Genomic DNA, 101,318 nt, shown 5'->3' with positions numbered 1-101,318 from the left:
TGGGAGCATGGTCAGGTGGTGGTGGGGGGTGGGGGACAGCAGGAGGTAGGACAGGCAGAGGAAGTGAAGAGGAGGAAGAGGATGCAACGATCAAATACCTTTACATCTGACAACCATTACCATGGAGACAACGTGAATCTGAGCTGCCATCAAAGTGCATCTTGGGAAATGTAGTTAGTGACAGAGGATTTGTCTCCTCAAAAATACACACACACACACACACACACACACACACACAAGTGTGAAAAAGACTTTAAGATGTCGTGATGAGGCTGATTCAGGCTTTGAAATGATTGGATCAGAATGAGCTTCAACTACCAATGATCTGGAGTAGTTGAGCTGAGATAAAACCTCTTGTTCTGGTTTAATGGAGGCTGAAAAGAGTCAAAGCTGCTAGAAGAAGAAGAAGAAGGAAGATTTAAGAAAAAGAAGATCGAACAAGAAGAACACACGAAGAAGGACGAGGAGGTACGACGTCTGAAGAAGAAGAAGAAGATGGTGAAGAACCCAGGTCCTAACCATGAAGGTCGTCCTCTGTTAGTCAGTAACTAGTGTAATGTGGATGTGTGGTGAGGTGGTAGTAGTTGATCATCTAAACAGAATCCATGGAGTCCACTCAGTCAAAGGCTGCACCCAAACAACAACAACAAACACTGAACGTTTAAAAGAAGAGAAAAGTTTCCTGGAGACAGCGTCAAGGAGAAACATCTTCCAGAGAGGGTTAGGGAGTTTATGGCAGCGTTGGATGACCAGAACATTTCTGGAGTAGAGAACACAAGGTACCAGCTACCCTCTCCACACTACATTAACTTTGACTGAAAGATTTATTGGACTGAATCCAGTCCACTCTAGGAGAAGACAAGGAAGACAAGGACAGACTTTAGGAAGACACAGGAGACCAACTCTAGGAGAAGACAAGGAAGACAAGGACAGACTTTAGGACGCTACAGGAGACCAACTCTAGGAGAAGACAAGGAAGACAAGGACAGACTTTAGGACGCTACAGGAGACCAACTCTAGGAGAAGACAAGGAAGACAAGGACAGACTTTAGGAAGCTACAGGGACCAACTCTAGGAGAAGACAAGGAAGACAAGGACAGACTTTAGGAAGCTACAGGAGACCAACTCTAGGAGAAGACAAGGAAGACAAGGACAGACTTTAGGAAGCTACAGGAGACCAACTCAGGGACGTCTCTAGTTGTGACCAGATTCTTTAGTGTTCAGACTCTAGCTGGACTCTGTCCTTCTTCATCTTCATCTTCATCTTCATCTGGATTTCAACTGATACAGAGAAAAAAAAATAGCTCTGCATCAATCAGGTAGCACATCACCACATTAAGCCCCGCCCCTTACATCTGATTGGTCCAGCAGATCATTACAGGAGCAGAATCAGTTCCTAACAGAGACTCCAGATAAACTTTATCACCATTAAAAAACTAGAAGCAGATAAAGTTAGAGCTGCAGCTTTCAGCCTTTTTATGTGATGTTGACGACAGCTGGTCCAACTGAAGACAAAGAGATAATCAGTCAATCAACAGCTAGCATGCAGCTGCCTAGCTTAGCATTAGCTAAGGAAGGAAAGAAGGAAGGAAAGGATAAAAGGAAGGATGGAAGGATGGAATGATGATGGAAACTTCTTGTTCTTCTATGAATCTAATAACCAGTGGTGTCTCCTTCACTTCCTGGTTCCATAGATTAAAGGACTAAAGGTAAATTAAAGGTAGAACTATTTCTTCCTCCTAATGAAACTAAACGTCATCAGACTCATATTCTGATAAGACGGGACGGAGAACGACGAGAATGACGAGAGCGACAGGATGAGGTCTAGTGGGAGGAGGAAGAGGAGGAAAAACAGGAGGAGGAGGTTTGTGAAGATGAACATCTCCAGCTGGAGGAGGTCAGGGCGGGGTCACGTCAGGATGAACACCGGCTGTTTTAACGGGGCGTGGCCAGACCCACCTCCTCCACCTCCCCCTCCCCCTCCCCCTCCTCCTGTAACCAATAAAGCTCCAGATACCAGTCCCTCCTCCTCCTCCTCCTCCTCCTCCTCCTCCTCCTCTTCTTCTCTGCAGCGTGGAGGCTCGTTGCGTGACCACTAATCACCTGAGAGGTTGAGGTGCTGCTTAATAATGCAGCATCTCCTCACCTGAGAGGTCAAAGGTCAGAGCAGGGCTCAGAGCTGTACCTGTAGGTGGAGCAGAGGGCGGAGCCTCCATCGCTTATCATTTAATTCATTCACTGTTTCATCTGAAGGTTAGTTCACTTTTAACACAGACGATAAATTAACGGTTAAAGGATTTAAAAGAACCTAATGTTCATGAATCATCAGGTTCAGTAGAAGAAAATCTACAGACGGATGATTAGAAACTATTTATCATCAAACGCTTATTAATAAACACATTGATAGATACGATTTAAAGCTTTTATTCCATCTTTATATCCACTGATGAATTATTTACTGGTTTATAAATCAAACTGTATTTTAATTAATGTGAAATATTCAGATAAAAACTGGTTTGTAAATGAGGATCTTTTTATTATTTACAGCATCAATAAATAAATAAATCTTTATTAATAAATAAGAATAAATCTTTCTGTTTTAATTGTAAGTATAAAACACTTTTGTTAAATAAAATAATAAGCTACTGTCCTGACACATTCATTAATAATTAAGATTATTTGTTTACTTTATTTATTTTTTCTAATGCAGAATAAAATGAAAGAGTTTAAATAAATATCAGTGAAGTGGTTTTAAAAGGCAGATCTTTATCTGCTTTTAGTTTTTATACGTTTTTGATTTTAATTTAAAGTTTAATGTAAAATAAAATGGCGGATGTTCCTGATCAGCTGAGAAAGATGTTTGATCTCAGAGCTCCAGCTCATTATTATTATTATTATTATTATCAGATTTTTAATAAAACCTTTATTAAGTATTTTATTATCTTTTCTTTTTTTTCTCGTTCCGTATAAACTAACGTAAATAATCTCGCGTTGACTCGTTTCAGGAAGTGAATTAAAACCCTTTGGAAACGTCCGCGAGGAATTTAACGGATTTAATTCTACTGCGGTAAAAACGAACTTTATATTAAAATATATTATTTAAATTGAATTAAAAACGTTTATATTTAGATCAGAGTGACGGAAGTCCGCCATTCTTTCTTTCTTTCTTTCTTTTTATTTAGTTGAATGAAACGTGTCTCATCTGTCGTTAATGACTTCACTGAGGTTATGAAATTAATGAATTAATACCCTGTTGCTCTAATTTATTCTTATTCTTCAGAGAATAAAAGACATTTTAATGTTTTTAAACTTCAAACGGATTCATCGATTAATTTGAGTAAAAAAAACGAGGTTTACAGATTAAATTAAAGCAAGAAAACGATTTATCTAAATATTAAAAATGAATTTATCCTAAATAAATAAATCAAACTTTCACAGTGATGAATTAAAACCTCATCCCGTCCTGATCACTGCTCAGATGAATTAATAAAATAAAAGGCTGAGGTTATCATTTAGATTAGAATTAAAAACGAACTGGACTAAAAAAACACTCAATAAATAGTTTTATTTTTATGTTTTTGAATAAAAGTTAAAATAATTGAATTTGTTTTCTTTATTAATAAGAAAAAACAGCAGATATCATTTTACTATTACTGGTGTATTAACACAGAAGATGCTTCTCTGTTTTAAAAGGACGATGGAGTCAGTGTGAACTGGTTCAAGTGTTATTTAGTTGTTTTCCATCACATTTAATTAAATATCCATTAGTTCTGATGTAGACGGCCTCAGTTCATGGTTCTAGTTGTTCCTCATGTGTGAAATGGATGAAAAAAGGAACTAAAGTACGTTGAGATGTTTGTGTTTATGGTCAAACAGTTTGAGGTGATTTATTGTTGAGAGGAAGGAGGAGCTGCCACGAGTCACAGACCAGAGTCAACATGAGTCAAAGCAGAACATGAACCTTCATGTGTCTGTACATGTGACTTTTATTTTGTAGGAGGCATCTGTCTGCCCTCTCCTCTCCTGGCTGCTGGTGGCGATGGCGTCGCCGGAGCTGACTTCAGTGTCAGAGCGGATAAAAACAAGGCAGCGACGCCCAGAGTGTAAATGTTGGTGAGAACGAGAGGATAATTAGGCAGAAACCGCTTGGACCGCCGGCCGTTTACTCACGTCTCATCCCTCCTCCTCAGCTCAGTGTAATCTGAGACGACGCCTCGGGGCCCAGCACTTTACAGTTTGAAGTTTGGAGCCAAATAAAACGACCTGTTATCAGAGTGCACTGGTGAAATCAATATGTGCAAACATGAGCCTGCAGCCGTGACACTAATGTGTGGCGTCAGCAGGGTGGCATTTACTCAGGCCGTCCAGAGGACTGCAGCCGTAAACACTGGCAGCCTCATCCACCAGTCAACCAGTCATCTGTCCTGATGTAAAGACACGTATGAGGACAAACCAGCCAACAACAAGGCTGTAAGTGATAGAAGGACGTAGTGGAGCAAGACTTAAAGGAGTTTAAATGTGGGAATAAAGAGAAGTGGCCTCATCTAACATTTAGACAGCTGATTGAAAGCATCATTCAGAACGTTCTACATGTCTGCTTAAAAATAATGATTTAAAACATCCTGAAAGTCGACAAAGATGAACACATGAGCCAATATTCCATATCATGTCCTCCTCGTCTCCAGTATCTGCTGTGACCTCCTTGTCACTAAATGTTTCTGGTAACTGCTGATCAGTGGTCTACAGCAGCTTGGAGGAATTTTAGCCCATTCCTCAGAACAGAACCACTTCAGTTCTGAGATGTTGGTGGGTTTCCTCACATCAACTGCTTGCTTCAGGTCCTTCCACAACATTTCTATTGGATTAAGGTCAGGACTTTGACTTGGCCGTTCCTAAACATTCATCTTGTTCTTCTTTAACCGTTCTTTTGTAGAACCACTTGTGTTCTTGGGCTCGTTGTCTTGCTGCATGACCCAGTTTCTCTTCACATTCAGCTCATGGACAGATGTCCTGACATTTTCTTTTAGAGTTCACTGGTAGAATTCACAATTCATTGGTCCATCAATGAGGACAAGCCGTCCTGGTCCAGATGCAGCAGAACAGGCCCAAACCAGGACATTAGCACCCCCATGTTTGATGGAGGGATGAGGTTCTGATGCTGGAATGATGCAGTGTTGGTTCATCTCATTTAAACCAAACTATTCTACTTTGGTCTCATCTGTCCACTAAACATTGTCCCAATAGTCTTCTGTCTTGTCCACATGATGTTTAGAAATGTTCTTCTTGGAGAGCAGTGTCTTTGTCCATCACACCATGGTTGTTCAGTGGATTCATCAACATTAACATCAGCCAATGAGAGAGAGGCCTTTAGCTGCTTAGAAGTTCCCCTGGGTTCCTCTGGGACCTCTCAGACTATTATGGAGTGATCTTTGTTGGTGGACCACTCCTGTGGAGGGGAACAGTCGTCTTCAATCTGTCTGACTGTGGATTATTTGTGGGTTCCAAACTCTTTAGAGATGGTTCTGGAACCTTTTCCAGCCTGATGAGCAACAACAACTCTTTCTCTGAGCTCCTCAGAAAGCTCCTTTGTCCACAAACATGTGTTGTGAAGATCAGACTGAGACAAATCCCTGATTTATTGAAACTAAACCAGGACCTGAACCACACCTGAGTCTCATTACATTGATGGAAACACTTCTGAACACATGGATGCTGATTGGATCCTGGAGGAGCTCCTCTCTGATATGTAATATTGGCTCATTTTAGTCTCATGTCTCTGGTTCATGTCTTTGTCTACTTTCAGGGAAATCTGATGACGTTTAAAGTCATTTTTATGAAGAAATATATAAAACACTGATCAGCCACAACATTATGACCACTGACAGGAGAAGTAAACAACATTAACTTCTGGACCTGGCATTCATTGGTGTGGATGTTACTTAGACATGCAGCACCCACCTAGACCAGACCAGGCACCCCCACCCCATAGCAATGACACTCCTTGATGGCAGCAGCCATCCCCAGCAGGATGCAGCCTGACACAGACACACACACAAAAACACTTTAGGAACAACTAAAAAAAAACAAACATGAAGAACAGCACAAGGTGTTGACCTGGCCTCCAAATTCACTAGATCCCAAACTGATCAAGTATCTGTGGGATGATCCACAGAGGCCCCTCCCCTCAAAGGCCCCCCCACTAACAACAGGACACCCTCAGAAGGCCCATGTCCATTCTCTGATGAGTCACCACAAGGGAGACCTGCACAATATTAGGAAGGTGGTATCTTATCTTCTATGGTTTCTTTAAACACAGGGGTGCTACTACTATATTAAAGTGTGCAGTTACTGGTTCTCCAGTCATGTTCTGATGGAGGATCAATGAAAACTCCTCCAACACTAAATGATCTGTTGTGAACATGAGGCTGCAGGTTGACAGGAGGTTTGCAGAGTTGATGAGCAGCACATTTAGGAGGAGGAGGCAGATGGTGGAGGGAGTTAAAAAGCTTGTTTATCCTGAGGGAGGAGGGATGGAAAACCACGGGGCTGATGGGAAATGTAGTCGTAATCATACAGTAAAACCAGAGCAAATAAACCAGCTGGTTTTCTGTATAATGTGTTGGTTTAAACGTCTGTTTCTCTAAAAAAATCCCATCGTGATGGAAACTGAAACCGAATCCGAGGTCTGAGGTTCAGTGTCTGTACCAAACAGGAATCCTCACCCTTCCACCGTCGCTGCTGTAATTTGGCTCGGAGCGCTGCCAACTGAAAAAGGCTCAGGTCACTAAAGTTAGAGAAGATGGGGTTTGGTCCAAGTGACTCTTTCGGTTTGATAAAGCCTCAATGTGCTCAGTGTGGGAGGGAAGGAGACAGGAAGAGGCTGTAAATACAGAGACGTTAACCCGTCTCATATCCAGACTGCAACAATTACACCATCAGCTCTGTACAGTTTAAATCAGCTGTGCTTCAAAATGACCAGTATATGCAGCCGAGGGCAAAACCTGCATCGGTCACTGATGAACGACGAGCTGCAGGACGGTTGATTAGAACGACGGGCGGCTGATGAGAGGATCTGGTTCTTTGTTTGTTGCATCCAGTTGTTGACCAGCGGGTCAGGATCATTAGAAAGCTCCGTTAGCATGGAGGGAACATGGTGTTTCTGTTTACCTCATTAACCTGCAGGGCGGCAGCGCTCCAACACACCGGCTTACAGGTCACTAATGTTAGGAACTCCTGGGGGATAATGCTGCCAGATAACAGGAGGCTTTACTGCTCAGCTCTAATCCTGTGTGCCAACATTAAGAGCTGCACTCGGCCTCGGCTAACAGCTGCGCTAGCACGGCGCGGCTAACGCGGGGGCTACTGAGGAGTCATGGTGTTTGTTAGAGACGTTACAGTAGAGAGGAGGATTAGAGCCGCTGGGGGAAATAGTTTTATTCTCTGTGTTCAAACTTAATTCTCTGCTGTTGTTTTCAGTCGTTCTGGATTTATTCTCGTTATTCTGATTTAGACTCAGGTTTTATTTCTCTCCACGTCGGTCCAGATGATCCACCACCTTCAGATCACGATGCATTCACTGGTCCTGGTACGAGCTGAGAGCTGGTGGTGTGTTCGGGGACAGGCGCCTCACATGGCTGTAATTAGAGATTCTAATGAGAAAGTAAACTCATTAACACAACTCTACTGTTCACATCAGAGTCTGAGTGACAACACAAAGCCTGGACGTTCATCTGTGGCTGCAGTTTAAACCCTGAACATCAGAGATTAGGATTACACTCTCACGCACATAAAACACAATATAGCCGACCGTGCATCTGGCATGAGGGGAAACCCCCCCGCCGTGCTTGACGACGTGGGTTGTAATTGAGGTAACGACACGACGTGGGAAGCGAGAGGAGGAGGGTTCATGTGGGCGAGGAGGAAACAGCAGGAGAGGAGATGGAGGAGAAGAAAGAGAAGAGGAGGAGGAGGAGGAGGAGGAGGAGGAGGAGGAGGAGGAGGAGGAGGAAGGCCGGCTACCTTGACCTCTCCTCGGGGGTTAAGCAAACAGGTCGTCAGCTTTGACAATAAACCCGGCTGGTCGGGAGTCAGCGTGGATCCCAGCTGCTATTCAGCGGCGCTCCACGAACACCACTGTTGTTTTAAGGAAGCTGGGAGGGAGACGGGACGGGCCGACCCCCTTCACCCCCATCATACCCCCCCATCATACCCCTCCATCACCCCCCCCATGGTCAGCCATGCCTGTCAGATGCTGCTGAGTCTGTGGAAGAAAACACATTCTTCACTTCGTCTCCATTAATGCTCAGAAATATTTTATTCTCAGACTGAAACTTTTTCTGATTCATTCTCATAATCATCATTGTCACAATTCAGACTTTTTTATTTATTTTCAAAATAAATTCTGACTTTTTAACTCATGATTCAGATTCAATTTCTTCTCATAATTCTTTTTTGTTTGTTTGTTTAGTTTTTCTTTTTTAGTTTTGACTCCAGATTATTTTTCTGTTCTGGATTCATTCTCATAATTCAGATTTTCTTCCTGAGATTCTAAAATTAGTGAGATTATTAAAACGTTGTTGTTTCTGACTGCAGCCCTAATCCTTTTACGTATTAATGCAGATAGTATTAAATCTATGTGCATGTCCACAAACACACACATACATATATATTTATGTATATATAGTCAGCTCATTGAGGCAGTCCTACGTTAAGTTAGCTGCTCATTAGCTTGCTGTTAGCCTCAGTGGCTCTTTGAAGCTAACGGTTGCCTAGCAGCGCCGTTCTCACAGCTTGTTTATGACCTGAACGCCACGCAGGTTGCTGGAAGAAACAACCACCCCTCACCCGCGCGTACCTCATAAATTGTCATGGGAGCGTGTTTAAACTTATTTCATTCTTGTTTAGTTCAGTTCTGTGTTTTCTTGGCTCTACTTTCTGCAGCGGATGAACACACCTGGTGCTCGGCTGATCCCTGACGACCACCGGGACAGGTGAGAGTTTGACGTGAAGAGACGATGATGAATAAAGCGTCTCAGAAGCTTTCAGGTTCTTCTTCTTCTGCTCTGACCTGAACGCCAGGTGTGCTGGCGTGGCACGGTGGTACAAGGAGTGAAATGTGAGAGTTTTTAAAGTCGTCTATCACGGACACGCTACGCTGACGACTCACTCTGCTAATGGTGTTTCTGGCCTCTTGCCAAACTCGTCTTTCACGTCTTCACTTCTTCTTTGACTGCAGTCACTCGCCGTTACAGGACGTCCACCCTGACCTCTCTCTTCTGTCAGATTCCTTTTCCTCTTCTTAATTGGTGTCTGTTGGTCGGTCTGAGGCCTGAACAGAGGAGGAGGAGGGGGAGGAGGAGGAAGTGACCTCGTCCTGGATCAGGGCCCCTGTGGTTTGGTCTGAGCAGAGTTTGACCTTTGAAGCCAGGACTGAGATTCAAACGTGACACAGTAGGAGTCTAAGGATGGAAGGAGGCGTTATAAACGTATGCAGCAGTGAATTAGAACCTGGTTTTTATAAAGAAGATACTTTTTACTTGTGTCCCGGTGCAATCGAGGCTCTGCTCCGTCTTAGTTCAAAGGTTTCAGGAGTAAATCTGACCTGTGAGCTGGAAGCCTTGGTGTCCTCATCCAGTGAACTCTCTGTCAGGGGGAGGGCGAGGGTGGTCACGCCTCGTCGGACGTCTGCGCCTCCAAGGTCTTTCTCCTCTGTTGGCGTGTTCACCGATCCGAGCTGTGAGTTCAGGCCAAAAACGGTTAACGTTCATGAACGTGTCGGTCATCAGGTCAGGAGGTCAACACGACCTGAAAAATAAAAATAATAACTACTGAACCTGTAGGAACTTCCCCTGGAAAGTTTAAAAATAAATTTACCTGAAATTCAGGCCTTCCATTAAGATCCATCTAAAAAGTCCAGGTGTGAACATTGATCTGGTCTCTAGAGTCCAGGTTAAACAGGTCCAGGTGTGAACACTGATCTGGTCTCTAGAGTCCAGGTTAAACAGGTCCAGGTGTGAACACTGATCTGGTCTCTAGAGTCCAGGTTAAACAGGTCCAGGTGTGAACACTGATCTGGTCTCTAGAGTCCAGGTTAAACAGGTCCAGGTGTGAACACTGATCTGGTCTCTAGTGTCCAGGTTAAACAGGTCCAGGTGTGAACACTGATCTGGTCTCTAGAGTCCAGGTTAAACAGGTCCAGTTGTGAACACTGATCTGGTCTCTAGAGTCCGGGTTAAACAGGTCCAGGTGTGAACACTGATCTGGTCTCTAGTGTCCGGGTTAAACAGGTCCAGGTGTGAACACTGACCTGGTGTCAGTCCACATGTGGAGGTGGTCTGGGACACATGTGACCTCCTTCCTTTAGTAGTGCCAAACTCAACTAGAAACTAATCTGATTGGATATGAACACCAGTTCTGACTGGGGACATATTTTAATACCAGGTGTGAACACAGCTACCTAAAGCTGGACAGGTGTGATCAGATGGTCCAGGTCTGAATGGGGCCATTAAAACTTGTAAGCAGCGCTAAAGGTGTTAGCATGACTCTGGTTCCTGTGGGTTTTCATGATGTTGCACAAAAAAATATATAAATTAAATTAAAATGTTGCAGTGGATCTGAAAAACAAAACAAACCTTCTGCTTCTTCTTCTTTGGAACACTTTGGACATCCTCCTCCTCCTCTCCCTCCCCTTCTTCTTCTTCTTCTACTGGACACTAACTAGGAGGAGGAGATACTTCATCCTTCTTCCCCTTGTTCTCTTTCTGCTTCGTTTCTCTTCTTCTTTCTCCTCTTCCTCTTCTTTCTTGATGTTTTTCTTTTCCTCCTCCCCTTTCTCCACCAAATTCCTTCCTTCTTCTTCATCTTCTTCTCTAAACATTCAGGACTGGACACTAACATGGAGGAGACACCTTTTCCTCCTTCCCTTCTTCTCCTCCTACTTCTTGTTCTCTTCTTTGTCCTTCTCTTCCTCAATCTTGCTCTTTTTCTTTTCTTACTATTTTTTCTTCTTCTTCTCCTCTTCCTTCTTCATGCACTGTCACCTCATCTTCTTCCTCCTCTATTTCTCTGAATGATGAGACCTTTGTAAAAGGATATCTTTTTTTTCTTTGTAGATTGAAACAATCTGGAAACATCTTTTTTTTTTTTTTTTACAGATTAGCATCACATGTTTATTTCCAGTAACTCATCCTCTCTCTTTGTCTCTGGTCTTCGTCACGCTTCCTCTCGTCTTCCTCATTTCCATAAAAGTGACTTCACCCTGGCGATACGTTGATGGTCCGTTAAGAAGAGACGAGTCTTATATCTTCTATTTCAAGTTTGGTTTTAGACTCGAGTCGTTATTTGATTCATAGAAGAAGAAGAAGAAGAAGTTTCCATCAGTCAATGATTTCAAATCTTTTCTGTTGGTCTAAACAGAGCACGAACCCTGGACCAGTGGTCACCATAGAGACTACTTCCTGGACCAGAGAGACCTGGACCAGTGGTCACCATGGAGACTACTTCCTGGACCAGAGAGACCTGGACCAGTGGTCACCATGGAGACTACTTCCTGGACCAGTGGTCACCATGGAGACTACTTCCTGGACCAGAGAGACCAGGACCAGTGGTCACCATGGAGACTACTTCCTGGACCAGAGAGACCAGGACCAGTGGTCACCATGGAGACTACTTCCTGGACCAGAGAGACCAGGACCAGTGGTCACCATGGAGACTACTTCCTGGACCAGTGGTCAGCATGGAGACTACTTCCTGGACCAGAGAGACCAGGACCAGTGGTCACCATGGAGACTACTTCCTGGACCAGAGAGACCAGGACCAGTGGTCACCATGGAGACTACTTCCTGGACCAGAGAGACCAGGACCAGTGGTCACCATGGAGACTACTTCCTGGACCAGAGAGACCAGGACCAGTGTTGCAGTCTTTAAATCTGATGGTCGTCTCACAGCTGAATGACTTCAGTCAGTCTGTTTAAATGTTCAGATGAACGTCTTCCTGAGGCTGGATCATGGTTCATATACAGAATGAAACAGAGATGAGAGGGTGAAGCAGGTTAAAGGTTCTAAAAGGTGAAGTTGTGAAGAAGTGAGCAGCTGAGAGATCTTCTGATACGTCTGAACGCTCCTCTCCCTCCATCATCTCCTCCCACTTTCACCTCCGGATTAATCAGGTCCATCTCATGTCTGCTGCCGTTGTGTCTGAAAGCTGCAGAGGACATTGTGTTCTCCGGTCTTTATCCGCTGCCCTCTGTTGTCTCTTTGGTTTCCATCTGATTGAAAACACATCCGAGGAGCTTTAAGCCCTTAACCCTGCAGAGCTTCAGAGCTCTTCCTCCAGCCTCTACAGCGGATTCTCTCGGCGCTAATCCACATGAGACTGCTGCTTATCGCTGGACAAGGAAACCTCTGAACTTTCACTAAATAAAAATAGAACCTGTTTCCTCATTCATGCAACGCCTGACCAGAGACAAACATTCTCTCTTCTCTTGTCGGAGGTGACCCGGTCCTGGAGGGTCGGGGGTTTTTTGGTCGTGGCCCTGGTCGCACATTAACGCCTGACCTCCTGGGTTTAAATCCCACAGAGACGCACATCTGGATCACAAGCTGTAGATCTAATAACATCACACAGAAACACAAACAGTGTCCAGCCTCGATCCAGAGAATCACATCCATCATTAGTATCCTCAAAGATATCATTCATTTACTATTAACCATGGAGGAGGAGTACTTTACTAATCATCATCAGGTGATAAGGAGGGACAGAAACATGGAGATAGAAAAACAAGATGAACCAAGATGGAATCAATGTGGACAGAGACAATGGAGACGTGGAGACATCTTGGTTGTCTTCTAAGACTCTACATATACAGGACATGGAGGAGGACTTGGAGGAGGAGGACATGGAGGGGGACATGGAGGAGGACATGGAGGAGGAGATATTACTACTCCATGTCCTGTTCCTACTTCTTGTTTCTCTTCTTCTTCTTCCCTCTCCTCCTCTTCTTTCTCCTTTTCCTCCCTCTTCTTCTCCTCTTTCTCCACCACTATACCTTTCTTCTTCTTCTTCTTCTTCTTCTCCTTCTCTTCCTCGTCCTATTTTCTTCTCTTCTTCCTTCTTTCTTTTATCTTGCCTCTCCCCCTCTTCCTTCTCCTCTTTTTGTTCTTCTACAGTGGGTTGATGTCCGGTCTCCATGGTAACGGTTCATCTCTGATAAGGATGGAGACGTGTTGATAAAAAAAGTCGTCAACTTATAATCATCAGTTAATCTTGTGCTTGTTGTTTATGAATCATTTAAAAGTGGAAGAACTAAACTTTGGTCTTAAAATTAATTTGTTAATAAATGAAATGAAACCATCAGTTAATGAACCACAGAGTTGGTAGTTGAGACTTTTTGTCACTTTTTCCATCATATCACATCATTATTTGGTTCAGGTTTCCTCAAACCTCCAGGTCTTAAAATCACATCCTTCAATCTTTGAAATCTTTACTTCCTAATCACGACAGAAACAAGGGCCGATCTGTTTCATGAGCTCTGTGTGTTTTACTGGAGCTGCTGCTGATCTGCTGTTTGACATCTTTTTTTTTTTTTTTTCAGCAGCAGCGTACAGTAGAGAGCTTTAATATCACCATCTGTCCTGCAGGGATTTACTGCGGTTTACTGATCAGGATTTCACAGGCTGTTTTCAATAAACATATTCAAACATTTTCAAACATCACACGGCGTCGAGCATCAGTTTAATGCGTCTGCTGGAGGGAAACCTGATGCTGCCTCGGCCCGAGCCGACGGTCGGACGTGTTCCTTGGCTGTAATTACAGCTGAGCTTCCAGGACGATTGTCTACGGTTACAAAGAGCTGCAGGAAGTGAAAGCAGCGACTAATCAGCTGTAACACAGGATAGAGGCTGCAGATTAGAGGATCTGCATGGCCGACGTTTTTACATATGTTTACACATGTCAGTGAAAACCTGAGGGAGACACGAAGCGACGTTAAAACTCTCCAGATGAACATCGATCTGCTCTGATGCTGAACCACCTGAAAATGTTTCAGGGAAAATAAGCATTGTTGAGACTTTCAGAGAAGTATCGTGATTTAATTTGAACAGCGATATCCAGCCCTCAGAAACTGATTCATAGAATTAACTGGTGCATTTTGAAGAACTGAACACACACAGGTTGATTATCAGTTACTGTAGCGGTCAGGCTAACTCCTAACTCACGAGCAAGACGCTAACTCTCGGCCAGGAAACTAAACCACAATGCTAAAAGCTGCAGTTCCTCTAACGTCCACTAGATGCTTCAAAAGCGAGTTTGTAATTACAGCTGAGCTTCCAGGACGATTGTCTGCGGTTACAAAGAGCAATCAGCTGTAACACGGGATAGAGGCTGTAGCTTAGAGGATCTGCATGGCCGACGTTAAAACTCTCCAGATGAAAGTCGATCTGGACAACATCTTTTGGGAGAAGATCTCGTAGAGACTTTTCAGAGAGGTATCGTCATTTAATTTGCGGTCATATCTAATTTTTAGTGTTTTGTAGATTCACGTGACGCAACACTACTTCGTGAGATGCCATCAAAGTTTTCATTTATCAATATTTTAATTAAAACAAAGAAAAGAAGAAGGGGTTTACACTGCAGCCCTGAAGGTTTGCAAATTGGTTCTATTTCAAACTTTGATTTGGGTTTGCTAATTGGAGCTATTTCAAACTTTTGATTTGAAATAGTTTAATGTGTTAAAAAGAGACATATAAGAGACATGAAGTGAAACAAAAGCTCAAAAACTACAGTTCCTCAAATATCCACTAGATGCTGGCTCCAACCGTAAGTCAATCCCCACAGATCTCCATCCTTAAAAACTTTCTCTTTGACCACGATTGAATTAGCTAGGAGGCAAAGATGGAGATGGTCGTGGATGCCACACTGAGCTTCAAAACCTTCAAAACCTTCAGGAAACACGAGGCTTCGTCCATCTTTAAATATTGACAATGGAAAGGAAGCTGTGGGCAACGCTAGCCCATTTTAGCTATCTGCACATTGTGTCATTAAACAAAAACCTTGCAACCGGTAAGTCTGCAAACCTGTTAGCATGTTAGCATTAAAGAGGCGAAAACAAAAAATTCCAAATACTGTCTGTCTGACCATAGACAGTATAAAGATTGAGGCGGAACAGCTCCTCTAAAGTGAAGCCAAATCAAGTAGAGCTCCCCCTGGTGTCTGGCTGCAGTATAGGTCATAAGCTCCACCCCCTCCATGTTAGTGGGCGGGACACTGAAATACACATAAAATATTTAATTTTCAAGGATGGTTTCTGTCATTTTAGGTAGTTAATATAATGTTGATGAATGTTTTTGCAGTTTTTGTATGTGTTTTAGTTGTTGTCCATATTTATATACAGTCTATGGTCAGGACCAGATGTGTGTCTCAAACCTGCCTGGTAACAGACGAGTCATCGGGGCCGGCGGGGCATTCACTGGCAATCAGGCATCTGGAAACTATGACAATCAGAGAGCAGGAAGAGCTCAATCAATGGGACGGGGCACACTAACATGTATTATTACTGTACACACAGAAAACACATTAACAGACATAGAGCTGCAGTCGGTATGGAAACAGTGAAGTAATCTGTAATCACAGCTCATCATCCTTCAGTCCTGATGGTTAATAATCATAAAGAGGAGCGGATCAGTTTCAGACTCAGACCACTTCAACAACAAACGTCTTATCAGAGAACCTGCAGCCGTCGGTCACTCGTCATCTCAAGAGGTTTGATTATTTACCACAAACCATCATATCACGTCACCACAGATTATCTTTAACGCTGATTTCTTCCACATGTTCAGCTAAAATTAGATCAGTGCATTGATTTCAGGGGGAATAATGTCTGAGGGTTGAACAGGAAGCAAACTGTCTTTACTGCACAGAGAAAAATGAAAACAGAGATCTCATTAAAAAAGAGCTAATTCTTAGTTTGGTTTTAGACCAAATATTTGCCCGTCCAAATTTAACTGTTTATAAATTAAAAAAAAAAATGTTGGAACAGTTTGACGTGGAGGATTTAATCTTTATGAAAACAATTTCATTTAGAGGATGACTGCAACAACAGGTGAAGGTCCTGATGCTCCTCTGGAGTTATTTCAATTTATGATCTGAGGTTTCTAAACAGCTGAGATGTTGTTAAGATGAATAAAAACTAGAAACATAGTCCTACCAGGTCATTAATTATTAATGACGTCATTTGTAGAATTTAATTCATAAAAAAAGACAAGAACACTAAGTGACAAATATTCCATTCCAAGTAAATTTAAATTATTTTAACTATGGAAATCATGCAATTAATTGTAATTAAATATTTTAATCTATTGACAAACTTATTGATTCATAAAAAAAAGTTTGATCAAAGTTCTTTCTCTTGATTAATTTCAGTCGCTCATTTTCTAGTTTACCTACGTAGATGATTAGCAGATAATTATGGTGAAGTCATTTATATTATTTGCTCTGTTGTTTTGTCAGATTTTGTTTTTTTGTCATTAATTGAAAAAAAAAGAGAATAATACAAAAGTGAAAAATATCCCTTCAAGGTACATTTAAAACATTATTTTAAAAAAAAGTGTACATACATTTAATTTATGTCAACTATGAAATCCCAATGAAATATCATTATTAAATATTTTAATCTATCGACCGTCCTACTTTTTATAACTTTATGTGTTGTCATAAGAAAATATGTCAGAAAAACACGAGTAGGATCCTGTAAATAAAAAATAAAAAAAAGGAAAAGAAACTGAGATGATATTTATTTGACCTGGTAGAGATACTGTTAAATAATAATAATAATAATAATAATAATAACAATAATAATAATAAATTGAAAGATATCCCTAAACTGATTTTAAAAAAAGTGTTATTAATTTACATTAAATATGGAAATCATGCGATTAATCGCGATTCAATATTTTAATCTACTGACTGTTTTATATTAAAACATTTAATCAGGGTTCTTTATTCTTTAGCTATTCATCAAAAAAATTATAATAATAATAAAATGAAGTGAATGAATGAAACATTGAACGAGGACGAATGTGTTTGACTGTAACTCACATGTGCAGATGTTTTTACGTCGGCCTCGAGGGGAAAGAGACTCACGACTGCTCGTGTATGCACACACTCATTTAGTCATAACCACACACTGTCACTCCAAGACATGCAGTCAAGCAGACAAACATGTACAACATCACAAATTTAAACCCACACAGACGAAGGCGGACGCGATGACACACAGCATGTCTTATCCAAACACAAGAAGTGGAGGCCAAGGAATAACAGACGAGTCCTCTGGGGAGAAAACGCAGCTAAAAATAGACAGTAGGACGACTTTAATCACAAGTACGCTGCCCATACAAGAAGTTATTCTTTGTGTGGTGCTAATAAATAAAAAGGAAAAATAAATCAGCGTAGGTATAGAAGGAAAGTCTTTTAAAATAGGTGAAATGATGGAAACTTTGAAGAGCTGGTTAGTCTAGCTTAGCATAGAGACTGGAATCAGGTGGAAACAGTCATCCTCACTCTGGAAAAGGAACAGAGTAACAGAATGAAACACCTCAAAACTTTAACAAATAGTTTATATGATGTTAATTTAATGTACACACAAAAAATACATGATGAAAAAATGAAAATATGCTTGAATTTCACTGTTTGTGAACATTGATCTGGTCTCTATAATCCAGGTTAAACAGGTCCAGGTGTGAACACTGATCTGGTCTCTAGAGTCCAGGTTAAACAGGTCCAGGTGTGAACACTGATCTAGTCTCTAGCGTCCAGGTTAAACAGGTCCAGGTGTGAACACTGATCTGGTCTCTAGTGTCCAGGTTAAACAGGTCCAGGTGTGAACACTGATCTGGTCTCTAGTGTCCAGGTTAAACAGGTCCAGGTGTGAACACTGATCTGGTGTCAGTCCACATGTGGAGGTGGTCTGGGACACATGTGACCTCCTTCCTTTGGTAGTGTGAACACACAATGAGTCCTGGGTCACATTAAAGACCACCTACTCAACAGGGCTGATCTGAGGAAGAGGAGTTTAACTCATTCATTCAACCACTAGTAGAAAATGATCACATGAATCAGTGATGTCTGTTCATTAGTAATGAGAGCCTTTTAAAAGATTCTGGCCTTGGAGCTGAGAACCAAACTAAACTAGAAACTAATCTGAACTAGAATCAACTCATAAATCAGATCTTAACATGTGAGAGTCTTTCCATCTTGTTCCAACATCTGGATCATGTCTCCAAGTCAACAAGCAGCTGTTGATGGTTCTGATCCAGCCGTAGGTAGAGATCCTGGTACAATATTCTAGTGCACTGCAAACGATGTCGGTATTTATTTGCATACTGAGCTCAATACTAAGATCAGATCTCATGCTGAGATTAGTTTCCATGTTCTACTTCCTGGTGTGAATTTATTTCCTGAATTTATATTCATGTGTTTTAGATAAAAACTTTAAACAAAGTGAAGATGTAATATCATGTTCTGAGTTGACTGACTGTAGCTGTTACTGGAAACAACTCAATAGTTTTACAGTGTAGAAGAAAAACAGTGATTTTTATTTATTTATTTATTTATTTTAATTCTGCTATAATACATAAAGACAGTGAAGATCATTTTGGACCAATGTCTGCTACTGACTCACACTGTAGCTTATATTATTTGGCAATTACAAGAAACTATGAGCATTTAAAGTAAGAAAATGACATTTTAATGAAGCGAGGTGAGTCTCATTGAATACTGGACTGTAGCTGTCTGCAAAGATGAAAGAATTATAAGTGTCGCCTTAAAATTAAGAGTTTAGTTTTTGAAGGCTGCATTAAAAAAGATCTCAAGTTTCATAAAATTTTGCTAAAAAAATTAATTAATATGAAAAAATAAATAAAGTGATAAATATCTTCTTTTTTTAAATTTATTTCCTAATATGTCATTGTGACATCTCAACATATTTAATAAAACAGGTCAATTAAAAAAACGTCTAAATAAAGAGTTTTAATAGGAGGAGATTCTCAGCCACAAGAAAAAAAAAAAAACAAACTGAAGTCATGGACGGCCGTGGGTCAGAAGGTAGAGCGGTTTGATCTCTGTTAAATGGGCCGCATGCTGAAGTGTCAGTGAGCAAGACTGTGTGTGAATGATGTGTGTAGATGTGTGTAGATCATAGACAGTATAAAGATGGAGCTGTTCCTCTAAAGTGAAGTCAAATCAAGTAGAGCTCCCCCTGGTGTCTGGCTGCAGTATAGGTCATAAGCTCCACCCCCTCTATGTTAGTGGGCGGGACTTGTGTCAAACTAAAACACTAAAACACACGTCAAACAAATTTTTATCAATGATGGTTTCTGTCATTTTAGGTCGTTAATATAATGTTGATGAATGTTCAAGAGTCAAGTTTTAGAATAAGTTTCGTTTTAATTATTTGACGCTATAGAAACAGGATGTGACATAATGGCAACCAACAGTTACCAACAGACCAACCAACAGACATAATGGCAACCACTCCAGAGTTGCAAGATGGCGCCGCCCATATCCCTGGGAGAATAGAGTCAGTTTGACCAATGACAGGAAGTGGAGACATATTGTCCATATTTATATACAGACTATGTTCTACATGTGACCAACAGTTAGAAAATAACACACCACCTAAATAATAATAAAGGTCATTCACTGGTTCATCCACACAACATGAACAGAACCTTCTGACAAAATGGCCACTACATTAGGTACACCGGTAAATGCTCTAAGTCTAATCTCCATGAAGGCCCTGGTAGCTTTAAACTCAACATTAGAGCAGAACATGAAAGAGGATTTGGATGAGGAGCTTTACATTAGAATATATTCACTATCACTGGTAGTGGAGCTAAATTAACACCTGAACGTTTCACATTCTATTTTTTCTCGCATAAAAAATTGAATTTCTTTTTGTAATTTTCAAACATTTTTGTTTTTTTCTCCGACTTACGTCGTTCATATTAATGTATAAAACTCTGATTTTTCTCCTCAAAATAAAACAGTTTTATTATTTGATGTGTGCACATGTTAGTACACTGCCTGGCCACTTCATTAGGTACACCAGTGAAACCAGTCCTGATCTCCATGAAGGTTCTGGTGTTCAGCTTTAGTTTCTACTAACTGAGAGAGATGCTGATTCTACTGTGTTTTTATTGTGTAGAATTATTGAACTAATGTGTTCTAAAATATCTATTGTGTCCTTAAATCAGTCCAGTTTAACATCACCATAAGCAGATCCTCCAGGTGAATCACCTCCTTTCTGACTCTGGTTCTACATCAACTCAACATTATTTAGATTAGAATGACTACACTAGTGTACCTAATGAATTGGCCAGGGAGGATAAACTCTTACCAACAGGAAAAGAGAATCTGAAGTAGATATCTTTAACAGTTTTAGAGTGAAATCATTTTATAAACTAGCTGAACTCTTTCTTTCACAGCTTGTTCCAGAACATGAACTCCATCCTCCAAACGCTGTCCATTCATTCATTCATTCATTCATTCATTCATTAGGACATTTCTTCAAGGAAAATCTCAACATATCTAATGTTTTCAAGAAGTTTTAATTCAAACTAATCTCATAAATGTCTCGTGCACGTTTGAATAAAACTTTAAATTAATTCAAATCAGTTCATCAGAGAAGATGCAGATGATTGGATGTTTCCACAAACTCCACAAACTATCATCCATCTTTAAACTGAACATCCATCAGTCATGAAGGAGGATTTAGTCTCTAGTGTACCTAATGAACTGGCCAGGTAGATAAGATAGAGTTTTATAAGTAGATATTTTTCACTCCAATCATTGGTTGACATTATGTTTTTTATGTCTGAACTAATCTCAGAATAATAATGAGAATAAAACCTTAAATAAAACAATTGAATTCAGTTCATCAGATGAGTTGCAGATGATTGACTGATTAATAATCAGCTCTAATTAAACGTCATCTTCCGAGATGATGAGCAGATTCACTGGTGAATCTAATCTAATTGTAACCTTTACCCTAAAACCAAGTCTGAGCAGGTTTTAACCCTCAAAAAGAACAACGTGGCCCCACAACGCTGGGATTCCACCAGGCCTCGGCCCCCGCAACGGAACATAAACCGAGCCAAACACACACACTCTCTCCGAGGCCTGGCCCACCGCCAGAGTCTCCAGTCGCTCCGTCCGTTAATGACCACCAACGGACCGCTAATCAAATCAGAGCTGACTCAAACAATAGAGGACACGCAAACCAAGCCCCCCCACCATCCGTCCACTATGCAACCCCCCCCCACCTCATCCCAAACACACACACAGTTAGAGTTTAATGAAACAAGATGGCCGCCACTGTAGCATCAACACAGAGGTCACCGGGTGTGTGAAAAGAAAAGGACCAAAAACAAGAAAGAGAAGGAGGTGGTGAGTTTGATGTGGGTGTGTGGTAATAGGGGTGTAACATTTATATATATATATATATATATATATATATATATATATATATATACATATATATTCACATGGGGCTGGGGGGTGTGGGTGTGTGGGGGGGATGTTTCTGAGCAGGTATCGACTCATTGGCCGACAGTCGGAGGAAAAGTTTGTAGAGGAGACGTTGACCTGCCTCCGCTTAGCGAAACTTTTTTTTTTTTTTTTTTTTTTTACAAACTAACAACTAATATAAAAACTGTTCTGGGACACAAAATGGCTGCTGCAGCGTTGCCACGGTAACGCCGCTCGGGGTAGGTGGCGGGCCTAGACCTCCTCACGGCAAGTTTTTAGATTTTATTTTGTTTTGTTTTTTTAAATTAAAGCAGTGTTTCTCTTTCTTGGCTTGTCCAGTCGGGTGGAGTCAGGCTTTATTTATTTATTTATTTATTCATTTTTAAGGTGCGTTCAGGATCTCAAACCAAATGCTGCAGAAACCAGAAAACACAAACATGTGAAACCAGTGAGACGTTCGTCCTGTGGGAGGTAAATATGAATATGTCCTTAAACGTAGGGAATTCAGCTTTAGCAGCAGAGAACTGATTTATTTTTATTATTCTAACGGATCATCAGACGTTAATGACTCAATGTTTTTACGACATGTTCGCCTCCGAAAATATAAAATAATTGACTGGTTTTAAAACGGAGAAATATAAAAGCAGCCGAGATCATTTTTACGTCACCGTGAGATAATTACATTTATTTATTTTAAATCTGGATTTTAACTTAAATTATTTTAAATGGGAATTAAATTAAATATATTTAAATATCTAAATTAAAATATAAGAAATAAATTAAATCAGTATTTGTTTTTATAAAGAAAAATGTAAAAAAAAAAAAAAAAAATTAAATCAAACTGTATTATATTATATATTTATTTCTATGAGTGTTTGTCTTTATAAATCAACCGGTATTTTAAAAAGACAAAATTTTAAATTTAAAATAAAGCAGAGACTGAATTATTCTTTAATTGTTTTAATTTCTCTTCGTCCATTTAAAACTAATCAGAAGCTAAAACTATTTCACAGAAAACGATGGCGCTTCATAATTGTTTGAAATATTTTCCATTCAGATAAACATTTTATTTTATCATTGTAGTAACGGAGGCTCAGGTTTTAAAAACACGTCCACCTTTTTAAAAAATAAAACATATATTTTATGTTGTCAGCTTTCTCTTCGTGCTCGAGCAGAAAAATGAGAAAATTATCTTTTGTTTTTTACCACCGTCGTATCTTCTAGAAATGAGACTTGAATAAATAAATTAATCTTCTGGTTTCTGCATTTAAAACAAATCTGACTGTATTCTGAATATTCTGCAGAATTATTATTATTATTTTTTTTTTACGAAGCAAACTGGAGTAAAATTAAACCAGAAGTACAAAATGCTATATATCATTATTTTAAATCGTATTTTCTGTTCATCCCTGACAGAGCCGCATCATAAAATATTTAAATTAAAACTCTAAATAAAGCGTATTAATGAGATTATTCTTGTTTCTTATTCTAGTTTTTTTTTAATTTTTTTTAAACCAGACACTTCCTGGTCAAAGCAGCGGCTGACCAATCAGATCGATTTATTTAAAGATGAAATCTGTTTACTTTCAGCTGCAGCACTTCCTGGTCACCACCTGTCAATCACTGGGAGTGGGCGGGGCCTTTAATATCCAAACTAAAGTTGAACTCATTTAAATCCTGTTCTCTCTAAACGTTCTCTGTTTTAGTTTGCAGTGTTTCAGTGTGAAGTCTGTAAAAAGCCGCCTCCCTCTGGACGTCCACGCGTCAACAAACCTTGTTCTCGTCTCAGGACATAAAGTTTACTTCCTGTTTTAAAGGTTTGTCCAGAGCTGCACCATCATTACTTTATTTATTTGTCATTTTTATCTCAGTGGTTTAAGGCTCAGTCTATTATCTGATTATTATTATTATTATTATTATTATCTGCATGTTACAGCTGTACTTTATTATTTCAGTTCCTTTCTTTGAGATTTTATTTCTAAATGAATTAATTAAATATGAAATATGATGATTTTGTTTCTGGTTAAAAAAAAACAACTTTAGTTTTTATTTCACACTACTGATAAACCACACACACTATATATACATATATATATATATATATATATATATATATATATAAAGTTATACACTCACAGGCCAGTTTATTAGGTACAGCAGGTCGTGCTCTAAGTTCAGCATTAGTTTCTGTAACAGAGCTGTCGTTCAGCAGCAGTAGAGCTGTTCCTATTATTTTGACATTTTCAGCTCAACAACAGAAACACTTTTAACTCACATCCTCCACAACATCATCAGATAAATCACCAGCTTTCTGTTTCTACATCAACTCAACGTTAATTAGATTAGAACGACTTCACTAGCGTACCTAATGAACTGGCCGGGCAGGGCATATATTTAAACACATACCTTTAGATATATAGATGAAATAATAAGTGGTTTAAATTTTAAACTATTTGTAATCAAACGTCCGGTGTGCAGCTGAAAGAGAACGAGTTTAAAGTTTAAGAAATAAAAGTATTTAAAGTTTTTTTGTGTTCTGTTAAATATTTAACGTCTGATAAAGTCTCCTTTATAACCTGAGGCTGACCCTGATGACCCTGATGACCCTGACGATGAATCTATATCATCTGACGGTGCGTTCAAAGACCTGGACTTCATTTAAATCCTGGTGTTTGTTTTTAATCCAGACGACCCAGACACAGAGACACAACCTCCGGTTCTCGTCCGGGGTCAGTGAAGGCAGCACGGGCTTCTCTGAGAAAATGAGATTTCCACCTGGACCGCGGGGAGCGTGAAGGGCTCATCGGTTCTGGTGTTAATCTGTCACCTCCAGCCTCAGACTCAAATAATAACAAGACACAGCTCCAGGAATAATCTCAAACTAAAACCAGCTCTCAGCTCGGCCTCGGAGCGGCGGGACGTCCAGCAGGAACTCTGCTGCCCCCTCATGGATCATCAGACCAGAGCCCAGAAACACGTCCTGCAAAAGCTCTCCTCCTGCTTTCTCCTCCTGCTCATGTTGCAGGAGTCCCGGTCTCCAGACTGATCTGGATTACTCTCTCTGGTTTTTCCTTTTTAATCTGATTCTCCCAAACTGTTTCACCTCATTCATCAGAGTCTTCTCAGTTTATTTGCTTCTAAAGGATTAAAGCTCTGATCTGAGCTCCTCTGTGTGTTTTCCTTATTTTTGTTGCGTTGCAGCGTGAGTCAGTAAAACTAAAGAAATATGCTGATTGATTTTTTAAAAAGTCCACCTGTCCCAAAACCCACTTTCATTAAAGTTACAGTTGTGGAGACTGTAAAGCCAGTACAAGCATCTGGATGACAACAAGGACTACAACTGCATAAAGTCCAACCAGATACTGTTGTTTCTAAGGAAGCTGAGGGATTTTAATGTCGACAGATCACTTTTAAAAACGTTTTATTTATCCTTTACTGAGTCAGTCCTAACCTTTGCAGTGATTTGCTGACACAGGAACCTAATACAAAATCAGCTGGGGAGTGTTGTCAAACTTTGCCAAATAATCCCTGGCACTAGCCTTCAGCAGCTTGACAATGTTTATCAAACCAGAGCCATTCAGAGGTCAAAGGTCGTCTTAGCCGACCCACATCACCCTCTATGCTGAGTTTAGACTTTTGCCGTCTGGACAGAGGTCTACCTTCCCTAAGAGGGTCTAATCAAACAGACGTGTCCGATCATTTGTTCCCTCAGCGGTAGGGTTTCTAAATAAGCTTCAGACATGTCCTTGACCTGCAGGCTACATATCGTTAGCCTCGTAGCATAATTCACTCAAGTCATATTTTAACGTTTTTGAGAAAACAAGAAAAAATTATTATTTTTTTTTTTTATATTTTTGGAAGCACATTTATATTTTGTATTGATGTTGTAACAGTGGCCACAAAATGACTGAATTATACTATGAGGCTAACGACATATGGTCATGATAACTCACCTGATGACATTTATTATTTCTATCTATGTTTCTATCTATTCTACTGTTTTATGGTATGAACATGGCTGTCGACGCTGTTGAAAATCAATTTGCCCAGATTAAGACAATAAAGACTTTCTAATCTAATCTAATGAAGTCAAACATCCAGAAAACACCTCCATCACTACAGGAGTATTTGTATTTGTATTTGTTTTAACTCTGAGCCAACCTAATGCCTAGCTTTCAGTGATGAATGACTCTTTTTGCTTTGTAATTTTAACAACTTTGAATTATTTTTTTTTTTTTCCACAGATATAATAATGGTTCTTAAAACATCGTGCCAAAAGTACTGCAGTTGAAAATTAGCCAGCTGGCTAACACTGGCACATTTACTATTAAGTTGAATAATGTACAATGTCCTTTCTAAATAAATAAAAAAAATGGTAATAAATTGAAATGGAAAGGAGTCAGGAGACGCAACTATTTCAGAGGATGTGGAGAGAAATGTGTCAACGTCGGCTTTACCGTCGGTTCTGTCATATGAGCAGAACAATGAGACTTAAACTACGACGCTTTAACGGAGCAACGACTTCAACTCTGACACCAGAAATAAAACCATCTGAGATTTAAAAAAACAAAATAATAATAAATATTAAAACTGAGGCAACGTAACAGACCGAGGAGATGGAGAGAAACACGACTTCTCTAATGAATCACGTTTAAAGGTTTTAGAAACGTAAATATCTTCTTGTTCTGGGTCGTTTTTAATTCTGAACTGATTTGATCCAGGTGTCTCTGCAGGTCGACACTCAGTCACCATGACAGGTTAAAGACATGTAATGATAGATTGGTGGTCAGTGGACCAATCAGAAGCCTTAGTTTGCTGTTTTTGCTTCATTTTGGTGCTGAACTATATTTTTTTCATATTTAGAAAGTGGACATTTTGTAAAACTAGAATTATAGTTCTGTCAGAGGTTTCTCTTTTGAAACTGCAGAGACCGGCAGAGTTTCATGGTTTAAAAATCGAGCTGGGTCCGTGAACTGAAATAAAGTCGGATATGGATTAATTCTGTTCGGTTCAACTTTATTTTTCACCACTCATCCGAGTAGCTTCTTCAGTTCGAGGGGACTGATAGGAAGTTTGAGGTTTAAATAGGAAACTCTGTGGGTGAGCCATCAGAAACAAGTTTGTTTGTGTAAACAACCAGTAATGACCCTCGTCAGTCAGAGTCTCCAGTCTCAAGGTGTGAATGGGCTTGAAACTTATTGGGGACACTTTGAGACTGGAGACTCTGACTGACAAGGGTCGTTTCTGGTTGTTTACACAAACAAGCTGGTTTCTGATGGCTCACCCACAGAGTTTCCGACCTGAGTGGTGAAACATCCAGTTGCCTTTTTTAAACGCTATAAAATCAACCTGTTTTCGAGTTTTCATCCAGATGTTTTCATGTCGTACCAGGAGTTCAGTCGAGTCTGCATCACCTCCTGATGCTTCTCTTAAATCAGACAAAGCAACAAAACATCACGTAAAACAACAACTAAAATAAATCTTCAAACGTCCTCCTGGTAGTTTGTTGCTGAATGATTTCTGTGCCTCGACTTCATCATGATTTATGATAAACTACATGAGTATAACCATCTGAGAGGTTAAAGTACCCAACATAATAGGGTTCTAATACAGTATGTTCGTCGGGTTCTGAACAGTCGACTCCTGCAATGAATCAACCTGAGAATCAGATTCTCCTCTAGATGAACTCATTGATCATCACTGAAAAGATGAGATTTACGTTTCTAAAACCTTCACGTGTGATTTATTAGCGGAATAAAGTCATTTTGGTTTTAGTTCTGGTCGACAGCTTTAACTTCATCACTGATTTCTCTCCAGATCCTCTGGGAGTGCCCGAGGTGTTTGACTTTATTTTAAAAAACAAATCCATCTTCAGAACAGATGAATTAAGAAGAAACTGTTTCAATTCATTTTTTTTTTTAAGTTTTGTAAAACTTCTGAATGAGTCTGGTAAAAAGAATCTCCTTGGCCCGTCAGAATCAGTTCCCATCGGAAAGACTCCAGAAGAACTTTACTTTAAAAAGAAACTAAAAAACATCCGTCACTAACTGGATTCTCAGCAGTTTCTTTTAGGACTCGTCAAGGTTATTGCACTGATGAGCCAAAACATTATGAACACTACAGTTTGTTGCTGGTTCTTCATCTGTTTCTAAATCAGCTCTGAGCCTGGACCCTGGGAGACCTCTAAAGGCTCCCTGTCCCTCAACAGTTTGATTAGTTTCTAATAATAAACGTCCAGGAAGCAGCTTTAAACCAAGTTCTCTTCACACATAAACAAGGTTCTCTCCTGCAAATTGTTGGATTGTTCTACAGCTGTCAGAGACTGAGAACTTCCTGACGCTGTCGTCTAAAGTGACGTTACATAAAAAGTTTTACCAGAGCAAGAACACAGAAGAATAATGTCCTCCTTCTTCTGAAGAACGTTTCATTTAAAGCATACGTCTTCATCTAGCCGGTAGATTCATCATTTAGTTTAGATTTGTTGGAGTTTTCTGCAGCGGATCCATCTGGTTGTGGATAGTTGATGAGTTATGAGTCACGTAGTTTAAAGGATTCACGTTTATCAGACAGAATCTAAACGTCTGACGCCATGAACGTTGTCCTCCTGCTTCAGAGACACTTCAGAGGGAATCAAGAACGACCATGAAGCGTCCAGGATGAGAACAAAATGAACCAGAACACGTTTCTTTTATCTGATCTGAACGCCGTCTTCATGATTCAGGAACAACACAGATCAGAGAAGCTTCTGGGACAAAGGAGTCATCTCAACGTTTAAAAGACCTGAGGAACCATCTGCTTCCAGGACATTTACTACCTCGTCTTGAGGGACTTAGTGACGTTACTTTTTATGTAACATCGATTTAGACGACAGCGTCAGGAAGTTCTCAGTCTCTAACAGCTGTGGAACAATCCAACCATCTGCAGGAGAGAACCTTGTTTATGTGTGAAGAGAACTTGGTTTAAAGCTGCTTCCTGGACGTTTATTATTAGAAACTAATCAAACTGTTGAGGGACAGGGAACCTTTAGAGGTCTCCCAGGGTCCAGGCTCAGAGCTGATTTAGAACCAACAACAAACATAATGTTTTGGTTCATAAGTGAATCAGAACTTTAACTAATAATCCTGACAAGTCTTAAAACAAACTCCTGAGAATCTGGAGAAACTTTTCCAGTTAAATCCTTTAGAAGAACATCATCCCAGGTGTTGGCTCCTTTAATCGACACCTTCCAACCAATCAGATTACAGAGCTCTCATAGACTGGTTGTCATACGCCTGCATGGAAACTCTGACCAGTTTGTGTCTTACCTTCGACCCCTTTGCGTCACCTGCAGGGCCTCTCAGGGGCTCGTCTTTAGTTTCCTGTATCCTGTCGGAGTGGCCAATCACAGCTCAGCGTCCTGGCTGGACCAGCTGGTGCTGCTCGCTCGGCTTCTGCAAAGGAGACGAACCAGACCTGCCTCCGGTCTGCTGCTGCTGCTGCTGCTGCTGCTACTTCACCAAGACTGAACTGAGAAGGACGTCCAAACAAAGACACCCTCCCCTGTCTCCCACACACACAGTTGTCCAGGAGTGTGTGTGTGTGTGTCTGAAAGAATAAAGAGGCCGAGAGGAATGTCTTAATGACGCTCTGTGTGTGTGTGTGTGTGTGTGTGTGTGTGTGTGTGTATTAAATCCTCCAACTTTTATTTCTAATGGACACAGATGAGGTGTGAAGTGGACAAAGGAAACCAAACCAAATCACCTGAACCAGAAATATTCTACTTTTGTGTTTGTTCATTCAAGAAAATTAATCTGAGAGTTGTAACAACTTCAACTAAATGTTTCTGGTAACTGCTGATCAGTGGTCTACAGCAGCTTGGAGGAATTTTAGCCCATTCCTCAGAACAGAACCACTTCAGTTCTGAGATGTTGGTGGGTTTCCTCACATCAACTGCTTGCTTCAGGTCCTTCCACAACATTTCTATTGGATTAAGGTCAGGACTTTGACTTGGCCGTTCCTAAACATTCATCTTGTTCTTCTTTAACCGTTCTTTGTAGAACCACTTGTGTTCTTGGTTCTCATTGTCTTGCTGCATGACCCAGTTTCTCTTCACATTCAGCTCATGAGAAGCCGGGGAACTGAACGACACCTAAGTCTCATTACATCACCTCACTGATATGTAATATTGGCTCATTTTATGAATAAACAAACACAACTCTAATATTTCTGTGTTTGTTTGGGTTCTCTTCATCTACTTTCAGGATTTGTGTGAAAATCTGTCGATGTTTTGAGTCATTTTTATGAAGAAATGTAGAAAACTGTAAAGAAACATCTCACCTGCAAAACTCAAACAACATAAATTAGTTCCAGCTGAATGTGAGAGGCCGTAAATGAATCATGACTTAGTTCACAGATGGTAGAAAGTTTTTAAGACATGAATTTGTAAACCTAAACTGTTGCTGATGTTTTACAGTATGTGTGTGTGTTGTAGGTGTCGGGCCCCCAGCCCGAAGAGGGAGACAGTTTGGCGGGTGGCCAGGACCAAGCAGGGCCCTGAGACGTCCCAGAGAGTGACCTGGAGACCCGACTGTCTCTCCGCATGAGCGTCAACTTCGGACACACACTCAGTCTTAGCGAGGTTAGCTGAGGGCAGAGGTTGTGTTTGTGTGGATGTCTGAGTGTCTATGAGCAGTGTGTGTCGGTGTGTGGGTGTGTGTGTGTGTGTGTGTGTGCTGGAGGTAAAGGAGGAACATTTTGGGGGTGAACCTCCTGTTTTTTTTCTGACCGCCTCTCTCTTGGCTCCCTCTTTTGGACCAATCAGAGACCTGCAAGGAGATGGAGCTTCAACCTCTGAGGCTTCACGACAATCACCTTCTGTTTCACATCATAGCCTCCAAGCTAATAGTAGCTCATCTTAGCTTCCTTACCTCAGAGCTAATAGTAGCACAGCTTAGCTACCTAGCCTCCCAGCTAACAGTATCTTATCTTAGCTTCCTAGCCTCCCAGCTAATCGTAGCTCTATAGCTCCTGTCCATCATGGCCCGTCAGATCTTTGCTAGAGCAGATTTTTTTAATTACTATTATGTTTTTTTTAGCTTCAATAAATTTTAAGAGAATAGAAGAATAATTCTAAAACATTCTGGGAAACATAAAATATGTTAATCTGATTTTAACATTTCTCCATCTCCACTTCTTTCCAAAAAAAGCAGCCCGACATTCAAACCGCCGATATCCAGGTCACATTTTCATATTTCTGACCTCGCCGCCTTGTTTACCTCTTCTCTCTTTCTCTCTCTCCTTTACTCAGACACCCCATCCCCCTCTCACCCCTCTGGCAGTTTGCTGTTGTATGGAAACACAGCTAACCCTGCTGCCCTTTGTGTGTTCCTGCTAAACCAACCAACCAACCCATCTGTCCATCCATCCGTCCACTGTCGATACTTCACCTATTGTTAATGGCAGACACTGGAGCAGAAACACATTTCAAACTGTTATTGACCTTCTCTTGATCTTTTTGTAAAGAGTGCATCCATATAAGTGAATTAACAGCTCAGCTGTTTCCAGTTAGTTTTTCTGCTCGGGGCAAAGATTTGTCTCTCCTTCGTTGTGTCGCTTCAACATGAGTGGTGATGAAAAGACTTCATTGATTTGTCGGCCAACATAAAACGATGTATTAATTAGTTCTCCTAGCCTCCTAGCTAATAGTAGCGCTCCCTAACCTAACACAACAGGAACAAAAAGATAAGTTTCAAGACTTTTATAATCTAAATTTGTGATCAATAAATCCTAGAATTAAACAATAAAATAGTAATAATACTCAAAAATAAATGATCTTGTAATGAAACAGGATTTAGATTCATGACATAATAAAATATAATATACGAGTAATTCTTTTAATAAATTTGGTACCTTTTCATTAACCTGCTGATCTCTGCAAACTCTGGGAAACAAATGAGCTCGTTAAGTGTCTGTTCTTAACGAGGCTGTTCTCTCGTTAACAAACTGATCCTGAGCAGATTATTAGGAACCTTTGTTGAATTTAAACAGCAGCTTTTAGGCGTCCAGTTGAATTACAGCCTTAAACATTAGAACAGTCATGGATGGAGGTTCAGTCTCTAGTGTACCTAATGAACTGGCCGGGGAGAGTATATTATAATAATAAGAGAAACAGTAACGTCAGGATCAAGAAGCCAAACTCTCTCTCTCTCCATGCATTGTTAATGGAAGTGAAGCTCTGTGTTGGACTGTGGCTGAGTGAGGAGGCAGCCAGACGTCAAACAGCATCAACATCAAACCAGACCCAGTTCAAGTTCAGCTCGACGGCGCCGCCCTGCAGACGCTGCACCCACGCTGCAGAACAAGAAGCAAGTCAGATAAAAAGATGAAGCTGGTAGAAAATAAAACCACACTAAAGACTTTTGTTCCCGGAGTCTTTTGGAAGGGTTGTCATCACGGTTAACATCTGACCTGAGGGATCAGATCACAAGTGTCCATCTTAAAACACAGGTGTGAACACTGATCTGGTGTCAGTCCACATGTGGAGGTGGTCTGGGACACATGTGACCTCCTTCCTTTGGTAGTGTGAACACACAATGAGTCCTGGGTCACATTAAAGACCACCTACTCAACAGGGCTGATCTGAGGAAGAGGAGTTTAACTCATTCATTCAACCACTAGTAGAAATGATCACATGAATCAGTGATGTCTGTTCATTAGTAATGAGAGCCTTTTAAAAGATTCTGGTCTTGGAGCTGAGAACCAAACTAAACTAGAAACTAATCCTTCCTTCTTTCTTTCCTTCCTTCTCTAAAATAACTAACAGGTGTGGACACAGGGACTTAGAGACGGACAGGTGAGACTAGATCAACTTTCGCATTGGTCCAAACATTGTTGGAACATTTCGGGGACAAACAGTACCCGAACAGTTCACACCTTTGAGACTGATAACAGACTCTAGCCTTTTGACCTCCAGGTGATTAAAACCTAAACTCTCCATCAGTCATCTAGAGCTGAACACTTGGAGGAAACGTCTTCTACAAACACAACGAGTCCAGACGACTTTGACGCCTCCGTCCAGTGCGACGGCGTCTTTAGATGGAGATTTTTAATCAAACTCCGACTGAAGAGGAAGAAGATGTCTGCGTCGTCCTGAAAGAACAGCTGTTGGATGTGAAGTGTGTCGGTTGATGCTAAACACCACCTCCGTAATCAGAGCTCTGACTCTGAGTGTTTCAGCGTGGACTCTGTGGATTAGTGTGTGTTGTGTGGATTAGTCTCTATTTGAAGTGTGAGGTTTGATCTAATCTGCAGGTTGCTGTAAACAGATGCAGTGATCCCCGCCGGTCTGAACACAGTGTTCCCCGCCAGCGTTACACAACACCACGCCGATTAACACAACTGCTTCTTACGGACGTCATGTGACCACATATGTATGCTGCCTCTGCCAGCTGATTGGAGGTGAGGTCCCCGGGCCCCCGCCCACATGTTTTCTGCTCCAGTTGGCACAGAGGAGCCTCATGTGACCTTTGACATCGTTAACATCCTGACACTGAAGATGCTGCAACGGAACAGATCACACGTCTCAGATCTGTCTCTAGAAGCTTTAACACTGACACACCATCCAGGACATAGCTCATTGCCACTGATGTAGTTTAAACATTGTCAGGTGGGGGCCCCTCATGGAGGTCCCCTCATGGAGGTCCCCAAATGTCAATGAAAACCTAGTACCACTGCTTTAGTTTAAAGTTTGTCTGGTGGGGGCCCTTTATGGAGGTCTCCTACTGCCACTACTGTAGTTAATAGTTTATTTTCAGGTGGGGGCCCTTAGGGGGGTTTCCTACTGTTGGTGAAATCTTAGCTCATCGCCACTGCTGTAGTTTTAAGTTTGTCCGGTGGGGGCCCCTCATTGAGGTCTGCCAGTGAAAACCTTGTACACTGCCACTGCTATAGTTAGAAGTTTGTCCGGTGGGGGCCCTTTAGGGGTGTTTCCTACCGTTAGTGAAATCTTACGTCATTGCCACTGCTTTAAAGTTTGTCACGTGGGGGGCCCTCAGGGAGGTCTCCTATTGCCACTACTGTAGTTTTAAGTTTGTCCGGTGTCAGGTGTGGGCCCTTAGGGGGGTTTCCTACTGTTAGTGAAATCTTAGCTCATTGCCACTGCCAAAGTTTTAAGTTTGGCCAATGGGGGCCCCTCAGGGAGGTCTCCTACTGCCACTGCTATAGTTTAAAGTTTGTCCGGTAGGGGCCCCTCAGGGAGGTCTCCTACTGCCACTGCTATAGTTTAAAGTTTGTCCGGTGGGCCCCTCAGGGAGGTCTGCCAGTGAAAACCTTGTACATTGCCACTGCTATAGTTAGAAGTTTGTCCGGTGGGGGCCCTTTAGGGGTGTTTCCTACTGTTGGTGAAATCTTACGTCATTGCCACTGCTTTATTTTAAAATTTGTCACATGGGGGGCCCTCAGGGAGGTCTCCTATTGCCACTACTGTAGTTTTAAGTTTGTCCGGTGTCAGGTGTGGGCCCTTAGGGGGGTTTCCTACTGTTAGTGAAATCTTAGCTCATTGCCACTGCCAAAGTTTTAAGTTTGGCCAATGGGGGCCCCTCAGGGAGGTCTCCTACTGCCACTGCTATAGTTTAAAGTTTGTCCGGTAGGGGCCCCTCAGGGAGGTCTCCTACTGCCACTGCTATAGTTTAAAGTTTGTCCGGTGGGCCCCTCAGGGAGGTCTGCCAGTGAAAACCTTGTACATTGCCACTGCTATAGTTAGAAGTTTGTCCGGTGGGGGCCCTTTAGGGGTGTTTCCTACTGTTGGTGAAATCTTACGTCATTGCCACTGCTTTATTTTAAAATTTGTCACATGGGGGGCCCTCAGGGAGGTCTCCTATTGCCACTACTGTAGTTTTATGTTTGTCCGGTGTCAGGTGTGGGCCCTTAGGGGGGTTTCCTACTGTTACTGAAACATTAGCTCATCGCCACTGCCGTAGTTTTAAGTTTGTCTGATGGGGGCCCCTCAGGGAGGTCTCCTACTGTCACTGCTATATTTTAAAGTGAGTCCGGTGGGGGCCCCTCAGGGAGGTCTCCTCCTGTCACTGATAACTGCAGCAGACCTACAACACATCATTAACTCGGTACCTCCTCCCTCGTCAGGTGACCTTTGAGCCGGGGCAGCGGTTGTGAAGCGTTTGTGTCGAACTGACCCAGAAAGGATCTCGTTCATTTTCGTCCAGGAGGATTTTCATCCCAGATTACAGCGGCTCTAGGCCTCTTTGTTTTGTAACAAGCACGTGAAGTCAACACTAATACAAACACCGCCGATATGAACTTCAAAATGCCAGGGGACCTTTTTCAGAGGCTTAGGGCTGTTGAGCACATCCAACGCTCGGGGACCACAAGCCCCCGCTAAGCTCCAAAGGGCAAAGTACTTCTTTGATTGTTTGTTGGAAATCTCATCCAAAAGCCACGGAACAAAAAAAAAAAAAAAAAGGACGGATTATCCTCTTTTGGAGAGGAAATGAAATTCTTCACTTCACTCGAGGCACTTAAAACAGGATCCTGAGTGTTGAGGGAAACACGTTTACAGCCTGTTGACTGCAACATCTCAAACATTCATTAAAAAAGGAAACGTGAACTGAAAATGAAGCTTTTCATTTTCCTGTGCAGGAGGAGGATTCATCAATAAGTCTGGACTTTGATTCAGATTCATAATGAACGTTCAGTTTTCTTGGCGTAAAACATCCTGGAGGTGTTGGGCCCAAACCGGGAAAACCAAAACCTTTGACTCCAAGGAATTATGTTCAGTTTTGAATATTTCTGGATCCAACAGCAGATTAAGTTAAATACATTAGTCAGTTGTAGCCCAATCAGAAACAGGCATGGACTCGTATTCTTGGAAACAGGAGCCATTTACTAGAAATGTTCTATTAAATGAGTCTGGAGCATCTTCATCACATTTTGGGACATAAGCCAATGAACATCCAGCTCATTATCGGACTAACCCCAACCCCCCCCCCAAAAGCTCCCCCTCGTTTGATGTAAACCAACCCAGGAGACAAACTGGGGTCTATTAGTGGGTTTTGGGGGACCAGGCGGGTCCCTCGGTGACCGGGCCAGGAGTCCGTTGGCGTCCCGACACATTTCGACTCTTGAGGACTCAAAGCTGTCTCCTCACTTGAGCCTCATGTCACGGCCTGCAGCGCCGCTCATTCGTCTGAATATTTTCTGGGCCGATGAGGACGCGAGGGCGGCGGACTGCAGGGCCCAAAGACTAACGTGATCGCAGGGGACAAAATAATGACCAGTTGTGGCAAAGTTGCTAAAGTGTGTCATCTGTTATTATGCAAGCAGCCTCACGCCTGAAATCATCGCTGTGGTCCGACATCTGGAAAGGTCTCGGTTTGTGTCTCTGTTAACAACGAGCTCAGATGAACTGGTCAACATTTAGACTGACGGAAGAAGACGCTACGATGGACGAGACCAAATATCTCAGGACGCTGCAGGTTGTGATTTCAGGGAGACAAGCGATGTGCCAGAACCTGGGAGGCTAGGAAGCTAAGGAGAGCTAGTGTTAGCGGGGAGGCTAGGAAGCTAGGAAGAGCTACAATTAGCTGAGAGGCTAAGAAGCTAAGGAGAGCTAGTGTTAGCTTGAAAGCTAGGAAGAGCTACAATTAGAGGAGAGGCTACGAAGCTATAAGTATCTAGAATTAGCTGGAAGGCTAGGGAGCTAGGATAAGCTGCTCTTAGCTGGGAGGCTAGGACGTCAGGAGGAGCTACTATTAGTCAAGAGGCTAGGATGCTAGGAAGGGCTAGTGCTAGCTGGGAGGCTAGGAAGCTAATTACAAATATTACTAAAATGTTGAATTTGTTCACAACTAAATTGGTGCAAAGTTTTTTTTTTTTCGTTGAAACGCGTCGTAATGAAATCCAGATGTTACCAGAACTGACTCTGATAACTACTTAGCTACGCTAGGCTAGTTCTGTCCATCATCACATATATTCAGACTTGAAAACATCCACCATGTTTTCAAGTCTCTACAAACTATTTTACATTCAAGTTTTCCTTCTCTGCAGCAGTTTCAGTAGTCATGGAGTCCAGTCTGATTTAACGCTGAGAATTGAAATGTTCTTAGACACAGAATAGACGTGACCCATAAAACTACAAGTCCCTTCAGTCCACCGTGAAGTACCTGAGTGGAGAGATGACGAGAGGTCGGGAGGTCAGCGGGTCAACGTCAGGACACCATGAGGAGGTTTCCCATGAAGCCTTGAGGGAGGAGAGACTCAGCAGACGTTAACGCAGATCTGAGATTTAAAATAAAAAACATCAACAGTGATTCTGTACAGAGCTGAAGGATCATTAAACCAAACAACCATTAAATCAGCACCAAAAAATCTTTTAAGACGTTTTAATAACCCTGAATACAGATCAACATGTGTTTGGTTTACTGGACGTTCTGAGAAAAGAAACCTGGGACCTGTCAATGAGTTCAGATCAAATCAAATAATAATAAGATCCATCCCCGTTAAACATTCACTCAGAGGGTTTAATAACGCTCTCTACAGGACGTCCTCCGTCATGTCGTAATAAAACAGATTTTATTCACAGTCCTCAAACTCTGACTTCAGGATTTTAGAGAATATTTAGAGGAAAGTAGCACAAAACAAAATGAGGAGACACAAACCTGAGGGTAAAGTCGTTTAAAGTTGTTTTATAAAGGCAAACTGAAAATCTCAACGCTCCATTTTCACCAACTTTCAATTAATTTCCTGATTTAAACTAAATATAATGAGGAGAATATACAAATAATGCTCTAAATAGGAATGTTTTCGACGTCAGATCAGACATTAAACTATTTTAAGTTTTATCCCAAAAGTCAAAAAGCTGCGGTACCGTAGATGTCAAAGTAAAAGATATTTCATGTGTCAACACTTTCAGGTCAGGCTGGTCTGATCAGAGGACACCGAGCTCTAAAGCTCCGTCCCACAACGTTTTCTCAAGAACCTGCGTCAAAGTTAAATCCAACCCCGTCCTGGTCCCTCAGTCACCAAAATAAATACCACGGCGTAGTCCTGGTCTCCTCTAGAGCCGGTCCAGGCTCCGTGAGGAGACTTCACACCAAAAACTAAAGCAAATGTTGACCTTCACGTATAAACTGCTCACATTTATCGTTCAAGTATCTGAAAAGACGGAAACAGTTCAGTTACGGTCGGTACTGTCTGTACTGGGACTGTGAAGCCAGAGGGTTGTTGGGTCCAAACCGCAGTGGTGGCGCCGTCGACCCTGTGAAGGCAGTTCTGTAGCTCTGAGAGGAAGGAAGTCCAAACCCAGGGCCCAGGCCCTGCACGCCGAGTCCCAGCCCCGCGCCGGGCCGAGCTAGTCCCTGACCAAGCATCCCTGAGTAGGGGCCCGTCCCGTAAGAGACTCCCAGGCTTCCATAGGGCCTGTGGGTGTGGTGTCCCGGAGCTGGGAGGACCACCGGCTGCACGTTCCTCCCTGGTGTGTCGAAGGAGAACTCAGGAGGAGGGCTCAGGGGTTTGGAGGGAGTGGAGGTGAGCGGGTCCAGATCTCCTCCCGAGGACAACATCAGAGGAGGCACCGATGAGGAGGAGGAGAAGGAGGCGTAGCCTTCAGCATGACCCAGAGGTGGAGCAGCAGGGGAGGAGGAGGAGGAGAGGGTGCCGGTGAGGAGGGGTCGGGCCCAGTCGTCTTTAAAGATCTGGACGGTCAGCGTGGAGACGAGAGGCAGCAGCCGGTTGGTGACGTGGGCCAGAACCAGCTGCTCATTGGCGTCCCGGCGGATTCGAACGTGGGCAGAACCGGCCTGAAACACAACATGCACAAATAATTTAGAGACGTCAGGATGAAGGGAAGGGGTTTGTCTTTTCCTGAGACTTTTCATTTTGTTTCATAAATTTTTCCTGAACAAGTTAGTTTTTAATTTCGACCGATAAACCATCTGAGATTCAGCTTTAAACTGTGAGTGGAAATAATTCAAGTCCAGTTAGATAGTTAGTTAAATAAAAACCCAGGCTAGCTGTTTTTACCTGCTTCAGTCTGTGTGCTAAGCTAAGCTAACCACATTAGCTTGGATATCCATCTGAACTTCTTGCTTTGAGAAATAGCCATTTATTTATTATGTAACAGGGAAAATATTCCTTTCATGGTACGTACAAAAGAGATTTTAAGAAAATTTGACTAACTTGCATTTAATCACGTGAAATCATGCAGTTAATCACAATTAAATTTCTTGACAGATAATAATAAAAAACAATAAATCCTAATTTATGAATTTACAGGTTGCACATGACGACTAGTTGTAAAATAAATTTTCACACTGTGTCGATAAATTGTTGGTTTAGTCTATATCCCTACCAATATGTTTAATCTAATGGAAATACTGCGATTAATCGCGATTAAATGTTTTAATCTATTGACAGTCCTGATAATTTCATAATATGAAGTGTTTATTAATGTGTATTAAAGCCACTAAGTGAGATTGTTGTTGTTATTTTTAGGCTCAAACTCAAGTTTTTATTTAACAATGGAAATCTTGAGATTAATCGCGATAAAATATTTTAATCTATTGACAGACCTGGTCTCTACAAAGTCATTTCCCAGCTTCAGAACGTATTATTTACCCTTTTTAGGCTTTTTTAAAAAAGTGTTTACACTTTAAAAACGGCATGACAAAGTGAAAACGCGTTTTTGGAATATTTTTAAATTGCAGAAACTTCGTCAGATCGGATTAAATTGATATTCATGTCGTCTTGAATGAACGAGTGATGGCCATTATTCATCTAATTAAAAATGATTTAAAACTGATTTATTTTTTAACGTTTTTATCTTCTCAATTCTGTCCAGAACACACTAAACTGAGCTCTTTGTTTCCTGATTTTTATATTGGGAATATTCAGACCTAGAAAGGACAGAACGACACACACACAGACACACAGACACACACACACACACAGACACACACGGACCCAGCCAGGCGGCCCGTGGGGCAGGAGTGCAGTCAGAGGGTCAAATCAGTTTGGACAGCTGCTCTGTTAGCAGTGGGCCAACAACCAACAGTTGTGTAACTGCAGAGACATCAGGGACGACAACAACAGGAGCAGCAGCATCGATAGCATAAATAACAACAATAAAAACAGCATCAGGGCGAATGTAAAGACACTGCTCCACCTAGAGGCAGCCTCCTGAACACCAGCATGCAAACACTTTAACTGGTTATTGGTTATATATTAAATAAATCCCAATAAATAAGCATCCACCCTGCATTTTATATGTCTTTATCCAACTTGGCAATTAATCACCAAAGGCTTTAGACGGGATGGAAAACCTTCAACCTTGAAGTTGCAAACGTTTGCTTCAATTTAAATTTAGTATATGGGTGTTACGGCAAAGACAAATAGACAGATTTGTGTTTGTCTCCCTGAGACCTCAGCTGTTATTTGTTTTCGTCTGGATGAACGAATCCCTGAAGATCGTCGCTCCGATCCGACAGAAGATGGAGAAGGACGAATGGGACGAAGGAGGAAGAGACATACATAGAGACAACATACAACCTAACTAACTGGAGGATGAACATCTCAACGAAAAGCTTCAAATCCAGCGGCTCCACATGTTACAGAGTGTAACTGATCATAAACATACCAGAGATCCAAAACCAACGGTCCAGAAGTGCTCGTTGCGAACCTCCAACACTCCGTCCAGAGTGGACACCTGGTCGGACACAGAGGGGAGAAATTAAGAATCAGGTTGTCAAAAAGAAAACATGTAGGATCTGCTGCCAATCATCTCGTTCTTCAAGCGTCTCTCTCTGTCTGGACGTTTGGCTCAACCAACCAGACGCCTAATTATATATTAATGTTAATTCATGAGTCAAATCATTTCTAAACTATCAAGCTGATCTTGATCTTGTATCTGACAAAGTAGTGGATTTATATCCTGTAGTAACTGTAATCTACATTAATTTAACCAACTGAGACTGTTTAGCTGCAAATTTAGTTTCTACTGGGGCTGTTGAAATGAACACATTAATATTAATTCCTGGATAAATCACAACAGAGATACCTTAATCTAGTTTGTGGTTACAACAACACCACCACCACCACCACCACCAACAACAACAATAGTATACATTTTCATGAATTTGTTAACTCGGATGTTGAAAATTTGAAAGATATCCCTTCAATGTTCATTTAAAAGTAATTTTAAAAAAATGTGCGATTAATCGCGATTAACTGTTTTAATCTAATATTTTTATTTTTTTTTAATTAAAAATAATTTTGTTTGTTGACTACCTAAATAACTCTTTAATTAAAACACCTGTTACACGACTATGGAGAAACACTTAAGATAACAGGAGGGTCAAACTATTCATCTACATTTAAGCTACTAAACGACTTTTATTGGACGCAACAATTTTTTGGATTTTATAGTAAAACAGAAGAGTCCCTCACCTCACGGAGGAGTTTGTCCAGCTGTCCGATGACGTGAGACGGCGTCGTCTGTGGACAAGAGATAGGGAGAAAAATAAAAACGATCATCACAGGCTGAGAGTGTCCAAATGTGACACTATGAGAACCTGTGGTCTTTACCTGCAGCAGGACTTTACCGCTGTAGACGCTCATGGGATACATGGTGCCGAAGGTCATGAGAGCGATGGCGACGGCCGACGCTGTGTCCACGGCGTTGTAGTTACTGAACACAAGAGGAAACAAGAAGATGAACGGAAGAAGAGTAACAACCTCTCTAACTTTATAATCATCTTAATGTCAACCTTCCATGGTTCGATCAAAATCACATGAACTGAATCTTTAGATGATGGACTTCTTTGGGACACTTTAAGGACTTTTGGTCAAAAACGAGCTGATAACAACAGGTCTGTGATGACCTGCAGGGAGCTTTGGACACTTTATAGTTTTATATTAAACATTAGGAGAATTAAATTAGTAATCAAATACAAACGTAGTTCCAAGCAACAACAGGAAGTTTTGACCATAAACATGTGACATTTCCTCACCGTGCTGTTTAAAGAGACACGTCTCCAGCCCATGGAGACATAAATGAATACGTACTTGATTTCTATGAGCATGTAGGTGATGCAGAGGGACAGAGCTCCCGCCATGTTGATCAGGACGAACGGGTTCATACGAGGCAGCAGCACACTGCTGAGACCTGGGACGATGCCACACAAACTGTACAAACACACACACACACACACACACACACACACACACACACACACACACACACACAACAAAAACAGGATTAGTCCACATGAGCTCCTCCAGATCCTCCCGCTGAAACATCTCCAGACAAAAAAAAATAATTTAAACGGGCAGAAATTAAGTAAAAATAAATTCGTAAATATAAACACACATCACCTGACACAGACCAAAGACCATTAAGATGAGTCACAACTGTCCAGCCCTGTTGAGTAGGTGGTCTTTAATGTGACCCAGGACTCATTGTGTGTTCACACTACCAAAGGAAGGAGGTTACATGTGTCCCAGACCACCTCCACATGTGGACTGACACCAGATCAGTGTTCACACCTGGACCTGTTTAACCTGGAGACTAGAGACCAGATCAGTGTTCACACCTGGACCTGTTTAACCTGGACTCTAGAGACCAGATCAGTGTTCACACCTGGACCTGTTTAACCTGGACTCTAGAGACAAGACCAGATCAGGATGGATGTTAATGTGATGGTCTGAACAAGACCTGGGACACATGTGACCTCCTTCCTTTGGTAGTGTGAACACACAATGAGTCCTGGGTCACATTAAAGACCACCTACTCAACAGGGCTGATCTGAGGAAGAGGAGTTTAACTCATTCATTCAACCACTAGTAGAAATAATAATAATAATAATAATAGCTTGGACTTATATAGCGCCTTTCATAGTACCCAAGGTCGCTTAACAATGTGGGGGGGGGGGGGGGGTTAGGGGTCAGATGATCACATGAATCAGTGATGTCTGTTCATTAGTAATGAGAGCCTCTTAAAAGATTCTGGCCTTGGAGCTGAGAACCAAACTAAACCAGAAACTAATCTGAACTAGAATCAACTCAGCAGAGACACAGATCATTAATGTGTTGGATTTTCTTTTAGGATTTTACCTGTGGGCGCAAAGTCAACAAAGATTTTTTTAAAAAGCACATGAATAAATTGGAAAAATGTGAAATGCAGATAAACTGCCTTCCTCCTCCTCCTCCTCCTCCCTCAGCCAACGCCTCCCTCCTGTATTTATGTTTGTCTTTAGGATTAGGCCTTTAACCCGATCACACCATCATAATGGACTTTAGGGGACTTGAACTGGACTTGATGGGATCATTCTTGTTTTGTTTCATGTTGTGTTTGTTTAAGCTCCGAGTCCAAAAGCTCAAGCCGCCTCCGTCCAGACAGAAACGTCGGATCCTCTTTCAAGGAAAACGATTCGACGAAACTCAACGTGAAATAATTACAGCTATAAAATGAAAAAAATAAAAACTAGCAAACAAATAATCAGAACTGAAGAATAATTTCCATCCAGTAATATAAGACAAATATATGATTCATCGTGTTAGATATGCAGTTGTTCTCCAGTTTAGTGATTTGTTAATGAAATATTTTTTTTGTTTCCTGACTGAACAAGACATTTGTAGACGACTGAGCTCAGGGATGTTTTGGGAGAAATGTTGTAAAGATGTAGGTGTTCTCTTTATTTGACTGTTTTTAACGTATCCATCAAACTCTGCAGCAGATCAAATGATCTGAAAGCTCTGAGATTTAATCAAAAGGACTCGGCCGCTGTTGGTTTAATTGAAGGAGATCACACGAGGACACACGTCGGTATAGATGTTTTAAAATGATGTACGCTACAGATAAAACGTTCAGTATTACGACCACTGGATCAAACTAAAGCGACTTATGTCTGCAGATATAAGAACAGCCTGTACAGCTGAGTTCATCCTGTCATTGGTCGTCACCATTTTTTGCTGTGACACAAGAAAATTACATTTTAATCCTGAAAGTCAAAGTTATGGTCGATTTAAATCAGAGAAACGGCATCGATGGAAACAACAGAGACCAAACTAAATAATCTAGCTTTCCTTCAACAGATGTTTGATGCACAGCGCCTTTAAAAAGTACTGACCCCCATGAACGTTGGTCAGAATAATTTAGCTTTTACATAACTCACATAAGTTTGTACGTCCTTCACCATTTTCTATATTTCTGCATAAAAATTAAGCAAAACATCAACAGATGTTCACACAAGTCTTGAAAGTTGACAAAGAACCCAATGAACACATGAACCAGAGACATGAGACTAAAATGAGCCAATATTACATATCAGAGAGGACCTCCTCTAGGATTAAATCAGAGTCCATGTGTTCAGAAGTGTTTCCATCAATGTAATGAGACTCAGGTGTGGTTCAGTTCCTGGTTTAGTTTCAATAAATCAGGGATTTGTCTCAGTCTGATCTTCACAACACATGTTTGTGGACAAAGGAGCTTTCTGAGGAGCTCAGAGAAAGAGTTGTTGTTGCTCATCAGGCTGGAAAAGGTTCCAGAACCATCTCTAAGGAGTTTGGAACCCACAAATAATCCACAGTCAGACAGATTGAAGACGACTGTTCCCCTCCACAGGAGTGGTCCACCAACAAAGATCACTCCATAATAGTCTGAGAGGTCCCAAAGGAACCCAGGGGAACTTCTAAGCAGCTAAAGGCCTCTCTCTCATTGGCTGATGTTAATGTTGATGAATCCACTGAACAACCATGGTGTGATGGACAAAGACACTGCTCTCCAAGAAGAACATTTCTAAACATCATGTGGACAAGACAGAAGACTATTGGGACAATGTTTAGTGGACAGATGAGACCAAAGTAGAATATTCTGGTTTAAATGAGATGAAACAACACTGCATCATTCCAGCATCAGAACCTCATCCCTCCATCAAACATGGGGGTGCTAATGTCCTGGTTTGGGCCTGTTCTGCTGCATCTGGACCAGGACGGCTTGTCATCATTGATGGACCAATGAATTGTGAATTCTACCAGTGAACTCTAAAAGAAAATGTCAGGACATCTGTCCATGAGCTGAATGTGAAGAGAAACTGGGTCATGCAGCAAGACAACGAGCCCAAGAACACAAGTGGTTCTACAAAAGAACGGTTAAAGAAGAACAAGATGAATGTTTAGGAACGGCCAAGTCAAAGTCCTGACCTTAATCCAATAGAAATGTTGTGGAAGGACCTGAAGCAAGCAGTTGATGTGAGGAAACCCACCAACATCTCAGAACTGAAGTGGTTCTGCAGGTAAAACCAAACCAACAGACATCTACAGCTGCTCTCAAACGTTCCCCCAAAAAACCCAAAGTGAGGTGAGCCTGTACGCTGGGCCTGGAGTTCCAGGAAGAGATTAACGGGTCAATGAATGCATCTCCTGGCGGATCGACCCCGCGCTGAGTGTCAGATTGAATTTCCGATACGTCAAAAGCCGGCGCTCTGAAGCCGCCTCAGTCGACGGCATGGAGCACCGTCACAAACATGAAGCGGAGCACTAGGTGCCGTGAGGTGTTTGTCACCAGATAATGTTCCAAACACGACAGTGACATGGATGTCAACATATAATTAATGCCAGACATGTCAATCAGAGAGCCTCACCACAGGAAGGAAGCAGCAGGAGATCTGTAAACAGGACTATCAAAGGTTATCAATTATGAAAACGTCATTTAGTAATTTAGGAAATCAGTTCCTGTGATATTGCGACGGTCGGGTTTAAGCGCGAGTCTTGTGAAGTGGACAGCAGAGACAGATCCTGCAGCGGTGAATAATGGAAGGACTGCTGGGACGGGGATGACAGCAGCAGCAGTGATGTTAGTGGGATACATGAGAACATGTTGTGATTCACTGCAGGACGCTGTGTGTTCATATCAAACCCAAAGCCTGCAACTCAGCAATGAGTCACAACATTAAGAGCCACCAGGGAAAATAAAAATGTTTGTGTTTCTCTTAATTTATCTAAAAACTGAGAGATGAACGATAAAATATAAAACATCTGTAGACTCTTTCAGTTCAATAATTCAGTGTGAGTGCGATGGCATAAATCAAACTGCCAAACTATGACTTCCTCAATCCACTGAAACGGAAAGAGAACCAAGAACATAATGATGCCAGAAACAAGAAAGAACAAATGAAAGAACAGAGAGTTGAGGATGAACATCCCAGCGTTCCCATAATCCCTGCTGATGCATTGAAATAATTTGAAATGTGACCTTGTGTGTTTGTGTTCATCCAGACAGAGAGCGCAGGATTAAAGCCGAGGGGATAAAACAAACACTGTCGCTCCAGACTGAACCTGATGATGAACAGAAACGTCTTCAAACTGGCTCTGAACGACTCATCAGAATTAATGTGAAACGTGGGTCAGGTGACAGCTGCAGAAATGTAATTTTTGGAAGCGCTGCAAAATACGGCAATGTCATTTATGCTGTAAAAATGTAATTAGAGGCAACTGTCTGTAGATTCTGGTGTTAAACATTTTATTAATGGTTTATTAGTCTTGTAACTTATTTATCTACCTCTAAATGGATTAATCGCCCAATATCATGCGATTAATCGCATGATATTGGGCGATTAATCGCATGATATTGCACGACATTACAACATTTTAATTATGACTGATTTGGCCAACCACCTATTTATCTCTATCAATCTATCTCTACATGAATCCAGTTGAAACCTTGTGAATTGGAATTGAATGAATTCGGGAAATAAATAGCATTACCCATCCCCAATTAATCGCACAATAGCTACGGAAATCGTGCGATTAATCGTAATTAAATATTTTAATGTACTGACAGTCCTAATAAAAATACTGAATATATAAAAGCCTCTGGGTTTTAGCAGCGATACCAAACTCTAGAGTTAAATACTCAAGGATTGAAAACAGGATTCTCATTGCTTGTTTTTTCTCTCTTATATAACCTAATGAAATAAAACTTTATTTTTCTAACTCTTTTGTTCTGTCTCCACTTTATGTTGTGGCCCTTGAGCTGGGTTGATATTTTTTTAAGTTTTAATTACATTTTAATTGCAATTTTGATTTTTATTAATGTTTTCTTATGTACCTGTTTTTCAAAAAATTATGATTTTAATGTTTTTGTTAAGCATTTTGTAATATTGATTTGAAAAGTGCTTAAGAAATTATTATTATTATATTGTAAAAGGCTTCCTCCATCACCATAATCTACCTCATGTGGCAGCATTAGCTTGAACCAACAACGTCTAATGATGAAACATAAATAAAAGCATCTACTACGAGTTAAGCTTTAAATAACTTATAAATAATAAAGTTCAACGCCTCCTCAGGTGTAGATGAACCACCTAAAGACGTTTGCATAAGGCCTCCTCCCTCCTCAAAGGATGTTCGACTATGAACCTTCTGCAATCTTGTTGCTCCCCCAAGAACAAAACTCAAACACTGAGGCTCCACATGTTTAAAACACCCCAGACAAACCTCTATATGCACGGTCACTTCAAAGCTAACACATGCTTGCCCGTACAACTGTAGGCGGACATGCGACCTCAGCTAAAATCTGCAAATGCACAACTGAGCGGAGATATTCTCATGATTACGAGGTCAGTCTCAATACGATAAATGTTCCTTTCTCTGTAGGACAACATGTTTCTTCTTTTAAATCAGCTCCCTCCTTCCCCCCACCCCCAGACACACACAGAGCTGGAGTTCAGGCTTCTGGCTGGTGAGTCGGACAGAGCGGGAGGCTTTACATAACCCAGTTGGCCCCCAGACCCGGCTGAGGTTAAGTGGGGACAGGGAGCAACAAAAAACCCACACACTAAAAGACACACAGCCGAGCAATTACCCTGGCAAACGTGCATACACAAAAACGCTTGTACGAAGGCACACAGAGCATCCCTCCCTCTCTCTCTCTGTGGAAACTAGGCTGGGACGTCCTGTTCACTTCTGCCCTCTCAGCCAATCACAGCTCAGTTCTGCTGTACAACTCTCTCCAGGCTGTCGCTCCGAGTAACCCGCAACAACTGAGCTGCTGACTGCGAGAGAGAGTGTGTGAATGTGTGTGTTTGTGTGTGAATATGTTTTAAACCTCGCCCACTTCAGATGTCGGGAACAGGGAGCGGAGGGATGTAATATTCATCACGACGGAGGACGACGAGCGTCAGATGAGTTTGCGGAGTTTGGAGATGTTGGAGAAACTTGAATGAAGTTGTGAAGAACACGATTCATTCAACCTGACAAGTCACGATGAACTGAGAGATGTTCTAATCAGAATATAGATCCAACCAGGACACTACGTGATCACAGCTTTAAACACCTGTCCATCCACCTGGTCTTAATCTAAATGTGTCTCCACATGCGTCCCCAGCCAGCACTTGAGATCTGATCTCAGTTTGTGTGTCTGTAAATCAGCAGCGCCATCATGTGGTCAGTAGAATATTGTAGCAGCTGCTGTCTCTAATGGATCTCTACCTACCGCTGGATCAGAACCATCAACAGCTGCTGGTTGACTTGGAGACATGATCCAGATGTTGGAACAAGATGGAAAGACTCACATGTTAAGATCTGATTTATTTATGATGGTGGTTATTTTAGAGAAGGAAGGAAGGAAGGAAGGATGGATAGATGGATCGGTGAAGGAAGGGAAAAAAAGGAAGGAAGGAAAGAAAGACTTATTCAAAAATAACAAAAAAACAGAAAAATAAATCTTAGTGTTTTTCAGTGAGTGATATACTTTTCAGCTTGTTGTAAAATCTGGATCATTAAAGATAATTAAAGATAATTAAAGAAGGACAGTTCTGATTGTATTGACCAGGATGTTAATGGAGCCTGTGATGCTTCAGATGAAACAAGCTACTATTGACCAGTATTAAAAATAATTATGAGAATATACAAAAGTGCATTTCTGTATTTCTATCCATGAGTTTCTGGTAATAACAACGGTCAGCTGAGTCCTACATTTAAACTTAATTCTATTATCATGGTTGTCAGGAGCCTGACTGGTAAAGAAATCTGCATGAACCAGAAAACGTTTGCAGTTCTTCGAGGTAAAACACTTGACGTCAACAGAATTTGATGCAAAGAATCATCTTCCACCAACAAATATCAGGTGTCCAGAAACTGTCAGTGGAGGGACATTCAGCTCATCTGCAGCCAAGCAGGAAAAAACATGAACCGGAGGCAGGAACCAGAGCGACGCCAACAGTTATGGTGAAAATAAAACCGTGTGCTGGTAATCTGGGCTGCAAGAGGTTCTGAAGGTTTAGGAGGAGATCTGCTACCAGATAATCTGGGTATACGGTTCTGTTTCCACACATTCTGCCTGGCTCATCTGGTTTTATTTGGTGACTGTGGAACGTTTACTAACATTTTACATAATAAAATTACAGAAGTAAAGCTGCAGCCAACGATTACTGTCATTCAGATTCTTTTTCTTGGACTATTCCTCACCATTACTGCTTGGATCAGTTTAATCTGATCACTCAGGAGTTTTGTTTCATCTGAAGAAGAGTCCAAACCAGGGCTGGCTACCGATCTCCTGAATCAATTCTTATTTAGTGACGTTTTGAAAGAGATTTTCTCCAAATGACTGTTTTCATTGGTTCCAGAGGTTTGTGGCGTCTCCTCCATCTTCTCATCTAGTTTCTCATCTTTCATGTGTCTTAGGTTTTGTTCAGCTCTTCTCTGTCCTCAGACTTTTTTTTTTAAATCCAATCAGTGAGTTTTGGATCTTGAATCCTTTTTATAATTTAATCTGAGTATGGAAATATCTGGATTTCATAATGAGGCGGGTTTCAACAGATACAGAGAAAATAAAATAGCTCTGCATCAGCTGGATCGTCCTCCAACCAATCAGAGACATTTAGTTGTAAACTATTTCATCTCCACGTCTCTCAGGTGACGTGTACGACTACTGTTACTCTCCTGTCCATCACCACTTTAAGCCCCGCCCCCAAACGATCTGATTGGAGCAGCAGATCTTTGCTGGAGCAGAATCAGTTCCCAACAGAGAGACTCCAGACCAGCTGCTGTTTGGTTCATGAGCTTGATTTAAATCAGCTCATTCTGTACTGGAACAGACTCTTGTTACTGAACTGGACACACCTGAGAGGTGATCACTCAGATATGGATTAGGTGTAGCTTTACCTGTGAGACCCGTGACCTCTGACCCCTGAACTGGGCTGTCCTCTTTGGGAAACAACAAGAAAAACGATCCCACAGCTGTTTCTGAGAAGATCAATCAATGAGCCGATAACGGCCCCAGTCCACAACCCTACGACCTCTCAGCCATCACACTGACCGAGGGTGACCTTTGACCTCAGTAGAAGCCCATATGTACCTGTGTACACACACACACACACACACACACACACACCTGGATACACAGCATAAGCAGTAAGACAGGATGGGTAGCTTTACCATCGCTGTGTGTCGAGTCAGTGTAAGCTGATCCTTCCTGTTCCAACCTGAGACCCAGATATGCTGATGGAGGAGAGAGGGGGGAGGTAGAGAGGGGGGAGGTGGACGGGGGAGACGGAGGATGAGCTCATGTTGATGTAACTTACCTTCGACTCAGATCTGCAACATGTTCCTGAAGCCAACTGCTGCTGGCCGCTGGGGAAGAGAGAGAGAGGGAAAGAATTAATACTGAACCAAAAAGAGGTGGAGCTCCACCTGGAACGGTTAGCTATAGCATGCTAGCAGGGTTAGCCTTTAATGTTTCAGACAACGTGTCCTTCTGAAGCTGAAACGGTTTAAAGTTAATTGTGAAATGCTGCACATTACTAACATTTATGGTACTGACAGTAGCAGCCTTTAATCACTGTGACGAGATGAACGGAAGGAAGTCAACTGTTCTCTTTAACAACAAAAGAGTTTAAACCAAATGTGAATCAAGTCTCCACATGCGTCCCCAGCCAGCACTTGAGATCTGATCTCAGTTTGTGTGTCTGTAAATCAGCAGCGCCATCATGTGGTCAGTAGAATATTGTAGCAGCTGCTGTCTCTAATGGATCTCTACCTACCGCTGGATCAGAACCATCAACAGCTGCTGGTTGACTTGGAGACATGATCCAGATGTTGGAACAAGATGGAAAGACTCTCACATGTTAAGATCTGATTGATTTTAGAGAAGGAAGGAAGGAAGGAAGGAAGGAAGGAAGGAAGGAAGGAGGGAGGGAGGAATGAAAAAGGAAGGAAGAAAGAAAGAAAGAAAGGATGGAAGGAAAGAAATAATGGAAATAAAGAATGAAAGAGACAGAAGAAAGGAAGGAAAGGAGGGAGTGAAGGAAGGAAGGAAGGAAGGAAGGAAGGAAGGAAGGAAGGAAGGAAGGAAAGGGAAGGAAGGAAGGAAGCTGGATCAGAACCATGAACAGCTGTTGACTAGAGGACATGATCCAGATGTGAAGGTGTTTAATGAACCAGGACTCATTGTGTGTTCACACTGAAAGTTCTCCAAGCTGCTGAAATACCTGAATGAATCAAACACTAAAGAGAAACTATGAACAACTATAATATTATAATACTATAATACTGTATGTGTCACTAGGGGACGTCCCAGGTAAAAACACACATGAGCTCAGCAACACAGACAGAGACCAAGTTGTTGATGTTTGCTATAAATATTTCCTCTTTCTATATTTAAACCAACCTGTTGTCAAGACGTGTTGCTTGTGTTTAGTTTCTGAACACAGTGATTAAAAGCAGCGGCCTCCTTCATGAAGAGGAGATAAACACATCTAAGCTAAGCTAAGCTAAGCTAAGCTAAGCTAAGTGTTGTCGCTGGGCTGCTCTGTCTCACCTTTAATGTCTGAGGACGTGGCTCAGCCTGGAGGCTCAGCCTGGGGTCAAAGGCCTTCACATCACATCCTGTTTGTGTGTTTGTTTGTGTGTTTGTTTGTGTGTTTGTTTGTTTAGCTAGCAGGGTGAGTCAGTCTAAACAAACATTTTAATGCAGTGACTTATTTATGATCTGTGTGCTGCCCCCTGGCTCTCAACATGATTACATAACGCACTTAGAGACACACTGTTCCTTCATCTTTCTCTCCTAAATGTCAGATGTTAAGTGATGTTGAGACTCTTCTCAGCTCAGACCAGAGAACGTCTCTCCTTCTTATTATCCTCCTCCTTCCTTCCTTTCTTCCCTCAACCTCATCTCTCTCATCCACCTTCCTCCCTGCCTTCCTTCATCTTTAACTTTCTTCCTCCCTCCCTCCCTCCTTCCTTCCTTCCTATCCACCTTCCATCCTACCTGAATTATTTCCCTTCTTTTTTTCCTTCCTTTATCTTTAACTTCTTTCCTTCCCTTCTTCCTTCCTTTATGTTTAACTTCCTTCCCTTCTTATCCAACTCCCTTCCTCCCTCCCTTCCTTCCTCCCTCCCTCCTTCTTTCCCCCTTCCATCCTCCCTTCCTTCTTATCTTTCTTCCATTCTTCCTCCCTTCCTCACTCTCTCCCTCCTTCATTCCTTGTTTCCCTCCCTCCCTTCCTTCTCCCTCCGTCCTTCCTTCCTTCCTTCCTTTCTCCTTTCCTTCGTTCCTCCTTTCCCTCCCTCTTTCCTTCCTTCCTTCCTTCTCCCCACTTCCTTTCTCCTTTCCTCCCTTCTTCCTTCCTTTTCCCTTCCTCCCTCACTCCCTTCTTCCCTTCCTCACTCTCTCCCTCCATCCTTCATTTTTTCCCTCCTCCCTTCATCCTTTTCCCTTCCCCCCTTCCTTCCTTCCTTCCTTCCTTCCTCCATCCCTTCCTCTCTCCCTCCCTTCCTCTCCATCCATCGTCCATCTTTAATGTGTTTACGTTTTAGGACCTAGGACAGAAGGGATCAGATAAAGTAGTAGAGGGGAGGATGAACAGCTGGGATGGTTTGACCTTTCGTCTCTGTCCTCAAAACTGCCGTCTCTTTAAACTGTCCCTACATGTTTTTATTTCATCTGTTCCCACAGGTATAAATGTGTGGATGTTATTGTCTGCAGACCAGCGCTGTGTTCAGTCTGAATGTATTAGCAGCAGACTGAGATCCAGTGAGGTTAATATGTCCTGGGGTCACCACTGACCCGCTCTACCCTCTGTGGAGCAGCATGGAAGTCTGAAACTGGTCTCTGGCTCCTCCTAATTAAAACGACCAGCCACGCTTCGCCTTTACGCCCGTTATTAAAACGGCTTTTCTTGATGGGAGCCGGGACGAGACAGGAATTTTTAAAATCCTTTGGTAGTTATTTATTTTAGGTTCTCTACAAACCAGAACTACATCCTCTAGCATCAAAACTTCTTCTTCTTCTTTTAGTTGAGCTTGGCCAGCATCAACGCTGCCAAAAATCCCCCCAAAAGAGAGAAGAAGAAGAAGAAGAAGCTAAAAGATGGAGAACACGTATTAAGAAGATGATGTAAGAAGAACGAAAGAAAAAGAAGAAGACGGAAGAAGGAGGAAGAGAAGGAGGTCAGAAGATGGAAGAAGAAGCTAAAAGAAGAGGATGCAAAAAAAAAACATTTATTTATCCTGAGGGAAAGTCGGTATGCAAGAAGATTAAGAAGAACAAAAGAAAAAGAAGACGTGGAAGAAGGTGAAGAAGAGAAGGAGGAAGAAGAAGAAAAAGGAGGAGGAGGAGGAGGAAGAAGAAATTAAAAGAGCAGAAGCTGAAAGAAGAAGATGGAAGATTGAAGAAAAAGAAGATTGATTAAGAAGAACACAAGAAGAAGAAGAGGAAGGAGGTCAGAAGATGGAAAAAGAAAAAGAAGAAGAAGAAACTAAAAAGAGTAGAAGAAGCTGAAAGAAGAAGATGGACGTCTGAAGAAGAAGAAGAGCTGCACCCAAACAACAACAACAAACACTGAACGTTTAAAAGAAGAGAAAAGTTTCCTGGAGACAGCGTCAAGGAGAAACATCTTCCAGAGAGGGTTAGGAAGTTTATGGCAGCGTTGGATGACCAGAACATTTCTGGAGTAGAGAACACAAGGTACCAGCTACCCTCTCCACACTACATTAACTTTGACTGAAAGATTTATTGGACTGAATCCAGTCGACGGATACTCAATATTAAAAGATCGGGATGGGATAAACAAAAAAACGTTACATCCCTAATCTTAAATGTGTTTTTGTTTTTTTTATATAATTTCCTGATTTCTGCAATTAGGAAGAGGCTAACCTCTGATCCCCCTGCTGCCATTTGTGATTTATCCACCAACAGAGCAGTGAGCCAGCATTTCATTCCACTTCCATAATCCCCCAAAATATAACAAAATAGTCCCCGTTCCCCAGTGAGGGCGAGGATTAACCAAACCTCCGACGTCCAGAGGAGAGAGCAGAGGACTCGAGAATCACTAGCTTAGCGTCAGTACTCCATTAAAAACTCATAAAGGGAGGAAGATGAACTGGTCTGAGAGTGTGTGCATACCTTCAGAGACGTAGGCGAAGGGTTTATTCCTGACGGACAGTAAAGTCAACAGGTTGAAGAAGAGAGCCACAAACGTCCCGACCAACAGACGACCACTGGAAAGAGATAGAGTTATATGTTTAAAAATACATTTAATGTACAACATTGACTGCAACATGCTTATGTTTTTGAGTTCTTCACAATTTTCAATATTTCTGCATAAAATTAATATTTTAGACTTGTGTGTTTGCTTCTATAGGAAAGTGAGCCAATATTACATATCAGAGAGGAGCTCCTCTAGGATTAAATCAGAGTCCATGTGTTCAGAAGTGTTTCCATCAATGTAATGAGACTCAGGTGTGGTTCAGTTCCTGGTTTAGTTTCAATAAATCAGGGATTTGTCTCAGTCTGATCTTCACAACACATGTTTGTGGACAAAGGAGCTTTCTGAGGAGCTCAGAGAAAGAGTTGTTGTTGCTCATCAGGCTGGAAAAGGTTCCAGAACCATCTCTAAAGAGTTTGGAACCCACAAATAATCCACAGTCAGACAGATTGAAGACGACTGTTCCCCTCCACAGGAGTGGTCCACCAACAAAGATCACTCCATAATAGTCTGAGAGGTCCCAAAGGAACCCAGGGGAACTTCTAAGCAGCTAAAGGCCTCTCTCTCATTGGCTGATGTTAATGTTGATGAATCCACTGAACAACCATGGTGTGATGGACAAAGACACTGGTCTCCAAGAAGAACATTTCTAAACATCATGTGGACAAGACAGAAGACTATTGGGACAATGTTTAGTGGACAGATGAGACCAAAGTAGAATAGTTTGGTTTAAATGAGATGAAACAACACTGCATCATTCCAGCATCAGAACCTCATCCCTCCATCAAACATGGGGGTGCTAATGTCCTGGTTTGGGCCTGTCCTGCTGCATCTGGACCAGGATGGCTTGTCATCATTGATGGACCAATGAATTGTGAATTCTACCAGTGAACTATAAAAGAAAATGTCAGGACATCTGTCCATGAGCTGAATGTGAAGAGAAACTGGGTCATGCAGCAAGACAACGAGAACCAAGAACACAAGTGGTTCTACAAAAGAACGGTTAAAGAAGAACAAGATGAATGTTTAGGAACGGCCAAGTCAAAGTCCTGACCTTAATCCAATAGAAATGTTGTGGAAGGACCTGAAGCAAGCAGTTGATGTGAGGAAACCCACCAACATCTCAGAACTGAAGTGGTTCTGTTCTGAGGAATGGGCTAAAATTCCTCCAAGCTGCTGTAGACCACTGATCAGCTGTTACCAGAAACATTTAGTTGATGTTGTTGCTTTGTATTTTTGTCTCTTAAAGGAAGTAGAGTGAGCAGAATATAACTGCTAAAACAGATTTATGTGCCCACAGCGTGAGTAATACGAGCACACACATACACTAATCACATGGGACAATCCATTTAAGAGCCTAAAAATTGGTCCAAACAATCAGCGGGAGGCGACGAGCTACCCGAGGGTGAGCCTCAATAACTGGATGACAATCACCCCCACCACCTCCTCCTCCACCCTAACAGAGGAGATTAAACAGAGGGAGAGAGTGTGTCTCTCTACCCAGAAGACACCTGTCCCTTCAGTTAGTGGACATCTTTCATGGCGTCTAATCACATCCATCCAGAGAAGAAGAAGAGGAGAGAAACGAGGGAGGTAATCTCGTCACAGGAGACAGGTTTAAGTCTCACAGTGTTTTAGGTTACAAAAGCCGTCACTAATCTGTTTGATAATGGAGAGATGATGGAGGGAGAGAGGGAGGGAGGGAGGCAGAGAGGAAGAGAGGAAGAGAGGAGGGAGGGAGGGAGGGAGCGAGGGAGAGAAACATGAAACAGAAAGATGGAGGTAGAAAAACAAGATGAACCAAGATGGAATCCATGTGGACAGAGATGATGGAGACGTGGAGACATCTTGGTCGTCTACACATTCAGGACTGGAGGAGGACATGTAGGAGGACATGGAGGAGGAGGAGGACATGGGTCTACTCCTTCTTCTCCTCTTCATTCTTCCTCAGCCACCTTCTTTCTCCTGCTTCTCCTTCTTCCTCCTCCACAATCTTCTCCTCCCCTTCTTCCCGTTCTTTTTCTCTTTACTTCTTCTCCTGCTCTTACCTCTTCTTCCTCCCCCTCCTCCTCCTCATCCCACCACCTTCTCCTACTGATTTTCTTCTCCCACTTCTCCCTCTTCGTCTTCTTCTTGTCCTTCTTCCTTTTGCCTCCACCACTTTCTCCTTCGCTTCCTCCTACCTCTCCTTCTTCTGCTTCTCCTCCTCTTCTTCTTCTGTTCTCACAGTAGATGTGATGCTCCTCTTCATCAGTAAGGTTCTAGTGATTGATGTTCTGATATGAACTCATGTATCTGATCGTTTTTATCCCGTCTCCATAGAAACGGTTCGTCTCTGATTGATCTGTTCCCTCGTTGTTTTTTTTATTGTTGTTGTTGTACAGATCTAGTTTGGGATGTGTTGTAGTGAACAGCTGACATTGTGTGTGTGTTTGTGTTTGACTCTAGAGTAAATGAAGTGTGTGGAGGTTTATTATACTCACGTGTGGACCTCAGGCTGCTCCATGAAGCGCTCCACACTAACAAAACAGAGACAAACACAGTCAACAACAGGAGGACAGGTGGGACTCGTCTGTTTATGTCTGACACCGAGAGTCTCTCTATTTCCTGTTTGCTTCTGAAACGAGACGAGAAGCCAACAGGAAATACATACAAGAAAAAAAAAAAGCATCGGAACAAAATAGGAACATGAACATTTAGTGAACGGCACAACAAGTTAGAGCAAACCAGGAATTATTAGTTATTATTAATATTATTTCATGAACTAATGAAGGGAACGTTCAACAACAACTTCTGCATGTTAACTGTCTGCATGTGGAGATCGTCAGACGTCATGATCTCAAGGCGTCTTCTTCTTCTCCAGTCTTCTTCTTCATTCCTCCTCTTCAGTTGTCCCTTTCATCTTCTTCTTCAGACTTTTTATTTTCAGTCTTTTTCTTCTTCTTTAGTCATCTTCCCTTCAGTAGACGTCTTCTTCTTCTTCTTCTTCAGCCATCAACTTCTTCTCCAGTCATCCTTTTCTTCAGTCATGATCTTGGTCTTCTCCAGTCTTCCTCCTCTTCTTCTTCTCCAGTCTTCGTCTGTAATGATCTTCGTCTCCTCCAGTCTTCTTATTCTCCAGTCTTCTTCTCCTTCTCCAGTCTTCGTCAGTCTTCTTCTCCTTCTCCAGTCTTCGTTAGTCTTCTTCTCCTTCTCCAGTCTTCGTCAGTCTTCTTCTCCAGTCTTCGTTGTCTTCTTCTCCTCCAGTCTTCGTCAGTAATGATCTTCGTCTCCTCCAGTCTTCTTCTTCTCCAGTCTTCGTGAGTCTTCATCTTCATCTTCTTCAGTCTTTGTCAGTCTTCTTCTTCTTCTCCAGTCTTCACTTTGACTCTTTAACTCTGATTAAAAGAAGCTTAAATGTCAACCTGGTCTCAGAGTGATACCTGCCAGCCACCTTCACAGTAAACACACACACACACACACACACACACACACACTCACGCTGTTTGACCTGCATGTGTGTGTTCGTTGTGTTAGCGTGTTGTGTGTGCAGCTCCGACCCCTCCCTTCCCTGAGAAATGACCTCGAGACAACCCCACACCAGGCGTATGGAGAGAGGTGTGTGTTACGCTGACAGACTCAGCCAGACAGCGTCGTTCCCACAGCCTTGAAACATTCAGCAGTTCACACCTCCCCTTTAAGAGTCCCTCCATGACCACCCCTTTAAACTCGCCTGTCTATCTTTGTGAGGACCTTCCGTTGACACAATGCATTCCCTAACAGCTAAGTCTGAACAGGATTTAATCATCAAAAACGACAAGATGGCCCAAAAAAGGTTAGTGCTGTGTAGGAATGTTCTGATCTGTATCAGGGGCTGATCCAGACGCTTTTAAAATGATCTGATCATTGGTCTGACTTAAACCAAAACCAGCCTCAAAACGTCTTCTTCTGTTTTAATAGAGGTTGAACAGAGTCAAGGAAGAAGAAGAAGAAGGAGGAGGTGGAGGAGGAGGTCGGAAGCTGGAAGAAGAAGAAGAAGAAGAAAAAGAAGAAGATGGAAGATTGAAAAAAAAAAAGATGATGATGCAAGATAAAGAAGATGCAAGAAACCCTGATTAAGAATTAGAAACAGATCAGAAGCTGGAAGAAGACAGAAGACGAAGAAGAAGAAAAAGAAGAAACTAAAAGAGTAGAAGAAAGAAGGAAGAACAAGAACAAGAGGGCAGAGGAAGAAGATGGAAGATTGAAGATGAAGAAGATGAAGACGAAGAAGAAGGAGGTGGAGGAAGCGGAGGAGAAGGAGGAGGAGGTCGGAAGCGGGAAGAGAAAGGACAAGATTGATTAAGAAGAAGAAGAAAAAGAAGAGGAAGAAGAAGAAAATGCTAAAAGAGTAGAAGAAAGATTTATTGGAGTGAATCTAGTCGACTCTAGGAGAAGACAAGAAAGACAAGGACAGACTGTAGGACGCTACAGGAGACCAACTCTAGGACATTTAACATCAGAGAGGGGACATCCAGATTATTTTGTGATAAACTGATAAAAAAAACTGATCAATAAAATGTTGGAGAACGTTTATGTCTGTAGCAAGAAGACGGTTTGGTCACTCTAAAACCTAAAACGCCTTTTCTTGCGTGCAGATTCGACTACAACTTCCTGAGATCCAATTATTACATATTCCAAATAGTTTTTTTTTTTTTTCTTTTTGGCAAAGCAGAAGCTGTGGCTGAAGAAGAACGAGCACCCTGTGTGGAGCAAAGCAAAAAGATTAATAACGGGGAATAAAACAAAGACAAAAGAATGAAACAACTGGGCACATTCTGGTGTGCTGTTTTGGCAATATTAATTCTGACGGTGTCACGCTAAGAAAATAATTGAAATTTTAATCGAGAGAGACGGAGTGAGTGAGAAAGTTGGAGACGTGGGCTGTTAATCTGGCACTAGATACTGAAAAAATATTTCATATTTCATTATTCACATCACTGGATTAGGTGTTTGGACGTTTTTATAAAGAGACGTACACACCTTTCCTTCAGGATGAACAGAGCTCCCAGCTGGATGAGAACAGTGGAGGCGAAAACTGCCAAAACCTCCAGTCGTTCAAACCTGGAGAGGAAGAAGAAGAGAAAGAACAATGCCTTATTTGAATATCTCTTCGGTTTAAGATCACCTAAAGTGCACTAAGCAGAGATTCAAGGTGTCGTCAGGATCCCTGTTTTTATGAATTTAGAGGAAGAATAACAATGATAATGATAACTGCACTGAGTAGGATAGCTAACTAGCTTGGAAGCTAGGGACCAGATGTTTTTGAGGGACACAGACCAACACTCCTTCCAGTACCTGTCAGACTGTCAACATTACAATTCAAAACAACTTTACAAAGTGCTTAACAAAGACATAAAAACAATTAAAAGACATCTCAGATGTTGTATGTACAGATTTAAAGAAGATTATTCCCCATCCTTGGGGCCCTTACTGGGCTAGTGGTGTAGTGGTGAAAGTCAAACCTAATAAATTAGCATATTCTCGTTGCATTCATCATATCCATCCACCCCTACACCTGGAGGATGCAAACAGACGCAACGTGATGAAACACATGTACGACCATCGCGGCTTTAAGTTCCAAAGACATGTTTAGCAGTTAGAAAGTGCTGCTAGCGCCCAAAAACAAGCATCACTGTCTGAAGGTTCTCACTCATCCAGGTCATTGTATGTCCAGATAATAAAATAGCTGGTTTAGTGCAGTCAACCTTAGAGGACTACTTCTCCCCCCAGAAAAGTGAATCTATAAAGTATTGGATCGATAAGCACAATTGACATTGATCTAATCTATGTCCAGGATAACGGTCTTTTATTTAGAACAAATTATATTATTGGTGCAGGAGTTGGAAATATCTTTTCCTACATAAATTAGTTATTGAAAATTCCACATTCCTGTAACCTAGTGCTAGCAGTGTGGTTAGCATATCTGCTACATACTTTGTTTTGGTAGGTGGAACTTTGTCCCAGACGGCACTGAACTCAGGGAGGGAGATCCCTGCAACAACTAGAAAGGATGAGCTCTTGGAAAAGTCAAAAGTATAAAAGGTTACGACATAGTGTTGACGTAAAAAGAACATCAAGCATTTATTAAAGTTATTTTGCCAAACGATAACCAACTTTATGAAAAATATGAACGTTAACTCTTCAAAGAACGAGTCAACAACGTACTTGCAGGAACAGGCAGATATTGAGCTAAAGGTATTTCTGCCCCCACAACCTCCTCACGAGAGGTCGATCCTGATGAGCAGCTTTGTCTTGGTGAGGGGTCCACTGAGCTTTTGGGGGTTAAACCTAATGCTGGACGTCAGTGATCTGACAGCCTGGTAATACCACAGGACTAAGAGCCTGTATCCTAGCTAAGTGAAGTGAATTATGGATTAATGCTGGAGACACGAGAGGACACATAAGGAAAACCTAAAGATAATTCAGCTTTAAGTGAGGCTTTAGAAATTCTGCAACATGTGCGTGAGTCCAGGTTCCTTTCAAACGTTTGACGTGTCAAAGTGATGGCACGACGAACAGACACCTTCGGGTTAATAGGTCGTCTACGTTTACTGGGACTGATGCCTCGACAAGCTTAAAGATTATTTCCAATTGGCCAGAAAACTGTAAACAAAACGGAAAAGACAACAGAAAAAAAAAAGAAGACGACTGAAGATGGGTGACAAAGAATGAAGGAGGTTGAAAAAACAACAAATAGGCGACTAAAGGAGAAGACTGAAAAAAATGTGAAAATTTGATTGATTCTGAGTCAAGGCCAATTATCTGTTTTGCTTTAAGTCTGAAATTTCCACTTAATTTTCAATGAAGCTCCAACTCTGAGACCGTCAGGACTGAAAGTTGACTGAATTTAAAAAGTCTGACGACAGAGAAAAGCTAAGACACACGAAACATAAGAAACTAGAGGGAGAAGATTGTGAAAATACCACACATCTCTGGAAAACAACATCAGAAACAGCTTCAAGTAAAACAGTTTGGAAAGTGATAAATCTCATAATGAAGTGATATTGAATCAATTCGGGAATGGATTAAGTAGAGATACTCAAACCTTAAAGTTGCTACATGTTGCCTCCTACATGCCACTGGATCAATTATTCTATTGCAGTAATGTCAATAAAAGTAATTGTTAAACACTTATTAGCTCCAACCTGACTGGCTGCCGACTCTTTAGTGGCGTACACCAACTGCATAACACGCTAGAGCCCAAGGTTTATGGAGTTCAGTAGGTTAGTTTAACCTTTTTACAACTTGTAATTTGGTCTGACAAGAGCATATCAGCCAACCAGTCAACAGGGACCTTCATATAACATATGCAATACTTTCCCAACTTATATTTACAAACCAAACTGAAGCATGGAACATGGAATTAGTGGATTAGACTAGTTGTGCTGCTGCAGAGTTTGAATGGGTTGGATAAACTGGGCAATCTGCTGTTGAGCCATTATTCTGTTGCTGCAACTCCACTGGGGAACACACCAACAACAAATGAATACATCCCAAAGAAGGACACACTAACACACACAAAAACACTAATACACAAGGCATTATGAGAATCAAGTGAAGCTGCAAAGCAGATTTCCATTCTTCACACACCTCAAAGTCAAAGGTTAGCAGTTAGCTGCAAATGCGCCGTTTCCACAGTTCACTCGCAAATGTTTGCAAGGCTATTTTTGTGAGGACTTTTGTTCGGATAATGTATTTCATAGCCCTTTACCCTCCATAATCATCTTAACTAAGCGCCCTAACTCTGAACTTAATTCTAACCTTGACCCTAAACCCAAGTCTTAGCCCTGAAACAGGCCCGTTAAGATGTCAGCCAAAAGGTCCCCGCTTTCATGGAGTACATCTCAAATCTGGTCCTCAGAAAGACAGCTGTACAAGAACACACACACAGCTGGTCCGGTCAGTGTAGTTTGACTGAGGATTAAATGAAAGCACATAAACAAACATAGATGGAGCTTCGACTTAAAAGCTACTCACACGGATGCATTTATGTCGGTATGAAAAGAACTGAATGGTTTTGGTCTGCTAATACAGGGACTGAACGTTAGAGGGAAAACTGCAGAATATCGTCCCTGTAATTAACTCCAAGCTAATTCTAAAATAGTCAAAGAGGTGGAGCGTGAGTGGAGCTGAAGCTAAAGACAGCTAGCAACTTGTGAGGACACCCACCTGGGGACGTTAGAGGAACTGCTGCTGAACAAAATATTACCAGAAAGTTGAGTTAAAATGTTTTAACTACAAATCCTACAACATACTTTGGTAGAAGATAACTTTATTAAACATTTTACCGAGATGTTTGCGATGAAGGACTATGGGCATTGAGTCGGTGTTGGAGCCTATAGTGGACGAGAAACTAGTTTCATAATTTCATCTGGAGGTTTCTGCTCGGTTTTGAGTTTAAGTAGCGATTCTTGAATTTACGTTTCATGCTGTCAAATTTAAAACAGACTTAAATTTGTTTATTTCTGTGAACATGTTTATTTCTGCTGTAAAGTTGGACATTTTAACACAGAGGTCTATGGGGACTGACTCACGTTCGGAGCCAGCATCTAGTGGACATTAGATGAACTGCAGCTGCTTGGTGCTGGATTAAAATTTCAAAGAAATAAATCCAATCCAAATGGGATGCTTTGGATGTTTTGATTGAGTTGAGGGGCCAATATTTTCAATCACAGCTAAACACGCCCTAGAACCTTTTTTTTTTTTCACGTTGCATTTCTCCCTACGAGCTAAATACTCAAGTTTTTATTCAAACTGAAAACATTTGGGCAACATGAAATCCAGTTAATTAAAGAGTCTCTCTCAGACAAGTCAACTGTTGTGTACAATATGTAAAAGACAGTGGCGGTGAACTCACCCGAACGAGTAAACCTGACTGGGCTTCTTCATGGCCACCCAGGAGCTGATGAGACAGGTGATCAGACTGCAGACCAGAGGAAGGAAGGAATAAGTGATTGACGATTGGATGGAAGAGGACAGACAAGAGACGGGTGAATAAGATGAGTCAGTTAGAGACAAGTGGTAGACAAAAGGAGCTAAAGCAGCAGAGGTCGTCTTAAGTTCATCTCGTCTTAATTTATCTTTTATTGATGAGGGGAAAATCCCCATGAAAACAGAAAACAAAGGCACAGCTGAGCCGACTGTCTCTTATCCTACATCTGATTGTGTTCATGGACACAGCTAAGGATTACTTTCATTATTAATTCATCTGCATAACACTTTGTCCATTAATTGATTTTGACATCTGACAGAAAAAAGAAAAATATCAAATTATTGGCAATAATGAACAAAGTATTTCATTGCTATTATAAGACAAGAAACTTGAGAAGCCCAGACTGCAACGACCATTAATTACATTTAATTGTTTGTACCGTTCAGTATTTTTGACAAGAGCACTCACCTGAACAGGTCGAAGATGGTGAGGTACGTGTAGGCAGTCAAAGCTAAAATGACAAAACAGAGAAACAAAGATCATCAGTGATCACCTATACGCAGTAGCATCGGAAAGGTGTCGTTAGCCTAAATCTCTTTGTAGCCGACAGACTGTCTCTAGTGGACGTCCCAGACTCTGGTTGCCAAGGTAACCCTCTTGTATATTTCCGAGTGAAACAAGCAGAAACGTAAAAGTATTGCTAGTATATTTACGGACCCAGCTCTTCTTCTATTTAGAAGAAAAATGCTCCAAGCCTCTAGCTACTATCATGGCGGAGTTGGTGGTAGGAACCAAAGTGGTTCCTACGCCATCGTTTCCTTCAGGTAAACATTTGAGGAAACTCTCTCATCTATATCAGTCGCTCCCATTGGTCCTAAAAGTTTGTTCAACTTGTTTCTTGCATCTCTACAGCTCTCTAGCTCTCTGAATTTTGTTAACATACGTGGTCTCTGGCCGACACCAGAACCATAAGAACTAAACTAGTAATTTGATCTGTGAATTCGTCGTTTTGATGGTGTAACATGTTTGATATCATTTAAAACCAGGTTGCCACATTACATTTCTTTTCACAACATAATCCAACAGCAGCAACAACAGTTCGAAAGAGTCACAGATGCAACAGGTTAAACAAAAACCAAACACTTAAAACCTCCATGAACACATGATTATGGTCTGGAAACGATCACAATTCAGATTAGGGATGTCCTTCAAGTTTTTTCGATTACAAAACAGATATAAATCTTTTATATTGAGTATCGGCCGATCCAAATCCAAATCTGATTTTAAATTAAAGTCTCCTTGACGCTGTCTCCAGGAAACTTTTCTCTTCTTTTAAACGTTCAGTGTTTGTTGTTGTTGTTTGGGTGCAGCCTTTGACTGAGTGGACTCCATGGATTCTGTTTAGTGATTTTATTATTGGTAGTATTCAATGATGATCAACTACCACCTCACCAAACATCCACTAGTTACTGATTGAAAAAGAAGAAGAACTCTTCATCTTCAGGTAGCCTGCTGTAACACTAGCACTGTTAAAATAAAAATAAGTTTTGATGCTATTGGGATGTGGATTTGGTTTATGTCAGACCTAAAATAAATAGCTACAAATGATCTGATCCAATCATTTTAAAAATGCCTGAATCAGGTCCAACACCAATCAGGACATCCCTATTTCAGAGAACCACACGCGTTTAATTTAGATTCGATGCAAATTAATGTCGTCAGTAAACCGTACAGAAAGGAAATTAATTAATTACCTAATTGCTAATTCAACATTCTTTTAATAGTGGCCAACACACATAGCTAACCCAAGCTCTACTGGTGGGACTGGATTTGGAGTCAGATCTCCAGATCTAGACCTTGACTAGATTCTTGGTTAACAAGCTTGTAAGCTAGTTACTGAAGATGTTGCTAAGTTAGCAAGTCAGTAAATCAGCCAGGCAGCTAGTCAGTCGCCTCCTAAAACCTGGAGAGCAGCCAGTCAGCCAGGTAAGCTAATGAGTCAGTTGGTCAACCGATGGATCGGTAGCCAACAAAGCAAAACAAATAAATCAATCAGTTAACCATCCGGCTAAACTGGCCCCTCTCTCTGGCTAACTGTCGTCTTCCAGCCTCTATGTCCGTCTTAATGCCTGGCAACCAGCTTTCAGTAATCAGGCTGTGCTGTGGTGGGGGGGGGGGATGAGGAGAGCGGATTAGAGCGGCTTTGTGCTGAGAGGAACATTTTGTTTCCCCATCAGCGGCATCCATGTTGGCCAACCTGACGCCCTGTAATCCTGACAAGAGACTCTGAGAGAGAGAAAGAGAGAGACAGCCAGGAGGACCGGGACTGATTGACAGATCGACAGTCTGAGAGAGAGAGAGAGAGAGAGAGAGAGAGAGAGAGAGAGAGAGAGAGAGAGAGAGAGAGAGAGAGAGAGAGAGAGAGAGAGAGAGAGAGAGAGAGAGAGAGAGAGAGAGGACAGATGGATGAGAGATCAAGGCCGATAGACGGGCAGAGAGAGAGAGAGGTGAGAAGACGGACAGACAGGATGATGGACGTTCAGACAGAACGGCAGAAAGAGGAAAGTGAATGAGTGAGAGACGATCCCTGACACTCATGAAGGAGAAGCAGATTGTGAAGAGGAATAAAATCCAAACAGAGACATTTAATAATAATAATAATAATAATAATAATAAAATGTGTAATCCAACGGCCAGCTGCTACGTACATTCTGCACCAGAGAGGAAATAACTCTAATACCAGTACGCAGCAGTAGTCTGGATTCATCGATTAAAGGGGGAAACAGGAGGAGCTACTATTAGCTGAGAAGCTAGGAAGAGCTACTATTAGCTGAGAAGCTAGGGGGCTAGGAGGAGCTACTATTAGTTGGGACGCTAGGAATCTAGGAGGAGCTACTGTCAGCTGGGGGGGTAGGAAGAACTACTATTAGCTGGAAAGGTAGGAAGCTAGGAGGAGCTACTAATACCTGGGAGGCTAGGAGGAGCTACTAATACCTGGGAGGCTAGGAGGAGCTACTGCTAGTTGGGAGGCTAGGAAGAGTTACTATTAGCTGGGAAGCTAGGAAGCTAAGAAGAGCTACTATTAGTTGGGAGGCTAGGGAGGTAGGAAGAGCTACTATTAGCTGGGAAGCTAGGAAGAGCAACTATTAGCTGGGAGGAGCTACTATTAGCGGGGAGGCTAGGAAGAGTTACTATTAGCTAGGAGGAGCTACTATTAGCTGGGAAGCTAGGAGGCGCTACTATTAGCTGGGAGGCTAGGAAGAGTTACTATTAGCTAGGAGGAGCTACTTTTAGCTGGGAAGCTAGGAGGCGCTACTATTAGCTGGGAAGCTAGGAGGAGCTACTATTAGCAGGGAGGCTAGGAGGAGCTACACACCGTTGCACAGAGCTGTCCTCCTCTAAATCAGCTGATCAGTTGGTCTACTCTTTATTCTTTGTGGATCATAATGTTGTTGTGAAAATATTTGAATGTTCAGATGGGTTCTCTACGTCGAACAACAAACTTACTTTCTTTTGCTATTTTATAACACAGAGATCAATAAGGACCGAGTTTTATGAGTTTTCATACAGGTTCCCTAACACTGAAGAGGATAAAAGTCAGAGTAAATGTGGTTTCTGAGATATAAGTCTGAACTCTGACTTTTGTCTGACTCGTGAGTTTAATGTATTTTACCCTATTTTAAATTTCCTGCTGGTATCAAACTTAGAGAAGATGGGTTTCAAATATGAAAAGCAGATTTATCTTCTTGTTATTTATTATTAAATTTAGAGTTTGTTTTGTCTAAACATCACAAAAGTTATAGAGATGGCTTCAGTTAGTTTTATAGAAAAGTCTAAGTTTGTTTTACTTCTTTGTGCTGTTGTAGGAGCCGTGTCTGGCTGTTATTGTGATATGCTGCGGCTCATCCGTCCACAGGGATCAATGAGGGTTGATGTCATTGTGTTGTGTCGAATTAAAAGCAGCAGACAATAAAAGCAATAATAATACAAACGCTGACATCACAGTGACCCTGACACAGGCCGGACCAAATCGATAACCCGGCTGAAATTTCCCCCAACCATCGCTGTGCTCAGATAGTTTTACATGTACACCACAACACACAAGCAGAACCCGACTCAGATCCTTCATAAGTCTCCTGCTTACAAACACTGACACCCAGAGGACGTCAGGACGTGATACCAGAGCAGCAAACAGCAGACGGGACATGATTCATCTGTAACACACTCTAAAAAAAAAAAAAAAAAAAACAGCAGATGGAGAATATTGAATGGCAAAAACACACAAACACATATCAGCACACATGTCCAGCCTCCCCACAGGGTCTGAACTCAATACCCAGAGCAGAGCGAAGGGCTCAAACCCCTGCCTCTGTTTTCACAAATGATCGATGGAACGGAAGAAAAGGAGTCAAACCACATCCGTCATATCTCTACGTCTTCTTTAACTTTTTGCTTCCAACTTAAACAACAAACAAAGATGTAAGAAAGAAAAGTTCTTAAAAAAAGAAAATGGAATGAAGACGGAGGAAGAGGTGAAGGAAGGAAGGAAGGAAGGAAGACGAGTGAATAGACGGATGAGAGAGGAGAAATACGATCGGGAGGATGAATATTTAATGGCGTCTGCAGAGGAGCAGCCCAAACACTCACTGTACACCCAGACATAAGTAGAAAACTATGATGAAACACAAAAAATATACCAATGAATACGAGTGTGTTTAAATTAAAAGCTCAGGCAGATGCTAATGATGCTAATACTGAAAAAAACAGTTAAAGAAGAGCTCAAAAAAGGACTGCATCTACTAGAAACAATGAGGGAAGTGTTGTTAATTGATATGGAAACAATAGGACACGCCTCCTGGAGGATATGATATCAGATGTTCAGATTTAGACGTAATTCAGTATCAAAACTATTTTGCTTAGTTATGACAGAGATTTTCACAAAACCATACTCGATGGAGTCAATAGCCCTGGTCTTCAGAACTTCTCCAGAGTTTGACTGGTCTCAGAAATCTTTGAGGTTTGTGGTGTCTCCTCCATCTTCTCCTTCTAGATTCTCATCTTTCATGTGTCTTTGCTTTTTGTCCAGCTCTTCTTAAATCTTTAAATCTTGTCGCGTTCTGGATCTCCTTCATTAGCACTGAAATCTTACTATACGTTACCATTAATTAACATAAGAAAAGGTGTTGGGCACGGTTTAGCTTGCACCCAATTACAGCTTAATGTCCATGGAAGTCTACCTGGTTTAGTTTTAGAGGTCTATATGTGCGGAAACACACTGATGGGAAGCAGCTCTGCCTTTAGCATCACCATTAGCATCACCATTAGCATCTACTCTAGAAAGTCTTTGATGCGTTGTTGTCTAAAACACAACGTTGACCCAGAGTCTCTGACCACCAACCAACAATCAAACTAAACTCACTAGACGCTGCTCTCAGAGCTGGATCTTGTCTACTAAGATCTGTAACAAGAGGAAGCAAGAAATGTCATTTATTTTTAAAAAACAATCCAAGGATTTTAAGAATCAGTATCGGATATTTAAGACAAAGATCAATTTGAGTTGGAAAAATTACTTTTTTGAAACCCAGCCCAAATATAAGGCTTCACTGTTATCTGAGGAGTCAAAAAACAAACACAAAACATCAACTAACAGACAAAATGGTAGAACATAAAGCTGTAATTCCACTACGACAACAAACAGGATTGAAAGAATAAAGAGAGAAAAGAATGAAGCTTTTAAAGAGAGGACAGAAGTGAAGCAGGACGTGTTGCCTGATGCTGCCAGGGTGTGTCGATAAACTATTTCCAAAACCAGATGTACATTTTGTTGATTTTCTGCAGAGACTAAAAGAAAAGCAACACAGAGAAAGCGACAGACTCAGGATCTGGATGTGCTAACCACAGCAAATAGCAGCTTAGTGTCATCGGTTCCGGTAAACGGTAAACTGAGACCCAGAAGACACACACAAACACACACCGGGTCGCGGTGTCGGGTCAGCTCTTGTGTGGTGCAGATGTAAACTAAAAGCTTCTATCGAACGCCTCAACTGCTGCGGTGAAGACGCTCCCCCGGGATGAGGAAGACGAGGAGGAGGAGGAGGACGGGAAAGGAGAGAGGACGTGGACAGAAGGAAGAGGAAGAGGATGACAAAAAATTAGTTATCCACTCCCAAAACATAGCAGACAAATTGTTTATGAAACGGTGAATCTCATCGTGGACTGGTGAGCTACTACTTCTCTCTGATACGTTGTATGTTGCGGGAAAAATTGGGAACAAGCGGCAAAAAGACGGGAAATAATTCACAAACTATCTGAAAACATCCACTCTGCTTTGGTGACTTGTTACTTGACGTAGAAACATCATTGACAGTTTAGACCTGTGAGCAGAGAGAATCCAGACCAAGCAGGAAGTTGGATCTGACCTCCAGGTCACCAAGAACCACCTGATAGGACTTCAGAGATCAGAACATTTATTATTATTATTATTATATTATTATTATTATTATTATTATTATTATAAAAGAGAAGTTTCTACATGCATTTTTGCTAGATTCTTCTTCTTCAGTTTCTTTTTGTTTTTCTTCTTCGGTTTCTTTTTGTTCTTCTTCTTCGGTTTCTTTTTGTTCTTCTTCTTCGGTTTCTTTTTGTTCTTCGGTTTCTTCTTCTTCTTCTTCTTCTTCTTCTGGAACCTTTGTCTTTTTTGATGCTACAGATCACAGTACTGCCCTCTGTGGGCTAAACTGATTCACTGCAACCACACTTAAGATGCTGCTTGCTTTCCACACCGTCACTGCTGCTTTGATCAGTTTGTGATTTCCCAAAGTAATCTGTAAGAGCCAAATCAGGTGAAAATGTTGTTTTCAGAAGTTTGCACAACATTAGTTAACATCTGAATACTAAGAATTAAGATCTAATTTGATAGTGATAGTTTATCATTTAATATGAATTTGTCTGCACCTGTCTGACGCCTGGTGACGTACGTTGTTGTTCTCAGTGATTAGACAGGTATGCTCTTTTGTTTGAGTCAGGTGTGTGCTGTGATTGAGACAGTGTGAGCAGTTTGGATGCCAACATCTTTTAACCGTGTCTGAGCCTCATCAAATGAATGCGACTTGTACTACGCCCCTTTATGTTGGATTACTACAGTCATGTCTGAGTGAGTTATGTTCATCTGTTGGATACGAGTCAGAAACCATCTACTGCGTACACTGAAGGAAGTGGCTTTATTAAGGAACTAAGACTGAAATGTTGCCACTACATAATCTAATTTAACTTTGACAGCCCTATATAATAAAAAGTTGTTTCATTCCTTGCACAAAAAATGGGTTACAGTTATCCAAAGACAATCATGCGCAGAAACGTCTAAATCTAAACTCTTATTCTAAAACATCTGTGCAAACATACTACACCCACATACCACATGTATGTATCGTCTGTTCAGCTCGTCATCCTCTAATACGACAAGCAGCTTCTGTCGATATGAAACCAGACCATTAACGAGCTAAAACAGATTCTCGTGTCTCCGTGTGGGATTTGAGAGGCAGCTGGCAGCGATACGTTAAACCACGCACAACCCCTACTCCACCCAGACCTCCCCCCAGCTAATCAATACAACCTCATCTGTTAAGGAGCTAAACTGCCGCTGTGAAATTAAGTGCTGACATGTTATAAAGCTGCTCCTCTTGAGTTGGAAGCTGTTGCTAGCAGGCAGAGAATCCTCAGGCTGGATTTAGGTTATTAAAAAAAAAAAAAAAAGTTTAATTTCAAGTTTATTGTTTTGAAAATGGCCTCCCATCTCTACCACTATTTAAAGGCCCTAAGGAAACTTCAGACAATCAGCTCTTCTGGGCCGTCATACATTTTTAAATCCAAAATGCTGCCACACATGAACTTGTTTGAATCTGTTCTTGTAAGATGTTTAACAAAAAGATGGAGGCAGATATTTAAAAACCAATTTGGGTTTAGTCGACTAATCTATTGACTGATTTATGTAGCTAATTAATCTTTTGTTTAACTACTAAAATATACCTGAACTTTCCCTAATAAACGTTATTCAAACATAACACATGATTTCTATGAATGGAAAAACTCATTTTAAACATTTTTAGTTTACAAACGTTCACATTTATTGGCTGTAGTTAGGATGTAAGATGTTTTTACTAGATTCTGTCATTGATTAGCAAACTTTGAGTGTGATTTAACTTCAGTGACAATTAATTGGAAAGTCGTGGTTATCATCCTGTGCAGGGTCACCATGAAGCTAACAGCCATCTCCCAGGCTCTGACCTCCAACCAACCCTCAGACAATGAAAAGACAAATTCACTGTAACAGCCCAAATATTCAGCTGGGAGTTGATTCACTTAAGTGTGCAACCGCTTCGTCTTCTTCTTTTTGGGATTATGGCAGCTTTGAGCTACTGGTCTCATGTTACTGCCCTCTATGTAGTTGACGTTGTCGACATCATCAACAACTTCAACTAGTTGTCTCAGCCCTAGACAGCGGTCCTAAAAATGACCTGGTTTCTCCTAGTTTGTTTCAGAGTCTCCTTCCATTAAGGTTCATAAAGTGAAGCCCTGCCAGCGTTTAGTGGTTTTAACCAACAACAAAACAACATTCTTAAAGGCGTGTTACATACGCCACGAGAAGTGAGAAATATGTTCTTGTTGTCATTTATACTTCACAAGAAACTCAAGTGCCAAACTCCGGGGAAGTCCTCATAGGCTCCTCCCACTGCAGCATACATCACACCTGCTAAGCATTGTGGGAGATGCAGGAGACTGACAACGAGAGTCACTTTTCTTATTAATTTCGGATGTCAGCCATTTTGACGACCGTGTCCGTCGTTCATTCAGCATGAGCCCAAACTCTATGATCTCTACCCAGGAGAGATTAGCTGTCACACTGAGAATATTAGCATCTGGAAGCTAACAGGGTAGCCGGGAGCATTTCTGCTTTTCTGCATTAACCACACCCACTTCCATTTTCTCACTGAATAGTTGCCGGACACCACACAAGAAAAAAGTTCTGCTTGGTTTATGTCAAGAACAAGCTGCGAGAACTCCCAAACGAGAGCTGAGAGAAGAAAAAGCCTTTTCTCTTCCGTCCACCATCACATTAAGCCACGCCCCCAACATCTGATTGGCCCGACAGATCGTTAAAGGAGCAGAATCAGTTCCCAACAGAGAGAGTACAGGGCAGCAAAAAATTATTTAGGTTAATTGAGACATGGAGGAATCAATGACATTTGATGCAAATAATTCTGATGGACCGTAACCAGTTTTCTAAATAAGAATGAAACTATTTTGCAGTGGACTGTCCCTTTAAAGATGGGATCCCTCGGGAGCACATCCACAGACGTCCTCGGAGAGTTTAGGAAACCGAGACAAACTGAGAGCAAAGCAGATGTGGTGGATGTTTGTGTGTGCTGGCTGTACCGAAGGGCCCCGTGGGACGCACTGCTTCACCAGCTGTGTTCTGACACACAGGAACACCGAGGGCCCGGGGACAACACTCACACATAAATATCACAGATCACATGTGCACACTCGACCGTCTCTGGATGAGAAATCAAAACAAACAAACCAACGGATATGCACACAAACACTGCACCGACACAGCTGGACTCACGCGGAACGTCCTCGTATTCATGCACAATTTCTTTCAGCTTCCAAATGTCCGGCCATAAACAAACAAATAAACAAAATGAGCAACCGATTAGAAACCCAAACATTTCCAAGTGCATGACTTTTATTCTCAAATAAAACAGGAGAAGAGTGACGGTGGTTTGTAAATATGTCTTCAACAGACTCTTGACCCGGTTTATCTGAGCTGCTCTGGGCCGTAGAACAGCTGGAGACACTCGTTCAGAGGGACTGTGAATATTAAAATTACATGTACAAACACAACAGGAGCTGGAAGGCTGCTCAATATTATTTAATATATATATATTATTGTATATAATGTACAGTGACTTAAAAATGACTCAAAACATCAGCAGATTTGCACACAAGTCCTGGAAGTAGACAAAGAGAACCCAATCAAACACATGGAGCTGAAACATTAGACTTGTGTATTTATTTATTTATTCAGGAAAATGAGCCAATATTACATTATATATTATATCTGTGAGGTGTAAAAGTAAGTGAACTCTTGTTTTCAGTATCTGCTGTGACCACTGTGTGCAGCAACACCAGCAACTAAACTTTTCCGGTAACTGCTGATCTGTCTGAGAATTGAATTTTAGCCCACTCCACTCACTGATATGTAATATTGGTTAATTTTCCTGGATAAATAAATACACAAGTATAACATTTCTGTTCTGTGTGTTTGATTGGGTTTTATTTTAAGCAGCAGTATCGTCATTATCATCACACTGTCGTAAGAAAATAAAATGTTATATTTTTATCTGCTCATCCACATTTGCTTTTCAATTAAATATTTTCTACTCCTCAAGGAGTCTGGAAACTGGAAACAGTAAAATTCCTAGTGTATATCCTTTTAATTCTAGGGCGCCACAAACCGAATCTGTCTAAAGTTGCTTTTCCACTTTGTAGCCTACAACCTGGAGCCCTCCTAAGGTCAAAGGTCTGAGCTTTGCTTTCCCAACACACTGCTCATCCAGGACATTGTACAGAAGCTGAAAGAAGAGCTTCTTGTTTCTTGACAGAGAAGACAGATGGTTTGAAAGAGGAGTAAAGGAAGACGTCTTTCTCAAACTAGAAACCCCTTCTCTGACCAGAGGACTGAGATATAATCTGACAATGATTTAGTCCCGACATCTGTCCCCATAAAGTTTCACCCTCGTCCACACCTTCAGACCAAAGCCTCTGGACATTAATGGGCTGTTAGGAGCAGCATTCATTGGGGAAAGGAAATGCAGATGGAGATGAAGACAGTGCATCAGCTGGGAGGAGACGGGAGGGCGTTGGGAGACGGACGGAGGTGAGAGACAGGAGAGAGAGGGGTGAGGTGAGGTGAGAGACAGCGCTGAGGTGTGTTTGTCAGAAAGAGAGAGAGAGGTTTAAGTGACACAAAGAGGTGGGTTGTCTGAGTGGGTTGGAGAGGACAGAAAGAAAACCCAGACGGACGGAAAGAATCCTGGAATTCATCACAATCCCATAGTTTTAATCCTCAACATGTGAGTGGTATAAATATGCTGCTTATTTGTTTTTGCTTTCTTTTGGTTTGATGATCCAGGTCATATGATTTACTACGACCGCACTTCAGACTCTGCTTACTTTCCACAGCGTTTCTGCTGCTTTGATCGCTTCCAGATTTCCCTCACATTAACATCTGTCTTGCACAATCTGGTCTCACCTGTCCATCTTTAATTACCTGTGTCTCCACCTGGTCTTAATATAAATGTGTCTCCACATGCGTCCCCAGCCAGCACTTGAGATCTGATCTCAGTTTGTGTGTCTGTAAATCAGCAGCGCCATCATGTGGTCAGTAGAATATTGTAGCAGCTGCTGTCTCTAATGGATCTCTACCTACCGCTGGATCAGAACCATCAACAGCTGCTGGTTGACTTGGAGACATGATCCAGATGTTGGAACCAGATGGAAAGACTCTCACATGTTAAGATCTGATTTATTTCCTGAGTTGATTCTAGTTCAGATTAGTTTCTAGTTTAGTTTGGTTCTCAGCTCCAAGACCAGAATCTTTTAAAAGGCTCTCATTACTAATGAACAGACATCACTGATTCATGTGATCATTTCTACTAGTGGTTGAATGAATGAGTTAAACTCCTTTTCCTCAGATCAGCCCTGTTGAGTAGGTGGTCTTTAATGTGACCCAGGACTCATTGTGTGTTCACACTACCAAAGGAAGGAGGTCACATGTGTCCCAGACCACCTATTAGTCCAGAGTTTTAGGGTTTAGATTACAATTAGGTTATAACTAGCGTAGGGGGGTAGGTAATGCATCATGTCAAGAGACAGTCCTTCCAAAGGTAGAAAAACGAGTTTGTCAGTGTGTGTGTTTAGTCCTGAGTGTTTAATCCAAGACAAAAAGCTGATGTCTTAACTTTGTAAAAGGCTGAAAACTGATCCAGTTGTCCACTGCACAATTTGATACGAGTAGACCGACCTGACTCCACACACACACACACACAGAAGTTAGTTCTGTAGCATCATCATCAGATTATGTTTCAGCAACAGTGCAACAATGGCTCTGCTTAAACAGCAGCAACACAGAGACACACAACGCAACCGTTATCTGCACACACCCACGCTGCAAACAGAGGGACCGATGTTCAATTAGCCTAAGCCTTTAATGTGAGGATAATGAAAAGATTCAGGAAGTGGGAGACAAACTGGAAACCCATTCACATCAAAGATTTGAGTTCCTTTAAAGATATGAACTGAAGGAGGTATGGATATGACAAAGCAACATCAACAAACTAGCGGCAACAAAGTCCCGTCTGAAAACATTGCGCTTGAACACACCACACACGTCCAACAACCACCTGCTACATATGTTCTGCAACTGAGAGGTAACAACCGTTCATGGCGGCAAAACACATGTTGGAAAAGCTATAGTTAGCTGTGAGGCAGATTCTGAGCTTCCTTGATTTGTACAATTTGACAATTTGTACGTATGTTTCTGCTGATCAGTCATGTACAGATATACTGCATAAACAAATACACAAGTATAATAGTTCTGCTTCAGTTGATTGATCGGGTTTTCTTTGTCTACTTTAAGGACTTCAGGTGATTTTATGCAGAAATGCAAATGTAGATAAATGTAGAATGTAAAAAAATACCATCCCTAATTAAACTGAATAAAGCTCAGAATCTGGTAGAATTACTTGGTATAAATTAAAGTTTGAATCTTCTTTCATATATTTAAATTAATAAATTACGAGAGAATGCTTCATTAAAGGTTTAATGGTGGATGCCTTAGATATTATTTACTGGGAAGTCGACCATTTATCGTTGGCAGCAGAACAAATAGGTCAGTGGCTCACAAGAGTCTGCTCATGAGGAAAAACAATCCTTCTCAGGAAACGTGTACTAGTAAAAAGATATTTTTCTTCAAGAACAAGAAACGAGACCAGGAACAGTAGGTCTGGATAAGCAGCAGGCTGATTATGTCTTTTGACAGTTTCACAGGTCGGACGAGGGTTAACCGCCTCCCAGCATCCAGTAAAGCATGCATAGAGACCATACCACTGTGTGTGTGTGTGTGTGTGTGTTAAGTGTGTGTTTGCAAACAGGCTGACAGCTGAGAGGATAACATGGGAGCAGATTGCGAAGAGTGTGTGCTATAGTGTGTATTTACACGTCTGTTAAGCTGTTAGTCATGAGCTAATGGGGCCAAAGTGTATGTGTATATGTGTTTGTGTGTGTTTGTGTTTCCATGAATGCAGCAGAGCTTGCACGGTATGTACATGTACACATAGGAGGCTTTGTCTGCATCAGTGTGGCAGTTTCTCTAGAAACATGGTATTAGACGTGTACAGGGAGGTCAACAGGGGCGTTTGTGTACATGTGTGTAGGGACTGACTTCTCTGGGACTTATGCTTCATTTAAACTGAGAGCACTGGAGGCGTTGGATGTACACATTCTCACAACGCATCAACAGTTCCAACTGACACACGTGCAGGCATTTTAAAAACGTCGGTAGCAAAATAAAAGCCTGATCTTCAGCAGCTTTTTGTTTGATATCTGCCATAAACTAAAAACAACGTCACCGTCGCATCAAAACGTCTGCTGCTGCTGCTTCTTCTTCTTCTGGGATTTGTAGCATCTCTGACGCTAGTTAAGCTCAACTAAAAGAGATGAAGAAGAAGGTTTGATGCTACAGGAATGTAGTTCTGGTTTGTAGAGGACCTAAAATAAATAAACATCAAAGCTCAGACTTGGGATTTTTTCCTGGATCATCCCAGCTCCAATCAAGAACAGATGTTTTAATAACGGGTGTAAAGGTGAAGCATCGTTGGTCTGATGTTTTAATTAAAATTACATCTGTTTTAAGAAGAAGGTGGAGGTAAAGAAGAAGAAGAGGAAGAAGGTGGAGGTAAAGAAGAAGAAGGAGAGGAGGAAGAAGAAGGTGGAGGTAAAGAAGAAGAGGAAGAAGAAGGTGGAGGCAAAGAAGAAGAAGAAGAAGGTAAAGAAGAAGAAGAAGAATGTGGAGGAGGAGGAGGAGGAGAAGGAGGCAAGACAAAGAAGAAGAAGGAGGAGGTAAAGAAGAAGGAGAAGAAGGTAAAGAAGAAAGTAAAGAAAAAGGTCAAAAAGAAGAAGAAAGAGAAGAAGAAGAGAGCATGGTATTAGACGTGTACAGGGAGGTCAACAGGGGCGTTTGTGTACATGTGTGTAGGGACTGACTTCTCTGGGACTTATGCTTCATTTAAACTGAGAGCACTGGAGGCGTTGGATGTACACATTCTCACAACGCACCAACAGGCAGCGACACAAGCTGCAGCAAATGCTCAAAAAAAGACGTGGGAAGTGTTTTTAAGATTAAGCGAGTTTGTTCTGCTACTTCTGTCCATCCAGGTCCATACCGACCCGGTTTTGTTCACGCGTTTATGAAGCAGCATCAGATCAGATCAGGTTTCAGCCAAGAATGATATGTAGTACTTATTAGCTCTAGTTCTGCCATAAATGAATAATGGCTGATGGCTAGTGCCAAGAAACCCAAAAGAAGAAAAGAACAAAGAGAAGGGGCAAGAAGAACAAGACGTAGCAGAAGAAGAACAACAACAAGAAGTCGGCACAGAAGAAGAAGAAGAAATGGAATGAGGAGAAGGAGCCAGAAGAAGGTAATGAAGAAGGAGGTGGTAAAGAAGAATGAGACATAGACAGAGAAGAAGAAGAGGAGAAAAAGGCAGCAGAAGAAGAAGAACCATGTGACTAAACATGACTTGTAGAATAAAGGTAGTAGCCGTTAGTCTACTAGTAACCAGTGTAATGTGGATGTTTGGTGAGGTGGAAGAAGGAGAATCCATGGAGTTAAGAACTATGGAGAGATTAGTGTATATATATTTACATACACACAGACACACACACACAGACACACACATTTGTGCATCAGTAGGTGTGAACCTGTGAGGAGAATACACAATTTGCATGCACGACACATCCGAGTGCGTTTGTGTGGCCTCAGACTAATGAGGTGGAAGACAAACACTGAACGCTCCACATCATCGGAGACTTTAGCCAACAGCTACAAACATGCAAACATGAAGAGATCTCATTGGTCCTGACACGAGCGCACACACTCGTCCACGCTAAACCCACACAGACACTGAGAGATGGAAGTACAGGCTGCGGTCAGACCGTCACTGTGTGGGATTGACGGCTGAGAGACAATTAATATAATGAGGGTGAGAGTTTGGATGCCGGCAGAGCAGAGGAGACAAGATCGAGTGTTCCCGGGAAAAACAAACATATTGTCAATGACTTTACATGTAAAACCAGAGACTGTATAAAGATGGAGCTGCTCCTCTAAAGTGAAGCCAAAGCAAGTAGAGCTCCCCCTGGTGTCTGGCTGCAGTATAGTTCATAAGCTCCACCCCCTCCATGTTAGTGGGCGGGACTTGTGTCAAAACAAAACATCAAATTTTTTTTTTCAAGGATGACTTCTGTCATTTTAGGTCGTTTATATAATGTTGATGAATGTTCAAGAGTCAATTTTTTGGATAAGTTTCGTTTTAGTTATTAGACGCTATCGAAACAGGATGTGACATCATGATCACTACAAGCTGCCATGGCAACACGGTACTATAAGACAGTGAGGTTTTAAAAACATAAATTAGTCCAGTATATAATCCATCATGTCCTTGTAACAGGTGGAGGTAGAGCAGAGCGTAGTATTAATTAAACTAAAACATGAGTGAGTCTGGAGGAAGTGTGGGCGGGGCATCAATATCACGGCTCCACGTGGCTCCGCCCTCAGACCGTACTGATCAGACTCTGGATCCAAAGTCGCAAGATGTTGCTGCTGGAACCCCCGGGAAAATAGAGTCAGTTTGACCAATGAGAGGAAGAGGAGACGTGGTGTCCATATTTATATACAGACTATGGTAAAAACACAGACGACAAACTAAATATGGACAATTTTACCCCGGGAGCCAGACCAACTACAAAATCACAGATTTTTTTAGAGCGCAAAGTTGGTCTGGAGTCTGGAGAAACCAGACATTTGTAGCTTGGAAGCCAGATCAGACACCTTCTGTGTCTCTGTTCTTCTGTTTCTTCTGACTTCTTCGTCCTCTTCTTGATTCTTCTTCTCTTGGTGGTAGAAACCAAAGTGGTGGAGGTGTTTCCTTCAGGTGAACATTTAGAGAAAATTCATTGTCTCCAAGTTAAGATGTTTCAGGTCACCAAAGGTTTTGCCACCTCTCATCGCTACAACTCTCCGTATTTCATTAAGACTCGCGGCCTCTTGTCGCCACATCAGTCTCAAAGTTGCTGATCCTGAGATTGGAGAAGGTTTCCTACGTGAGGAGGAACCTGACTGACAGTATTGAGACTGGGCCGCTGTCTGTCCACGTTGTTCTTCTCATCGGGGGCCGAGTATCGACGGCGGTGTCGCCTTCCGCCGTTTGTTCGATACCTCTGTTCTCCGCTTCCTGTCTGCAACAACACCGGACGCCACCGCCACGAATGTGTGCGTTTGTCTGATGCTGCAGTATTTGCAGGCAGAGCGGCTGAGCAGGGATAAGGTTGCATGTTGTGCAGCATTTTCCTGAGTGATGGAATCCCTGAGAGGATTTCATGTTGGTGGCAGACACCAACCTCACCGACCATAAACACTGCACATCTGTGTACAAGACAAGTCAGGAAGCAGCGATATGTGAATATTTACACATAAACTGACCTCTGTGTACTCATTATGCTTTGACCTTAACCTCAAAATCAGTAAACATGTCCTACACGTCCATAAATGTGACCAAACTTTTTCACAGCTACAAATGGTTTTGCGACTTAAAGTGGCTTCTGCCTTTGAATTAAGGTGGTTGATATTGTACCTATTGTAAAAGATATTGAGAGTAAATAACTTTAAAGGACAAACAGTTAAAATTTGTTGAGAATGCCTTAATCACCCAGTTGCTCTGATTGGTTGTGGGACTATCTAATTATGTACAGAAGTTGTTGTTTTTTTTCCCTCTGTTTTAGTAGAAATCAAAACTAAAACCAAATATTCTGAAGAGAATTGACAGGCTCATAGACGGTATAAGGATTAACGTCGGAACAGCTTCTCTGAAGTGAAGCCAAATCAACTAGAGCTCCCTCTGGTGGCTGGCTGCAGTATAGGTCATAGGCTCCACCCCCTCCATGTTAGTGGGCGGGACATTTTATGTAGTTAATATAATGTTGATGAATATTCAAGTGTCAATTTTTTTGGATAAGTTTCGTTTTAGTTTGACACTACAGAAACAGGATGTGACATCATGGCGGCTACCAGTTGCCATGCCAACCATTCCATGAAGCGGTTCTGAGGGATCGTTGAGAGTTATTTAAAAAAAAAAAAAAAAAAAAAAAAAAAAAAACAAACTAAAAGAAATAAGTCCAGTGTCTAATCCATCATGTCCTTGTAACAGGTGGAGGTAGAGCAGAGCGTAGTATTAATTAAACTAAAACATGAGTGAGTCTGGAGGAAGTGTGGGCGGAGCATCAATATCACGGCTCCACGTGGCTCCGCCCTCAGACCGTACTGATCAGACTCTGGATCCAAACTCACAAGATGGCGCCGCCCATATCCCCGGGAAGATAGAGTCAGTTTGACCAATGAGAGGAAGAGGAGACGTGGTGTCCATATTTATATACAGACTATGTTTTGGCTACATCAGGCTAAAACAAAGACCGTTAACTTAAGTCCACCCTGCAAATTATTCCTGCTTTCTCTCCTGCTTTGCTCATATCTCCACAAAGATTAACAGGAAGTCATTCGCTCTTATTCCTGCTATAAATCCTGAGACTCATCCTTTGGACCCTTCCTCCTTCCTGAGCAGCTCTGCCCTGCTGCTGCTGTAGTCCTTGTGCCCGTCAATATGACAGATGCGTTCTCTGTATTGTAGCACCAGAGGGTGAAAGCAGACGCTGTGAAGGACTCTGTTTCTTCAACATGCCCTTTAAAGTGCCATATTTTGACTGAGGTTACCGCCCCGCAACACAAGAACACACACATGCAGCGGCGGCAGCAGCAGGATCAGCCTGAACCCCCCGTGGTGAGACGACACTGCTAACACACTTCCTAAAGACTTGTTCACAGTGTGTGTCTACAGCTGTAGCGCGCACACACACACACACACACACACACACACACACACACACACACACACACACACACACACACACCCACACACACACACACACACACACACACACACACACACACACACACACACACACACACAAACGCCTTCATATATGTGTGTGTGTGGCTGTCAGCGTGTATTTACTGTGTGTAGACAGGTATCTCTTCCTGTTAACGTCCTAAGTCTCTAAGTGTGTTTCTGTCAGATTGTGTACATCTGTGTGTGTGTCCATCTCTGTCACTGTGTTTGTTTTATATGTGTGTGTGTCTGAGTGTGTGTGTGTGTGTGTGTGTGCTCACCCATGCTGTTGGTGGAGCTGCACCACATCAGCAGACAGCCGGTGCACAGCAGGTTGAGTGCCCCGAACAGCAGGATCCTCCACGACTGAAAACGACAACAAAACAAACAAAACAAAACCAACGTTAGTGGACGGCAACGCCGCGAGCAGCGTGCCTCAACCTCTGGGTCGAGGCCCAGCGGAGAGTCTGTCGTACACACAGTATTATAGGACATAATGAGCATCATGAGCACATTAGAGCTGCACACAGATTAAAATATTTAATTGCAATTAATCGAATGAACAAATTAATCGCACTTCTGTTTTAAATGCACCTGGACTCTTATCAACATCTCAGCTGCTCAGAAACTTCCTGGTTCAGTTCGTAACTTGGTTCATGTTAGGGTCGACTAATATGAGATGAAAGTTGAGTCGATGACGACACGCATAAAAACACAGTAGAAAGTAATGAAATCTATGTTCTTTACCTGAATACATATTGCCGCGCCTCAGACAAAAGAAACTACGGAGACTTTGGACCGTTCCTCTGCTAGCGTTAGCGTTAGCCTTTTCAGATGCATTGCAGTAGTACTTTAGTTGTATTTCAGGACTGACATGTCACGGTAGTATGGGCTTCATCTTTAGTGAAGTATTTCCACACACTTGATGAACCAATGACCCACTGGGCTCCTCACCTGTCTTCTAGGAGGCGTCCATGTTGTTATTGTCATGTGATCAGTGACGAGTTGACTTCCTGTTTAAAGCGGCACAGCAGTAAAGTCGACTAGTCGATAGAAGCCCTAGTTCACATCGACAGTAAACGTAGATAACTTAGTTCTCGCAAAGAGAAAATTATCAGTGGGGACTTTGAAGATGGACATGTCGTTCAAAAAACTTCTTTTTCTTCCATATCTTGCTCCTCCATCACCTTCTAATTCTTCTTCTTTATTCACCTGGTTTCCCAAACTACTGTCGGGCAGATGTCATAATAACAGAACACCTTTCAAAAAAATCTATATATATATATATATATATATATATATTACATTAAATAGCCTGGAGGTCAGACCAACACTTCTACTAATTTATCAATTAGTTGACCAGGAGGAAATTAATCAGCTATAAATCTTATCCAAGTAGTTCCAGCTTCTGAACAGGGATATCTCTGAGTTTTAAGCTACTGGTGAGACCAAACAGGAAATCTCAAAACAGGGAAAATAGTTCGACAGACCGAACAGATAAACAATAAATAACAAAAAGATTTTACAGACTAACTGATAATAAATTATGTTAAACTGAGTGTGAGTCTCAGCTCGAGTCACTGTTACGAGCCACGCTTCAAGAACATCCTCGCTCTACACACGTCTAGGCTTTAACTCCAGCTTTCTATTCAACATTTGTCCACAACTCTCAGCGTAAATAAGCCTGAAGACGCAAAGCTCCTGTATTCAACAACTGCTTAACCCCACAAACTGACCGGGAGCTGCTGTCCGACCATGTGGCCAAACACGTTCACGACGGCCTGAATCAGTTCAGCAACACCAGCCCTGAGGAAGGTCACATTCAGAGCACGTGAGCACAGGAAACAGCCCGAGTGCTGAGAAAGAGTAATATCTGCAGGATTTAGAAAGACTAAACCCTCGGAAAACAGAAATGGAGAAAATAATTTACCAAAATATAAGAAATGCAGCAAACTCAGCAATGAAGGAATCTGATCATTTAGAGAATGGTTCAAATTAAACACATCTGCATGCTGGGCGTGGCTAAAATGGTGGATTATCTAACCGTTACTTGTAGGAAGCTAGGAGGAGCTACGATTAGCAGTGAGGCTAAGAAGCTAGGAAGAGGAGGATGGGAAGCTAGGAGAAGCTACTATTAGCTGGGAAGCTAGGATGAGCAGCTTTAAGCTAGGAGGCTAGGAAGAGCTACTATCAGCTAGGAGGACTGGAAGCTAGTTGGGTGGGTAGTAAGCTAGGAAGAGCCACTATTAGCTGGGAGGCTAGGAAGCTAGGAAGAGCTACTACGTTGTAAATATTTAATTAATAATTTAAATGTTCCAATGAGACAAAGAGGACAGATGTGAAGAGCCTTTTTATTGTACTCTTTGAGCTTTGTTTCGTTCACTTCTGGTTTGTTCGTCTGCACCGTCTCTCTAGGTTGAGCTCTCTGACCAACCTGGTCCGATGCCGATTGAAAAATGTTGAATTGACTTAAAAAAGCCGGTGACGTAGCTCTAACTGTCGGCTTGGAGGGTCCACCCCTTAACGAACATTAGACGAATGCTGTAATGTTTTAGGATCATTCTGAGTCCTCTGTTCTTGTTCCACGTGTCTGGATGTAATTTGTCAATGAAGAACATAAATGAAACCTCTGAGCAGAGAGAGAGTGGAACAAGGAATGGAACAAGGGAACGAGTTGGTGTGTGTGTGTGTGTGTGTGTGCGTGTGTGCGTGTGTGTGTGTGTGTGTCGTGGCTTGTCACTTCATGTTGGAGTCATATGCCGTGGTGGGGAGCGGCGAGTGCTGTGAAATCTACAATTACTGTGGTGTGCTGTGTTATGACAGCACTGGGGCGTCTGGTGACAGCACTAGCCAGCGACAGGCATGGGAAACCTACAGAGTGTGTGTGTGCAAACAGAGAGACAGCAGCACTCGCCCCAAAACACTCCCCATCCCCCATTCATGTGCGCCCACACAGCGCCCGGAGGCGAGTACTCGTGGTCGGTACATCCCGGCGCTCTGCTGCCCCCGTCCGTCAGTCGGCGCCGCCGTCGTCCAACTGTCCGGCGGCATCAACAACGTGCCAGCATATTGAGGCTACATGTGACATTGGAGTGACAGGGCTGCTGCTGCGCCCCATCACCAGGTACTGTATTAAATCGGGAGCCCCCCACCCCAAAGCTGATGCCAGATTACATCATCAAAAAGCGGCGTGCCCTGCTGCCACATCATCATCAAAATGCACCACCCATCCAGGAAGCCTAGTGACCCATATTTAACACATGCTGGGTGTGGCTAAAATGAACAAACTGTTACAACTAGGAAGCTAGGAGGAGCTACTATTAGCTAGGAGGCTAGGAGGAGCTACTATTAGCTGGGAAGCTAGGAGGAGCTACTATTAGCTAGGAGGCTAGGAGGAGCTACTATTAGCTATGAGGATAGAAAGACCTACTATTAACTGGGAAGCTAGGAAGAGCTACTATTAGCTGGAAGGCTAGGAGGAGCTACTATTAGCTAGGAGGATAGGAGGAGCTACTATTAGCTAGGAGGCTAGGAGGAGCTACTATTAGCTGGGAAGCTAGGAGGAGCTACTATTAGCTGGGAAGCTACAGGAGGAGCTACTATTAGCTAGGAGGCTAGGAAGGGCTACTGTTAGTGGGGAGATTAGGATGAGCTACTATTAGATTAGAGGCTAGGAAGCTATGAAGAGCTACTATTCACTGGGAAGCTACAGCGGGAGCTACTATTAGCTAGTAGGCTATAAATAGCCACTGTTAGCTGGAACGCTAGGAGGAATTACTGTTAGCTGAGAGGCTAGGAGGAGCAACTGTTAGCTGGGAGGCTAGGAAGAGCTATTATTAGCTTTGGAGCAAGGAAACTAGAAAGAGCTACTATTAGCTGAAAAGCTAGGAAGAGCTACCATTAGCTGGGAAGCTAGGAGGAGCATCAGGCGTGATTCATATTAACCACTGAAGAAGAAATAAAGAGAGCAACAGGAAGACATGTCTATCATTAAAGGCTGGGAGTGTGTTCAGAGGGATTGTGGGATATAGAAATATATTTTTAACCAAAATAAACCTTGCAACACGTCACAGGCTTTTTGAGGCAACAGAAACACAAAGAAACTCCCGCTCAGACCGGAGCATCAGGGCTCTTTGTCTCCAGGGCGGCTGTGTTCTCCTCTCAAAATAACCCAACTTACATAATGGATCATTGGCGGCGGCGGCCAGTGGAGGAGTTTTCCAACTCGGTTGCTACAGCAGAAAACGAGATGACGACGCCTGGTCCTCTCACTCTAACGTCCTTCCTCTGCTGACGGCCTCATGTCCCTGTTCTAGTTTCATCAGGACATTTTGTCACAGCGGCACATGACCTCCAGCGCTATGAACGTTTAACGTACAACACACATGAGGAATGAAGCCCTTTTTGTGCTTTCATCTGCTAAACATAAACAGCCTCTGTGCCTTGATTTAAGTTTAAATACTTCACTACTTTAATTATAGTGTGGCTCTGGTGCAGGACGCAGAGTTCTTGGAGGTTTGAGGTCAGGACATTTGGGCCAAAATGCTGCACTTGAACACAACACAAAGACACCAGCCACTGAGAGGAAACAACTCTTCATACCAGCAGGTGTCAGTAATCTGTATTCATCATGCAAAGGGGTAAACAGGGAGAGCTAGTATGAGCTGGCAGTCTTGGAAGCGCTACTAGCTTTGAAGCAAGGAGGTTAGTGAGAGCTACTATCAGCTGAGAGGCTAGGAAGCTAGGAAGAGCTACTATCAGCTGAGAGGCTAGGAAGCTAGGAAGAGCAACTACTGGCCAGGAGTCTTGGAAGCACTACTAGCTTAGAAGCAAGGAGGTTAGGGAGAGCTACTATCAGCTGAGAGGCTAGGAAGCTAGGAACAGCTACTATCAGCCGAGAGGCTAGGAAGCTAGGAAGAGCTACTATTAGACAGGAGTCTTGGAAGCGCTACTAGCTTTGAAGCAAGGAGGTTAGGAAGAGCTACTATCAGCTGATCGGCTAGGAAGCTAGGAACAGCTACTATCAGCCAGGAGTGTCTTGAAGCGCTACTAGCTTGGAAATTAGGAAGCTAGGAAGAGCAACTATCAGCTGAGATGCAAGGAGGCTAGGAAGAGCTACTATTACACAGGGGTCTTGGAAGTGCTACTAGCTTGGAAGCTAGGAAGCTAGGAAGAGCTAATAACAGCTGAGAGGCTAGGAAGCTAGGGAGCTAGGAGGAGTTACTATTAGCTGGGAAGCTAGAAAGCTAGGAGGAGCTATCAGTTGAGAGGCTAGAAAGCTAGGAAAAGCTTCCATTAGATGTGAAGCTCGGGAGAGCTACTACCAGTTGGGGAGCTAGAAAGATGGGAGGAGCTACTATTAGCTGGGAGGCTAGGAAGCAAGGAAGAGCTACTATCAGCTGAGAGGCTAGGAAGCAAGGAAGAGCTACTATCAGCTGAGAGGCTAGGAAGCTAGGAAGAGCAACTATTGGCCAGGATTCTTGGAAGCACTACTAGCTTAGAAGCTAGTAAGAGCAGCTATTAGCTGAGAGGCTAGGAAGCTAGGTAGCTAGGAAGAGCAACTATCAGCAGAGATGCAAGGAGGCTAGGAAGAGCTATTATTACACAGGGGTCTTGGAAGTGCTATTAGCTTGGAAGCTAGGACGCTAGGAAGAGCTAATAACAGCTGAGAGGCTAGGAAGCTAGGAGGAGTTACTATTAGCTGGGAAGCTAGGTGGAGCTACTATTAGCTTGGAAGCTAGAAAGCTAGGAAGAGCTATCAGTTGAGAGGCTAGAAAGCTAGGAAAAACTTCCATTAGATGTGAAGCTAAGGAGAGCTACTACTAGTTGGGGAGCTAGAAAGATGGGAGGAGCTACTATTAGCTGGGAGGCTAGGAAGCTTAGAAGAGCTACTATTAGCCAGAGAGCTAAGAAGCTAGAAGGAGCTACTATTAACTGGGAAACTAGGGAAAGCTACTATTAGATGAGAAACTAGGGAGCACTACTGTTAGCTGGGAGGCTAGGAAGCTAAGAAGAGTTACTATTAGCCAGAGAGCTAAGAAGCTAGGAGGAGCTACTATTAGCTGGGAAACTAGGGAACGCTACAATTAGATGAGAAGCTAGGACGCTAGGAAGAGCTAGTGTTAGCTGAGCGGCTAATAAGCGAGGTCGTACCGTTGGTCTACACTTTATTAATTCTAGATCAACAAGTTGTTGTGGGACAAAGAGCGATGACATAGCATATATTAAAAACCCGGCATCACACCTCCACACGGCTGAGATGATCATTTTCAGACAACAGGACAGTGGAACACAACACCAACACAATAAGAGCTTTGTTTGAGGTATTTCAAGGCCTCGTTACACAGTCTGAGCTGAATTTAATATTCCTGGCATGAAGGTCCAGACGCAGCGCTGCCAGGGATCACTAAATATCCGCTAAGATCAGCAAAAAGCAAAACAAATAATATCTGCTTCAACCTGTAAAAACCTCGGTCGACTGCACCTGAAATCAGATGTTGACAAGTTTTATTTCACAACAGCCGAGGCCGGCGCTGAGGAGGCACGTCTCAACTTTCGCCTGCTTCTCCTGGACCCGTGTTTGGTCTCTAAGTCGTGTACGACGGCGTGTAATCCAATCCCAGACCCCCCGCCACCAGTGTGTGGTCAAAGTGGATTATAGTACAATAACGCTGACACACATAAAGCCTGAGATCCCCTCACATTCATTATCATATCTCATTTATAGCTTAGACTCCACATCTGTCCATGTTTTGTTGTGGCACACAACTTCCACTACTTCTTCCATCGACGCAAAAATAATAGTTTTCAGAATTATTATCACAGTAATGATTAGTGCTTATGTCTAGTTCTGTGTTTGATTTGTTTCTGAGCATCATCATCAGGTGAGGGACAGAAACATGGAGGTAGAAAAACAAGATGAACCAAGATGGAGTCAATGTGGACAGAGACGATGGAGACGTGAAGACATCTTGGTCGTCTTCTAAGACTCTACACATTCAGGACATGGAGGAGGAGGACATGGAGGAGGAGGAGATGCATCTACTCCTTCTTCCTCCTCCTCTTTCTTTTCATTCTTCGTTTCCTCTTCCTTCTTGTCCTATTTTCCTTTGTTCTCCTCTTTCTTCTTCTTCCTCATCTCTCTTCTCCTCCTCCTCCTAGTCTTCCTTTTTCTATTCCTTCTTCTCCTCCATCTTCCTTCTACTACTGAATTTTATTCTCCTCCTCCTCTTGCCTTTGTTCTCCTCGTTTTTCTCGTTCTCCTCCTTTCTTTTCATTCTTTGTTTCCCTCTCATCTTCCTACTTCCCTTGTTCTCCTCCACCTCTTCTTCCTCTCCCATCATCTCTTCTTCATCTCTCTTCTCCTTGTTCTTTCTTCTCCTACTTCATTTTATTCTCTTCCTCCTCTCTTTACATTCTTCATTTCCTCTTCCCTCCTCGTCTTTCTTATTTTTCTCCTCCTCCTCCTCCTCTTCCCTTTGTTCTCCTTTTTCTTGTTTTTCTCATTCACCTCCTCTTTCTTCTTCTTCTCCACCGTATTCTCCACTTTCTTTTTGTTCTTTGTTTCCTCCTCATCCTCCCTCTTCCTCTCCTAGTCCTCCTTGTTCTCCTCCTCCTCCTCCTGTTCTATTTCCAATAGATGTGAACTTCTCCAGTGATGATGTTTGGATGTTGGAGACATTGAACCAGAGGATCATGAATAATGGAGAATAAACTGATTAAACAGTTAAACACTGATCATGCTCCATATAAGGTCATAAATTCTCACCGGTGCTAAAGATGCTTCTAAGATTAATTTATGATCTGATCCTGCCACCGTTTCATCTGCCTTTTAGTTTCGTTTTAATTTAAACTAAACTGCAGGAAAAACTAAATAATCGGATGAGAATCAGCAGATCTTTGAGTTCAACAGGTAACAGGTGAACTCAGACGTTAAGGCCCGTCCAATCGGAGGGCTTCCCCTGGAACATGGTGACCTAGTAGGGAAACAGGATTACTGGAGGTGTTTGGGTGACTCTGTACGAGACACGGTGTCTAACCGGCTTACAGCGTAACGAGATTAGAAAGTGAAGATTCCTCCAGATGCCAAACACCGAGAGAAAACCTGAAGACCCCCGAGACTGAAACCTTGAATAAATAAACAATGAACCTACCCGTCTGTCTGAGGAGACCAGTCTGAATTCTTGAAGGAGTTTTCCAAATACAGATCTGTGCGTCTTCCTGAATGGATGAATGGTGCCCTGCAGGTTAAAACAGACACACAGGTGAGTTTAAGAACAGCAGCCAGGGTTACCTTAGCTTCATTTAAAGCACAGTCAGGTTTGTTAGGTGTGTGACAGTGAAGAAGAGCAGACGAGGCAAAGGTTAACCTGCACTGACACCAAGTGGCCATTTGTGGAATAACACTTATTTCAGATTCCTGGAAAGGGTTTAAGGAAGGAGATTCATTTCTTGATCCTTGAACACTAACGTTGGATGATGTTCACACGTCGTTTTGGTTGCGTTGCTGCCGTCTGAGTTGTGTGGTTCCTTGGGTTCCTTCAGTCTGTTTATTGACGTCTGAAGATGTGACTGTTTCTCGCTCCAGTCCCTGTTTTCTTCTACAGGTACGTGTTCAGGTGATTTTCACCTGACGTTAGTGTTTGTGTATTAAATCTGTCCTACCAACAGATGAATAAAACAACTAAAGATAGTTTGACTTCAGCTATCGCTAGCTGCAGATACCAGAGCTAGCTAAGTGGTCCTAGTCTTATTTAGTGTAACGCTCATGAATAAATATCATTAAGTGGTAATTTCCAATAGAATTCATTTGGTCAAAAACATTTTTAATGTCAGTGATGCAGGAAGACTGTCCTCACTGGACAAGTCTCACATGTCCCAGGAACAGGTGAAGCCGAGGTCAAGTTCCTAGCTCCATTATTTATTTTTTAAGGAGCTATTAATTAAAGATTTTTCACTAATTTTAGAGACATTTTATATGAGCCCCCCTGAGATACCTTTATTTGTTTTATGAGACATTTTATAGATGAAAAGTACTTCAGTTTACCAGGTACTGTTGTACTTCTATATATTTTAACAAGAAGTATTTTTTTATCGGATGAAATGTACGAGTGACGTTAGAGACGGTGTTATTAATTATAACGTTCTAGGTTTAAGGGCCACATAACAAAAGCTTAGAACAACTATTTACCACTAATTCTTCACATTCTTCTCCAAACTTTACTTTTAACTACAAGTGGAAAAACTAAATTCATAGTAAACGATCCAGAAAGTTTTTATTTTTATATTTTACTGTGGGTTTTTGAGATTTTTAAAGTCACACTTGAGACTTTATTTCTCTCGTTTTTGAACCCGTTAGGACAAATACTACTCGATTAAAATAAAGTTTTTATTCCTTTTCTGACTAACTGCTACGAAAAGAAAACAAGACATAAATGTTTAAGACCTTGAGATAACACCACACCTGATTTAGTTTGAGATCAGTTATGTTGTCATGGCGATTCTGAATCTTCTTCTACTGTCCAATGTGAAGAACTTCTTTATTTACTCGGTCAAGTTCGTCCACATTAACGACTAAAATCAAATCCATCGATTTTAATAAAACAAACCTAAAAATAAAAATCTCCAGATGACACTCACCAGGACATAGGTGTCGTGCTCGTGCTTCTTCCGGTGCATGGGGACATCTGAGGACAACATAAGACATGAGACATGAGATATGAGATATAAGACGACAACAAAAAAAAGTCTGACAGGAAATGATTCTGACTGACAGCAAATAGAGATACTCAGACATTCCTGTTTCTCTGAATTCATCTTTTTGTCTCATCCAAGTCTATGAACACCTGCATCAGTAAAATATGTCACTGGAATAAACACACTCCCTGTCCAGTTCATTAGGTACACCAGTGAAGTCATTCTAATCTAAATAATGTTGAGTTGACGTAGAAACAGAATCAGGAAGGAGGTGATTCACCTGATGATCACTGTGAAGCTGTTAAACTGGATTACATTAAAAGTGTTTCTGTTATTTAGCTTAGCCCACTGGCTAACGCGTCAAAATAATAAGGACACGTGTGCAAAATGAAAACACGGTTGAATCAACAGTTCTCTCAGTTATTTAAAAACAAAGCTGGACACCAGAACCTTCATGGAGACAAGAATGCAGCAAACGTTTTAGAAACCTGCAAAAATAAACTGAATCAAGTCTGAGATCGTTAAGTCTCGGCACGGCTGACGAATAAACTGGTTGAAAAGCAACTCCGTCACCAGTCTATTTATAATTATTGTTTTTTTTAGTTTTGCTTATTAATATCATCAGGAACTTCTTTTCCTATTGCACCTTAACTTGACTATTTCATGTCTTAGCGTCCACCATATTAAACTCACAGACATAACCATCATTTTCTCAAAAACATGAGTTACTCCAGAGAATCCAAACACGTGTAAAGACAATAAAAGTCCCTAAGTTGCTGGACGGGAAACATGGTCACGTCTCAGATAATTTCTTTATCCAAGTGGTTTGATTTAGACCAAATAATTTATCCCACACTGTATGAACGCTGCAGCAGTCTGAAGAGTTTGTCGTGTTTTAGGTGATTTGTAAACTATAAAAAGAGCCAGACAGCCCCAAGAACAGACGCATCTACCAGTTGACTCTTAAAGAGACATAATATGAGGTGATTTCATGAGGAATATTTACAGGATCTTTTCACTGGTTCTGATACTTCATGGAGTGGTGTGTTTCCTGTAGAGCTCTATACTACATCTGTTGTCGTGGTCTCATCAGCCTGCCCAGTCTTCATGGAATCCTGCAGTTATCCACTCCTACCTGAATGAACAATTCTCCAACCTGCCTATGATTCCTCTTATATTCTCAAACTGTCATGTAACATCATCAGCTGTATGTTGTATTTATATCATCAGATTCCACATGTACGCTTTAGTCAGATATGTGTATCTATGACAGATGTATGTTTATCTTGCTGTTCTCTTCTCTTCTCTCTTTGCTGTTCTCTTCTCTCTTTCTTCTGTCTGTACCCGGCTGGCCTTAGGCAGATGGTCCCTCCATATGAGCTTATGGTTCTGTTCAAGGTTTCTTCCTGTTAAAAGGGAGTTTTTCTTGCCACCGTCGCCTTCAGGCTGCTCTGGAGGTTTCAGGCAGGATGTTGTAAAGCGTCTTGAGACAATTTGTATTGTTATTGACGCTATATAAATAAATTGAACTGAATTTCCAGAGGAAACTGTCATCCTAAACTCATTTGTTTTTAAAATCTCCTGGTTTTTAACATTAAAAGAGCAAATTAATTTATGGAAATGTTTAAACAATACAAATTAATAATGAGATGATCTCGTATTTCACCTACAGTCATTATACTGATGGTTTCTGTGAGTTTTAACCTGACTTCTTAACCTGGAGACATAAACTCATTGATGAAGTGTTAGTTAGTTTCTTTAAATTGAGCTTTTTCTTCAAATAAAAACTTATAACACACAGTTTTAAACAACCCGCAGACCTGATTTAGTGACATGTCTGTGTTAAAGGTGAACTGCAGTTTAATGTTTCCAGGCTAGCTTGACTGCTAGCTGGATTAGCCGGATACACAGACGTGAACAAACTATCTAAAGTCTCCAAACGCCTCACGGAGCCTTGACCTGACAACACACGGGCCGTTAAACGTTACAGGCAACAAACAGCAGAATAAACCTGGAAACTCAGCTGACGCTCACAGTCCAAACTCACTGACAGACAGCTGTTAGCACAGTTAGCCGAGCCGCCCGTTGAAATAAGTGCAGTTAGCCGTTAGCATGTTAGCATAACAAACCTGAATCCTTGATGTTGATGACATCCACTGAAACCATGTCAGGTTTGTCCAGCGGCACCACCTTCCTCTCCGTCACCCCTGACGGCACCACGTCCGGCTTCGGGCCGAACTTTCTGGGGTAAAAATCCCCGACATTGTGGTATGACAGACCCGAAGACGTGGACATCATTCCGTCCATCGCCATTTTGGACTTCCGGTACCCATAAGCCTCTTTGGCTGCGCGACTTCTACTTCTTCTTCTTTTTCTTCTTTTTCTTCTTCTTCTTCTTCTTCTTCTTCTTCTTCTTTCTTTCTAAAAATCTCGGAAATGTATGGAAAACTAATTCACCCCAAATTTTAGCAATTAAACAAATAAATATCATTGAGGTTAATTATTAGAATAATTAAAGAAAAAAATATATATACCAAAAAATATAATTAACAAAATATAGCAAAATGTTTTTCAATTTATTTAAATATATATATATATATATTATGGCATGCCGTTCAGGAAATTAATCTTTGAATATATTGAATGAACCTTTGAATATATGGAATGAATCTTGAATATATTGAAGGAAACTTTGAATATATGGAGTGAACCTTTGAATATATGGAATGAATCTTGAATATATTGAATGAAACTTTGAATATATGGAGTGAACCTTTGAATATATTGAATGAATCTTGAATATATTGAATGAAACTTTGAATATATTGAATGAACTTTGAATATATGGAATGAACTTTGAATAAATGTTGTGAACCTTTGAATATATTGAATGAATCTTGAATATATTGAATGAAACTTTGAATATATTGAATGAACTTTGAATATATTGAATGAACTTTGAATATATGGAGTGAACCTTTGAATATATTGAATGAATCTTGAATATATTGAATGAATCTTTGAATATATTGAATGAATCTTTGAATATATTGAATGAACTTTGAATATATGGAGTGAACCTTGAATATATTGAATGAATCTTTGAATATATTGAATGAACTTTGAATATATGGAGTGAACCTTGAATATATTGAATGAATCTTGAATATATTGAATGAATCTTTGAATATATTGAATGAATCTTTGAATATATTGAATGAACTTTGAATATATGGAGTGAACCTTGAATATATTGAATGAATCTTTGAATATATTGAATGAACTTTGAATATATGGAGTGAACCTTGAATATATTGAATGAATCTTGAATATATTAAATGAAGTTTGAATATATGGAGTGAACCTTCGAATATATTGAATGAAACTTGAATATATTGAATGAAGTTTGAATATATGGAGTGAAACTTGGAATATATTGAATGAAAGTTGACTGACGTCAGACTTCACGGCAGTGCCTGCGGCCATCTTGTTTCTTGTGGATGCCGCAGCAAAAAGTGACAGAGTGACAACGAGTCAGGCCGCTCACAATCTCGTTGCGGCAATATTAAACAATGAGGACATGATAAACACACTGGCGAATGCGTGTACGGGCCAAAATCTTCCCGATACCCCTGCCCAATACCCTGCCCATTCTTCTAACGAAGAAGTTCGCTCCTTTTGAACCGTGGCAGAGCTATTAACGGAACACTCTGCTGTGTGTATAGGTCTGTATGTAGGTCTGTATGGTTAGCTTGATATAGTTTTCAGATGATTTAATGAAGGCAAAACACAGTGAATGGCCGTGCGTAACGGCACTGCGCTCTGACGCGGCTCTTCTCCGGGACTGGAGAAGCTGCTGCGGCTACAGGGATTTCGTGAACTGAAAGAGAAGCTCTTCATATATTGTTTAGATGCAAAAAGAATCACCCACATTCATAGACCAATGCAGGCTGAATATTTAGTTTAGTATTGAACGTATTTGGTGATCGGCGACACATTGTCAGCTTTGGGCACGTTACTCACACAGCGGACTGCAAAAAGGAACGAACTTCTTCGTTAGAAGAACGGGCAAGGTATTGGGCAGGGGTATCGGGAGGATTTTGGCCCGTACACGCATTCGCCAGTGTGTTTACCATGTCCTCATTGTTTAATATTGCCGCAACGAGATTGCGAGCGGCCTGACTCGTTGTCACTCTGTCACTTTTTGCTGCAGCATCCACACGCTAAACAAGATGGCCGCGCAAGTACTGCTGACGTCTGACGTCAGTCAACTTTCATTCAATATATTCCAAGTTTCACTCCATATATTCAAAGTTCAATCAATATATTCAAAGATTCATTCAATATATTCAAAGTTCATTCAATATATTCAAAAATTCATTCAATATATTCAAAGTTTCATTCAATATATTCAAGATTCATTCAATATATTCGAAGGTTCACTCCATATATTCAAAGTTCATTCAATATATTCAAAGTTTCATTCAATATATTCAAGATTCATTCAATATATTCAAGATTCATTCAATATATTCAAATATTCATTCAATATATTCAAAGTTCATTCAATATATTCAAAGATTCATTCAATATATTCAAAGTTTCATTCAATATATTCAAGATTCATTCAATATATTCGAAGGTTCACTCCATATATTCAAAGTTCATTCAATATATTCAAAGTTTCATTCAATATATTCAAGATTCATTCAATATATTCAAAGTTCATTCAATATATTCAAAGATTCATTCAATATATTCAAAGTTTCATTCAATATATTCAAGATTCATTCAATATATTCAAAGGTTCACTCCATATATTCAAGGTTCATTCCATATATTCAAAGTTCATTCAATATATTCAAAGTTTCATTCAATATATTCAAAGATTCATTCCATATATTCAAATGTTCATTCAATATATTCAAGGTTTCATTCAATATATTCAAAGATTAATTTCCTGAACGGCATGCCATAATATATATATATATATATATATATATATATATATATATATATATATATATATATATATATATATATAATTAAAGCTTATAAAAGACAATTTTTTATTTTATTCATAAATTCTCCTTCAAAATTTCATCCACTGATTCTTTTTTTTACAAAAAATAAATGAATTAGAAAAACATTAAATAAAAACAAATAATACAAATAAAAATAAATAACAGTTAAAAATAAATAAAATGTTTATATAAAAATCATTGCAGGCATACAGTAACTGAAATAAATGATTCAATTGGAACCTTGTAGCTTTGGAGGTGGCTTTGATTTGAACAAAACGAAAAAAAACATGCTGTGTTTTGAATGGATCTGATTGGTCTAATTATGCTTCATCTGAAAGCAAGATACAAACGCTGTAAAACATTTAAAGATACCAACACGACAGCAACAATAATTAGTTATTTATCAATACACATGAGTGTACACCCATCGATACCTCCAGTCATAAAATCTGAGTATGACACCGGGCTCATATCAGAAATAAATTATTTTTGGGACCTGTAAATGTTACAGTTATAATATTTTGTGTGTAACTTGGTGTTTATATATAATTCAAGTTAGGACGGAGCAGCATGATCCTGGTTTTAGCCTTGACTAAAGTCCCTGTTTAGTTAGTCCACTCACTTAGCTAGCTATCTCAACCAACTCCTAGCTTATCATGCATGCTAGCTAGATGACCTGAACCTGCATCTGCCACATATACATCACTCTAGTTTGTGACATAGATCATCAGTGGTTTGTGGTTCAATTCAAAAACTAATATTCAAAACTTTTTAAAAGGCCACTAGAGGTCCAGAGGTCAATTTTAATGCATTATTATTTTTGGGGAAATTAGTCTATTCAAAAAACACTTCTAATCTTTTTATCTCTCTGTGTAATAAAAATGTAATTTATAAAAAAAAGTTTTCACTGATTCAAATCCTTTCAACATCTTCAGAACTAACCATAAAGTTATTTAATATTATTTTTATATTTTGGAGGTTATCATGTGATGTCATAAATGTGTTTGTCATGTGCTCCACATTTGGTGCACATCCTGCACTGTGGGTGCATATTGTGTAAACTCAGTGATGCAAGAGTGATGAACCAGCTTTAATGCAAAGAGGAAGAGAGATGAAAGTAGGACCATCAGCTCCTCATGTAAGACAGCTTCACTTACACCTTACCTCTTTGGACCAGAACCACATCCTCCTTTAAAATTAATAAGAAAGTCATTCAACCAACCTGGGTTCAGGTCCAGGTCCAGTTTATTAGCTTAGAGGCTTGGAAGCTAGGAAGAGTTCTATTAGGTGTGATATCATGTGAGGAAACCCACCAACTGTGTCCTGCAACATCAGAACTGAAGTGGTTCTGTTGTGAGGAATGGGCTAAAATTCTTCCAAGCTGCTGCAGACCACTGATCAGCAGTTACCAGAAACATTTAGTTACAAGGAGGTCACAGCAGATACTGGAAACAAGGCTTGGACTTTTGCAACTCACAGCTTAATAAGGACAGATGAAGTACATGAACAATAAACATTTACTGAGGAAACATGTAAATGAACATGCAAGGCAATAATTTCGTGGTTAGATTCGAAGAGCTATGGTGTCATTGAACGGAATCTCAGACAATGCAGGTAGATATGGACAGGACCCCCAAAAGAATTATAATCAATCATACCATGGCAAGGAATATTCAACACTAAATAAAATCAGAGAACATGATATGATGAGATAACATAACAGTAAACCAATACTACACTGGAATTGATTCTATGTCTAAATAAGAGGCAGGTTGTAGGAAGGTGGAAGTAAGAACTACTGGCAGTGATGTGAACACTTGGTGATGAAAAAATAGGAAGAGATACAAGCCTCCAATGGGCAGAAAGATATTCAAGCATTTGATAGGCAGAGACAGAATAATGTAAGCCTTTGAAAGGGTTATGATAGGCTGAAAGGGTGAAAGGCAAGCGTCTGAAATGCTAAAAGGATTAAAGAAAGAAATGCCAGCTTTTCACAGACTGAGACTGTAGTGGTTGTCAATGACAGGCTGAGAGTGAGAATCACATGCCTTTGATAGGATGCATGACTATGGTAGGCTGAAAGGCAGAAATGCCAGCCATTGATTGGCTGACAGAGAATGAGTATCTGTGATAGGCTGAGAGAGAATTGTATGACTTTGACAGGTTGAGCGAGAGAGATGCAAGTTTTTGATAGGTTTAAAGAATTCTGTGCATTTGTCAAGATGAGAGGGAGAACTGTGTGCCTTTGATAGGTTGAGAGAAATGTGAGATTGTGACTGACTGAGAGACAGAAATGAAGGTTTAAAGTTCCAGAAGTTCAGGGCCCGTATTCCTAAAGATTCTTAGCGCTAAGAGTTGCTCCTAGTGGCCAAATTCTAAGAAAATTCTTAGAATCGTGACGTTTCCCTCTCAAAGTTAGGAGTAGCTCCTAGTAAAGATAAAAGCTATTCCTAAAGAATCTTAGCTCTTAAGAGTACTCCTAAGGTGAGATCTGCTAAGAGCAGGGAGGAGGACTTTTAGGAGGCTTAGGAATTTCTTAAGCAGAGGAGAAAATGGCTGAAAGAAGAGGCAGGAGAGATATTCTCCAAACACTGAATGACAATCAAGCTTGTTACAATCGCAATACAGTAGTCCCTCGTTTATCGCGGGAGTTACGTTCTAAAAATAACCCGCAATAGGCGAAATCCGCGAAGTAGTCAGCTTTATTTTTTACAATGATTATAAATGTTTTAAGGTTGCAAAACCCCTCACTACACACTTTATACACTTTTCTCAATAACTTGCAAACATACCGCACTTCAGTCACACTGCCAGCGATCAAAGATACTGTATATGTAAATTTGCAACAATTCTGTAGACACCGTACGGAGGAGATTGATTGACAATGGTCTACAGTCCCTTAGCCAATCAGGACGCAGAAGACGACACGCAGCCTCTCCCTTAGCCAATCAGGACGCAGAAAACAATGCGCTGTAAAAAAAAAAAAAAAAAAAAAAAAGCATGAAAAATTGCACTAAAAAAATCCGCGAGGCCGCGAAAGGTGAACTGCGTTATAGCGAGGGACAACTGTATGAAAGTCATCACAACACTGAGGTATTTAGCAACAGGAAAAATGCAAAAAAGGAAGCAATGCAGCAGTGATGACTTGGGACCCAAATCTACCTCTTAAACACTTTTCTTCTCATTGACCAGTTGATCCAAAAGCAAACACTGTTCCTCTGTCCAGTTGGGTTTCCTACTTCATTTCTTCTCCACTGCTGTTCGGTTTTTGGAAGATTTGAACATCAACCAACACTGCTTCTTCTAGGCCGGTTAGCAATCACAGAAATTGATGAAAGCTGAGCCATTTTACTCTTGTTAATACCAAATAGGTGAAGTGCAAAATGTTACCAGCATGGTAAATGAATGAAAGCAAATAAATAGAACTATCAGCATGTGAATACTGTGGTAGTGGCCTGAGTTTAATCACACATTTTATAGGATACTTTTTAAAGTATAGCGTACTATTTATTTATTTTTATGTAAAGTATTATTTATAATTATACAGTCTTCATAGAGATTAGATTCTGTTATTAAGTCTATTAATTTGACGTCCATTCTAGGCCAATTATCACCAAAAGTGTATTTTTATCTAGGTTTTAGGATCAACCAATCACACCTCTTGAAATGATGACTCATACCTAGCAACGGGGTCAACCACACCTCCTCACTAAGATAAGAGTTTCTGTCCATTCCTTGCTAAGAGTTCTCTAAGAATTTTCTGGAATCACTCCTAAGCTAAGACTCCTAGCTAGGAATTTTTAGGCTAAGATAGGAGCTCTCTCAGAGGATTCTCAGAATCTTTAGGAATACGGGCCCAGGAGTGTAACTTAAGACTGAGTTTGGACAATCACTGAAAGCTCTGGAAGAATCAGACTTTGTCATTGATTTAATGTGACTTCTGACATTTAGTTCTGAATCCAGAATAACACAGAGACTTCTAGCTTGATTCTTACTCTCCAAGACCAGACTATTAAAGTCTAGGATCAACTATTTTCACACTATTTCTATTAAAATGTGTCCTTTTACTGTGGTTCTCTGAAGGGTAATGAGCTCTTATTTCTGATTTACAGGATGTAAAGTTTCTGTAACCAACCAGTGAAGAATAAATCAGACCAAAGCAAAGCATCCATCAACACTGTCACTGACAATCTGACTAATCCAATCAATAATCAATGACAAATAAAGCAGACTGCTGCTCGCTCCAGCTCCTGCTCCAATGAATTAAATATGTGGATGAAACAGGAGTAAAAACATCTGGAGTCTACTGTTTCTACAGAGACAAGAGAAGACAGACATTAGAATCTAGTTGGAACAAACATCTACACAACAACAGGAAGGACTGTTGATGCTGGCAGGTTGGCATGTGTCTGAATCATTCATGAGGGACTGGACTTGATTTGTTGGAGCTCTGTGAAGAGTTGAAGTGCAGCTCTGTTGATGGTCTTAAATGGAGACCATGTGGATGAAGCTCTCCGCTCCACCTCCCAGTAACATGGTCCAGTCAGAGTCTGCTTCAACCTCTGGATCATCAGGACACAGCTCATCCTCTCACAACACACACCGTCCTGTTTAATGTTACATCCACCTGTAGGGAGGAGGATAAAAGAAGAGAGGAGGTAAACGAGTGTTTCCAGAGTCTCCCTTCATCATCACATCCAGTAGAAAGAGCAGCAGGGACTTCAGTCCTGTTTCCTCTGCAGATTTCACTAATAAACTGCTGAGAGTCCTGAACGCTTCATTACTGCACCAACACTTTAGTGATGATTTACTGCTGCTCCATTTAAACAAAGATCAGCTGACTAATAAACATGGAGGCTGTCATTGAAGAGATCTGATCAAACTAATGACACATGTGATGACGCTGCTCATGGTTACTAAATGTAATGCTGGTTCTATGATGTACAGGCTTCAGTCAGACGGATCTCAGAGCTGTGATCAGTTGTTGATCAGATTTGATGAATGACCACCACTGCCTCTATACATCTTGAAAGGCTGTCAGCTGGAATCCAGCTTTATTTCCTGGACACATCAACACAGCAACAACAGTCGTCTTCACATCAACTCAAACACATGATCACGACAAGCTTCTGGCTCATCTGATTGGCTGACTGTTGTCTCTCTCTCTCTCTGTCTTTCTGTCCAATCCTGAAGCCTGTCTCCATTCTCCTCTCACAGCTTCACTGAGAAGCTGCAGGTTTACAGGAAACACTGGATCTTTGATACTAACTGTGTTTAGGACAATACTGATGAAAGCAGCATGGACTGACTGGAACCCTCTACTCACCCCAGAGTCTCCAGTTTATAGTCTGGACTCTTCACAAGATCAAG

The 101,318-nt window shown here is 41.4% G+C and overlaps 1 protein-coding gene across 3 annotated transcripts; it reads right to left on the bottom strand.

Moving 5' to 3' along the window:
* Window positions 1-36,632: 36,632 nt before the first annotated feature.
* On the bottom strand, window positions 36,633-93,243 carry slc30a6 (solute carrier family 30 member 6). Of its 3 annotated transcripts, none has more exons than XM_084561728.1 (16): window positions 93,054-93,243; window positions 90,868-90,914; window positions 89,382-89,468; window positions 81,510-81,594; window positions 63,416-63,458; window positions 62,873-62,938; window positions 58,996-59,076; window positions 56,478-56,513; window positions 53,913-54,007; window positions 50,092-50,140; window positions 41,576-41,695; window positions 41,096-41,198; window positions 40,958-41,005; window positions 40,149-40,217; window positions 37,653-38,313; window positions 36,633-36,755 (listed from the first exon to the last, which is right to left on the bottom strand). In XM_084561728.1, the coding sequence occupies exons 1-15, from the start codon at window positions 93,235-93,237 to the stop codon at window positions 37,693-37,695; spliced, it is 1,734 nt and encodes a 577-aa protein (XP_084417854.1). In that variant the 5' UTR covers window positions 93,238-93,243; the 3' UTR covers window positions 36,633-36,755; window positions 37,653-37,692. The 3 variants fall into 3 exon arrangements, with proteins under 3 accessions (XP_084417854.1, XP_084417853.1, XP_084417852.1); XM_084561727.1 differs by having other exon boundaries at window positions 36,737-36,793; XM_084561726.1 differs by lacking the exon at window positions 36,633-36,755 and having other exon boundaries at window positions 36,884-38,313.
* Window positions 93,244-101,318: the final 8,075 nt, after the last annotated feature.

The sequence above is a fragment of the Chelon labrosus genome (genome assembly GCF_963514085.1).
Source record: "Chelon labrosus genome assembly, chromosome: 15".
Lineage (NCBI taxonomy): Eukaryota > Metazoa > Chordata > Actinopteri > Mugiliformes > Mugilidae > Chelon > Chelon labrosus.
This window is presented reverse-complemented; position numbering and strand designations above follow the sequence as displayed.

Excerpts from the sequence above, each read along its gene's own strand:
- slc30a6 (XM_084561728.1), bottom strand. The coding sequence starts at position 93,237 with ATGGCGATGGACGGAATGATGTCCACGTCTTCGGGTCTGTCATACCAC. Across the intron at positions 63,459-81,509 it reads CAGCTCCACCAACAGCATGG|CTTTGACTGCCTACACGTAC; the intron begins GTGAGCACACAC and ends TTGTCATTTTAG. Across the intron at positions 40,218-40,957 it reads TGGACAAACTCCTCCGTGAG|GTGTCCACTCTGGACGGAGT; the intron begins GTGAGGGACTCT and ends GTGTCCGACCAG.